This window comes from Nyctereutes procyonoides, unplaced genomic scaffold (assembly GCF_905146905.1).
Source record: "Nyctereutes procyonoides isolate TBG_1078 unplaced genomic scaffold, NYPRO_anot_genome, whole genome shotgun sequence".
Taxonomy (NCBI): domain Eukaryota; kingdom Metazoa; phylum Chordata; class Mammalia; order Carnivora; family Canidae; genus Nyctereutes; species Nyctereutes procyonoides.
The window spans coordinates 597,540-702,658 of NW_026575128.1; the positions used below are offsets into that span (position 1 = coordinate 597,540).

General features: G+C 49.9%; 5 protein-coding genes across 8 annotated transcripts; 2 read left to right on the forward strand and 3 right to left on the reverse strand.

Annotated features, from left to right (window-relative positions):
* Nucleotides 1-1,479: 1,479 nt before the first annotated feature.
* Nucleotides 1,480-15,478, reverse strand: TMEM269 (transmembrane protein 269). The gene is made up of 5 exons (XM_055341461.1): nucleotides 15,438-15,478; nucleotides 9,092-9,189; nucleotides 8,268-8,411; nucleotides 7,490-7,690; nucleotides 1,480-1,616 (listed from the first exon to the last, which is right to left on the reverse strand). Exons 1-5 carry the CDS (start codon nucleotides 15,476-15,478, stop codon nucleotides 1,480-1,482), a joined length of 621 nt encoding a protein of 206 aa, XP_055197436.1.
* A 12,474-nt stretch (nucleotides 15,479-27,952) lies between these two features.
* CUNH1orf50 (chromosome unknown C1orf50 homolog) lies at nucleotides 27,953-37,940 on the reverse strand. The gene is made up of 5 exons (XM_055341727.1): nucleotides 37,829-37,940; nucleotides 37,595-37,719; nucleotides 30,851-30,937; nucleotides 29,999-30,130; nucleotides 27,953-29,651 (listed from the first exon to the last, which is right to left on the reverse strand). Exons 1-5 carry the CDS (start codon nucleotides 37,905-37,907, stop codon nucleotides 29,454-29,456), a joined length of 621 nt encoding a protein of 206 aa, XP_055197702.1. The 5' UTR covers nucleotides 37,908-37,940; the 3' UTR covers nucleotides 27,953-29,453.
* Nucleotides 37,941-38,195: 255 nt separating this feature from the next.
* P3H1 (prolyl 3-hydroxylase 1) lies at nucleotides 38,196-55,933 on the forward strand. 3 transcript variants are annotated; one of them, XR_008666633.1, is made up of 15 exons: nucleotides 38,196-38,726; nucleotides 41,245-41,397; nucleotides 43,339-43,528; nucleotides 43,930-44,061; nucleotides 44,903-45,042; nucleotides 49,418-49,507; nucleotides 49,839-49,891; nucleotides 50,049-50,170; nucleotides 51,724-51,851; nucleotides 51,996-52,091; nucleotides 52,452-52,602; nucleotides 54,197-54,314; nucleotides 54,650-54,725; nucleotides 54,853-55,055; nucleotides 55,458-55,596. XR_008666633.1 is itself a non-coding variant. In XM_055341728.1 (15 exons), the coding sequence occupies exons 1-15, from the start codon at nucleotides 38,241-38,243 to the stop codon at nucleotides 55,611-55,613; spliced, it is 2,232 nt and encodes a 743-aa protein (XP_055197703.1). In that variant the 5' UTR covers nucleotides 38,196-38,240; the 3' UTR covers nucleotides 55,614-55,933. The 3 variants fall into 3 exon arrangements, 2 of the variants coding, with proteins under 2 accessions (XP_055197703.1, XP_055197704.1); XM_055341728.1 differs by having other exon boundaries at nucleotides 54,915-55,055; nucleotides 55,458-55,933; XM_055341729.1 differs by lacking the exon at nucleotides 38,196-38,726 and adding an exon at nucleotides 38,768-39,067 and having other exon boundaries at nucleotides 54,915-55,055; nucleotides 55,458-55,933.
* A 4,949-nt stretch (nucleotides 55,934-60,882) lies between these two features.
* Nucleotides 60,883-66,620, forward strand: CLDN19 (claudin 19). Its single transcript, XM_055341929.1, has 5 exons — nucleotides 60,883-61,278; nucleotides 62,431-62,595; nucleotides 62,709-62,793; nucleotides 64,436-64,588; nucleotides 65,311-66,620. Exons 1-5 carry the CDS (start codon nucleotides 61,056-61,058, stop codon nucleotides 65,357-65,359), a joined length of 675 nt encoding a protein of 224 aa, XP_055197904.1. The 5' UTR covers nucleotides 60,883-61,055; the 3' UTR covers nucleotides 65,360-66,620.
* Nucleotides 66,621-84,723: 18,103 nt separating this feature from the next.
* YBX1 (Y-box binding protein 1) lies at nucleotides 84,724-104,835 on the reverse strand. Of its 2 annotated transcripts, XM_055341748.1 has the most exons (8): nucleotides 104,524-104,835; nucleotides 103,748-103,811; nucleotides 92,891-92,924; nucleotides 90,046-90,135; nucleotides 89,443-89,745; nucleotides 89,152-89,234; nucleotides 85,914-86,179; nucleotides 84,724-85,119 (listed from the first exon to the last, which is right to left on the reverse strand). In XM_055341748.1, the coding sequence occupies exons 1-7, from the start codon at nucleotides 104,687-104,689 to the stop codon at nucleotides 85,945-85,947; spliced, it is 975 nt and encodes a 324-aa protein (XP_055197723.1). In that variant the 5' UTR covers nucleotides 104,690-104,835; the 3' UTR covers nucleotides 84,724-85,119; nucleotides 85,914-85,944. The 2 variants fall into 2 exon arrangements, with proteins under 2 accessions (XP_055197723.1, XP_055197724.1); XM_055341749.1 differs by lacking the exon at nucleotides 90,046-90,135.
* Between the last annotated feature and the right edge of the window lie 284 nt (nucleotides 104,836-105,119).

The window sequence follows — 105,119 nt, forward strand, 5'->3', positions numbered from 1 at the left end:
TTTTGAGGCCAAATCTGATAGCTATGTGGCTCCAGAAGAGGACAACATCAGCTAATCTTCAGTAGTGGGTTTCTGGGCGATGTCTGGTTGATTCAGAACACAGTAAGTATTTTTTGAGCATCTACTATATCTAAGCACTGCTGGGTGCTGGCTTCTAAGAGCTTATGTGAACACAGTTCTGGAGCCGCACTTCCTAAATATTTTGATGTCACATTCTGAAATAAGGGTACAGTACCAAAGGACATCACATATCTGTATGTGTATATAGGTGCGTATATGTAAGATTTTTGCTACGTCATAGTAATCTTGTACATAACCCACAAGAATGTACAAGGAAGTCAATTCATCTACATTTTTGAGTACCAGGTACTATGGTAAGCAGTAGAAACTTTAAAAATGTCAATTGAAGGAGCCTAAACTCTGGTGGGACACAGACATATTCATTCAGCCATGAAAAAAATATAAATGACATAACAGAGATATGGATAGAGAGCAGGGGGGAGCAGGAGGGTGCTATCTGTTCCTTTAAAGCCAGATTGTAGCCATGTGATTCACTGGATTGTTATTTTTAAAAATCTAACTTTAGGCTTAATGTATATCTACCAAATATATTGTTCTGCAAACTTCAAGAAATTAGATAAAAAGTTCTCTGGCTCCGTAGTTGAGGAAGCGGCCAGACTAGCCAACAATCTTTTGGTATACCGTCTGGAGGTGCAAGGTCCAGAGGCAGTGCTGGGGGGTCACTGCCTTCAGCAGGCCTAAATTCCTTGTGCGGGGCAACTTTGAGGCTCCATGCAATACTCCTTATTTGTATTAAATCTGGATTTTAGAATACGAAGTGGCATTTGAATGTCTAGCACGTAGTAGTTTATAGTTTAGGAAAAAACCAAATGGAAGCCAGGTGGTGCCCTCAAGCTGCCAGTGCGTCTAATCTTCTAACGGAAGGAAAAGGCAGATGCTTTGACTGTTAAAATATGGAACTTTAAATTATGAAATTCTATGCACATTTACAGGGCACAACGTGATTGTCCTGTGGGTAGCTCTGCTCCACAGAGCCAGTCTGCAAGCTTAAGAAACACTTCAGTCAGCCCCACCCTCCGCTGGACTGATAGCAACCAGACAGGCCAAGGTGGAGACAGGCCCATTCTAAAGGTTTCCCTCCTTTTTTCCAAGGGACTGACCTTAACACACAAGGGCACCCAGGGCTGGAATTCAAACTTGGTCCAACTTCAACTTGGGAAAAAAATTCCTGTTCTATATGATATAAACGACTATTGTCCCCAGGGGCCTCTGAACCCCGAGTAAAGAGGAGGAAGTGAAGGCTGATGACCCTGTTGTGGGTTGCTCTGGCTCAAGGTAGCACGTATGTAGCACACAGGTGACACAGGGACAAGGAAAGATTTAGTGAGGATGAAGCCCAGCATGGCCCGCAGTGCTGACACAGACCCCGCAGAGGCCCATGGCAGCAGGCAAAGCTGCTTAGCTTCTTGGGCACTGTAGCCTGAGACATGCTGCTTTCCCCCACAGAGCATCTGGAAAGAAGATGTAGGACAGTGACCACAGCAAGCAGTAAAAAGCAGTTAGGGAGAACGGGGACAAAAGCAGCATGAAGATACCTAGAAGAAGAGAAAAGGTAAACACTTCATTTTTACGAAGCCCTCTTTTGAGTATTTTCCATCCTCTTCTCCCCCATCCCCGTCCCCCCATCCTTCCGTTTGTACTCGCAGTGCCTGAGTACAGAGCCAAGGAGACGGGAGCCCTACGCGTAAGAGGTAGCGTCTGTCTGTAACTAGACAATTGCAGTCTAATGCAAGCCCAGGTTCCGTTTTGTCAAATTCAGATCAGAAATCAGTCCTAGCTGAGAATAAAATTGAGTTGCCCAGACCCCTTGTTAGAAATACATATATTGTTACTGTGTGATAAGTGAGCTGGAATGGAGGGCAGTGTGACTGTTGTCCTGGACAGTCCCAAGGGCTACTCAGATGGACTCCTTTGGCACACTGGGAGGGTCAAAATGGTTCTGCTGGGTCCCTGCTATTGTTATTCCTCCCAATTGTAGAGATTTGTTTGTCGTAGTATTTCTTGATACTGTCAAAAAATTATCTGAAAATGGTTTTATTTTGTGAAGTGAATAATACTTTGTAATTTATGATAGTGTAAATGGAAGGAAAAGCATTAAATGTATTAAATTCTTCTATCAAATATATATATCAAATATATATATATGTATATTCCTAATTGTGTCAGTTTAACATGTGACAATGGTCAATACAATGTTACATGTATGCAGAAGAGCACAGCAGTCCTGAGACAGCTCTCCTTTGAGAGCCCTGCTTCTGCTTACCAGCTTGGCCCTTGGTTGGAGTCCTGGGACACAGCTAGTGAACAGTTCCTTTTTTTTTTTTTTAAAAAGTTTTTTTTTTAATTTTTATTTATTTATGATAGTCACAGAGAGAGAGAGAGAGGCAGAGACACAGGCAGAGGGAGAAGCAGGCTCCATGCACCGGGAGCCCGACGTGGGATTCGATCCTGGGTTTCCAGGATCGCGCCCCGGGCCAAAGGCAGGGGCTAAACCACTGCGCCACCCAGGGACCCTAGTGAACAGTTCCTTATGCCAATACAGAACTTTCCCTCACGGGCAAGAGTGGCTCCCTGTGCTTAGACTGTGCTGAGACTGATTCCCTCCTGTGCAAATCTAGAATTTTGGTACCGCTAGGCTGGAGGGGCTGATGTGGCCAGCCCCCTATAAAAACCTTGGGCACCGAGGATCTACAGAGCTTCCAGGTAGACAAGACTTCATGAGTATTGTCACAGTTTTGTGCTGGGTGGCCCCACAGGGAGGACAGTTTGTTTGTTTGTTTGTTTTCAGATAAATTGTGAAATTTATTTATATTTCACCCTTTAAAAGTCAGAACATAACAAATTTCACTTTCTGGAAATACATGAAATGCACTTAATACAAGAAAATAGGTTTCTTGGTACCACCAGAGAAATGGACACACACTCATCCGTTCCCTCAAATGAAGGCTTTGTCAAATTTCCCTCCAAACTTAGACCTCTTGATTCAGGAAAGACTGAGTTAACTTCTTCCAGAAATTACAGTGAAGACGTAGAATCAGGTGCCTGCACCTGATTCCCTCCAGATTTTGCTTTGCTGTTTTGTGTCCTCTTGTTATAATAAGTCTTAGCCATGAGTATGACTACATGTATCACAAGTTTTCCCCTAGAGAATCACTGAGCTGGGGGTGGTGGTCTTGTGGGACCCCCAACACATCTGAATCTCAGATTCACCACTCAAAGGCCAAGGGGCACCAGTACTTGTGAGATTAACTTCTTTGCACTGGACATCCAGCTGGTATGTCACAAAGATTGTTCTGTTAACACTTCACGATGATCCCGCGATTCAGAATCAAGTCTTTTTCAGATGAGGAGACAGAGGGGATGTAACCTGCACAAGGTCTTGATTCAAACCCATGTCTCCCTGACCTGTAGAAAGCAGATACTTAGCCTCAGGGAGCTCAAAAGAGGGTGGGAGAGTACAGAGCAAGGGCATTTCCATGGGGATAACCACCAGGCATTCCTAAGAGCAACCAGAACACTTGATCTAGCAGAAGACGACTTCTAAGGGTAAGAAGCAGTTACAGAGGGCAGTCTGGGTGGCCCAGTGGTTTAGCACCACCTTCAGCCCGGGGCCTGATCTTGGAGACCGGGGATCGAGTCCCACATCAGGCTCCCTGCATGGAGCCTGCTTCTCCCTCTGCCTGTGTCTCTGCCTCTCTCTCTCTCTCTCTCTCTCTCTGTGTGTGTGTGTGTCTCATGAATAAATAAATAAAATCTTAAAAAAAAGGGAAGCAGTTACAGAGATGGATCAGAGTTTTAGAATACTTAATATTTAAGAACGGTCATTGATCTGTGGAGGCAGCAAGACAATATTTTAAATCAGAGTTGTCCTTGAAAATCTGTGACATAAGGTCTCACAGGCCAGCTTCTCAGAAGCTCTGTGGGGGAGATGGGACCTCAGTCTAAAAAGGTGATTGGTGGGGCATCTGGCGGGCTCAGTCGGTGGAGCATGAGACTCTTGACCTCAGGATCGTGAGTTTGAGCCTCATGTTGAGTGTAGAGATTACTTAAAAATAAAATCTTAGAAAAATAAAATGAAATAGGAGCACCTGGCTGGGTGGCTCAGTCGGTTAAGCAGCTGACTCTTGATTTTGTCACAGGTCATGATCTCAGATCAAGCCCGGCACTGGGCTCCATGCTGGGGGTGGAGTCTGCTTAAGATTCTCTCCCTCTCTCTTGGTCCCTCTGCCATTCTCTCCCTCCAAATAAATAAATAAATTAGTTAATTAATTAAAAAGATGATTGGCTGCACTCCAGGTAAGAGGAATATTAACAGTGGCCATTTTGAAACCTATCCAGTAGGGCTCTGGTATTAAATGGTGTCAAAATCTGTGAGGTGCACTTCCCCCCCTTTACCCACCCAGCCAAGACAATCTGAGGAAGGTTGAGGCCAAGTGTATGGTTTCTTTTGAGAAGGAGGGATCAGTGGTACCTACAGGAGCCAAAAACACTGTGGAACACAGTGCTGCTCTGAGATAGGAGGGCAGGTGGAGGGAGGAAAGGGGCTAAAAATATCCATTTACAGGGCACATCTGTGCCAGAGGGTTGATATACATTACCTCATTTAATCTCAAGAATCCTGAGGTAGGGATTATTGGCTTCATTTTATAGATGGAGAAAACTGAGCTCAAGACAATGGTAATTAGCTCACGTTCATGGAATTAATATGCGCTGGCATTAGAATTTGAACTCAGCTCTGTGTAGCTGCAAACCCAGACGCTTCTTTTTTGTTTTGTTTTTTAAAGATTCATTTTCTTTTTTAAGACTTTATTTATTTGAGAGAGAGAGAGAGAACAGGAGCAGGGGGAGAGGGAGAAGCAGGTTCCCTGCTGAGCCAAGACCTCCCCTCAACGTGGGGCTTGAGCCCAGGACCCTGGGATCATTACTGAGCCAAGGCGGACGCTTAACCGAGGAGCCACCAGTGCCACCACCCAGACGCTCCTCAACATGGCTCTGCCTCTGTTGCTGAGCCCGGGGTGATGTCAGGGTGTAGAATTTAGGTGGGGGTGTCCCTACTGATGCCATAGAGCAAGGGTGTGAACCTCAAGGGGAAGCTCAGGATGGAACCAAGGGCCCTGTGAGCCAGACTGGACCCACAGGGAGTAAGGGAAGAAGCTGAGTGTCCCCTAGATGTTTGTCTTGTCCCCATGAGCACATCTCAAAAGAAGAAATCCTGGGACACCTGGGTGGCTCAGCGGTTGGGCATCTGCCTTCAGCCGTCGTGATCCCAGGTCCTGGGATCGAGTCCCACATTGGGCTCCCCTCAGGGAGCCTGCTTCTCCCTCTGCCTGTGTCTCTGCTTGTCTCTCTGTGTCTGTCATGAATAAATAAATAAAATCTAGGGATCCCTGGGTGGCGCAGCGGTTTAGCGCCTGCCTTTGGCCCAGGGCGCGATCCTGGAGACCCGGGATCGAATCCCACATCGGGCTCCCGGTGCATGGAGCCTGCTTCTCCCTCTGCCTATGTCTCTGCCTCTCTTTCTCTGTGACTATCATAAATAAATAAATAAATAAATAAATAAATAAATAAATAAATAAATAAATAAAATCTGAAGAAAGAAGAAGAAATAATAATAATAATAATAATAATAATAATAATAATAATAATCCTGGCATTCCTTTAAGGAACCCTAAATCAGGGAGAATGTTCCAGAGGCATCTTCCAGCGCCCCCATGTGGCCGGGACTTCAGGGCTCCCTTAGTACTGGTTCTGCTCCCAATGTGTATCTGAAATCCGGTCATCTGCTCGGTGGCCGCCACCTCCGAATCCACAGCAGGTGGGCTTTCCTCCCCCCCCCCCGCCACCCCCCCATTCTGCCTCCCGCCACCTAACCTCTATGTTAGGGTCAAAGCGCCGCCTCAAGCTGCCCTCAGACACCCTTCCCACTCCGTCAGGGTCAGTCCCCAGACCTGCCGCCTCAGGCCTCGGCTTCTATCCCTGGCACCTCTCAGCTAGTTCCTGCCATGCGGCTGCACCGAGGCATCCAGCACCTTCCAGCCCAGGGCCTTCACAAAATAGCATTTTCTTTTCGGAACCACCTAGCCAGCCATCTCACAGCCGCCTTCTTCTTCTTCTTTTTTATTTTCCTTTTCCCAGCTCTGCTGAGCTATCAGGGCCATATAACCCTGTATTAGTCCAAGGTGCAGCGCGTAAGGATGGGGTGTTTGTGCAGACTGTGACATGATCGGTCCGGGAGGTCTGGTTAGCCTCTGCCACCACACAGTCACACGTCACACGTTTTCTGAGTGAAGGACAGGCAGGGCCAGGTAGGGAGAGGCAGGTAGGGGGCTACGTGATCAGACTCCCAGAACTCCCAGAAATGCTGAGGAACAACCCGGACCACCCCGCCCCGGGCATCAGAGGTGGGGTCTCCCTAGGGCAGTCACTTGTGGCCAACCAAGCATAACCAGACTCTAGAAGCAGGAGAAAGCCACTACAGATGCTGTCGGCAGCCCTTATTCAAACCAAGTCATTGGGAGAATGAAAAGACCACAGCTTCCCGGTCGGTGGGACTGTCCGTGGAGAGAGGCCCATTGGCGGCCTGTCGGGACCCTGTCACCCCCAAGAGCTTCCTTTCCATGGCCTTGCTCAGTAAAACCCTTCCTCTTTACCCGCTCTCCTTTGCCAGATCCATCCTTCAACTCCTGAGACAAGAACCTCGCTGTCCTGCTTCATGTTCTTGTGGTGAGAACTTTTAAGCTCTCCTCTCCCAGCTACTTGCACATACATGCCCCAGTGTGGTAATAACTGTGCTCACCATGCTGGCCCTTCTGTCCCCAGAACTTACTTCTACCTGGAACTTTGTACCTTTTGACCCCCTTCGCCCAGGTTCCATGCAAACGTCACCTTCTGACGCATACTTTCCACCCTTCAGGCCATTTCTGTCTAACTAGGTCCCCTCCGACACCGTCTCAGAGCACCCCGTGCTTCCACAACACGTCAGGACTGCTCATTTCTAGTTATTTCCACCATTATCTGGTTGGCAGCCATCCCCCCCCCCCAGGACCGTAAATCCCAGGGTGGGATGTGTTGTCCAGTCTACCGAGTGGGTTCCCAGCCCCGCAGTATGGTAGGTGTCCCCAACTGAAATCGGTAACACCCCACCAATACTTACTGAGCATCTACTATGTGCTCGGCCAATCCTGGGTCTGGGGATCCAGGCATGAATAAAAGGGAGCTCTCTCTGGGGGCAGGTTTCATGTGTATGGACAAGACACACGTAAAGAGAGGCCAGATGATGACGACAGACCCCGGGAGGTACTCAGGGCAGGGGAAGGCCACTCGGGATCTCTGGGGCGAGCCTTAGGCAATGAGCAGCAGCAATAATAGGCGACCACTGGTGACATCTGGCAGCAGCATTGTCACTCACCTCCCAGATAAACCAATTTTTTCCAGTTCTCAGACTCCAGGATTTCATCATGCGGGTAGTAGCTCTGGTCCATCATGAAGAGAATCATAAGGGAGGCCATGCAAGAGAGAATGAACGTGTTGCCTTTGGTCAGAAGGGAGGTGGAGGCCAGGAGACAGGAAGCATAGCGGCAGGGGAGGCCCTTATAGGTGAGCTGAGCACCTGCCAGGGAGAGAAGAGGTGGGGGTTAGCAGCTCCCCCAGTGAGCCCTTCTGTCATGATGTCTTCCCTGCCCCACGTTCCACGTGTCCCCCCTTGCGGGGCCGTGGCAGGCTATGAAGCATTTAGCGATTCATGGAGGTGCTGTGTGGGTTCTGCGCTTGCCCCCTGCGGTAAGGAGGCTGCCGGGACCGGGCATGGGTGCTGGCCCCAAGGACTGCTCCTTAGTGGGGTCCCAGGAGGCCAGCTGGCCTGCACCTACCCTTGCATGCATCTGACCTTGGGCCCGACCTTGCCAGAGCTCCGTTTCTCCCCCTGTTGTGGGACGCTAGAGGGTGACCTCTAGTTCTAGGCTCTGGGAGTCTATGGGCAACACCTGAAGGTCACACAGTGGGAGAAAGGCACGGCCAGTCGGAGAGCCTCGGGGCCCTGGCCACCCCCTACCTGGGCCCTGCCAATGCGGCCTGCGGTGGGCCTGGGGCACCAGGGAAGGAAAGAGGAGGCACCCCCAAAGGAGCAGAGTTGTTCACGGCCCCCCTGCCTGGCTCCCGACCCTCAGCTAGAGTTGGGGTTCACTCACCAGTTGAGTAAAAGCACAGGCGGAAAGTAGCAGCTAACACATAGATGATGGCCAGGAACCCGTTCAGGGGCCCGTCCACACCCAGGAGCAGGGCTGAGGCCAGGCCGAAGGTGGTGAAGACAGCGAAGTCATTCAGCTCGACTCCTGCTCAAGGAGGCCAAGGTTAGAACTTAGCCCATCTGCCTCGTACCTTAGTCCCCTCTGGTGGGGGCGCTGCAGTGGAGCCCAGCGAGCTGAGGTCCCAGAGAGCAGCAGCTGCTCCCCCCCACCCCTGGGGGGGTCAAGGACAGGGGCTCCTCCTCGCTCACACTGACCCAGCAGCCTCAGACAAGTTCTCCCTCCTCCCGGGTCTTAGGTTCCCATCCTTGAACATCCAGGATTGGACCACAACTGGATGCAAACCGACAAGCTGTGGAACCCTTTCCTCAAGCAAAATCTTACATGGAAATATTTTCTTATATTTTAAACCAGCTGCTCTGCTGGGGGGATTTTTCATTTCCCCACTGCTCACCACCACCACCACCATCACCCTACCATCACCACCACTCCCAATCCCCAGATCGGCCCTGACAGGGAGGCAGGGCAGATGAGGAAACTGCAGGCCAGGGCAAGGATGGCTCAAGGTAGCAAGTGAGCCAGCAGATGGAGGAGCTAGCCCTAGGCCATGAGGCTCCCAAAGTGCTCCTGGGCTGCTGCTGCTGTCCTCAGCGGGATGTGAACAGAAGCCGTGACTGATGAAGGCCTGCTGGTATTAGAGGGTGGAGGCGTGACCTGAGATGAGGGCTCCTGGGGTCAGAGATTAGAAGTCTGAGGCCTGGACTCACCTGACTTGCAGCAGAGGCTGAGGTGTCTGGTTATCGCCCCAACGGCCGTGTCTAACAGGAAGCTGATCAGAAGCATCCAGGAGGCACAGTGGCATCTCCTAGAGTGTAGGGCAGCAGGCCCAAGCAGGACAGCTCCTTCATGGGCTCCAGCAGACAACTACTCCACGTACCCCCAGTACACCAACACACTTCCTGTACCTCCACCCTGCATGTTCCTCACACTCCTGTTCTTTCTGGAACACGCTGCTTTATACAACACACACACCCGCACACACTCCTGCCATACTCTCAATCCACAGTCTTAACGGGGTGCCTGAGGCCTCTAGATAATCAGTAAGGTCCCCTCCAACTCTAAGTCCCAGGCATATTTGAGGGCACGGGGTCCTATGTTCTAGGCCAGCCTCTGCAACCATCTCACTGTGAATTCTTAGATAAGTCACTCCCCACATCTCTAGGCCTCTCTTCCTCCATCTGTAAAATGAGGGGTTTGTGCCAAATGATTTAATAGATATAGACCTGTTTAGATTATCTATTTCTCCTAGCATAAGTTTTGGTAACTTATGACTTTTAGGGAACTGGTCCATTTCATTTCAGTTATCTTATAGAGTTGTTCGTAATATTACTTTGTGATACTTTTAATGTCCGTGGGATCAGTAGTGATGGCTCCTCTTTCATTTCTGATATTGGTACTCTGTGTCTTCTCTGCTTTTCTTTATTTTTCTTGGTTAGCCTGCCTAGAGGCTTATCAATTTTATTGATATTTCCAAAGAATCAGCTTTTGGGGAGCGCCTGGGTGGCTCAGTCAGTTAAGCATCTGTCTTTGGCTCAGGTCATGATCCCGGGGTCCTTGGATCGAGTCCTGCATTGGGGTCCCTGCTCAGCGGGGAGTCTGCTTCTCCCTCTCTCCCTGGTCATTCCCTGCCCCCCACCACTCCCATGCAAATAAATAAATAAAATCTTTGAAAAAGAAGAATCAGCTTTTGGTTTCATTGATCTTCTCTACTGATTTTTTATTTTCAATTTTATTGATGGCTGCTCTCATTTTTACCATTTCTTCTCTTCTGCTCACTTTGGATTTAATTTCTTATTTTTCCTCCTAGTTTACTAAGGTGGAAGCCTTACTTATCGATTTTATATCCCCCTTCTTTTCAGTTCTTCTAAGACTTCATTTTTTTTGTTTTTGGAGAAGTTTTAGGTTTACAACAAAATTGAGAGGAAGCTACAGAAATTTCCCATATTCCCCCTGCCCCACATATACATAGCCTCCCACATTAGCAATATCACTCACCAGAACAGTACATTCAGGTTCTTGGTAGGTACTAAGAATGAACCTGCACTGACACATCATAGTTACCCAAAGTCCATAGATTACCTCGGGGTTCACTCTTGATGTTGTACATTCTGTGGTTTTGGACCTATGTGTGATGACATGTATCCATCATTATGGTACCTGCAGAGCATTTCCACTGTCCTAAAAATCCTCTATACCTATTCATTTCCCCCTACCTGACCCTGGCAACCGCTGATCTTTTTATAATCCTCATAGCTCTGCTTTTCCAGAACATGATATTATTGTAATCATATACTATGGAGCATTTTCAGATTGGCTTCTTTCATTTGGTGATATGAGCTAATAAATTCTCACATTACTCATGGTCTTTTCATGGCCCAATAGCTCATTTCTTTTTAGCACTGAGTAACACACCATTGTTAGGAAATACCACAGTTTATTCATCTGTTTATTTACTAGAAGATGTCTTGGTTGCCTGCAGGTTTTGGTAATTGTAAACAAAACATCATAAACATCCAACTGCAGGTTTTTGTGTGGACATAGCTTTTAATTAATTTGGATAGATACCAAACAATGTGATTGCTGGATGATATAGTAAGAGTATGTGTAGTTTTGTAATAAACTGTCAGACTGTCTTCCAAAGTGGCTGAATCATGGTGCACTCCCACCAGCAAGGATGAGGCCTGTTGCTCCACAAACTTGCCAGCATTTGGTGTTATCAGTGTTCTGGACAACTGGTTTGGCTGATGGGTGTGTAGTGGTATCTCACTGTTATTTTTTTTTCTCACTGTTATTTTAATTTGCATCTCCCTGATAGCATGTGATGTGGAGCATCTTTTCACATGCTTATTTGCCATTTGTAGATCTCCGTTAGTTGGTGAGGTGTCTGTTAAGGTCCTTGGCCCATTTTCTAATTGAGTTGTTTGTTTTCTTGTGGATGAGTTTTAAGCTTTGTCTATTTTATTTTAGTTTAGTTTAGTTTTTAGATTTTATTTATTTATTCATGAGAGACACGGAGAGAGAGAGGCAGAGACACAGGCAGAGGGAGAAGCAGGCTCCACACAGGGAGCCCGATGTGGGACTCGATCCCTGGACTCCAGGATCATGCCCTGGGCCGAAGGCAGGCGCTAACCCGCTGAGCCACCCAGGGGTCCCTACCTTTGTCTATTTTAGATTTTAGCCCTTTTTCAGATGTGCTTTTTGCAAATACTTTCTCCCAGCTTGCCGCTTATCTTCTAATTCTCCTGAGCTTGTCTTTCACAGAGTAGATTTCTCTTCCAATATATGCATTCAATGCTATATTATTCCCCCTCTAACTACTGTTTCACTGCATCTCAGAAATTTTATTTTATTTTATTTTTAATAAATTAATTTTTATTGGTGTTCAATTTACCAACATACAGAATAACACCCAGTGCTCATCCCGTCAAGTGCCCCCCCTCAGTGCCCGTCACCCATTCACCCCCACCCCCCGCCCTCCTCCCCCTCCACCACCCCTAGTTCATTTCCCAGAGTTAGAAGTCTTTATGTTCTGTCTCCCTTTCTGATATTTCCCACACATTTCTTCTCCCTTCCCTTATATTCCCTTTCACTATTATTCATATTCCCCAAATGAATGAGAACATACACTGTTTGTCTTTCTCCGATTGACTTACTTCACTCAGCATAATACCCTCCAGTTCCATCCACGTTGAAGCAAATGGTGGGTATTTGTCGTTTCTAATGGTCCATCTCAGAAATTTTAATGTTATACTTTCATTTTCTTTTAGTTCAAGACACTTTTCTTCTTTTTTAGAAAAATTATTTATTTATTCATGAGAGACACACAGAGAGAGGCAGAGACACAGGCAGAGGGAGGAGCAGGCTCCCTGTGGGGAGCCCGATGCAGGACTCTATCCGAGGACCCCGAGATCACAACCTGAGCCAAAGGCAGATGCTCAACCACTGAGCCACCCAGGTGCCCCTACGTTTTCTTCTTTAATCCATGTATTATTTAAAATTGTGTTGTTTCAAAGATAAACTCAAAATGGATGAAAGATCTAAATGTGAGACAAGATTCCATCAAAATCCTAGAGGAGAACACAGGCAACACCCTTTTTGAACTTGGCCACAGTAACTTCTTGCAAGATACATCCACGAAGGCAAAAGAAACAAAAGCAAAAATGAACTATTGGGACTTCATCAAGATAAGAAGCTTTTGCACAGCAAAGGATACAGTCAACAAAACTAAAAGACAACCTACAGAATGGGAGAAGAGATTTGCAAATAACATATCAGATAAAGGGCTAGTTTCCAAAATCTATAAAGAACTTATTAAACTCAACAGCAAAGAAACAAACAATCCAATCATGAAATGGGCAAAAGACATGAAGAGAAATCTCACAGAGGAAGACATAGACATGGCCAACATGCACATGAGAAAATGCTCTGCATCACTTGCCATCAGGGAAATACAAATCCAAACCACCATGAGATACCACCTCCCACCAGTGAGAATGGGGAAAATTAACAAGGCAGGAAACAACAAATGTTGGAGAGGATGCGGAGAAAAGGGAACCCTCTTACACTGTTGGTGGGAATGTGAACTGGTGCAGCCACTCTGGAAACTGTGTGGAGGTTCTTCAAAGAATTAAAAATAGACCTGCCCTACGACCCAGCAATTGCACTGTTGGGGATTTACCCCAAAGATTCAGATGCAATGAAACGCCGGGACACCTGCACCCCGATGTTTCTAGCAGCCATGTCCACAGTAGCCAAACTGTGGAAGGAGCCTCGGTGTCCATCGAAAGATGAATGGATAAAGAAGATGTGGTTTATGTATACAATGGAATATTCCTCAGGCATTAGAAACGACAAATACCCACCATTTGCTTCAACGTGGATGGAACTGGAGGGTATTATGCTGAGTGAAATAAGTCAATCGGAGAAGGACAAACAGTGTATGTTCTCATTCATTTGGGGAATATGAATAATAGTGAAAGGGAATATAAGGGAAGGGAGAAGAAATGTGTGAAATATCAGAAAGGGAGACAGAACATAAAGACTCCTAACTCTGGGAAATGAACTAGGGGTGGTGGAGGGGGAGGAGGGCGGGGGGTGGGGGTGAATGGGTGACGGGCACTGAGGGGGGCACTTGACAGGATGAGCACTGGGTGTTATTCTGTATGTTGGTAAATTGAACACCAATAAAAATTAATTTATTAAAAAAAAGACACATTGGCAATCAGCATGAGAGGGACTTTGGAGGTAGTGGACATTTTCTTAGTTTGAGAGCTGATGAAGCAGGCATATTCAGCTTGTGAAAATTCATCAAAGTGGGCACTATGTGTACTTTTCTTACTATATGTATTTCAATAAAAATTGATAAGAAAAAAAATAAAATTGTGTTGTTTAACCTCCACATATTTGGGGATTTTCTAGTTATCTTTCTGTTATTGATTTTTACTTTAATTTCATGTGGTCCAAGGGCATACTTCATATGATTTCTATTCTTTTAAATTGGTTAGGGTAGGTCTTATAGACTGGATGTGTGAAGAGAAGAAAGTGTATTCTGCTGTTCCTGGATAAAATATTCTATAAACATCTGTTAGATCCAGTTGATTGATGGTGCTATTTGGATTGACTATCTCCTCACTGATTTTCTGCCAGCTGGATCTGCCAATTTCTGATAGAGGGGTGATGAAATATCCAACTGTGATAGTGGACTTGTCAAGTTCTCCTTGTGGTTCTATCCATTTTCATCTTACATATTTTGACGCTCTAACTGACGTCCAACAGCACTTTCAGACCCTACATTTGAGGAGTCCACCTCAAATGCACCTGCTGCAGTCCAGCACATGCTCCTGGACCCCCCTGAAAGCAGCCCCTGCAGTCTCAGGCCTAGGCTGCCATTTCTAAGTCTACATCCCGATCGCAGTGCTTGGATGGCCAAGCAGAAGCAGAGAGCCTGACCCCAGACTTCAGGTGTCACCAAACAGCCTCAGCAGTACTTCCTTTAGATCCATACCTATGTGTCTAATAGGAACCAGGCCCACCATTGTGGCCATAAAAACTACACTCGTGGAAGATTAGACTCAACTGAGAAGATAGAGATTTTCTTCTGCAGGTATGCTCTACTTTATAAGACCCCACAAATCCAGATGTAGAGAATCATAAACTTTTCAAACTGGAAGGAAACTCAAAACACCAGCAGGTAAAATCATCTTATTTTTATGGGTAAGAAACGGATCCAGAGATATCACGGACTGATGGTCATAGAGAATCAAACTGTTAGGATATCTGCATTATAAAGGATTTCTCTTTAAAGAACTGATTTGCCAAGGCCTTGAAACATGATTCACTTTATAGAAATATAATTTACTTACAAAATATAATTTGCTTTGCTTTTTAGGGGCCCATATACATGTCTCAGATTTTCCACAAGACTGCTAATTGTAAATATTCCCCAGCTCACATGTTCTCATTGAAGAATCAAAAATTTGGAATGAAAAAAAATTGTAATGGTAGGGCACGCCTGGGTGGCTCAGTCTTTGGCTCAGGTCACAATCCCGGGGTCCTGGGATCAAGCCCCACATCAGGCTCCCTGCTCAGCAGGGAATCTGCCTCTCCCTCTCCATTTGCCCCTCCTCCTGCTTGTGTTCTCTTGCTGTCTCTCTTTCTCTTTTAAAAAAATAAACCTTTTAAAAAAATTTTGGAGTGGGTAGCCTGCCTATCTGAGGATGATGTAAGGGCCACCAGAACAGAATCTCTTGATTTCTCTCACAAAGACCATTCTAGACCTCCATAGCTAGAAGGAACTAGAGAGATCACAGTGCAAACTCCTTGTTTTAGAGATGGAGAAAGCAAGGCTCAGGGATGTGACCTGCCAAAGTCACACATCAGGTTGGTGGTAGGACCGAGGCTAGGATCTTGGCCCCTTGACTCCCAACCTGCGACACTTCCTCCTGCTCCTGGCTGATCCTGTGCCTCAGTGCCTGGCTCTCTAGGCTCCCCACTCCTGCTGCCAGGCTGTTGGCTCCAGCTCTTGGCGAGGAGCTGGCTGGGCCCCAGACCTACTTGCAGAAGCTGCAGAAGATGGAGAAGAGCCCCAGGACCATGTTGGACAGGGCCAAGGCATTGGTAACATCCTTCCAGGAGAATTCGTTCATCTGGGGATGGCTCTGGTTGTTGGTCAGGAAGGAACTGGTGCACAGATCTGGGGCTCAGGGGAGAGGAGGAAGGGGTTCCCAAGGTCAAAGAGTCCCAGAAGAGGCTCCCAGGGACCAGGCAGTTCCCGCTCGCTGGACCTCATCCCAGAACCACAGCCTCCCAACACTGTTTCACAGACTGGGGTGAGACCAGGAGGCCAAGACAAAGGTGCTGAGGATGCATGTCTTAGGAAGCGCAACAGCAAAGCAAGTGAGCCTGCACAACCAGTTTCCACTGCCTCTGACCGTACCCCTCGTACCCTCCGCTGATCGCACAGATCTCCCTCCCGCCCAGGTGGTGACTCTCCCGGTACCCCCGTGGCCCAGGGGCAAGACGTATGGGCCCTTACTCCCATCTGAGAGGTGAGCCTTTTGTCATAGGTGAGCCCCTTACAAAAAAATTATAAAGCTATTTTTAATACTTTATAATTTATCCCTATGGGGTGAACCCCAGAGGAATAAGAAAGAACCCTGGGAAGGGGTAACCCCCTCACTCCCAGGAGTGGCCCAGGGGGTGAGAGGCTCCCTGAGAGGTAGAAAGCACAAAGAGACCAGCTGTGGAGTCAGGCTCCTTTGTCCAGCCCTCAGGACAGGGCTGCCGCCGAGGTGCCCAAGGCCCTGGTGCTGACAGGCCCCGACCTGAACAGCAGGCCCAGCTCCAACAGGGGAAGAGGGGAGAAACAAGACAGGAGCATGGACGGCACAGAAAGTTCACATGGTGCTTTCCACGATGTTCTCTCTCCTGATCCTGACGCCCTCAGGAGCTGGTGTTATCGTTATTTTACGAATGAAAAAACAGGTTCAGGGAAATGAGGTATCGGCTTAAAGTCACGCGTTAGGTGAGTAGAAGGCGATCCTGCCTGCCAGATTCTGATTCTGGTGCTTCCTCTGCCAGGGGCACAGCTCTGGGCAGGGGGAGGTTTGTGGGGTAGGAGGCCAAGGAGGAGCTCAGTGGGCCAGGCCCGTGGGGCAGCTACAGCCTCCCTGGGGGAGCAGCCCAGCCCATTCTCACAGCCCCCCTGGCTCTGTGTGTCCTCTAAGACCCAACACACCCTCCCTACAAATAAACTGCTTGTGGCATGAAGCCTCTTTTGGAGAAAGAGCCCCAGCACCTTCTGGAACAGGGAAGCCCCCTGGTTGCTGTAAGCACGCTGCCCGCGAACAGTAATCCTGCCCCTGAGTAAGATACACATGGTCCAAGGTGTTTCCACAGCCTCCTCCTCATTTCATCCTCACTCATTTTAAAGGGGGGTAAACTGAGCCTCTGCCTCGGCTCAGCCCCTGCGTCTAGCCCCAGGCCCCTCTGGTCTGGGCAAGAGTTAAGACAGTTTAGGGTCCTTTCCCATAAACCCTGCCACCAAGCTGTCAGAGGCTGGAAGGCCCTGAGCTTGGAGATTGGAACTGGGGCTTTATGAGAGGCCAGTGTCATTCACCAAGGCCATCCAGCCTCCTGAGACATCTCACATCAGGGCCCCTCTAAACATCAGACAGGAAGAGTCCTGGCTGAGCGATCTGGGAGGGGAGGGGAGCCAAGGGCTGGCTGCGTACCCCCTCCGCAGGAGCCCCCCGTCCCAGGCCCTCATGGGCCTCAGGGCTGACTTCAGCAAGACCTAACACCTCCGTGTCCAGCCCAGCCCACCCCTGCCTGGAGAGCAGCAGGTCAGCATCTCTACCCCTGGGTGGGGGGGGTGTCAGCAGGTGCCTGGGGCATTTCATTCTGCACTACTTCAGTTTTCTTTTTTTTAAATTAACGATCAGTTATCTATTCTATTATCCCTGTCATTCAGGAAGCACTTTCACATCCATGGTTTGCACTGGCCCCGTGAGGCCAGCCAGGTGAGGGTTACTGTCCCTACTCGCAGGGTGAGGCAACGAAGACTCCAAGAGGGGAAGAACCTTGCTCGAGGTCACACTTCTACTCTGCACTCTGGGGTCTACCACCCAGCAGGACGGAGCACTGTATTGCCCGTAGGCCCAGACTGAGCTAGGCGCTGGGGAAAACCTTCATGGAATGTCCAGTCTCCCCAGGAAAATGAGACTCATGCACCCATGTGGGGACTCCCAGACTCTGTTCATCTTACAGATGAGGAAACTGAGTTTTCAAGACAGTCAAGTTACTTGTCCCAGTGAATGATGGAGCCAGGCTGTGACTCGGGCCTCCTCTTTCCCAGTTAAATGCCATTTTCAACATATTGCACAGGTCCCTGGTGTAAAAGGATGTGGACCTAAGAATAAGGGCTCTAGAAACCCAGAGGAGAAAGGAGCAGCCCATTCATTCAGCAAACTTTGGTCATGCGTGGAAGAGAAGATCAAGACCTGGAGTCCTGTCTCAAGGAGGTCAGTAGAGCAGAGGAATTCAAGCCTGCACTGAAATGCGGAGGTGGCCAGGCCGCCAGGGGAGCACAGAGGAAGGGTCGAGCCTGCCAGGGGGCATAGAGGTTTCTCGGATGAGGGGGGCAGAGCTGAGGTTTTGCATGGCAGTGGCCTGTGGGGCTAAATCACTCCACTCCCACACTTTGTGCCCCCGTCGGGGCTGCCCGTGGACCCAGCATGGAGTCCATCTCCTTCCTTTGGTGTCCAAGCCCTTACGATGAGGCTGGCTCAGCTCTCAGCCTCCTCTCTCGTGGGCGCCTTGCTCTGCTCTCCCTCTGCTCTCGGGTTGGTTGGTGGTCCTCCTTGGGAAGCCAGCCCCCCCCACCCCTCCAGGTGAGGGGCGCCTCCTCCGCGCAGCCACATGGCCATGTGCTCACCACGTGACACTTGGCACTCTGCACTGGCACTGCCCATCTTGTCTTCCTCCTCCTCCAGGGAAGCAACTTGAGTGCAGGCTGAGGTCCCCGGTGCCCAGCATGAGGCCTGACAAGAGAAGTTGTTCAGTGATGGTTGAATTAGCCAAGTAGGTCAGTCTGGTGCTTCCCTGAGATCCTCTCGCTGCTCCAAATCACACCTCTGCCAATCACACCTGCCAAAGCCTATTCAGTCTGTCCCCCGCAAAGCCTTCTCGAATGAACCCTCAACAATCCACACCCTCAGCACACCCAGCATCTACCTAACGCATGCGATTTTCCATTTACCCATTTTATTTGTTTATTCATGAGACACAGAGAGAGGCAGAGACACAGGCAGAGGGAGAAGCAGGCTCCATGCAGGGAGCCCGAGGTGGGACTCGATCCTGGGAATCCAGGATCACGCTCTGGGCTGAAGGTGGGTGTTCAACCCCTGAACGTTTCTTGTTTGTTTATTTGTTTGTTTTTCATTTACTCGTTTTAAAATACACCTGTCAATGCCTACGGGGGCCGTTGTGGGGTGGAGAGAACAAGAGCGAGGCTGCATCCTCAAGAAGCAAGGGGTCTGGTAGGAGAGACAGGCCCGAGTAGGGACAATGAAGGCAGTGTGGCCAGTGTCACGCCAGACGAGGGGATGCCCGGTTGCTGTGGGTGCTCCGGGGACACCGGACTAAGTCTGCTGAGGCAGCAGGGGGAAGGTTTCACTGATGCGGTGACATTCAGGGAGGGTCCCCAAGGATGAGGGTCGGCCAAGCTGAGGAAGGTGCTGGAGGCTGGATCCCAGGGAGAAGGGGGGGCGGTCACTGGAGGTGCCCTGGGCAGGGAGGCCACAGTTGGGGATGTGTGGTGATCCCGGTAATGTTTGGCAAGGAGGCGTCCGGGTCGGATCCGGTTGGGAGTGGAGGGGAGAAAGTGGAGAAGACGAAGCCAGCGAGCGGGGATGGCAGGAGAGGGCCCGGCGACCCCGGGTGCGCGAGCTCTGGGCAGGGCGCTGCGGCCACCGGCTGAGAGGTGCCCCCACCCGGGCCCTGCGGCCCCCTCCCGCGGCACACGGCCACGCCCCCCCCCACCCGCCCGCCCGTCCAGGCCCTGCAGGCCCCACCGGCTACACCACCACCCCGGACGCCCCCCCCCCCCCCGACCCCGAGAGAAGATGGAAGAGATGGAGCCAGCCGGGCTCCAGGACGGCTCCACCCCCCACTCCCACCCCGGGGCAGAAAGCGGACAGCACTCCGGGGGGGCGAGGCACGTGCGCTCTGCCCCGCATGCTCACCTGGGGACCAGGCATTCCCGGGTGGCGAGGGCCGCACTCCGTCCCCGCTCCCGGTGCGGTGGAGGCCAGCCCAGGGCCTGGGGGAGCCGCACAGGTCCCAGGCCTCTTACTCCTGGCTCTTAGCTCACAATCCCCGAGAGGCAGGGGAGGGGCAGGGGGCTCTAGTTGGCAGGAAGAGGGGCTTCAATCGCCGAGGAGCCCTAGGCCACCCTGCGGGAGCCTTGGGGAATGGAGAGATCTGGGAGGAGGCCACTGGCCTCTCCATTGTGGCCAGCAAGGGAAGGCTTGGGAGGTGAAGAGGCCGGAGTGCAGACGTGTGGGAGGTGGGCTGGAAGGGCTTTGGGGAGGATAAGGCTGCAAAGGGTTACCGGCCCAGGCTGTCAAGGGCCCCTAGGGCAGGGCTTTTGCTGTTTGGTTCACTGCTGTGTCTTTGCACCTATAAGAACTGCTTAGGCATATGGTAAGTCCCCCCATCCACCCTAGTATTTGTCGGATGAATGACCAGCCGAGTAATTTACACTCAGTCCTGAGCATAGTGGGGAAGTGACATGGTCAGGTTGGTTTGAACCTGGAATGAAAGATCATTCTGGCAGCTGGTGTAGAAGAGGTCTCTGTAATACTGCAGGAGATGAGGCAGGCTGGAGTGAGGACGTATTGCTAGACGGCAACAGAAGGGAATGGAAGGAAGTAGCCAGACTAGGAGCCATTGTGAAAGGTATCCCAGGGGTGCGGGAGAGGAAGGAGCGGGAGGAGTCTCTGAGGTGTCTAAATTTGGCAACTGGATGAATAGTGTGCTACAGAAAGGAGCTTGTTAATATTGGGCAGGTTCCCCAGACAAGTCCTGACACCTGCCCCACATCCTCCCTCCTGCCCTAATGCTGAGCTACTGTAGCAGTGGCTTCCAGGACCCCACAGGAGATTATGCAAGAGAAGGGGTGGACTTGGGTAGTCAAGTGACACTTTGCCTCTCCAAACAACCTAGAGGGGAAAGAGGAGCGTGTCCTGAGTGGTGACCAGGCACCTGCACCGTGCTCAGTGCTTTACAGACATTATCATCATCTTACTGGACTTTCTCACATGTTCTCAACGTGAATATTAGCATTCCTTTTCTCCCAAAGAGGAAATTTTAACATTTGATGGAGCTGAGACCCAAACACAGTCTAACACTAAAGTCAGAGCTAAGGTGACTGAGAAGCTGAAAGAGAAAACCAGGGCGGAGGCAACAAGTCCAAGCCCAAGAGTCAGGTCAGCTTCCTTCTTATCCTTTGTATTTCCCTTAATTTGTCCGTACCCCATGGACCCTTGGTGGCAAATTAAAAACCACAGCGTACTGATTACAGTGCTGGCTAAATGCTTAACCTAGTTTACGTTGGTGGTACCTCCCAGGACCAGATGTGTAAATCTGCACAGGTTACTTTGCTTTCCCGAACCTATTTCCCAACCTGTAAAATGGGATTACTGTGTGAATTAAATGAGGTGGTCAGCAAGGAGTAGAAACTCCATCATTATCATCGCCATTATTATTCTAAGGACACAATCATGCGTCTGTTAGCCTGCCTTCTGAAGAGGCAGAGGAACGAGGGGCAGCCACAAAAGACACTTGTCCCCAGCTGTCAGAAGTTTCTAGCTTCCTTCTGTCCTGGATCTCACAAGGAAGTAGCTAGAGAGCAAGAAGAGTAAAGTTAGTCTGTCTACACTTGTTCTAATGTGGGAGCCACTAGCCACGTACGGCTCTTAAGCACCTGAAATGTGGCTAGTCTGAATCGAGATGTACTATAGGTGTAAAATACACACCAGAGGGCGCCTGGGTAGCCCAGTCGGTGAGCATCTGACTCTTGGTTTTGGCTCAGGCGGTGATCTTGGGGTCCTGAGATCAAGCCCTATGTTGGGCTCCCTGCTTAACACAGAATCTGCTTGTGCCTCTCCTTCTGCTTCCCTCCCTCCCTGCTGTCTTTCTCTCTCTCTGGAATGGATAAATAAAATCTTTTTAAAAATACAATAAAGAAATAAAAAGAGAAAAAATACAATAAAGAAAATACACACCAGAGTTTTATATATATGTATATATAAAATATAGATGCATATATGTGTGTATATATGTGTATATATATACATATATAAAATAACACACTAATAATTTTTTAGTATTATTTGTTGAAATTTTAACATTTAGGATATACTGGGGGAGATCAAATATATTTTTAAGTTCACGTGTTTCCATTTTTTTGTTGTTTTTTTGTGGTTTTTATTGGTTTTTTGTTTTTTTTTGTTTTTTTGCTTTTTGTTTGTTTTTGTTGGGTTTTTTGTTTTCTTTATGTTTTTGTTTGTTTCCATTTTTTAATGCAGCTACTAAAAATTTACAATCGTACATGTGGCTCACATAATATTTCTATTAGCGACACCGACTTAGATCCTTTACAGGCTCTAAGTTCATAGATACAGATGCCCATCCGTCCTCATCATTCCAGTATTTACTATGCGGGAGGCACTATTTCAGGCGCTAGGGATAGACTGTGAACAAGACAGACACGGCTCTGTCCTCGCCCAGCGCACACTCACATGGGGGGAAGGCAACACATGTCTGCTCAGGGAAACGTGCGATGGAAAACGAAGCAGGGCCGCAGTTGCTTTGCTGGGAGGCGAGCTGGTATCTCTGCCAGGGAAGCCAGGGAAGTGATACTCGAGCGGGGACCTAAGTGATGAGACACCGCACACCACGCCGAGATTTTGGGGGAAACGTTCTGGGCACGTGGACTGCAAATGTAAAGCCACCGAAGGAGAGATGACCTTGGTTTGTTTTAAGGACAAGGCAAGCGGGAAGGTGGCGAGTGCCGAGAACGGGACATCACATGCAACCTTGGCAAGACGCCCGCGTTCTCTTCTAAGTGCAGTGAGGAATTCTTGGGTCCTGTTTAGAGAGCAGAGTTAGGACCCAAAGTCTGTGTTTTTTTATTTATTTATTTTTAATTTTATTTATTCATGAGAGACACACACACAGAGAGGCAGAGACACAGGCAGAGGGAGAAACAGGCCCCATGCAGGGAGCCCAACGTGGGACTCGATCCTGGGTCTCCAGGATCAGGCCCTGGGTCGATGGCAGATGCTCAACCACTGGGCCACGCAGGTGTCCCCCCAATCCTATGTCTAAAGGACAATGCTACTGGTCTCTGGGGTCTGACGGCCACAGGGTGAGAATGGGGGCAGGGAGGTGAGCGGGGCCTGCCGCCCGGAGCCCAGGCCAGAGACACGGGTGGTCTGGCCTGGGGGGTCGGGGCGTGGGGGGCGAGCAGCTGGCAGATCCGGGGTGTATTCTGAGGACAGCAGGGAAGACGTGCTGACGGCTGTGGAAAGAACAAGCAGAATGGAGGATGACTTCGACTTCTGGCCTCCAAAGCGGACGGGGCGGGTGAGGTGTTGACGGCGGCAAGGCCTGGTGATGAAACGCGTCTGGGGCAGAACTCAGGACCTTGGGTTTGGACACGTTAGGGTGGTGATGACGTGGAGGAGGCCGCCGGGTAAACCAGCCTGCCTGAAGCTGGGGCGCGATTGGGGCTGGAGGCAGGCAGGGGAGCCAGCAGCAGAGGGGTGGGATGTGGGCCGTGGGACACAGTAGAGCACCCAGTGCAAAGAAAAGAGGGCGAGGGCCTGGGCCCCAGGGCAGTCCAAGAGCTGGGTGTCGGGGGCAGAAGTGTAGTCTGCAGAGTAGGGGAAAAAGCAGGAGAAGCTAATATCCCAAATCGAAATGAAGAGAAAAGGTTTCCAGTAGAGGGTGGTCTACGGAATCAAAAGCTTCTTTAGAAATAATTACTCAGGTGCTTAGTGGCTCCTTCCTCCCAAGCTCCAGCTCCTTAAGGGATGAACCCTATCATGCACGTGGGGTTTTGCACAGGCTTCAGTGCCAGAAACATGGGCCCGTGGCTATTAGGGCCACTCATGAGTTGTATGACCTTAGGTACGTTACCTCGCTTCTCTGGGCCTTGATAGACATCCCCTCCCTGCTCTGCACCCATGAACTACTCCTCCAGGAGCACCTCTTACTCTGTCACTTTTGTGTTTTGACTTCCTTACACCTCTATGTTGGGACCCTCTGGGGCTCATTAACAGGACTGTTTGAGTCTGACCTGCACCATGTTCGATCTAAATAACCAGAGGCTTGTCGCTTCATCTTTGGGCAGACATCTCTGCTTTCCAGAACAGGGACACTATGTGCCTCATAGATGGTTGGTTATGTGAGAATTAAATCAGATAATGGATATGCTTGGTAGAAGGAAAGCTCACGAAGCAGTATTTATCATCTTTGTTTCTACAACACCAATACTCTTGATGCCTATGGACAGACAGATAACTCGAGACGGTCAGGACACAGCAAACCCTCCTTCCATTCAGCTAGGATGGAGAAAGAGCGGGATCATCAGCTGCTACTCACACCCAGGGAACCTGGACATGGCTCATTATTCTGGGAAATATCAGGGATGCTTTCCCCTTCCATATTTCGTTGGGTAGGTCCCCACCATCACCATCCACATCAGCACTCCAGCCAGAAATTCAAGCATTATCTGAGAGTCTTTCTTCTCACTCATCCCCCACCATCTTATTAGTTACCAAGATGTAACGTACTGTAGCTTCAGAATGCCGTTCTTCATCAAATCCAAGATGCCAGCCATTGTAAGACACGCCATCATGTTATGTTGTTCTAAGAAAGAAGAAAATGCTGCCACTTAAACTATGGCATGCCATTGATTTTTAGAAGCACCCAAGTTTCACAGATAGTAAAATGTGGGGGAAGAAGAGTCCATCCTACAATTGATGAAGTTGTACCCCTCATTCCATCACTGCCTAGATCAGAGCACTTGCCTAGACTAGGGATGCAAGCTCCTAATGCTCTTCCCTCCACTCATCCTCTAACACCCAAAGAGGTTTATAAAAGGCGAGTATTACCAACCCCCTACCCCCAAATCTTTCCATTAGCCCTTCTCCCATAGCCCCTGGCCCGCATCCTTCACTTTAAATTGGCTGCAATTCCCCAGATGTCATATTGTATCTAGTCTGGAATTCCTTTCCCCTCATTCTTCACCTACTTACCTCCTAGCTATTAGAAGTAAGAGTTTTCCAGCCAGGACATACCTCACTCCAGCCCTCCTGCCTGCCAGGACTAGTTTGATTAATATGGCTTGTTAAAAGGATATCCCTTTCTTCACTCACAAATTAACTTCAACCAAAAATGAACCCTACTCCAAACTCCAAAGACAATCCTCCTATAGAGGACAGTTGGAGTCTCCAAACAAGCCCTAACTCTTGTCTGTTTGGCAACACCTAGGTAGTTGTCTGCTCTTCCAAGAAGTCTTCCCAAATTCTCCAAGCTGAGTTACGCACCCTTCCATGGTACCTAACTTAGTATCTATCCCATGCCTACGACTCTTATAGCCTTTTTTATGCCACAGTGTAATTGTCGACTTGGTTTCTCCCCCACTAGACTGTGAGCTCTTTGGACACAGGTGCCTGTTTTGCTCAGCTGTGTGTTTCTCCAGAACCTGGAACCTAGAAGGCACTTACTGCTTATCCATTGGTTGAGTAAGTGGATGGGTGAATGGCAAATGGTGACTGTAGAGAACCAGTGGGTGCTAGTTCCCTACCCTGAGATGCTACCTCCAAAATCACTTCGCATTGCCACCGACTCTCCCTAAGCTTGGTACCGGGCTGACGCAGCAAAGAGCAATGGCACCGCCTGGTGGTCGGTGCGGGAAGCACACCTTATTGCGCAGAAGGAATTTTTTTTTGAATCACTGGTTTTTGTTGTTATTGGGTTGTTTTTTGCTGTTGTTGTTTTGGGTTTTTTTGTTTTTTGGGTTTTTTTTGTTTTTTGTTTTTTTTGCTCCGGTAGTTAGGAAATGTCAAGAGTGAGGGGGATTTGTATTTTTAAAAGATCAAGCTGATGGTTGTATGCAGAATGGATTGGAGAGGGGACCCAGGAGAAGTGGGGATGCCAGCTGGGGAGGTTATTTTGTCAGGGCTGAGAGCTGAGTCCAGATGTGTGACTTTAACCCCACCATGCAAAACCACTTCATAATATTGCCTCCTTCACCTGAGGCCGTCTTTTCTCCCTCTCAGCAGAGCGCTGTGGCAGTGATTCCAAGATCTGCTCAATGACTTCTGCCTTCTGGTATCCACGCCCTTGTGTAATTCCCTCCTGAGTGTGGGCTTGCCTATGACTTGCTCCTAAATGACAGGATACAGCCAAAGGAGAGGTCACTCCTGTGATTCAGGCTACACAAGACTGGGGTGCCTGGGTGGCTCAGTCGATTGGGTGTCTGCCTTCAGCTCAGGTCATGGTCCCAGGGTCCTGGGATCGAGCCCCCCATCAGGCCAAGCAGGGAGCCCGCTTCTCTCTCTCTCTCTCTCTCTAATAAATAAATGAAATCTTAAAAAAAAAAAAAAAAGATTAGCTAAGACTGTAACTTCCTTCCTGCTGGCAGACTTGCCCGTGTGGGCTTTCATAAAGTTGCCGTGTTGAGGAGACCCATGTGGCAAGGAACTCAAGTCAGTGTTTGATTACTAGCCTGTGGGTAAACAGAGTCAGCCTCCTCAATCCAACACCCTTGAGGAACTGAAATTCTGCAGACAACTTATGTCAGCTTGGACATAGGTCCTCCTCCAGCCTTCAGATGAGAACCCAGACCTGACCAATAATCGGACCGTGGCCCATGAAGCCGAGGGCCCGGGCAGGTGTGCCTCAGCTCCTGACCCAGAGAAACCATGAAATCATAAATGTGTGTTCATTTAAAACACCATGTTTCTGTCTTAAAAAAAAAAAAAAAAGGGCAGCCCCCGGTTGGCGCAGTGGTTTAGCGCTGCCTGCAGCCCCAGGCATGATTCTGGAGAACCTGGATCGAGTCCCACGTCGGGCTCCCTGCACGGAGCCTGCTTCTCCCTCTCCCTGTCTCTCTGTCTCTATGAATAAATAAATAAATAAAGATGTGGGGACTGCATCCACACTGACAGGAGTCTCCGGCCTCCTCAGCACCCACTGTGAAGGTTTGGGAAGATTTGGGGCCGCGTCCATGCTGACAGGAGCCCCCAGCCTCCTCAGGTCTTATGGTGAGGCTTGAGGAAAATGTGGGGCCACATCAACACTGACAGGACCCCCGTCCTCCTCAGGACCTGCACTTTGGCTTTGGGACATTTGGGGCTGCGTCTATGTCTCCACATCTGGAGAGATGTGGCTCTGAGAAAAGGTGCACTAAGAAACATTGTCACAGCTTCAGTATTCCCTCCCCACGATTCGTGAGACCCAATTACTTGCAAACTCCTTTTTCCTCCTTTTTGTTTTGGATGGCAATGCTGCTCTGTGACTGACCTACACAATCAATGACTCAGTAAGTATCACAACAGTTCAACTCTGTGGAGAGAACCCAAGGGTCTGCTGGGGAGTATGAAGGAGAACTGTGGACTTGCTTGTTTTGCTTTCAGAAATCAGCATTAAGGCTCCTGATAGGAAGTTCAAAAGACTGCAGGTAGTACTCTGCGGACATAGAGCGAAACCCCGTGGGGATGGAGCCTGTCTCTGTGCCTGCCATATAGAAGGCCGAATAGACGTCTTTTTGGAATGAATGGGTGTTGAATAAATAGGAGAATCTGTGTATGCTAAAAAAATTAAAAATAAATAAATAAATAAATAAATAAATAAATAAATAAATAAATAAATAAAATCTTTAAAAAAAAAAAACAAGCCATGTTTCTGGTCACGTGTGCAGCAACCGATGACTAATAAGCACTTGCTCACAATATGTCATTACCATGCAGGTCAGAAACTTGGGAAAACCTTGGAAACTTTCTGGGATCAGAATCAACTACTATACCACTCACTAGTGGGAGTGTGTGTGTGTCTGTGTGTGTGTGTGTCCCCTATGCCATCCCCACCAGAGGCTTTTGCAGCTGACTCCACAGAGCCTCCCCCTGTGACCTGAGTGACCAAGTATCACCTGGGCGATCCTGTCAGGTGCTAGCCCTGTCCTGTGCGAGGTCCTCTTGGACCATTTACAGCACCCAGTGAGGAAAGGCCGTGAAACCCGGGATGGGGTTGGGTGTTACCAAGCCGATGAGCACAAGAGACATCCACACCCAGGCGGGAACTTGGGCAACTGCCGTTTCCAGTACACCTCTCTCCTCTTCCGGCTTATCATGATACATTACACGGCCTGGAGGAAGTTCAGCCACACTGGATATGCTGTAAATTTAGGTAATTCCACCAAACAAACAAAGTGAGGTAGAGTCCCACAAGAGTCCAGTCTAGAACGAGAGTAACTCAGCTGCTAAATTCTGGAATAATTCAGGTCAAAGAGTTTTAATCTGAGTTAACTGAGTCAACAGGTTGACTGTTGTTCTTGTTTCTCACCCACTATTCTCTCTCCCACGAGATTTTAAAGCTGCGGTTTAGATGGATTTGGCCTGCTGCAGATGGCCAACCTGTGGCTCTCGTCCTCGGTGCAGCGAGAGTAGACTCAGGCGGTGGGCAGTGGCAGCCTCTCACAGCTCTTCCAAGTCTAGAATCCTCTAAGTTCATAGGTCGACCTTCCCCAAACCTGCCTACTGCTGCTGCCTCAGATTCTCCAGTCACTCAAGCGAGGGAGAAGGAGCAAGAGGCAGGCCAAACCTCACCCAAAGTGCAAAATACCCTAATTGCACAATCCTGGTCTAGCCAAACCAAGTGGTTCGTCATCCTCCATTACCCAACATTCCTATTCCCAGATGCCTCTGAAGCTGGAACTACACTAGCCTCAACCCAATCTTTTTTTTTTTTCTTTTTTTTTATGTTTTAGTTTAAATCCTACTTAGTTAAAATATAATGCAATACTGGTTTCAAAAGTAGAATTTAGGGCAGCCCGGGTGGCTCAGCGGTTCAGCGTCTGCCTTTGGCCCAGGGTGTGATCCCGGAGTCCCGGGATCGAGTCCCACGTCGATCCTTGCGGAGCCTGCTTCTCCCTCTGTGTCTCTGCTTCTCTCTCTCTGCGTTTCTCAGGAGTAAATAAATAAAAATCTTTTTTTAAAAAATATGTTTAAAAAAAAAAGTAGAATTTAGTGATTTATCACTTACGTACAACACCCAGTGCTCATCGCAACAAGTGTGGTCCTTAATCCCCGCCACCCATCTGGCCCATCTCCTACCCACCTCTCCTCCAGCGACCCTCAGCTTGTTCTCTACAGTTAAGGGCCCCTCTCACGGTTTGCCTCTTTTTAACCCACTATGTTCAACCTCAACCCAATCTCAAACATTGCCGGGTACAGTAAGATGAAAAACAGTCCTCTCTGGAAAATGCCTCATCAACCTTTACATGGGAAGAAACTCTTCTTTCCCTAATGCTCTGACTTGTGGGAGAACAGATGGATATAAAGGAAAAGGAAAGCGGCCAATACTCTGAAAGTGACTGACTGGGTACCTGTGACCCAGAGAGGATCCCGAGACTGATATGATTCACTACCATCCTAACTAAAAGTAAGAACAGCAGCATTTATATTCACACAACATCTCTTTTCTTTGTTTTTAAGACTTTGAGAGAGAAAGATAGAGAGAGAGAGGAGAGAGGGGGAGGGATGGAGGGAGAGAGAGAGGAAGGGAGAGGGGCAGGGAGAGAGAGAGAGAGACAGAGAGAGAGAGTACGCACCAAAGGCAGACGCTTAACCCACTAAGCCACCCAGGCACCCCACACAAGGTCTCTTTTCAAGAAGTTCATGATTCACCCACAACACCTCAATTCTCAGGCCACCTCCCATCAAGGCAGAGAAAGAGGCCAACAAAGAGGTGACAGGTCCTTGTCATGGGAGCTGTTTATCAGAGCCCACTCTCCTGAGTCAGTCCCTGGAAAGTGGGTTCAGTGCTTGGAGGCAGGGCCGCTGGCTGGCTTAGCAACTTGTCCACTATGTTGATTTTAGCATCATGCTTCTCAATGTCCTCATATGGAGTCCAAGACAAGTCATGTTGTAGCTTGTAGGCACCAAGGAAGTCATGTGGACAACTTGTACCCCATTCCTGGAGAAGGCAAAGGAGACAGTTCTCATCGGAGGAGAAGGTAAAGAAATTGGGCTTATTTCCTCACTTTACGCTACAAATTTCTTTTTTGGTTTTCCACTTCAGACCAGTCAGAATCATCTTCATTGCCTCACACATCAGACACCTCCCTTAACAGAGATAATGACTGTGAAATAATTTACGTGTATTTTTCATGTATATTTTTTAAGAATCATGCCTGGGCTCACAACACCTCCAATTTTCTAGAGAACATTTACTAAACCCTTAGGCCTACATTTTCACACACATACGGCCAAGAATTTCTCAAAGGCTAGAGTAGATTTTTGCGCAAAAATAAATGTTCTTACCTTTGGAGAAATAATAGAAAAATACTGTTGACCACTCTCCCGTTTATAAAGGTAGTAAATGTTGCCAGGTTTTTTTACTATATTACAAGCTACATGGTGCAAGTCAGCATCCCTGTGAGCATCTTCCAATACCTAAGAACCAGGGAGATGTGAAAAATTAAGTATCGGATGTAACAGGCACTCACATCCTGTGATTATCCCTCACTGTAAACTACTTAAAGCTTAGGAACTGCTTTCCCAGGATGCCTGGGTGGCTCTGCGATTGAGCAGGTCGTGATCCCGGGATCCGGGATCGAGTCCCACATTGGGCTCCCTAAAGGGAGCCTGCTTCTCCCTCTGCCTGTGTCTCTGCCTCTCTCTGTGCCTCTCATGAATAAATAAATAAAATCTTAAAAAAAAAAAAAAAAAGAACTGCTCTCCCATAGACTTAGAAGTAGGTTCCAGATGATTCTGAAGAGACCAAAGTTGGACTATGCTACTAAGCCGTACAAATGCCTTTCAAAGAATTATATTTCAAAATGTTGAACATCACTAGCTTTGAATGGCTTTTAAATTTATTTCCTATTTTTCTGTACTAAGTATATTTCTTTCATAACTGAGAACCTATTTTCCCCTCAAAATGCCTTACTTCACACACACACACAAAAAAATGCCTTACTTCACTGAAATGGTCTCCCAGTGAAAAAGCTGATTTTACTCCTAACCTCCTGGGCCTCTTCTATTTCACTCAACACTTCTATATTTCTAGGAGGTTCTGCTGAAGACAGGTAAGTTAAACGACGAGAAGCAAGATCAGTCAATCCTGTGAATAAAATCAAGAAAACGAATGCCTGCCTAAAAGCTGTTACTTACCTTCCTAGCTTGTTCTTGTAAATGTTGGATTTGCTCAGCTATGACCATCAGTTTGTTGGTCGCATTCGCTCGGATGAATTCGTCAGCCTAAAGGAGACAAAACCAAAGGGTGGGTGGAAAAAGGACAGACTTCTACGATGTTCTTCTCAGATCCCAGCATGAGGAGTTATCTCAACCTCTTTGCTGATGCCTAAAGAATATTCTTGTCCTCACCATTCCCCCATGAGCTCCCACCCATCTCCCTCATTCCCCACCCAGCCCAAATAGCACTGCTTATGAGAAGCCTGACATGCCCCACACCACGGAGCTAAGTCCTCCTTCTTTCCTACGTCCCAAGCTTTCTATCCTTTTCACTCTATATTCTAGTCACGCTGAACCTCTGCAGTCCCCAACATGCCCTGCTCTCACAGGCTACCAAATACACTGAATATGTCCTCTCCTTGATATGATGTGTTCTCCCCCTTACTCTTTGCCTGAGTAAACCCACCCATTCCTCTGGTCTCCATTTGTTTTCTGTTTAAATATTTCTGAAATCAGGGACGCGTGGGTGGCTCAGTGGTTGAGCGTCCGCCTTCGGCTCAGGGCATGATCCCGGGATCCGGGATGGAGTCCCACATTGGGCTCCCTGCAGGAAACCTGCTTCTCCCTCTGCCTACGTCTCTGCCTGTCTCTGTGTATCTCTCATGAATAAATAAATAAATCTTTTAAGATAAATAAATAAATATTTTCTGAAATCGGGGAAGGGTCTTACAATAAAAATCCAAAGACATTTGTGATTTGGCTTTTATCACCTGTTATGCAGGAATCTAGCTATACACAGAAACTACCTATTAATCTGACCATTACTTTGTCTGAATTATTAACATCAAACCTAGTTACATTTTAACTTATACTTGCATTCCTAATTGTTACCTTCAAATGTATTTTTAAAGACTAGGATGTAGACCTGAAACAAAGTTGTAATGTACAAACAAGACTGCTTCTCATGCCCTAAGAAATGCAACTGAAGGCAATGGAAATTGCTTAATAAAATAAATCGAATAATTTTCAAAGCCAGAGACTGGTGTGACCAATATCATGTACTGGGAAGGATTATCACTCAGGCATCAGAAATCTGTCAAAGACTACTTGTTTACTTTCAGGAAAAGCCAATTAATGCCCAGTGATATACAACTAAGGAGAAGAAATGAGGATGTTAAATTTGAACTAAGAAATATTAAGAGAGGGGGATCCCTGGGTGGCTCAGCAGTTTAGCGCCTGCCTTTGGCCCAGGGTGTGGTCCTGGAGTCCCGGGATCAAGTCCCGCATCGGGCTCCCTGCATGGAGCCTGCTTCTCCCTCTGCCTGTGTTTCTGCCTCTGTGTATCTCATGAATAAATAAAATCTTAAAAAAAAATATTAAGAGAGTTTTCTGGTTAGTTAAGGAAGCGCAAGGTATAAGGCAGCATCACACAAGAACATCAACAACTGAGTAGACGGGGTCAAGGATTTATCTGTTCCACAAACAGAGATTGAACAACCAGGGTGTGTCAGACACCATGCCAGACCCTGGATGCACTGGCAAATATGAGAAAGAGGTCCCTAACTCTGCAAGATTACAGCTTAATACACATGCCTTTAGAATATGAATCAAGTCAGATGCAATGAAACGCCGGGACACCTGCACCCCGATGTTTCTAGCAGCCATGTCCACAATAGCCAAACTGTGGATATCAGAAAGGGACACAGAACATAAAGACTCCTAACTCTGGGAAATGAACTAGGGGTGGTGGAAGGGGAGGAGGGCGGGGGGTGGGGGTGAATGGGTGACGGGCACGGAGGGGGACACTTGACGGGATGAGCACTGGGTGTTATTCTGTATGTTGGTAAATTGAACACCAATAAAAATTAATTTATAAAAAAAAAAAAATAGCCAAACTGTGGAAGGAGCCTCGGTGTCCATCGAAAGATGAATGGATAAAGAAGATGTGGTTTATGTATACAATGGAATATTCCTCAGCCATTAGAAACAACAAATACCCACCATTTGCTTCAACGTGGATGGAACTGGAAGGTATTATGCTGAGTGAAATAAGTCAATTGGAAAAGGACAAACAGGGCAGCCCCGGTGGCACAGCGGTTTAGCACCGCCTGCAGCCCAGGGCGTGATCCTAGAGATCCGGGATCGAGTCCCGCATCGGGCTCCCTGCATGGAGCCTGCTTCTCCCTCTGCCTGTGTCTCTGCCTCTCTCTCTCCTGCTCTGTATCTCTCATGATTAAATAAAATAAAATCTTTAAAAAAAAAAAAGGAGAAGGACAAACACTGTATGTTCTCATTCATTTGGGGAATATAAATAATAGTGAAAGGGAATATAAGGGAAGGGAGAAGAAATGTGTGGGAAATATCAGAAAGGGAGACAGAACATAAAGACTCCTAACTCTGGGAAATGAACTAGGGGTGGTGGAAGGGGAAGGAGGGCGGGACGTGGGGGTGAGTGGGTGACGGGCACTGAGGGGGGCACTTGACGGGATGAGCACTGGGTGTTATTCTGTATGTTGGCAAATTGAACACCAATAAAAAATAAATTTATTATTAAAAAAAAAGACTTCTTGAGGTTTAGAGATGCCTGAGTGACTCAGTGGTTGAGTGTCTGCCTTTGGCTCAGGTCTTGATCCTGGGTTCCTGGGATCAGGTTCTACACAAGGCTCCCCACGGGGAGCCTGCTTCTCCTTCTATGTCTCTGCCTCTCTCTGTCTTTCATGAATAAATAAAATCTTAAAAAATATATAAATAAAAATAAAATGTTGGGCTTCCTTGGGAAAAAAGAGTATGAATCAAGTAACATATGTAATTCTTAATTTTCTAGCAGTTGAGTGAAAAGTAGAAATAAGTAAAGTTAATTCTAATGATATATTTAACCCAGTATGTCAAAAAAACACCATCATTCCAACATATAATCACTATAAAACAAATTTTAATGAGATATTTTACATTTCATATTAAGTATAATTTTTATACTTACATACTATCAATTGGGATGCCAAATTTTGATTGGAAATACTCAATCTCTATTTGGACTTCATAAATTTACAGTTGAAAGAGCTGTACTTTGCTTGTTCCAAGTATACTTAAAACTGTTCAATGATTCAATCGATTAGCAATGTAAATTAGTTAAAATTAAATAAAATGTAAAATTCAGTTTCTCAGCTGCACTAACCATACATACATTCCAGGTGCTCAAGAACCATATGTGGCTAGAGGCTACTGTAATGTACAGCATAGCTCTGGTGAGTAATACAGACACCAACCAGAAAGACAATTAGAGCCAGTATTATACGGACTCAGAATAATGATGTGCTACCATGAAACAAACAACCATAATTAATGAGGTACAAGCAGATCAAAGGTAAGAAGTGAGTGAAGTAACTGGTTTAATAACAGGGAGTGATGAGGACTGCAGGGATTGGAACACATATGTAGCCTAGAGGCAAATTCAATGTAATAGTACGTCATTTGGATGGGGTGGGGTATGGCCTTCCACAGGCAAGGCCTTACAGAGGATGACAATTGACTTGGGTCTGAAAAAGGAAAGGGCCAGGGACCAGGTCATGCAAGGCCTTATGGCCCATAGTGAAAGTACTGCACTTTGTTCCAAAGACAATGAGGGACCTTGTGGCCAAGGAGTGAGTCGGTGGTTTCTAGAGCTAAGGCAGTTCTAGGTTAGAAAGTGGCCTCATTGTTAGTCTTTTTCTTAAGTTGGTAGCAGCAAATCTCTTCCTTGTAAACAGAAGAGACTAATTCAAACAGAAATGAGAAGAGGATTTATAATGACTAAACACAAGCTCCAGCCCCAATCACGCTGAGGCCCTTCACATATATGATCTCATTTGGTTTTTATTACACCTCATGTAGTTGGAGATGGTAACTTAGGAATTATACTCGGAGAGGTGAAGCCAACCTCTCCAAGGGTTCACAGCTAATAAACGGCAGTTGAAGATCTGAACATAGATCAGTCTGATTCCAAATTTCATGCCTTAATACCAGACCTCTTGAGCTTTCTGTACACACATTAACACGGAAATGGCCGATAGGCATGCTGATAAGCAGTCGGTCCTGCTAGAAAATATATGTCAGGACACAGACGGTAAATACGCTTGATTCGATCTGTTTGACTCTAGTGTTTTATGGCAGCTGCTCAATAGTGACAGACAATATTGGAGAAAAGGAGGGAGCACAATGATGCACCCTCTATATTTCACTAGATTATACAATGAAGGGCAAAAACGGTGTTCCATCTTTCTTTGTTTCAGGCTACCGTAATAAAGATGACGGACACTCAGTAACCCGTGAGAATGTTTGCCTAAGCTTTGGACCTGGTTGCCTCCCTCCCAATAAGTGATCCAATTAAAGAGACATGATAGTCTCCTAATCCGTGAAAGTTATACTTTGCTCCCCACCTCTCTAGAAAAGAGAAGTCACAAAGTTTGAATCAAAGGCAACTTCCTAGGCATTCGAATACTTCTTAATTAAAAAAAAAAAAAATTCCCAGCCAGGGAATGCCTGGCTGGCAGTCAGTTAAGCACCCAACTCTTGGTTTCAGCTCATGTTGTGATCTCAGGGTCATGAGGCTGAGACCTGCATCAGGCTCCATGCTCAGTGTGGAGTCTGAGATTCTCTGTCTCCTTCTCCCTCTGGCCCTCCCACTTGTGCATGCTCACTCTTTCTCTAAAATAAATCTTAAGAAACAAAAAATCCTGAAATACGGAGATGTATGTGTGAGGGAATTTGAACACATTAATTATAAAATAATTTTGAGCAAAATACAGACCTTTGAATTTAGGCAAGGCCAAATGTGATAGTGCATACAGGGTGAAGGGATACTGGAAGCATTAAAGCAGTAGGGTCCTACAGCTACACAGTGAAGAGGGTTCTACAACTGGAAGTCTTGATAAATATAGATGGAATTCGGTTTTCATAGCTTTAGATCTACGAGCTTTCCTAGTTGAAACTCTGCATTTTACAGATAAAGAAGCTGAAGTCCAGGGGTGCCTGGGTGGCTCAACTAAGCCTGAGACTCTTAGATTTTGGCTCAGGTCATGACCTTGGGGTCCTGAGACTGAGCCCCAAAACAGCTTATCGCTCAGCAGAGTCTGCCTGAAGATTCTCTCCCTCTCCCCTTCCGCCCACTCAAATACATAAATCTTTAAAAAGGAGTTGAAGTCCAAAGAAAAATAATTTGCTTCAAGTTAAATGTAAGTTAGTATGGAGAGTGGGTGAGGGTGGGAGGACTGGGTTGCTCAGTTGATTAAGTCAAAGATTCTTGATCTCAGTTCAAGTCTTGATCTCACGGTGGGGAGTTCAAGCTCCGCCGGGCACCACAGTGGGTGTGGAGCCTACTTAAAAAAAAAAAAAAAAAGTCAGCCCGGGTGGCTCAGTGGTTTAGCGTGGCCTTCGGCCTGGGGCATGATGCTGGAGACCCGGGATCGAGTCCCACATCAGGCTCCCTGCATGGAGCCTGCTTCTCCCTCTGCCTGTGTCTCTGCCTCTCTCTCTCTCTCTCTGTGTCTCTCATGAATAAATAAATAAAATCTTAAAAAAAAGAAGTTAAAAGTGGGATTAACATGCATGTATCCAAACTTCTAGTGTTTTTTCTGTTATTTCATATCTCCTTTTTTTACTTTTAGCAATGAATATCTAAGCACTGGCTTTGGGAATGTTGTGTCCAGTGAATAACACAGAACAAAATTTAAGAGCCCTTGTCCTTCTAGATGTTTAGTTCTCAAAGTGTTCAGGTCACAGACAAAGATCTCAGAGGAAGCAGTTTAAAGTAAGTGGACTATGCATTCCTGCAAAACCTGCAGCGATAGCGCGATCCACAGAACTTCCATAGGAACTTCTCTTCATGCCTCAAATGGGAAGAGTAACTTCTGTCCTGCCTACCTTGTGGGGCTGTCCTGGGACCCAAATGAAATACTGAATATCCAAAGTGCTGTGCAGAACTTTCCACCAGATTATAGGCATTCATGCTGCAGCTGAAGGAGCCTTTGGTCTCAGAAGATCAGAGTTGGGGTCAGGCCACCAACTCCAAACGACAACCAGCTTCCCCGTGTTGTAAAATAGAGACGGGTGGCTCGGGTCATGATCCCCGGGTCCGGGGGGGGGGGGGGGGTCGGGTCTCCTTGTCCCTCTGCCTCTGCCCCTCCTTCTGCTTGTGCGCGCTCTCTCTCTCTCTCTCTGTGTCACATAAGGAAATAAAATCTCTTTTTAAAAAATGGAGACAGGGGATCCCTGTGTGGCGCAGCGGTTTGGCGCCTGCCTTTGGCCCAGGGCGCGATCCTGGAGACCCGGGATCGAATCCCACATCGGGCTCCCGGTGCATGGAGCCTGCTTCTCCCTCTGCCTGTGTCTCTGCGCCTCTCTCTCTCTCTGTGACTATCATAAAATAAATAAAAATTTAAAAAAAAATTTAAAAAAAAAAATGGAGACAGGGGCAGCCCGGGTGGCTCAGCGGTTTAGTGTCTGCCTTCGGCCCAGGCCGTGACCCCGGGGTCCCCGGATCGAGTCCCACGTGGGGCTCCCTGCATGGAGCCTGCTTCTCCTCTGCTGTGCCTCTGCCTCTCTCTGTGTCTCATGAATAAATAAATAAAATCTTTTAAGAATAAATAAATAAATTAATTAATTAATTAATGCGACCCCAGGCTGTGAGGTCCCCGTCGTAGGACGCAGGCCAAAGGCGGCCGAGCCGGCTGCGCGGCCGCACCTCACCTTCTGCACCTGCTGTGCGAGCGCCACGAGGTCTAGGGGGTCCCCCGCCCGGTGGGTGTGGTAGGGGCTCAGCAGGGCCAGGCCGCCGGGGCTCGAGCTGCGCTCCACCAGGGCCGCCGCCGCACCTGCGCAGGAACACAGCCCGTGAGCACCCGCCCTCGGCGTCCCGCGCAGCCCCGGGGACGAGCGGCTCCGCGAGGGCTTCTCTCCCCGCCTGACTCCCGCCCTGCCTACCTCCCCGACCCGTGGCCGGCCGGACCACTCCGTTGGCCGGGACCTCATCAGCCGGGCCCAGCTGGGCAGCGCTCGCCATCACTCCTGAGACCGCCCCGCGCCCTCGCGCCGCCCGGCGGAAGAGCATGCGCACAAAGGCCCGTGGGCGGGGCTTCCGCCTTCCGCAGCCATTGGACAACACCGCGGGAAGCCCCGCCCAGAGGCGGGGCCACGGCGGGGCCACGGCGGTCCAGCCCTGCGGGTAGTCAGAAAGGCGGTGCAAGCTCCCTGGGCATGCGCGGCCGGGCTTGGGGGCGGGGCTTCGGCCGGGGGCGGGCCCGGGGGCGGGCCCGGGGGCGGGGCTCCCGGGGTGGGACTGCGGCCTCGGGGGCTGGGGCTGCAGGCTGGCGGTCCCGTTAGGTCGCGGGAGGCGATGGCTGCGCGCGCTTCCAGGCTGCTGATCGCGCTGCTGGCCGCCGCCGCCGCCGCCGCCGCCGCCGCCGCCGCCGCCTCCCGGGCCGAGGTGGAATCCGAGGCGGGATGGGACGTGGCGCCGCCCGATCTGCTCTTCGCGGAGGGGACCGCGGCCTACGCGCGCGGGGACTGGGCGGGGGTGGTGCTGAGCATGGAGCGCGCGCTGCGCTCGCGGGCCGCCCTGCGCGCCCTCCGCCTGCGCTGCCGCACCCGCTGTGCCGCCGAGCTGCCCTGGGAGCCGGACCCCGCCCCGCCCCCCAGCCCGTCGCCGGCCTCGGGCGCCGCCGCCCTGCGCGACCTGCGCTTCTTCGGGGGCCTGCTGCACCGCGCCGCCTGCCTGCGCCGCTGCCTGGGGCCGCCGGCCGCCCACGCGCTCAGCGAGGAGCTGGAGCTCGAGTTCCGCAAGCGGAGCCCCTACAACTACCTGCAGGTCGCCTACTTCAAGGTGCAGCCCTGCCCGGGCCCCGGCGGGGCGGGGGGGCCCTCCGGGCGTGGTTGCAGATGACCCCGGCGAACTTGGCGGGGGAGGGGGGGGTGGCGCCCTGGGAAGTGTCCTCCGGGAGCGAGGGGAGCCTGCAGGCCGGGGAGCCCCCTCGGACCCCCAGGGAGAACAGGGACCCCGCCGGCAGACCTGCCGCGCCGGGTTCGCGGAGGCCGATCGATGGCAACCCCAGAGGCCCGGCCTGGGGTGGAGGCGCCGAGAAGCAAAACTTGGCTTCGTGTTCCCCGGGAGGCCTCCTGGAGACCAGTAAAAGCGGTAGCTGTGTCTCTCGTCCGGATTTCATTGTAAGTGTCCGAGTGAAAAGCTAGAACCTTTCTACATACAAGACCTGCCTTCCGGTTCGTTGTGCAGTGATGCTTTTCCCGCTGCTCTCTCAGGACGTGAGGTTGCCACGTCGCCAGTAGGGTTGTCTCGCCCCTCCCTGCAGCGGGACCCTCTGGCTGTTGTCAGGTTCTCAAAGAAAATGAGTGTTTTTAGGGATTCCAGAGTGGCTTAAGTCCAAGTAGATACATGGATTGGGAGCGCCCCTGGCTTGCGTGATGGTGGTGGTGGAGGTGGTGGTGCTGGTGCTGGTGGTGCTGGTGGTGCTGGTGCTGGTGGTGCTGGTGCTGGTGCTGGTGCTGGTGGTGCTGGTGGTGCTGGTGCTGGTGCTGGTGCTGCGCAGCATATACTTCCAGGCACTATTCTAGGTACTTTGTCTTTATTGATTTATTTCCCCAGATCCTGTCACTGTCTTGGCAGGTAAGTGCTACTATTAGCTCCATTTTATTAGAGGAAAAGGAAGAAGCAGGGGGAGCTGTGTTGCAAATCTGTTACGTCCTTGGTTTAACAGACGGCCATTTCCACCTAAAGAGAGACTTAGAGGCCGTGGGGGCCGTGGACTCCCACCTCTCCACAAGCACTTTGCTTACACAGTTCTGTGCCAGGCCTCCTGGTTACTCAGAAAAGTCCTGTACTTGAAACAAAATAAGTGGGTCATGTCTTTGGTCATGTCACTTGACAGCACGTTCTCAAATTCTTTGACGTTTCCTGAATACCTGGAATACATTGCAGTTCTTATATGGGTCATTAAAATACTTGACTTTGTGTTGTTTTGTTCTGTATCGCTTCCCTATAGAAAGAGCTGTTAAAAGAGTGTGTACATAGGGCTATGAGAGCACCAAGGAGGGAGAACGTAGCTTTGTCTCAGAGAGACCAGGGAGTCTGAAAGAAGAGGTGACAATTGAAGGTGGTCCTAAATATCACTCTAGGAGAGGAAGGATGGCCATTCCAGGTAGAGTGAGGGCAGGCTGGAGGGAGAGCTCTGCAGGCTTCCAGAGCCAGGGTCAGAATCGGGTTTTAGTATGCTAATTATGGAATGTGGAATAAGCCTTGGGAGGAGAAAGTGGTGGTGGAGCTAGCCACTGCGGGAGGAGTTGGCTGTCCACGTGAGAAAAGGAAGTTAGGCGCCTGGGTGCTTGGGGAGTAAAGAGGGACTGGGGGCAGAGAGAGAAGACGAGAGAATAGGGAAATGCAGGAGCAATGCAGAAAGATACAGGCGAGAGAATAAATCCATAGAAAGGGACAGACTTGTGAGAATTTCTAATTGTACAGCTTACAAAACAGCTACAGAGATGGGGATTATGGACTTTGGGTCACCTAGCTATTTGAGGGTCAGAGCCAGGGCTGACTCCTCGTTTAGCATGCATTTACTAGTACTGATGAAAAAAGGAAAAACATTAGATCATCAGTGATTTATTTTGGCTTCTACATAAGAACCTGTGTAGCGCCGATATCCCAGAGTCCTCTGCTATGGGCTTTCTTGCGGCCTGTGGCACATTTTTTTCTCCTCAGATTTCAGCATAACCACTTGTTTTAACCTCATGAGCCCTGGGCTTTGGGTCAGAAGATGCCATAACCAGATTTTGTAAAAGACCTTAGGATTTTTTCCATCACCCATCTTTTCGCTGAATGTGTCGAAAACCCTAGATTACACTTTATGCAAGAAACAAGTATCTTCTAGGGAAATCCTCAGGCACAGTGTAATCATTAACTGCTCTTTCTCCCGTACTACTAAATTCTTGAAGCCTTAGAGTTTTTTTCAGCTCAGTTGCTGCTTCTGAATCTTGAGAATATATTATCTGAGCAGTCATTCTTCCATAGCAGTCCTCCTATAGTATGGCCTTTGTTTAAAAATAGAATGTTTACACTGTCGAAGGCTTGTCTCCTAGGATTTGGGGACCGGCTCAGCCTGATTTGGGAAATGGCTGACATTCTGCCCAAAGTGCCATGTGCCTCTAAGTTTTGGTATGTAATTAATTCCTGCAATGGATGTGTTTTCTGGGGCTGGCAAGGTCTGGAGCATACTGTTGAGTGGAAGGCTCAGGAAGGCTGGGATTTCCTGTTTACTGTGGACTGAGCATTTGGACACAAACCTTCAGGGTTTGGAGATGAGGATTATGTCTTTGTACCTTATTCTTAGATCAACAAGTTGGAGAAAGCTGTAGCAGCAGCGCACACCTTCTTCGTGGGCAATCCTGAACACATGGAGATGCGGCAAAACCTAGACTATTACCAAACCATGTCTGGAGTGAAGGAGGCTGACTTCAAGGATCTGGAGGCCAAGCCTCATATGGTGAAAAAAACTTTGTCGCCCCCCCCCAACTCTCTCTTTTTATTAAAGTGGTATTTACTAGGCTTGTTTTCTGATTACAGAATTAGTAGATGTTCATTGTAAAACACTATAGAAAAATGAAGAGAAGTATAAAGGAGAAAATAATCATCTATAATACTATCATGTTAAGAAAACTGTTAAGTTTGTATTTTGGCCTTTTTTTTAATATATATTTTTAAAATTTATTTGTTAATGAGAGACCCAGAGAGAGGCAGAGACATAGGCAGAGAGAGAAGCAGGCTCCATGCAGGGAGCCCGACGTGGGACTCGATCCCAGAACCGCAGGATCATGCTCTGGGCTAAAGGCAGACACTCAACCGCTGAGCCACCCATGCGTCCTTATTTTGGCCTGTTTTTAAAAGTCTTCTGTATCTTAATTTCCCACCCCTAATTTGGTGTCGTATATGTACTTTTCATCATCCTTTTTGAACTAACACCATATCACGAGCCTTCTCTCATGGCTTCAGATTTTCTTCAAAAATACCATGTTTAATGGCTGTGTGATAGTCCATTTTATGCATAATTGTATTGATTTACTGTGTAGGTTTTTGCCCTCACTACAGTAAGTGGTACAGTGTGTTCCTCGATGTTTTTATTCTGTTCGTTTATTTTATTATTTTTTAAGATTTTATTTATTTGTTCATGATAGACACAGAGAGAGAGGCAGAGACACAGGCAGGGGGAGAAGCAGGTTCCTCGCAGGGAGCCTGATACGGGATTCGATGCCCAGACCCTGGGATCACACCCTGGGCCGAAGGCAGACGCTCAACTGCTGAGCCACCCAGGCAGGCCACTTAATTCTGTTCATTTAGCAGAAGTCAGTGTTCCATGAGAGATACTATCTGTGATACAGCATTTTATAAAGAGCTTATATTCTCTTAAGTTTTAATAGTTTAGAAATAGAAATATTAGAAACAATATCAGAATTACTTTATTTTTTTTTAAGATTTTGTTTATTTTTTTTTTGACAGAGAGAGAGTGAAGACAGCACAAGCAGGGGGAGAAGCAGAGGCAGGCTCCCCACCGAGCAGGAAACCAAATCCCAGGACCCTGGGATCATGACCTGAGCCGAAGGCAGATGCTTAACTGACCGAGCCACCCAGACACCCCTGAAAATGACTCCCTTAAAAGTAAATTGTGGGGGCGCCTGGGTGGCTTAGTCTGATAAGCATCTGCCTTCATCTGAGGTCGTGATCCTGGGGTCCTGGGATCCAGCTGGTATCCAGCTCCCTGCTCAGCAGAGAACCTGCTTCTCCCTTTCACTCTGCCTGCTGCTCCCACTCCCCCTGCTGGTGCTCGTTCTCTTCGTGTCAAATAAATAAATAAAATATTTTTAAAATAAAAAAATAAAAGCGAATTGTATGAGGGCACCTGGATGGCTCAGTTGGTTAAGTGCCAGACTCCTGATCTCAGCTCTTGATCTCAGGTCTTGATCTCAGGGTTGTGAGTTCAGGCTGCTTTGGGGCTGCATGCTGGGTGTGGAGTCTAGGTTAAAAAAAAAAAAGTAGATTGTGTATGTCTAGTACATCATACAATCGCACAGTTTCTTTTAGTGATTCTGTGACAAACCGAAGTGGTTACCATTCCTGAGAATGGAGGCTGTGTCCCACAGAGAGCAAAACCCATTCTTTAATTTCGAGCACTACCATCCCTATAGAAAGTGCGAGAGAATTGGGATGAACTACCGTGTATCTTTTATCTAGACTGAGCTAAATGCTTTTGAGTTTCCAGAGAAAACTGTGAAGACCGTTTGCAGAAGGCCTTCACTAGGTAGCAGCCACACTTTTCCATCGCTGACCTGAAGCAGGCCGTGAGGGTGCAGGTGCACGTGGCAGGGGTGCCCCCGCCCCAGGGCCCAGGGCTGTGTTCGGCCCCCAGCTGAGTCCCCCTTCCTCCCAGTAGCACGAGTTCCGGCTGGGAGTGCGGTTCTACTCGGAGGAGCAGCCGCACGAAGCGGTGGCCCACCTGGAGGCGGCGCTGCGAGAGTACCTGGTGGCCGACGCGGAGTGCCGTGCCCTGTGCGAAGGGCCCTACGACTATGACGGCTACAACTACCTGGAGTACAACGCCGACCTCTTCCAGGCCATCGCAGGTTTGAGGCCCGGCCCTGCCCTGCCTGCCATCCCCTGCCCTCCCCTCCCCTGCCCTGCTCTGTCCTGCCCTCCCCTGCCCTCCCTTCCCCTTCCCTCCCCTGTGCTGCCCCCCCCCCCCGCCCTCTCCTGCCCTCCCCTGCCCTCCCTTCCCCTTCCCTCCCCTGCCTCCCCTCCCCTGCCTCCCCTCCCCTGCCTCCCCTGCCCTCCCCTACCAGCGTGGTCTCCCAGGACCCTGTGCAGACAAGACCCGCTGGGTGTCTTCAGCCTCAAACCGAAATTTGATTTTGTAGATCTGGGAATCGGACTGAGAATTCCTTCCACTTGAATTTCCTCCTCTTCACCAGAATTCAAATCCTGAAGCTCCACCTGATGGTCATTCCCCGTCTTTGGTTCCTTTCAGATCATTACATCCAGGTCCTCAGCTGTAAGCAGAACTGCGTCACGGAGCTTGCGTCCCACCCAAGTCGAGAGAAGCCCTTTGAAGACTTCCTCCCATCACATTATAACTACCTGCAGTTTGCCTACTATAACAGTAAGGCCGCCTTTCTTCCTTCTCTGCTGCTTTCCAGGAGGAAGCCATGAGCAGGATAGGCAGGGATGACAGCCACTGAGCACGTCAACATATGTGGCTTCTCACTGTGACTTGTGACCCTAGTGACAGCCACTGGCCCCAGAAGGCGATGCCAGCAGCCCAAAAAGCTGGTGGGGGGAGACCTAGGATCTCTCATCCCTTCTGTAACATTTATGATCTGATTCTGCATCAGAGTTCAGTCAGAGCAAAGGCAAGGGTGTGCTACCGTTGAAACCAGTTCCCGGGACCCTTTCTGGCCCTTCTCCCCAGGTTAGCACTGGTGCTCTGGGCAGGGGGCTGCCCGTATCCAAGAACCAGGAGTCAGCAGGTCCCCACTGAGTTCCTGCAGTGTGCTAAGCATCGCCGCATAGTCAGGAGTGTGGGGTGTTTATCGTTGAGTTGAGGAGACCACACGTGTGAGCAAAGAGGCCATCTGCTATTGTACCGTCTCCACCTTCTGAAAATCAGTAGGAAGAAGGAGGTAGGAGGATGGGGCTGTCCTGGAACCGGTCTCATAGGAGGCCAGCGTTTCACTGACCGGTGAAATTGTAAAGATGTGGGAGTTCAGTAGCAGGCAGGCCTGCGGACGCTGAGCCCCTTACCAGTTCTGCACTCTGTGTTTGTGTGACCTCTGCTCTTCTCATCCTTCGAGAACTTGTCACTCAGATCGAGCAGCTGTGGTAGGTAGCAGGGCCACCTTGTGCCATCACTGCCTGGGGCTGTGCTGAGACACCTGACCGGGGGTTCCTGGGGCCCAGGGTTGGACCCTTGCTTCTCAGCCATTGCTTTTTCTGCTTTGCAGTTGGGAATTACACACAGGCTATCGAATGTGCCAAGACCTATCTCCTCTTCTTCCCCAACGATGAGGTGATGAACCAGAATCTGGCCTACTATACGGCCATGGTTGGAGAAGAACCAGCCAGATCCATCGGCCCCCGTGAGGTGAGAGACTTGCATTCATTCGGGCAGCTGCCAGCAGAGCCCAGATCGGAGGGCGGAAGAGCAGGGGGCGGGGGGCAGTCTGGCACTGCTTGGGCCGGGGCAGGGGGCCCTGGGCTGGGTGCAAGTGCACCGATGCACCTGTCACTCAAGAACCAGGGAGCAGGGACGCCTGGGTGGCTCACTGGTTAAGCATCTGCCTTTCAGCTTCCTGGGATCGAGTCCCCCATCAGGCTCCCTGTGGGGATCCTGCTTCTCCCTCTGCCTGTGTCTCTGCCTCTCTCTGTGTCTCTCATGGATAAATAAATAAAATCTTGGGGAAAAGATTAGAGAAAAGCAGAACTGCAATGCAGGCACCCCTTTCCCCTTTCTTGGCACTTCTGCTTTGAGATTTGATATCATTTGGCCAAGATCTATCACTTTTAACTTCGCAAAATTCTTTTTTTCACTCTCCTGTGTTCTGGCCTCCGTTTCCTCCTTGTCCCTTCTTCTTGCCGCTGTCCCCGCTCTTCCTCCCTCGGCATCGTTCCCAGCTCACTCCCCCGGAGACCCAATGGCCAGACGCACTGGCATGTTAACACTGGTGATTTCTGGGTAGTGGGATATGGGTGGTTTTTCTTATCTTGCCTACTTATATTTTCTGAATTCCCTTCAGTGGAATCACAGATTATTTTTTGTAATTAAAAAACATGTAAAGTTCTCTGTATTTAACTTAGTGAAATGTGATACTACCTGAACCTCGATCTTTGTACGTACGCCTTGCACAGACCCTGGACCCTCTCCTTCTTGAGCCCAGAACGGTGAGTCAGATTTGGAGTCACTGGTCTGGGCTCAAGCCCTGGCTCCTGTGTGATCTTGTGCGTGTCGCGTGGGATCTCGGGCACACCACCCTGCCTCTCTGAGTCTCGGCTTCTCCCTCTGTGGAGTGGGATTATGGTTCTGACTCTTTAACACAAGATGAGCATGAGGGGCAAATGGCCTAACGAGGAGAAGTGTACTTTGTATACTAACAGGTGTGGCACAAGTGTGTCCTATGAGTTGTGTGGATAGGCAGCATCGGGGGGGCCTTGCCGATGGCACACAAGTACCAGGGGCTGGTTTCCTCACTTCTAACCTCAGCCACCTCCTGAAACGGGGTGGCCGGTCACTGCAGCAGTGATCCTTGATTTCAGAGCAGTGAGAGGAAGGCGAGCCTCAGTCACCCATGCCCTGGCTGCTCTCAAACCCCACCTACCTTCTATGTAAGAATTCAACTTTGAACTCGTTTTTCGTTTTGTCGGAGGAAAAAAATAGTGAATAGTTATGATTACACTAAAGGCAACTCATTTGTTTATGCAACAAATATATGAGACAAATGTAGGGGTGCAAAAGCAGCCTACACCCACGCTGCTGATGGGACCGTAAACTGGACCGATCATTTAACCAGCAATTGTGCCATTGGAGATTTGCCGCACGGCAGTGTTGCACAAGCATGCAAAGGTAAGCATGCACGGGTACGCATCGGAACATTGCTGCTAAAAGCAACCAACCAAACCAAGCTAAATGCCATCCGCTTGGGAACTGGCTGAGTGATTGGCAGTACATCCATTCAGCTGTGTATGAGACAACTGTTCTATTGCCTGAGTAGGTTACTCTGCACCACTGTGAAGCTGTCTCCATGATACTGTTTTAGGTGAAGAAAAAACACCTAGAACTAGAATTAAATTCTATCCTATTTATGGGTTTTTTTTTTAAGATTTTTTTTTTATTTGAGAGAGAGAAAGCATGAGCGGGAGGGAGGGGCAGGTTCCCCGCTGAGCAGGGAACCCGATGCAAGGCTCGATCCCAGGACCCTGGGATCATGACCTGAACTGAAGGCAGATGCTTAACTGACTGAGCCACCCAAGCACCCCTATGTTTTTTAAAATACATATATATATTTTTAAGTTGTAAACTTTTTGGACAGATTGGTAAGAAACTGCTCCTCAGCTTACCCCTGAGGCGTGGGCCTACAGGCCAGGGGTAGGGAGGGAGACCTGTTTCTCTTTGTGTCTGTCAGTACTCTGGACCTCTTTTAGACATACACGTATTACCTTCGTGTCTTTTGGAATGCCGTCTAAAGCACACCTTAGGGCACTGACGACACAGAAAGGTATATAATCTAAAACTTATAGAATACTGTAGTACATCTAAGAGTGGACAGGTGTGCAAGCTGTAGAAGTAAGCGACTGCCTGGCAAGTTGTGGAACGCTTTGCAAGAGGAAGTGCTGTTGGCATTTGGCTTTAAAAGCCTTTGGTAGGTGAATGAGGCAAGGTAGGGCCTTTCAGATGGAGGACAGCATGTGCAAACAATCTGGACAGTTGTCCCATGTACACGGAAGATGACACAGGTGATGAGGCCTGGGAGGGTCAGGTTTTGAAGAGTCCTGAGCGCCCTGCGAGCACCTTGGCCTCTGTCCCAAAAGGCAGACAGAGGGCGGCGCTTGAAGGGTTTTAAGCAGTAAGTAGCCCGACCAGGTGTAATGGTGCAAGGCTCAGAATGGGAAGGAGCTCGAAGCGGGAGACCAGTGCAGAGGGGAGCTGCTGGGTGGAGGAGAACTGGCTGGTGGAGTGGGCGGGGGGGGGGGGATCACGCCTCCCTCTGTGTTTAATTAGACACAAGTCTCCAGCTGGGGAGACGCGAGCCTGGTGCTGCCCACCTAGCTCGGGAGCACACAGGTGGAGCAGGGTGCTTTCCTCACAGGTCACCCTGCCTGTGCTCCAGGCCCAGGTGGCTATGTCCCCTGGGAGAGGGAAGTGGAGGATGAGTCAGTAGCCGACTTCCCCTTGTGGTTGTTGGGGGCTTACCGCTGAGCACAGCGAGCGACCCTTCAACTGTGTGGGGTCTGCAGAGTCTTCCCATAGCTTTTATTTCATTCGATTCTCCTAACACCCTGCTGAGGTGGGGCTGCAACCTGCCCTGACGGAGAAAACCCAGGTTCTTCTTCCCAGCCCTGGAACCCTGCGTCTCTAGTAGAAACAATCCTGTGTAGACCAGTCACCTTGTAGTTGCCTCGTTGCCCTCTTTGGCCACTAGATGGTGACAGTCTGCATCTGAGCTGGTACTTCCTCATGTCTCTTTGTCTCCATGAGTTTAGACACACACACACACCCCCGCTGCCCCCTTTATGATCCTATTAGTGAGTGTGGGGCGGAGAGGGAAAATAAACCACCAGAACTCTCCTTCGGGGAAGAAAGCAGCTGGCACCTGTTGAGCCCTGACCCAGGCCACCAGCCGCGCTATGCGGTTCACCCCCTCACCTCTCTTGATCCCCACGGCGGCCGTGGCAGGGGGCCCTGTTCTCCCACTTGAGAGAAGAGAACCTTGGGGCTCCTGGAGGCGAGGCGGGCGGGCTTGCGCAGCGGCCTGTGGCTCACAGGGGCCACCGCCCGGTGCTGGCACAGTCCCCAGCCCGAGCTCATCCTCCAGGAATCAGTGCGGCCGTAGGCGTTTATTCCTCTCAGCCCCAGGGCTGCGGGAGGGGCTTTAACGAGAAAAGGCGCCTAGCGTGGTGTCTGGCACTTGGTGAGTCACTTAAACACCTCAGGAGGAAATCTCCTTCTCCCTGTTGGGTAAATATGCCAGGTGGTGTAGGACTCACTTTCCTTACTGCTTTCACCCTTTATTTCAACTGACGATGTCTTCTTTTTCTTTTCTCTCCTCCTCCTGCTGCTTGGAGACTAGCAGGGCACCTAGGGAGAGATGTGACCCCAGCAGGTACTTAGTGTCCCGGCCCTGGGGACCGGGGGAAGGGCCAGACGGCCCGCCCCAGCTCCCCAGGAGGGACCCATCCAGGCTCTTTGGGGTCTCAGGGGAGGTGGGGTGCGGGGGGCCTAACAAGAAAGCACATGGGCTTTGGGATTGGGAAGACCTGGGGTAGAGTGTCGGTCCCTGCTCCCTTTCTGATAGTGTCACCTTAAACACGTCACATATCCCCTCTGCACCTCGGTGTCCTCATCTGTACAACGAGGAGCACAGTGTCAACTTCAGCGGTGGTTGGAAACACCTGGGTCACCCAACACCTGGGTCTCCTGCCTTCCCGTTGAACGCCTGCGGAAGTCAGGAGGGAACTCTCCTCTTTTGAGGAATATTTCCACATCTCCTGAGAACCATCAGCTTTCCTGTCTTGGAGATTAATGGGGGAGGCGTGGGGCGTGGGGGTGTGGTACCACCCTCCGGGGTATTGTGTTGGTGTCAGGCCAGAGCCACCCTTGGGCACAGGGGTGAGCCTTCTGTCCCAGACTGGACAGCAGATGCAGTAGTGGCGGGGACAACAGTGTAGAGCATGGGGTTGTGGTCCCCCCACCCCCCGAGTTCACAGGGCTGGATTCCAGGGCATTCCTTGCGCTGTTTCCCCAGAGCGCCCAGGAGTACCGACAGCGCAGCCTGCTGGAGAAAGAGCTGCTCTTCTTTGCCTACGATGTTTTCGGAATTCCCTTCGTGGATCCGGTGAGCCTGGGTGCAGGAGGGGGGTTCTGGGGTGCAGGAGAGGGGGCCAGTTAGCTGCATGACTCTGGAGGAGAAAAGTTGTTAGGGGTTGAGCCAGACATGGGATCTGTGAAACCCGCAGATGAGAGACAGAGGAAGACAAAGGGGGATTCTGGGCAGCCGGAGGTGACTCCGGGGTTCTGAGCTCTGTCTTTACCTCCTGCAAAGAGGCAGCTGATAAGACAGTTAAAGAATCCCTCTAGCTGCTCCCCAGGCCCTAGTCTATGCGGGAGACCCGGAAGATGAAGGGGGGCATCCTGCAGCATTCAGTGTTCTCCCCATCTGCTTTTAGGATTCATGGACTCCAGAAGAGGTGATTCCCAAAAGATTGCAAGAGAAACAAAAGTGAGGACCCTGAAGAAACTGCATGGCTGGAGCGGCCTGATGATGCACTTGAGGCTTCCTGAGCCCAGGCAGATGTTCACTCCGGGAAGGGCTGGGAAGCTGGGGTGGGAGCCAGGGTGGCCCCGGAATACAGGCCTCAGAGCGGCTGTGCTCACAGGTCCGAACGGGAAACAGCCGTCCGCATCTCCCAGGAGATCGGAAACCTTATGAAGGAGATTGAGACGCTGGTGGAGGAGAAGACCAAGGAGTCGCTGGATGTGAGCCGGCTGACACGGGAAGGTGAGGGGCCAGAGCCCCGGCATGCGCGGCTGTCGTGGAGGCAGCGAGGCTGGCACGCTGCACCCTGGCTGGCCCGTCCCCAGCCCCAGGGCCAGGCTTAGCCTCGCCCGGCGCCCTTCCTCACTCACCAGGACGTGCGCACCCAGAGGAGGCACAGGCTTGGCCTTTGCTTAAGAAGTAGGACTCCGGTGCCACAGCAGCACTACTTGAGCCCAGTACAGTCAGCGTGGCTTGCACAAAACTCATCCTGACTCCGCTCGCAGCATGCATCCTGCTGCCGAACCTCCGGATCTGAGGTCTCTTCCCCTTGCCCACCTCCTCCAAGCTGCTCTGAGACTGCTTTTCCTCGCCTCTCTCCCCAAGCCTCTCCTCTCCCCTGTGGCCCCGTGCCCCGCCTCTGCCCCTGCTGCACCTGCTGTCTACACTCCTGTCCATCCTTGATCTGGGCTTCCTGACCCCTGTGGTGGCTAGACCGGCCTTCCAAACACTGAGACTGAGACCCTGCCCCTTTAACCACGGGGTGTGCTCTTCCCCTGCTTATACCTTCTGTTCACCTGCTCCAGGCTGCTCCTGTTCTTCGGGCCTGTCTGCACTCATGCCTGTCCTGTCCCTCCTCCCGATACCCGCCCATCATCATCTCCCAGTCCCCTCCCTCTTTCCTTTGAATTTCCACGGCACCAGCTGTCTTGGTGCTTGCACAATGTCTGCCCGTTTGCATCGTTGTTGGGAGAGCAGGTGTGAAACCCTCGCCTCTCTAGCGAGCAGCCTGGCACCACTGCGGCCTCTGCCAATAGCTGGCGTTGACCTGAGTCTCCAATAGGTCCCTAGCAGCAGGGGACATGGCGAGAGATAGAAGACAAGGCCGGCCTGGGCTCTGCTGTTGCTTAAGTGAACAGTGGCTAATTTCACAAGATTAGGAGACGAAAAGAATTTGTCCTGCATTCCTTGGTTTTCAGGCAGCTTTCACTCTGTTGTTTCTCTTGGTCCTTCTGCCTGGGAGGTGGGTGCACAGACTGAGGTCCTCGTTTTAAATAAATGCTGCCGGTGGCTGGTGCAATGGCAGCTGAGACTCTGAGCCTTTTCTCTGTGCCAGGCATCGTGCTAAGCTTTTAACTCGCCTTCCTGTTCTTCACATCAAACAAGCACCAATCTCAGGACGTAGATGCTGTTTTACAGACCAGGAAATGAAAGCTCAGGGAGGTTAAGGAACTTGCTGAGGTCCCACAGCTAATATGTGGAGGATTCAGGAGTCAAACCCACCTCTTGGCGGTTCTGGAGCTCATGGCTTAACAGTGTGTTAGTGGTATTTCCTCCAACAATTGGCGGAGGCCCAAGAGCCAACAACTGTTGGGGAGGGGGCGAGGACAAGGGCTTGGATCTCCTGTCTTGTCAGCCCCACATGCTCTCCTCTGGGCCCTGCCACCTTTGGAAGTGACTAAATAGGAGGCTTCTCTGGGGACCCGGAAACAACTGGAATTTCCATTCCCATCCAACGGAGAGGGTCTGGACAGAAGTGCCACCGGCTTCAGCCCAGTCTTGTCATTGCTTTGCAGGTGGCCCCCTGCTCTACGAAGGCATCAACCTCACCATGAACTCCAGAGTGCTGAACGGTTCCCAGAGGGTGGTGATGGACGGCGTGATCTCCCCCGAGGAGTGCCGAGAGCTGCAGAGACTGACCAACGTAAGGGAAAGCCGGGCCGGCACCTGCTCACCCAGGGCACCTGCTCCCCAGGGCACCTGCTCCCCAGGGCACCTGCTCGCCCAGGGCCTCCCTGCGGACCCTCCGCTGCCCTGGCTGAGCCCGCCTGTGTTCTGGGCCTTGCAGGCAGCAGCGACCTCGGGGGACGGCTACCGGGGGCAGACCTCCCCACACACCCCCAGTGAGAAGTTCTACGGTGTCACGGTCTTCAAAGCCCTCAAGGTAGAGTCTGGACTCAGCGTCCTCGGGCGTGGGGAACGGGGGAAGCTCAGGCCTGGGGGACGTGAGGACACCTGCCTGTCATGTCCAACTGCCACAGAGGGCGGTGTGTAGAGGGAGTGGATTTGGGAGGCCTGGCTAGTGACCCAGGTGTGACCCAGGCGTGACCCGCAAGACGGGACCAGTGCGCCGCGTGGGGAGGGCGCTTCCTGAAGCGGGGGCTGCGGCACCGTTCGCAGGGACGGGGGGACGGCAGGCTGGGGGTGACTGGGCGGCCGGGGAGCCGACGGCGGCCCGGCGCCTCAGTGGGTCCTTGGGCGCACAGCTGGGCGTTCAGGGCCGCTGACTGTGGTCTCGCGGCAGCTGGGACAGGAAGGCAGGGTTCCGCTGCAGAGCGCGCACCTGTACTACAACGTCACCGAGAAGGTGCGGCGCGTCATGGAGTCCTACTTCCGCCTGGACACACCCCTCTACTTCTCCTACTCCCACCTGGTGTGCCGCACCGCCATCGAAGGTGGGCCTCCTGCACCCCTGCCACGGCTGCTGGGCACACGCGGTGTCCGGGGGCGCTGGTGCCAACCGCCCGGAAGGGGATGGGGCAGGCCCTTTGTGTCGAAACCAGCACAATAGGTGGTGACCCCATGTGATCAGTGCAGCCGAAGAAGGTGTCGCCGGTCTACCAGGGAGTCCGGGGGACTTCCCGGAGGAGGTGATGGCGGTTGTGCAGGATGAGCAGGACGGGTGGTGAGACAGTGTCAGGCCTGAGAGAACAGCCCTTGCAAAAAAGTGCAGGCATTGGGCAGCCTGGTCATGGAGACTGAGAAAGTGGCCATTTCCGGGGGGTGCGGTTGGCGTGGCGGCCGTGGGACTAGGCTCAGGAAGGCTTCTAGAAGCCCGATTGTGGAGAGCCGCCTTCAGGAGTCTGTTGTCATCCTGCAGGCCGTGGGTCCTCAGTGATGCTCTGGGGCATACAGGCCTGTAGGTCAGTTAGGAGCTACGTTGCAAGTTCTCTGTCATTAAACACCAAATCCGTGGGAGATCAAGTTCTACAAGCCAGAGCAGATTCCAGGTCGTTCCTCGTCCACTTTCTTTCTCTTGCATTCCCGTTTGCGGTCCTGAGGAACACTGAGGTATGGCCAGTGCCCCAAGGTCATGCATGGCCCAAGCCAGATGTGTCATGCCACGCCTGCAGAGGCCCCTGGCACTCCTGTGCCACTGGGTGGTAGGGAGTAGAGGCTTTTCCTCTCCCCCAGGTTTGCAGTCCTATCAGATCTGGGCACACCCACAGGAGGTGTCAGATACACAACCGTATGCGTCACGGCATCTCAAAGCAGAGGACAGGCAGCGGGGAGCCAGGAAGGGTCATCAGACACAAGGGACTTGGTGAGACCTTTGTGTTTTACAAGGCTCATTTTGCTGCTTTGTGGTGAGAGATTTGGAGAGCACGGGTCAGAGCAGAGGGCGGGAGGCTGGTCAGCAGGGACCCGAGTGGGCAAGGACGAGGCCCAGACCTGGCCAGTGGCGGTGGAAGCAGAGAGGAGAGAGCCTGTAGGGAGGTATAGGAGGTGGAGGGATGGGGCCTGGCGACTGGGCAGCCGGGGACCTGACGGAGGCACCAGCCTGCTCAGGGGGTGCCTGGGGTTTGCTCTGGGGGCCGTGGTTCCTCTTGTGAATGTGTTTGCCTGGCACTTGCAGTTCGCACTGTCTGTCCCCTCCCATGGCCTTCCTCCTGCGTGGCTTCTCCCCCGCGGGGCCCTGCTGAAGCCAGCTGCTTACCTTTGCTCCTGTCTGCTCCCCTCCGTGCCATCCTCACCTGGTCTCACTGTACCCCACATCCTGCCACCTCCCGACTCCTCGCTTTCACCTCCCTGGGGATCCCTGTTCTGGAAATTCTAGCCGGAAAACTGGGGTCACGCCGCTCAGCCCAGAACCTGCCCTTGCTTAGAGCCTCACAGCCCTGCTCGCTGCACCCGCTTGCCAGAGACCCCCTAGTTCACTGGCCATCCCCATAGACCCAGACGCATTTTAGGAGGCCCCCCCGTGCCAATAGGGCAGCTGCAGGGTTTCCTGGGGTGCCCCCACACTAACGTGCGTTACCTCGGCCCCAGAGGCACAGGCTGAGAGGAAGGACAGTAGCCACCCAGTCCACGTGGACAACTGCATCCTGAATGCCGAGGCCCTGGTGTGCATCAAGGAGCCCCCCGCCTACACCTTCCGGGACTACAGGTGCCAGCTGGCCCTCTGAGGCGCCCGGGACCCTGCGCCTTGCCCCGTCCCCTATACACACGCACACAGGCGTGGGACCAGCTGTCCCCAGAATCCAGTCCCTTATCCCCACACCCTCTGGCCTCACAGTCGGGCAGAAAGGGAGTTGTTGCCATGTGGTGTGATGCGGAGGAGGACGTGGCCCCTCTGGAGGGAGGGTGAACAGGTGGGAGGCCCCCCCCCCCCGCAGCTGCTGGCTGAGAGCACCTGGAGGTGCAAGCACGGAGCTGTGGGCTGGCGGGAGCGCGGGACGACGAGGAGGAGGCCCACGGTGAGACGCTGTCTGTTGTTCCCAGTGCCATTCTCTATCTAAACGGGGACTTCGATGGAGGAACGTTCTATTTCACTGAACTAGATGCCAAGACCGTGACGGTGAGTGTGCCCTCGTGCCTGTCCCTGGGAGACGGGAACCCTCACAGCGCCGTGGCCCCCCTCCTCGAACCCGGGGGGCTTTGAGACGTGTCGCTCACGCCTCTGACTGGCCACCTTTTCTCCCCAGACCCTAATGACCCCGTGTGATGGTCTGTTTGCTGTGTACCCCCCACGTTGTGTCTCCTCCAGGCAGAAGTGCAGCCCCAGTGTGGCAGGGCCGTGGGGTTCTCTTCAGGCACTGAAAACCCACACGGAGTGAAGGCTGTCACCAGAGGGCAGCGCTGTGCCATCGCCCTGTGGTTCACTTTGGACGCGCGGCACAGTGAGCGGGTGAGAGCCCTTGGTGGCGCTGTGACCTGCTCCGGGAGGGGCCCCCCTCCGCTGCTACCTTCCCCAGTCTCATTGCCCGGTAGTGGCCTGGACGTAAAGGAACACCAGGCCCGGATCCACAGGGACTCCTCCCCCAGCATGCTGTCCCCGTGGTCACATGGCCTTGTCCGCCCTGGCCCTTCCTCGTTACTTGTAAACGGGGCTCCAGGCTGGGGTGCCAAGACGAGGAACGGTCCTGGTGCTCGGTTGCCTGGTTGGGCAGCACGTCAGCTGTCTGCCCAGAGATAAGACCTGCCGGGGAGCAGATGAGCGTGGGGGCCGTGGGGGAAGAACCTCTCGTTCTCCAGGAGGTGGCACCTGGTCCAGAGGCTTCTCTGAATAGGCAGGGGTGTGTCCTTGCAGGACCGGGTGCAGGCCGATGACCTGGTGAGGATGCTCTTCAGCCCCGAAGAGGTGGACCTCTCCCAGGAGCAGCCCCAGGACACCCAGGAGGGCCCCCCCCAGCCTGTTGAGGAGTCGCTCTCTGGCAGTGAGATGGGGCGCAAGGATGAGCTCTGACAGTGCCCAGCTCAGGATGGGTGAGCAGACCCACCTCGGGAACTGTGTCCCACCCTGGCCAGCCCCCGCGGGGCTGTGGAGCAGGGAAACCGATGTCTGCCGCCCAACCGACGGGAGGGACCCTGGTGGCAGCCGTCCGCACGGTGCTGCTGCTCTCGGAGTGGACATGGCAGGACGGCCCTCCTTCCCCGGCCTGGCTGAGGGCTTGGCACGCAGGCCCAGAGACACTGTGGGGGGCTGCGCAGGCAGCCGTGCCACAGCAACACGGTATTTAAGTGTCGGTGTAGACAACCAAAGAATAAATGATTTGTTGTTTTTTACTTGGGAGTTGGTTCAGAGGGTAGAAATCAGCCCCCTGCTGCCCCCCTCAGCTGGAAGAGGGTGCTCTGGGCAAGAGGCCTGGCGAGGTCGCAGGCTCAGCCGCTGCCCCTGCAGCCTCAGGCCCGACCCTGAACCCCGGGGACCTCAGACTTGTCATCTGTAGAATGGGGATCCCAGATCCTCACCCTGCCCACCTCCTGGGCGGTCGTGTGGCCCGGACTCAGCATCGGATGTGACAGCACTTTGTAAAGGGGATTACGGGATTACGATGAATCCCTCTCTGGCAGCCCCCGGCCGGTCAGCAGTGCGCTGGCATGTTGGCCCGTGTCAGCCACACACGTCCTGCTCTGCTGCCTGGCCTCAGAGCCCCTGGTCCCCAGGGTAACGCACACCCCTCGGACACAGAAGGAGCACAAGTGAGGACCCTGCCCCTCGGGCCACAGCGCGTCTCCCCTCCTGCCTGCTGGGCTTGAGGTGCTGTGGGTGCTGAGTTTGGGAACCTGCACTCTGAGTCCCCCTTCACTCAGTCAACCCGCAGTTGCTCAGCGCCTGGTGCTGGGAATAACATGCTTGCAAACAAAACAAGTCCCTGCCGCCCCAGAGCTGCTGTGTTAGTAGGAGAGGCAGGTAACAAACGCATGCGTGTGTGTGCCTGTGCTCACGCGTGTGTGTGACCCTGCGAGGTCGACAAGGAAGCAAGTCGGGCCCTGGGGAGGTGGGAGCGGCGAGGAGGCTGGCTCAGGGTGGGCGGAGGAGGACAGCCAGTGTGCTCGGGGCCCGGTGGCCTCGTCGGTCGCTGTGGGCACGGGGGCTGTGCCTCAGTGGGGCAAGTGCGGAGCCGTGACCGCCTCGGTGAAGGGTGTGTGTGGGGAAGGGGCTTTGGGGCAAGATGAGGTGAGGAGAGCCGAGAGTCCCAGGAGCCTGAGAGGCTTCCAGGCAGAAGTGTCAACCAGACCCTTGGGGGTATGGATCGGGGTGTGGATATGGGGTGTGGATATGGATCTCGGGAGTTCAGGGAGGGGAGGAGGCGGAGCCATCACTTTGGGAGTTGTCGCCGGCCCCTGGATGGTGTTTGAAGCCTGGAGACTGGGGTCAGCGTGAACAGGAAGAGGCGGAAGACTGAGCCTGCTGGGGGCTGGGGGCCCAACAGAGGATGGGGGGGCAGCTGCGAGCAGGGGCCCTAGAGGACGGCGTCCCAGAGGCCTATGGCGGCAGCTCACGGAGAAGGGGTGCAGGGTGTCAGCGCTGCTGGGCTGAGCAGAGGGCAGCGGAGGAGCCGCTTGGGACCCGGTGGCACGGAGATCCGTGAGAGCGTCGGCAAGAGATGCTCTGGAGAGGTGGTGTGGACGACAGGTGGGCTGGAGGGCCTCACGCGAGAAGGGGCTGGCGGGTGTAGACAGCTGCCCCAGGAGCTCAGCCCTCCGTATGGGCAGAAGGGTGAGCTGGAGGGAGACCCGAAGGGTGGGAGGCCTTCTGAGGCTGGGAGACGGCAGCTGTGGGTGCACTCAAGGGCAGGACCCCATGGGACAGTCCCTCCTCTGTTAGGCACTGGCGATCGTGTCCTGTTGGCGACCCACTCGCCATAGGGAGAGGGGACACATCGATGGGAAGAGCATGAGCTTCGCCCCCAGGCTGAGCTGGGTGACGCTCACGTCTGCCCTTGGGGAGGGTGAGGCTGCAGTGCGTGTCCTCCCCAGTGACACGAGATTATGGCCCTCGCCACCCAGGATGGCCGACAGCGCTAACGAGGGGATGCTCCCAGGGCACCTGGCACAATGCTTAGCATGTAGCAGACACTCCGCAGACAGGAAACTACATCAGCCTGGTTCTGGTCCTCCAGAAGCTTCCACATCAAGGCAGACAACCTTCACGGGTTCAATGTATGCAAACCACACAGTGTCCCCGGGACTGGGATAAGTGCACGTACTTAGGGCCCCAGAAGTAGGGAGCAAAGGCAGGTCTGCGCTGAGATGCAGCCGTGATTGCTCGGCCCGGGCTCGGGTGCAGGGGCAGGACAGGCCAGCCATGGGGAGTCCCCTGGAGATGAAGGGAGAGCATCCGTGGGAGCCTCCGCAGGGATGGGAGACCTGGAAGAGGTTGGTCTCTGTCGCCCCTGGCAGCTGGCAGGGCTCACAGCAGGGGTGCAGAGACAGCCTGTGCTCAGGGGTGTTTGGGGAGCAGGGGGTACCACCATCAGCCACACATGGTGCAGAGACCCCACCCCCCCACCCCTGGTGAGCCCAGAAATGAGGCTGGTAGTAGGGCCTTGGAGGTGCTTGCAGTCCCCGGGAAGGACAACGCACCAAGTGCTATGAGTGGAAGCAGGCACAGAGCGTTGCGGGATGGCGGATCGGGGCGCCTGGCCCTGCGGGGACACTCCATCCTCTCCATCCCCAGCCTCCAGTTCCGAGGGGGAGTCAGAGTCTGAGTTCAGGGTGAGACCAGCACGACTGCCCCCTAAGAGAGCCCCCTAAGAGGCCGTGGGAAGGGGCCGGGAAACGGCTCCGGGATCTCGCTGGGAGGGAGGCACAAGCACCGATCGGCTCCCCGGCTCCCCACCAGTCCGTCCTTGGGGCACGCCCGTGGGGCACGCGTAGCTGCTAAGCCTGGCTCTGTGCCAGGCACTGCTGGGCAGGAGGGGCCCGTGGGTGTCCAGCCGGGGGAAGGCGCCCACAGCCGGGAGGAGAGGGCCAGGACGGTGGGCCCGGGAGGGAGTCTTTGGGAAGAGCTCTCATTAGGCAGCCCCGTTTCTTCAAGCATAGGATATTTCCCAAAAGCAGCTCCACCCATTATCTGATCCCCGTAACCTCCTCCTGAACCGGACAGGGCCAGTGCCGTTATCCCTGTTTTAGCTCAGAGGGGCGAAGGGACCTGCCTGGTGTCACACAGCTTTTCGGTGGCACAGGTAAGGCTTCAGAACCCAAAGCTTCCTGTACCCACACGTGAAAGCACTGGGGGGAGGTGGCAGGCACCCCATGGCGGTTTCCAGCCAGCTCCTGATGGGGCGGGGTTGGGACCCTGAGCGGTTCTGCTTTCCCTGCATGCCTGGGAGTCACTGGACTGCAGGGGACCCGCAGGGGGTGTAAGGCACCCCCCCCCCCACCCAGGAGCATGATCTGAATTCCAAAAGGCTTTGTTTGGAACCTGGGCGAGGGAAGGCCCTCAGGGTAGGAGAGGATATTCTTACAGAACCGACTGGAAACCTCAAATTGAAAAGAGGGTTACCCAGAAGGGCTTCAGAGGGGACAGGAGCCTCATTCCCACCACGAAGTGGCCCTGGGGCCCCAGCGGGAGGGAGGGATGCCCTGGACGGAGGGGCGCGCAGGCATCCCGGCGTCTCTAAGGCCTCAGCACCCCAGACTTCGCCCCCCAGGGCAGCAGTGTGACCTTACGTGGCTCCTTCCCCCCACTTTGGCTGTCAGCCCCCTCCTTCATCACAGTCCTCCCCAGAAAGGAGGCTGTGGGATGGACGTGGCGCTGGCACAGATCTGCGTCCTCGGCCGGGGTGGGTCTCCTCGCGGCCTGGCTCCTGATGGGTGAGGGGCCCGCCCAGCGCCAAGGGGACCCTTGAGGACCCAGAGAGGGTGCTCACTGCGTCCCCAGGAGTCTGGCTCGCTCTGGGCTCCGGCATGGTCCCCTGCTCCCCTGATCTTGGGGCCTCGGAACTGGGTGAAAGCCGGATCCCAACTCAGGGCTGGCCTGTCTACAACTGTCCTAGGCCCCCTTTGAGTTCAGGGACCCCCGGGGCTGCCCCAGGAGGCAGGTGTACGCAGACCCACGTGCCTCTGGCCTTCCTGCAAGCCAGCAGCGCCCACCCCGCCCCCAGCGGCTGGAGCTGCAGGCCATACCAGGGGCCCACGCCCTGGGCGGGTGCACAGGGTGGCCATTGTCCGCGCAGTGCCTGGCACCCTCTCGTTTGCATAGCCACGTGAAGAATGCCAGGGAGCAGGCTGGGGACGAGTAGGGGGGCCGGGGGGCCGGGCTGGGGGGAGGATGCCGACGGGGGCGGGAGGGTCGGCAGCAGACCCTGCTTTCCCCCAGTGCGGTCCAGGGAAGGCAGGTGGGCGCTGGGCATGGGAGCGGGGTTGTGACATTCCCCCTGCACCCACAGCGAGGGGAGCCCACGGGGCGCACTGAGCGTGAGGGGATTGCTAATGAGCTGGAGGAGAGTTAAATATTCCCCTGCTCCAGAGGGCGAGCTGGGGGGCGGGGGGAGGCAGGGCAGGAGGAGGGGCAGCCTGAACCCTAGGAATGTGCAGAGGCTGCTCAGGCTCCTCCTCAGGCTGCTCCGGAGCCAGGAGGGGGGGGGGAGTGTGCAGCAAGGGGATTAAGGGGCTGAGCAGTCTGCCTTCCTTCAGGCTGATGCCAGAGGGTCAGTGCAATCTCTCACCTCCCCGGCCAAGCCCCAGGTCTCTCTCCTGCCCCTCTCAGATCTCAGAGACCCCACAGTGCATATTCCCTGGCCGGGCCTCCCCTGCTTTTGATACATATGGCCCCCCAGAACCCGGAACTCCCTCTCCCCAACACCCAGCCCAGTCTCTCCACATCTGGCCTCAGAGCCCTCTCCAAAAAGTTCTCCCTGATGTCTAACTCTAGTCTTACCTGCTGCAAAGGAGAATTCCACTTTAGTGTCCTACAGTCAGAGGACAGGAAACCCCAAGGGTCAGGTCAGCCATGCAGTAGCAAAGTCCATCATCTCAGGGCGGGCGCTCGGGCAGGAATGAGAACCATGCACCCGCAAGGTTCCTAAAGGGGGTTCCCCTGGCAGGAAGGCCCTGAGGGCAAGCAGGGTCACTCCTCCCAGGCCCTCCCCTCTCTATCCCCGGGAGGCGGGGCAAGGGCACCAACCTGGGCCACGGCCCCGCCCCCCGCCCCCAGGGGGCTGGCAGGAGCTTTGCTGGGGACCCTGCCCCGGCTTAGGCGGCTGCTGTGGGCGGCCCCTGGCCTTTCCAGCCCCTGGCCTCCCCCTGCATTCTAGCGCCCAGAGCCGCCGCCGCTGAGCTGCTCCTTCTCAGCCTCCAGCCCACCCAGCAGCTCCCCTCACCTGGCCATGACCCCAGCGCCCCCAGGGACCCTGGCCCAGCCCTGAGCCCTGGGACCTCCAGCCCCCTCCTCTGGGCCATGGCCAACTCGGGCCTCCAGCTCCTGGGCTACTTCCTGGCCCTGGGCGGCTGGGTGGGCATCATCGCCAGCACAGCCCTCCCGCAGTGGAAGCAGTCCTCCTACGCAGGCGATGCCATCATCACGGCCGTGGGGCTCTACGAGGGGCTCTGGATGTCCTGCGCCTCCCAGAGCACCGGGCAGGTGCAGTGCAAGCTCTATGACTCCCTGCTCGCCCTGGAAGGTAGGCCTCCCTCGGGCTGTGCTGGGAGGGGGGGCTGGGAGGGGGGCAGGCCAGCTTGCCCGCAGCCTGCCACCTGCGCTGGGCTCCACCCTCCAGCCCCCCCCACCTCATGCATTTTGAACATCCAAGGCCAGACGGGTGGTCCCACCCGTGGAGGGGGCGCTTGGGGTTCTGGCAGCCACGGGTCCAGATCCCAGCTCTGCCACGAGAACCTTAAAGGAGTCCAACCCTCTCCGGTTCTAACGTCCCCGGCCCCCAGCCATAGGGGGGAGCACTAGGGCTTCACAGGGCTGTGGCAGGGTTAGACCGGGTCGAGGGGTGCCTGGCGCTCAGGAGGCTCTCCTCGCTCCTCCCGAAGCGCCGCGTGCAGACACGCCGTGCACACACACCTCCGGGCCTGCCACCTAGGCAAGCGGGCCTCCGTTTGGGTGCACACACACTCGTGCCTGTGCACACAGGTGCTTGGGCATGTAGGTCCCTCTCCTTCCCCCGGGGTGTGGACTTGAACGTGACAAGTTGGCTTGTAAGCCGGCACCATGCAGCTGTGTCCCTGCCCAGGGCCGCGCAGGCCTGAGCCCAGCAGCTATCACACCAGCCTCCCCTACGACGCCCATGCAGGCGGGTCGTCTGGGTCTCCTGCAGGCACCCAGATCCCCTGAGCTGCCCGCGGCCCAGGACTGACCTGAGCACAGGTGTACGGCTGCCATGGGTGACTCAGAGGGCAGAGGGGAAGGTGACCAGGAGCCAGAATGGCTGATGAACGTGTCCCTGCCCGAGAGCCCCCTTGGGCTGAGCTGGGCCACGGGCACCCTCTCTCCCTCCTGCTGAATCTGAAAGGCCCCGGGAGGAACTGACCCCGCTGCTTGGGAGGGGTGGGCGAGGGGTGGGCCGGCCCCAAAAGAGAGTCCCACCGACAGACAGCACTGACCAGAGAGGTCACTACCCCGCACCGTCACACCGCATCCGGAGGAAGCTGCAGGGAGAGTGAAGGGCGGGGTTAGAGGCCAAGCGCAGCCCCCCACCCTGTCCTCACTGTCCCCTCACACCTGCTGCAGGTGGCTGCCCAGGGGGAGCTGCTGGCTCCTGCCCCCCAGCCCCTTCATCCTGGGCTCCTATGCGCTCCGCCCGCTCAGTCCCTCCCGCCCTGCCCAGGTCACATCCAGTCAGCGCGAGCCCTGATGGTGGTGGCTGTGCTCCTGGGCTTTGTGGCCATGGTCCTCAGTGTGGTCGGCATGAAGTGCACTCGGGTTGGAGACAGCAACCCCACCGCCAAGGGCCGCATCGCCATCTCTGGGGGTGTCCTCTTCCTGCTGGCAGGTGAGTGTCCCCGGCTCCCTCTCCACCGTCTTGGCCACAGCAGGTGGCAGGTAGCCAAACCCACGGGGCGGCCAGCTGGGGGCCGGAGCAGACTCGCCCTCCTTTGTCCTTAGGGCTCTGCACTCTGACAGCCGTCTCGTGGTATGCCACCCTGGTGACGCAGGAGTTCTTCAACCCCAGCACGCCTGTCAACGCAAGGTGAGTGCCGGCGCCCGGCTTGGACCAGGGAGCACGCTGGGCCTCCCGCTCCCCTGCCTTTGCCCAGCTTGGAGGGTGGAACAGGGGGTGAGCTGCAGGTGCCGTCACTGAGAAGCTCCTGGGAGTGGGGGGCCAGGCGGGGTGTGGCTGGGCCCTCCGAAGGGGCGAGAGTCCCGTGGAGGACACCGCAACCTGGATCTGGGTTTGATCCCAGCTCTGTGTGTGCTGTGTGAGAGGCACGTTCCTGTCAAACGGAGGTGGGACCCCAGGACCCAGGTTGTGAGGGCTCAGGGAGATGTTGCAAGGAGGACTCGGTACGATGCCAGGGCCCCGGGGGAGCTCAGTAAACCCCTCCCTGGGCCTCCTGCCCAAGGCAGCAGGTACTTTGGGCTGGAGATGGAGACCAATGGTAAGGGCAGGTGTGGGGGCCTTACAGCATAGGAAGACTTGGTGCCCCATTCTGGGGCGGAAGGCAGCCAGCGGTCCTGGCCATGGTGTGCAGCACGGTGGGGAGGGGACGAGGCAGTGGGGTGCAAAGGTCTGGAACCAGAGGCCGGCAGTGCAGAGCAGGGTCAGAGATATTTAGCTGCTGGAACGGCCAGGACTAGTAAGGCCGAGGGTGTGAGGGCCCACTAGGGGCTTGGTGAAGAGCCTGGGCCCACCTGGCTGCCCTCCTCCTTTCAGCTGTGCCAGAGCAGACAAGGGGACAGTCTCAGCCCCAGCCATCCCAGCTGACCTTGGGCCCTGGGGTGGAGCGACAGTGAGGAAAGACCAAGACCACAGGGCCATCGCAGTCAGGAGGGCTTCCTGGAGAAGGTGGAGGTGTGGCGAGGGAAGAGACAGGCCTCAGGCCTCAGGCCTGGCGCTCATTCCCGGGGGCGGCAGCTGTAGAAGAAGATCTCCAAGCAGGAGGCGGCTCAGCTCAGGGACAGGCGCCTGGTCCCTTGGACACTCCCGGAGGCACCTGGTGTGCAGGCCCCGTGCTGGGCCCCCCAGGGACAGGGACCAGTCGGGTGCTCGCCGCGTTCCAGGCGCTCCCTAGGGAGCCAGGCAAGCAGGGAGCTGAGCGGCCACCCAGGAAGAGTCCGCAGAAGGCACGGGCTGGGGGTGGGGTGCTCAGGGACAGGCCCTGGGAGCTGGTGGGCCCTGAAGGCCAAGGAGTAGGCGGTGCAGAAGGGGGGACGCCCAGCAAAGGCTGGGAGATGGGGAGCCCCAGGGGTGCTGCAGAGGCGGGGCAGGGAGGGGTGCAGGCTGGCGGTGGCCAGTGGGGTGGCCGAGGTGGGGAGTCGGGAGCGCCAGGGCGACAGAGAAAGCTGGCAGGGATCGCAGTCCCCACCCCTCCCCCGTGGGACCTGGCCCCTCCTCTGGCCGGATGAGGAAGGGCCCCCCCACCCCGCATCTGCGCTGGGCGGGCCCACCCTGGGCCTGGGTCCCCCTGGTGGCCAGATGCTGGGTGGAAGCCAGAGGGGACTTCCCGGGAGGCCCCCGTCACCCAACCCGAGGGGGGGGCGCCCAGGGGGAGGGCAGGCCTGCGGGGGGGGGTGGGGGGTGCACTCAGGCGGAGGGCAGGCCTGCAGGGGGAAGGGGGGGCAGGGGAGGGCAGGCCTGCAGCCACCCCTGACGGCGACCTCCCTACCCGCAGGTACGAGTTTGGCTCGGCCCTGTTCGTGGGCTGGGCGTCGGCCGGCCTGGCCATGCTGGGGGGCTCCTTCCTCTGCTGCACGTGCCCCGAGCCTGAGCGCGCCGCCAGCAGCCCGCAGCCTTACCGGCCGGGCCCATCGGCCGCTGCCCGAGAGTACGTCTGAGCCCCCGCCGCGGCCCCGTGGCACCCCGGGCAGGGCCGGGAGGGCACGGCCAGGAGGGCACGGCGGCCCCGCGAGCTCCGTTAGGGCCCCGAGCGGCTTGTCCCCACGTGGGCACCCACCTGCGCCCGGAGCCTCGCACCCAGACGCTCCGAGGGAGGCCGGAGGCGGGCCCCGGCCCGTGGTGCACACGCGTGTCCGGCCCGGGCACGTTTCCTGTCCAGGCACCGGCGCGTCCACGAGGCTGCTTAGTCACCCACTGCTGGGCTGCACGAGTGGCTACTGTGCGTGGGGCCCTGGGGACACAGCCACGAAGACGGACCCTGGTGCCCCACGCCCCGGGTGGCCAGAGCCGTTGCCCTCCCCAGGCCGGCAGGCTCCTCGCGGCAACCCCACGAGGGGGGCAGTGCCAGGGTGGTGAATGTCCCCACTTACGCATGAGCAAACAGGTGCAGGGAGACCAGGAGCTTGGCCCCACTGGTCCCGAATCCAGGCCTCAGGCCTGCCCCCGCGCCCCGCACCACCTGGACGCCCACGCCCACGGCTGTGCCAGAACGTGTCCCGCCCGCCCCCAGGAATGGGCCCCGGTAGGGCTGCTGCGAGGGCCCGGGTCTGACGGCTCTGGCCAGGCCCTGCACCTGGGCCTGCCCCCCACAGCCCCCGCCCCACGGGCTGCTCACCCCACTAACCAGCTCTCCTCTCTTTTGACTTTCAGACCAGTTGTTAAATTGTCCGCCTCCGCCAAGGGCCCCCTGGGTGTGTAATGTCCAGGCCCCCACCCTGACTCTGTCCCCGCCACACCTAGCCTGCGTGTTTGGTATTTTTTGGAAAGAGAAGCGAACATCCAGCCCCAAGTGTGGTGTCACTTGATCTGTCCCTGGCATGGCTACAGTGGGTCCTGGCTCGGGGAGGTCGGAGCTGATCCCTGGGCTCTTTGGGGGTAAAGGTGGGGAGACAGGCCTCCGGGGTGACTTACTTACCCGGCACAGGCAGGGGCCAGGAGCGTCCCTAGCCTGGCTCTTACCCCAGAGCTGGGGCGCAGGGACGCTGGGAGCTCACTGCGTGAGAAGGGACCAGGAGAGGGCCCGAGGGCCTTCTGTCCCCAGCAAGGCTGCAAGCCCCCTGGTGCTCCCCTTCTTCCCCTTCCTGCTCTCCAGCTGCCGAGGTCCCATGACATCCCTGTCCTGGATCCAGAGTAGGGGGGTGGCCTCAGGGCCCTGTCCACATGCCAAAGTGTGCGGTCCGAGCTGGAGGGGCTTTTGGTCTTGGAGTTCAGGTAGCACCTTAGAGAAGGGGGAGACGTCCTCAGAGAGACGACGGTCAGCTCCGCCCCTCGCCTCCGGCCTCGCCCTCCCAAGCATCCTCCCAGGCCCCTGAGTACCCTCTGGTCTCCCATCCGACTGTCACCTGGCTGCCTCCAACACCTGCCTCTCACCAAGTCACTGGACCCCGAGGAGGCAGCCCGGCCTCCCACCCCCCCCGCCCCAAGGGAGGTGAAGTCAGAGGAGATGACACACAGACTCCCTCGGGGGCCCGGGGTTGGGAGGGGCAGCCGTGGGACTGTGGGCGCAGGGCCCCGGCCTGGCAGCTGGGGCGCCTCGGGGGTGGCTGTTCCCCGCGGCCTGGCCAGCCTCTGGCCACAAGGGTGGGCACCGACCCCCACGGGTCCCCCAGGCCCGCCCGTCGAGTCCCGAGTGTGAGAGCCGCAGGAGGCTGTCCCCGGGGCCGGAGCCGGGGCGCAGCGGGCCTCGCCGCTGGACGAGCTCTCGAGTCACCCGGAGCCGGTGGCCAGGAGCTGCCCCGGACATCCCGACGGAAGCGGCCGCGGGGGCCCGGCATCGAGGGGGGCACCCCGGAGGCCTGCAGCTCAGGGCTGTGCGGCCACAGTTCTTGCCCCCCTGGGGGTCGCGGAGGGACAGGGGCAGCTCCGGGGAAGGGCGAGCCGGGGAAAGATGAGGGCAAGGTCTGTCTCCCTGAGACCAGGCTTCCCTGTAAGAGCCCCCCCCATTATCCACCTTTTTGCTGAAACGATTTTTTTTAAAAGATGTTATTTATTTATTCATGAGAGACACACAGAGAGAGAGAGAGAGAGAGAGGTAGAGACACAGGCAGAGGGAAAAGCAGGCCCCATGCAGGGAGCCCGACGTGGGACTCGATCCCAGGACCCCAGGATCACACCCTGGGCTGAAGGCAGGTGCTATACCGCTGAGCCACCCAGGCTATCCAGCTGAAAGGATCTCGAGCGTGACTTGTGTCACCTAGAGCCAAAAGAGCCCCGACCGACACGGCCACATTGGGAGCCTGAAAGGGAGGGTGTCAGGAGGCTCCTGTGGGGACCCCACTGAGCCGGGTGGGATGTGGGGCCCAGAGGCTTGACGTCTGCTTGTGCTCCGGGATGCCTTCCTGACCCAGGTGGGGGGCTGGGCAGCCCTGGCCGTCGGGGCACGAAGCGGTTGGCCCCGTGTGCATTGTCTCGAGGTGCCGGGTCCACCGGAGGCTTGGGCCTGGGTAGGAAAACGCGGGGGGAGATCGCGCTGGGTGCTCCCGAGCCTGGGGGGAGGCTGCAGGAGAGGGGCCCCCGCGCCAGACGGGGCGGGGCTGACAGCTGCAGGGACCAGCTTGGGCCTGCCACACCGACGCCCCCTCCACCTAAACCAGGGACGGGAGAGGCTCCGCTCGCTGCCCGTAGCCCGGCACGCTCACGCCCCGCAGAGCGGGGTCCTGGCCACGGGAACGTGTCCTGGGAAAGTTAGAGGAGTTTAAGGTCGGGAGAGTTGGGATCCTTGGGGGGCCCAGGGGTTTAGCGCCGCCTTCAGCCCAGGGTGTGATCCTGGGGTCCCGGGATCGAGTCCCACGTCGGGCTCCCTGCATGGAGCCTGCTTCTCCCTCTGCTTGGTCTCTGCCTCTTTCTGTGTTTCTCATGAATAAATAAATAAAATCATTAAAAAAAAAAAAAAGGCCGGGAGAGTTTGGGAAGCCTGCTCTTGAAGTCACCGGTTCCACTTGTCTACATCAAGGTCACCTGCGCGGCCGGCGGCAGGGCCAACTTTCCAGGCCTCCTGCCCGAGCTGTTTACCGTCCCAGCCTCGGGGCCAGAGGACTGGGCAGGGACCCAGGAAGGGGGTCAAAGGGCACGATCCTAAAGCTTTGGCTGATGTTTATTAACAGAGCTCTCCGGAGAATGAAACTGGCGGGCCGTAAAATATAGTTTGGGGAGGAAAATGCCTGTGTTCTCAGCCAGTGATGAAAGCCCGAGTAGAATGACCACGGAAGGTGCTGGGCATAGCGAGGGAGCCTCGGGGCGCTCGGGGGACCCGTCCAGTGCCTGCGCCCGAGAACATCGATAAGGACGGAGGATTGGATGGTGTCCAGGAATTAGGTTTTTGTGTTGCATGTATTGTGAATTTTGGGCGATAATGACACTGTGGTTTGTTTGGGGCTTTTGAAATCCTTATCTGTTAGACATGCACGCTGAAATGGGAGAATAGCTGGATTTGCTTTAAAATACCGTAAGAGCAGGGCAGCCCCGGTGGCTCAGCGGTTTAGCGCCGCCTGCAGCCCAGGGCATGACCCTGGAGACCCGGGATCGAGTCCCACGTCGGGCTCCCTGCATGGAGCCTGCTTCTCCCTCTGCCTGTGTCTCTGCCTCTCTCTCTCTCTGTGTGTGTGTCTCATGAATAAATAAATAAAATCTTTAAAAATAAATAAATAAAATAAAATACCCTAAGAACAAACAGGACAGGGACAGGGGAAGTTTGGCAGGTGCCAGGGATACTTAAGGAGTCACTCCATTCTCTCTGTGTGTAGGTTTGCAAATGAAAAAAATAAAAAGTTAAAAGTGCTTGTAAGTTTTGCTGGTCGTGCAATTTAACCACCCCACTGACCACGGGGTCCCGGGTGATGAGCATTCTAGAGTCTCCTGCCACCTGGAAACTTGGTGGAAACCCAGACTCTCAGGCTCCACCCCACACCAGGTGACACGGGCTCGGCATTTTAAGGAGATCTCTGGGTGATTTGTGCACACGCCAGGGTCTGGGAAACGCTGATCTAGGCTCGTGAGGGAAGAGCTGTGTGGTGCCTTGTCCTCCTCCGGCATTTGAATTCCAGATACAGGGATCCCTGGGTGGCGCAGCGGTTTAGCGCCGCCTTCAGCCCAGGGTGTGATCCTGGAGACTCGGGATCGAGTCCCACGTCGGGCTCCCGGTGCATGGAGCCTGCTTCTCCCTCTGCCTGTGTCTCTGCCTCTCTCTCTCTCTCTCTCTCTCTCTCTCTCTGACTATCATAAAAAAAAAAAAGATTGAATTTCAGATACAAAGAAAGCGGTTCAGTATGTAACTTCGTCTAGAGTTGGCAAGATTATAGGAAGCCACAGCTAAACCTGATCCAGACAAAACTGTAAAAGAACGGACAACACCCAGAGTCACGCTTCCCGACCTTTTCTCCTCATTGAGAGGATAAAAATAATATTTGGCTCAATTTATGAGCACGTTACAAGGCAATTTTATTCTTGACAATGCTCCTGTTCAAAACAACTATAAGTACTGGGGAAAGGGTAGAGAATTCGTCGAGGGGCATCAAAGGAAAGGGCTGGTATGATGCTGTCGAACCACCAGGTCAACACTCGAGAAGCACTCCCTTTCGTCCACATGGAGGCCCACGTGGTGATCACGAGACTGAGTCCTCCCTGGCCGCCAGGGTGGAAGATGAGTTACATATGGGGGATTGAACAAATAAGTAAAATACTGAAGATAATGGGAGCCAGGCTTCCCATCACCAGAGGGAAGATTCACAAAGATGCAACAGGAAGACTCCAATAAATCCTGTGGTGTTGGTTTGGAGTTGGAGCTATCTGCATGGACACCTGGCCTGTAATATATTTAGATGAATGTTGAAATAGCTATAGTTGTGTACAGGTACGTACATGTGTGTGATACACATACGTACATATATCTATGAGCCCTACCCCCTAGAAAAGCCTAGAAGCAATGACAACCCAGGAATGAGAGGGCACCTTGATTTCTGATTACCATTCTCCATGAATAGGTATCAGGGCTCCATGGAGAAATGGCTGATCTGAGGGCTGGGGTAAGGAAATAATAAGCCTGGAGCATCTCAGTGTTCTAGAAAGTAAGAAAGGGCTCAAGGAATAACAGAGACGTGTTCCCAAGGATGTAGAAACCAGATTAAAGAGACTCCCACATGCTTTATCTGGGACAATTTATCAAAATAAGTAAGGATAGGAATGGATTTTAACTCAGCAACTAAAAATAAGAATCTGTTAGTCCAGATTGAAACAATTTTTTTTTACCAGTTCTTTGGGTTGTTCTTTTTTAAGATTTTATTTATTGATTCATGATAGACAGAGAGAGAGAGAGGCAGAGATATAAAAGAGGGAGAAGCAGGCTCCATGCAGGGAGCCTGATGCAGGACTTGATCCTGGGACCCTGGGATCACACCCTGAGCCAAAGGCAGAGGCTCAACCACTGAGCCACCCAGGCGTCCCTGAAACAAATAATTTTAAATAGATGGGAGCAGGAAAAAAGCTCTACAGTAAAATGGCCACTAATATAATTTATTAACTAGTAAGTATAAAATATTTAACTTGACGGTGGTGAAACACGGCAGACATGTCTTCAAGTGACAAGTGTTTAACACCACCAGCAACAGGACAGTCAAGATTGTGTGGGATCCCTGGGTAGCTCAGTGGTTTGATGCCTGCCTTTGGCTCAGGGCGCGATCCTGGAGTGGAGTCCCAGGATCCAGTCCCACATCGGGCTCCCTGCATGCAGCCTGTTTCTCCCTCTGCCTGTGTCTCTGTCTCTCTCTCTCTCTCACTCTGTGTCTCTCATGAATAAATAAATAAAAATATTTTTAAAAAAAGATTGTGTGCCCCCAGATATAATGCACTGGTGGAATACGGCATCACTTCTGTGATATTCCTGCTAAAAGTGTACGCATAAACTGAACCTACTTAGGACATGGCAATCCAAATGGACGTTATTCTAAAAAATAACCAGCAGCACTCTTCAAAACCGTCCGTGTTACGAAAGACAAGAAAAGACAGACAAGATGGAAGAGATATTACAAGTAAATGTGGTGAGTGATCCTGGACCGACAGAAGACCTACTTGGGACAACCGGTGACATTTGAATGGTGACTGTGGTCTAGATGGGTAGTACCATTTCAAAGTGAATTTCCTGAATTTGATAGTTTCCTCTAGTCATGTAAGACAGCGTTCTTGTATTTTAGGAAATACATACTGAAGTTCTAAGAGGGTAGTGAGGTATCAGAAAAAAATATACATGGATACACACATGAAGAGTTACAAGGCCAATACCTGCGGTACAATAGCAATTGGACAACCTAAGCGAAGGGCATACTGGAGGTGAGCCCTTCTTGCAACCTTTCTCTGAAGTTTGGGATTATTTCAAGATAGAGTTTTGTTTTGTTTTGTTTTGTTTTTTAAGTCTAAGTGAAAGCTGGAATACTGAGGTGCTGATTTTCTCAGAAGGCACTTGAAACCCTGGGCAAATGTAGATGCCTCCCAAGACAGCAGCGGAGAGGAAAGCTTCAGACTCCTCTTTATTGCACCATCGTGTTTTTTTGTTGTTGTTGTTGTTGTTTTTGTTTTTTAAGATTTTGTTCATGAGACACACACAGAGAGAGAGATTGAGAGAGAGAGAGAGAGAGAGAAGCAGGCTCCTCAAGGGGAGTGTGATGTGAGATTCGATCCCAGGATCCTGGGATCACAACCCGAGCTGAAGGCAGACACTCAACCACTTAGCCCCCCAGGCGTCCCTTCATCATTTTTTTTTCCCTTTATCATTTTGAAAAGATGTTTTCACTGGGTATAGAATTCTGTGTTGACTCTCCTCCTTTCGGTACTTTATAGATGTCATCCTAGTGTCTTCTAGCTTACATAATTTTTATTTTATTTTTTTATTTTTATTTATTTATTTTTTTTGCTTTTAAAGCTTACATAATTTTTAAATGAAAAGCCTGCGTAACTCATTTTGTTGTTGCTCTCTCAGCTGTTTCCCAGATTTTCTCCATCTTGGTTTTCAGAAGTTTGACTATGAAGTGCCTGGGTATATTTTTGGTTTTTGTTTTTCCTTTCTTTGTGTTTATTCTCCTTGGGGGTGTTCTGAGCTTCCTGGATCTGTGGTTTGTTATCTTATATTGATTTTGGGAGAATTTCAGCTGTTATTTTTTCAAATGCTTCTTCTGTCATATTTTTATCATCTTCATCTGCCACTTGCGTTACATGCCTGATATCGTGGTACAGCTTAAATATTCTGCTCTGTTTTATTGTTTCCATGTTTATTGTTTCAGTTGGGTTAATTTCTACTGACCTGTCAGCAAGCTCATGAATCCTTTCCTCTGCTGTGTCATTTTTTTAAAAAAAATGTTTGTTTATTCATGAGAGACACAAAGAGAGAGGCAGAGACACAGGCAGAGGGAGAAGCAGGCTCCATTCAAGGAGTCCGAGGAGGGACTCGATCCCGGGATCCCACGCCCTGGGCCAAAGGCAGATGCTCAACCGCGAGCCCCCCAGGATCCTGGCTGTGTCATTTGTTAAGTACATCGAAGCATCTCATTTCTGATGGTTGGGGGGTTGTTACCTTGTGCTCAGCCTGAGACCTGGAATTCGGGGGGTTTGCATGTACCTCAACATTCAACGCTCCATGGAAGCCTGCACCACAGAGGGAATCCCTCTCCAAACACTTGCCCCTTCCCCAGCAGCAGCTTGCCATTATTTATGATGCGAGACTTGTGTTGGTGGCAGGAGAGTTTTCTCCTCTGTCCTCCTCCAGCCTTAGTTGCAGACGGGCCCTGTGCACCTGAGCCTCAGGGGCGGGCTCTGTCCTCCCCACATAGCATCTGACCTTTGCATGTCCTGGTAGTGGGTCTTGGGTGGCAGGGAGTTTCCTGCCCTTTCACCAGGCAGCAAACTTCTGTTTTATGACAGTGTAAGATCCTGGTCCTGAAAGGGTTTCCTACTTCTCACTAGTGACAGGCAGCACCTGCTTCTACTCACCTCAGCAGTTGCAGCCTTTATGTGGGGCTTATTTCTTGCCTTTCCATTGCTTTTGTGTCTCCTAATATTCCAATAGGATCATTTTCTTTTGCTCATTATTGCAAAGGCAGATGCTCAACCGCAGTGCTTGCTTGTCAGTGCTCTCCATTTTTGTCTCAATCTGTCTTTTTTTCACCTTTGTATCCTACTGTGTGGAGGAGTCCTACGTTGGCAATTATTTTCTTTGAGATCACTGAAGGTATCATTCCACTGTGTTTTTTTTAAGATTTTATTTATTTATTCATGAGACACAGAGGGAGGCAGAGACACAGGCAGAGGGAGAAGCAGGCTCCATGCAGGGAGTCCAAGGAGGGACTCGATCCCAGGACCCTGGGATCACACCCTGGGCCGAAGGCAGGTGCTCAACCCCTGAGCCACCCCGGTGTGCATCATTCCACTGTTTATATGGCGACCATTCTTTCTGTTCCAAAATCAAATGTCAGCTTTAGTGTCATTTCTTTCAAAGTCATCATTCCCCTCCCAATTCCTCTTTTGCCTCTCAAAAATTGTGGTAACATTATTGATGTAGTTTTTTTTTTATGTAAGTTTGTGGGCTTCTTGACTCTTTTAGTGTCTCCTCACTAATCAGTTCTGGGTAAGCCTGAGCCATTCTCTCTTCAATCCGCTTTCCTTTCTTCTGTGGCTCCAGTTATAGCCTGTTTGATTTTACTATATTCTCTCTTAGCTTTTCTTCTGTTTTCCATTTTTTAAATTATCTGTACTTCATTATAAGTGGTTTCCTTCAACTGTCTCCCAGTTAACTAATTTGATCTTGTTATATTTAATCAGCTTCCAAATATTACCCCTTGATTTCTTTGAGGCATTATATTTTTCTCTTCTCAGATTCCCACCTGGTCAATTAAAAAAAATCTGCTGTGTCAAATACAGTTTCTGGTTCCCCTCTTTATGAGCTTGCTAGGGCTGCCATAACAAAGTACCACATACTGGGTGGCTTGGACAACAGAAATGTACTTCCTCACTTCCCTAAAGGGTGCAAGTCCAAGATCTAAGTGTCAGCAGAGTCAGTTTCATTTTGAGGCTTCTCTCCTGGGTTTGTAGACAGCTGTCTTCTTCTGGTGTCCTCAATGGTCCTTCAGCTGTGTGGATGTCCGTGTCCTAATTTCCTCCTCTAAATTCATAAGGATACCAGTCATATTGGATTAAGGCCTACCTCAATGACTTTATGTAACCTTTATTACCTCTTTAAATACCTGAGATACACAAATAGTCACGTTCTGAGATATTGGAGGTTAGGACTTCAATATATGAATGTGAGTGGGAGACCGGCACAATTCAGTTCATAACACCTAAAAATTTTCAAGTTTCTCCTTTATTTTTTATTTATTTATTTTTTTCATAGAGATGCAGAGAGAGAGAGAGAGAGAGAGAGAGAGAGAGGCAGAGACACAGGCAGAGGGAGAAGCAGGCTCCATGCAGAGCCTGACGTGGGACTCGATCCAGGGCTGCAGGTGGCGCTAAACCGCTGCGCCACCGGGGCTGCCCAAGTTTCTCCTTTAATCTCCATAAACAGCAAATATAATTGCTTCGCAGTCTGTGTCTGTCATCTTTGGCATCTGGGGTTCCTGTGGGTCCTTTTATTATTGTCTGTTTCAATGTCGTCTGTCATGGTAACTCGTCTCCTTGTAAACCTACTTATCTTTGACTATGTGCATGATGTGGCATCTGCAAAATAGTGTAGAAATAATTTAAGGAAGGCCTAGGGTTATTTGCTTTAGCTCATGCGTGGGGGCACTAGCTGTTCTGGGTCACCTTTATCCAAGTTCAGGACTTGAGATTTCTGGGCCCCCATGTACCCCAAAACAGGTTGCAATCCGTGTGAGGGTTGGTTTAGTTAGCTACTGTGGTACAACCGTTCAAGATCCCCAACTTCAAGCATAAGGTAGTTTACAAAGGTCCCCACAGTTGGTGGGGTTGGACTTTATAAGTTCTTCCCTCCAGCACTGTATAGCTGCCTCTTTCAGATCAGCAAACACACTTTCAGATCAGTGCTCAGCCTCTTAGTTGCCTCTTCCAGATTTGCAAGTATATCCAGGGAAAAGGTAGTTCACTTTTCTACATTACCATCCTTCGCCTGGACCCAGCCTGGGAACCCCAGGTGTTTTGTTGCTTTTAGAAAGATTTTAGAAAATATCTAATATTCCTAGCTGTCATCAGCAGAAGAGTTGGACCAACATTACCACAAATGGACGCCAAGAGTCATCTTTTCAAAAGCTATCATATTAATTTTAGAGTACATTTAAACTTCATGACTAATAGTAGAACACCTTTATTTCTTCTTCTGTGAAAGTGATTATTCGTGACCAATGCAAATTAACAAGACTTATTAGATGTTAAAATATTAACCAGAGTTGGTGTAAAATTCTATCACCTCCTTTTTTAAACTTTTTATTTATTTTTAGAAATCGCTACACCCAATATGGGGCTCAAACTCATGACCCCAAGATCAAGAGTCACATGCTCCACCGACTAAGCCATGAAGGAGTCCCTAAAGTTTTAAATTTAAATATGCATTCCAAAAATTATCCAATGAGCACATGAACATTGTTATATGACATTTTTATAGAAATGGAAAAGATGATATACAAATGACAAAGTCTCACAAAATGGCCTTTTTTTTTTTTTTTAGGATTTATTTATTCACGAGACAGAGAGAGAGAGAGAGAGAGGCAGAGACACGGGCAGAGGGAGAAGCAGGCTCCTCGCAGGGAGCCAGTGAGGGACTGGATCCCGGATCCCGGGATCACGCCCTGAGCTGGAGGCAGATGCTCAACTACTGAGCCACCCAGGTGTTCCCAAAATGGCCTTTAGTATCAGTTGTTTCCTTGGACAGGCCATCTCACATCTCTTGCTATAAAACTGACAATCAGGGACACCTGATTCCCCTTGGGGATGTGATTGCTGCTTTCTTGCAGACCTCAAGATTCTCTGTTGTGACTTTCAACAGTTTGAATTATACTGCGTCTTGGTGTGGGTTTAATTCATCCTACTTGGGAGTTTACTGAGCTTCTTGTGTGGTTCTAGTCCTTTCATAAAACTCACATAATTTTCAGCCATTATTTAAATAGTCTCTGCCCCTTTTCACTCTCCTTCTGGGACTCCCACGCTGCATGTTATCCCCCAGGCCCCTTAGACTTTGTTCACCTTCCTTCAATCTTTGTTTCTTTCTGTTCCTCAGATTCAATAACTTCAATCACTCTATCTTCTAGTTCAGATTCTTTCTTCCGTCTGCCCAAATCTGCCTTTGCATTCCTCTAGTGAGTTTTACATTGCAGGTATTGTTCTTCTCAGCTGTAGAATTTATTTCTAGGTTTCTCTCTCTGTTAATATTTCCATTTTGTGCATACATCATTTTCTTGACTTTCTCTGCATCTTCCTTCTGTTCTGGGAACATCTGTTGAGTATTTTATTTTTTTAAACTTTACTTATTTATGAGAGACACAGAGAGAGAAGGCAGAGACACAGAGAGGCAGAGGGAGAAGCAGGCTCCATGCAGGGAGCCCAACGTGGGACTCGATCCCGGGTCTCCAGGATCATGCCCTGGGCTGAAGGCGGCGCTAAACTGCTGAGCCACCCAGGCTGCCCTCTATTGAGTATTTTAAATCTTTGTCTAGTAGATCAGCCATCAGGTCTTTCTCAGGAATAGTTTCTATTGGTTTATTTTTTTTCCCCTTAGAATGGGCCATATTTCCCATTTCCTTTATATGCCTTAGAATTTTTGTTGTTAAGGGATCCCTGGGTGGCTCAGCGGTTTGGCGCCTGCATTTGGCCCAGGGCGCGATCCTGGAGACCCGGGATCGAATCCCACATCGGGCTCCCGGTGTATGGAGCTGCTTCTCCCTCTGCCTATGTCTCTGCCTCTCTCTCTCTTTCTCTCTCTGTGACTATCATAAATAAATAAAAATTAAAAAAAAATTTTTAAAAAGAATTTTTGTTGTTAAAAACAGGATATTTTGGGGATTCCCGGGTGGCTCAGTGGTTTAGCGCCTGCCTTTGGCCCAGGGCGCGATCCTGGAGACCCGGGATTGAGTCCCACGTCGGGCTCCCGGTGCATGGAGCCTGCTTCTCCCTCTGCCTGTGTCTCTGCCTCTCTCTCTCTCTCTCTCTCTGTGACTATCATAAATAAAAAAATAAATAAATAAACAGGATATTTGGGGATGCCTGGGTGGCTCAGTGGTTGAGCATCTGCCTTTGGCTTAGATCGTGATCCCGGGGTCCTGGGATCGCGTCCTACATCGGGCTCTCTGCATGGAGCCTGCTTCTCCCTCTGTCTATGTCTCTGCTTCTCTGTGTTTCTCATGAATAAAATCTTAAAAAACAAAGAACAAAAAACAAAAAAAAAAACGGGATATTTGAATCTAATAGTGTGTTAACTTTGTAAGTCAGAGTGCTTCTCTTCCCCAGGGTTTGCTGTACTCAATTGTTCTAGCCTGTCTATATGTCAAGGATCAGCCGTAGGTTTAAATTTCAGGTCTTTCTAGATCTTACCTGAGCCTGTGCCGTTTCCCGGGCATATGCAGTGACTTTCTAATTTTCCCCAATACTTGTTGCTTTTGATCATCCTTAATGTCTGCCTCCCAAAAGGGGAAAAGACTAAAATGAGCAAGTGGGGAAGGAATGGCCCTTTATATTCCCTAAAAATCACATCAGTCAGGAGCACCTGGGTGGCTCAGTAGGTTAAGCATCTGCCTTCAGATGAGGTCATGGATCCTGGGGTCCTGGGGTTGAGCCTGTGTCAGGCTCCCTGCTCAGTGGGCAGTTTGCTTTTCCCTCTCCCTCTGCCCATCCCTCCTACTCATGTGCACCCACACTCTCTCTTTCTCCCCCAAATAAGTAAAATCTTAAAAACAAAACACATCTGCTGGAGGGGACGGGCTTGTAATAATGAGGGTAGAAGCAGCAGTAATGGCTGCGGCCTGTATCTCCTTGGCCAGAGGAGCAATGAACGAGCAGAATGTAGGTCCCCGATATTTGGACAGGGTCCTTATTGCTCTCTTGGGCTCCTTCAAGCTACTCCAGGAACAGGTGCACCACTGCCTGCCCTGGGGTGGGTCTGGGTGGCTGCTGCTTAGGTAAGGGCGAACATTCCCCTAACTAACCTCACTTTTACCATCTAAACCTTCCTTGGATGTTTGGAGCCTTCAAGAATCTAGAGCTCCAAAATAATTTTACCAAACTGGCTCTGCCAGTGTACTTGTTGTCTGGACCGGGGGACAGGTGCCTGGCACTTCATACTGTCATCTTCCCAGAATCGTCCTTGCCTCTCTCCTCCTTCCTTTTTTATGGTGCTTATGTTAGTCTGGATCCTCCAGGCAATAGGCCCCCAAAGAGAATTAGACATGCAAGGGTTTGAGAAACATCTGTGAGAGAAAATGGGGAGGGAGCCGAGAGAGCCATGAGACAGGACCTGAGTGAAGGACTACTGGGTAGCAGAGTCCTAGACCGTCATGCAGCATAAGGAAGATTCAGCAAGGCCAACCAGGAAGTTCTTGAGCCCAAGTCAGTCGTCAGAGGAGCCCTATCTCCCCCGAACAGGGCTGCTTTAGAATCTCTGCCAGGTTCACTCACAGGCTTGGGGGCCCTGGGGAATTATGGGTTCAGGGCAAACACGGAAGACTTCAGAGCAAAGTTCGACTGGTCTGTTAGGTTCCTTGTGGCATGTTCTCGTGGCCATCACTCCAGATTAGTGTTCACAACTATTATCTCAGCTGATCCTTACAGTATTCCTGTGCTAGTAAGAGCCAACATTTACTGAGCACTAAACAAATGTCAGGTCTCACCGATTCCTCACAAGAACTAATTTTTGTTATCTCGAGATACAAAAATGCTCCTTCTGAGGCTCTTCCCATGCATTTGGACTAGGCAGTGGGAGGTGAGATCCAGGAAAATCCATTCATTTTCTTGTAGGCTCTGGAAGGTTTAATTTCATTGACAGAACTGGAACTCGGGTAGCTCTGACTCCAAACCACTTTCCTTGCAGGTGTCTCAAATGATTTATGAAAATTACATTTTATGCACAGAAGATAAAATGAGGCCTTTTGTTGTACATGAGGCTTTATGATCCTGAAGATGTCTTCTCAGTTGGCTCTTCTTTCCCTCATCAACATCTCTCACCCTGAAAACTCTTCCCTAATTTATCCTCAGAGTGACCAGAACTTCCATGTTGCCCAGGGGAGTCCTTTCAGCCCAGCATAACTGATCACCACACTCCTCCGCTCTCTAGAACATCCAATTTGGCTAATACGTCACACTAACAAACCTGCCCTTCCAAAGGCAGCCTTCGCTTTGCTCATCCCATTTCAACATAGTTTTTGAGCTCTTATTCTAGTCTTTTAGGAGGTGCCGGGATACAGCAGCAGCGAACAAAACAAAAATCTCCAACACAAAGAATAAGGAAATACAGAATTAGCAGATGAGCACACACCCTGGGGAACAACTAAGCAGGGTGAGGTAAGGAGGTTGGGAGATGTGGCCATGGCAAGGGCCGCTGTTTTAACAATGGCCAGCGAAGGCCCTCCTAGTAACAGACCTCAAAGAACGGAGGAAAAGTCCATTTAGCTAACTGGGAAACTGTCTTCCTCTCGAGACAGAAAAGCCTTGAGCTGGGAGTGTTGTCTGGAAAAGGCAGCTTTTGAGTTGGCAGTGAATCAGGGGCAGGGCAGAGAAAAATAGGAGACAGGCGAGGGTACGTCGTGAAGCTTTCCTGGAGGAAGCTAGTTTCTGCTCCAGGGAGACTGGAGGCCTCCAGAGGCTTCTGCTCAAGTGACCATGGCTGTTATGCTGACTACAGCAGAGAGGTGGAGGGTGGAAAAGAACGTAGCGGGGGTTCGTCTAGGACACTGACAACCCAGGTGAGACGTAGAGGCCCAGACCCACGTTGAAGGAGGCGGCAAGAAGTGGTCAGATTCTGGATGTTTCAAAGGCAGAATCAACAGGATTTGCAGACTCACTGGATCGAGTGTGAGAAAGACGAAGTCAGGCTTGACTGAGGCTTCGGGGAGGCTGTGGGAGGACAGCCTTCAGCCTGCTGCTGCTGAGGCCTGGGGCCCACGCCTTCACTTCCACTGCTGCTCTCACAAGTGGTCTCCTTGTTGTTGAGCCCAACCGACACTTTCCCACCTTCACCTTCTTGGACCTCTTGGTTCTGATGCCAAAGGAGCCATTTCCTAGGACTCTAGGATTCCGTGATGTGCTCCCTTTCTGACTTTTTACAGCTCTTTCTGGTCATCACTTTTACATCCTTGATCTTGTTCCAAGTTTGGGGCTTCACCCTGTCCACAGATGCTCCTTGAGTGATGGGGTTTCGTCCATGACCGCAGCTTTCGGTAGCCACTTGAGTGTCAAGCATTCACCTCGGCCCACACCTCACTCCTTAGCTCCAGTCTGCTTCCCAAATACAACTGCACATGTGCACCTCACACACCGTATATTTAAAGCTGAGGACTCCTCCCATTTGGGCATCCAGCAAATGGCGCCATCTGCATCCGCGTTCTGCAACTGTGCTGGATTTTCTCTTCAGCTAGTCACCTACATCTGTCAACTCCATTTCTCAACATCTCAAATTTGACCTTCTTGCCACCAGAGGATACAGGCCTCATTGTTTATCTGGACTTCTGCAACAATGTCTACACTGACCACTTTTTTTTTTTTTTAAAGATTTATTTATTAGAGAGAGAGGCAGAGACACAGGCAGGAGAAGGAGAAGCAGGCTCCATGCAGGGAGCCCGATGTGGGACTTGATCCCAGGACTCCAGGATCACACCCTGGACTGCAGGCGGCGCTAAACCGCTGTGCTACCGGGGCTGCCCTGACCACTTCTTTTCTGATCAAACTTTTTTCTTGGGCCCAAAGTATTATTTTGAAAATGAGAAACCATTCTACTTAAAGACAACCTGGGTTCCCTATCACCAGCTCCTCAGCCCAGACAGAAAGCGCAAGAGGGTGGTAGAGATAGTTGCCGGAGCCTAGGAGAGATGCTGAATCATCACTCAAGGTGTGAATATGGTGCAAGCTAACAATCTACTTACTTTTATTATTTGTAGCCTTTATGTAGGCCCTCCTCTACCTGTAGCACCAGAGGGAGAGGCAGCTCCTACTCACTTTCCCCAGCCACAGGTCAGCCTCACCACAGTAGTGTCAGAGACTAAGCCTTCCCCACTAGCAGAACCTCGGCACTAAGCCTGTCCCGGCACTAAGCCTGTGCACTAAGCCTGTCCCGTGTGACCCTTCCTGGTTTACTTTCTCCTCCCCTAGTTGGCAGTTGTAGCTCTCCAACCTCCAACTCTGACCCACGTTTGCTCCCTCCCCAGCCTCTTCTCAGAACTTCTACATTCACTTTCTTACTCGGCCTCTAAGACTGGCTTCCCTGGGGGTCCTTTCAGTGGCTTCTTTCCTTCCCCCTAAACCTGAAGCAGTATGGCTCCTGGTGGTGGGCTGTTTCCTCTAGCTCACACCACTGCCAACTTCTAAACCACTTTCATCCTTTGGAAGAAGCCCTCAAAATCTCAACCTTTGAAGCCTATGCTTCCAGACTAAAGCCATTATCTAGGAATATTTCTTGAAGATTTTTAACTCCAGAATCCCGAGCACCATCTTCTCATGCACATTACATCTACTACCACTTGCAGCAGCTTCAACACCTAGATATCCTTTGAGCAGCATGGTCTTTTTGACATTTTCACTTCCAGTAATGTTCACTTCTTACTCCTCCTCTTGCTCACAGGTCTATCACCTAGAAACTGTCATTACCAGTAACTGTGCCCTCCATAAGCACACCAGTGTAGGTACACCACACTTCACCTTCTAGCTCCCTTAAATACTTTTACTCCAAGTCTACGTGTAACTCACCAACTCTACTCAGCTAATTTTTTAAGATTTTATTTATTCGTTAGAGACAGAGAGAGAGAAAGAGAGACAGACACAGGCAGGTGGAGAAGCAGGCTCCATGCAGGGAGCCCGACGTGGGACTGGATCACAAGTCTCCAGGGTCATGCCCTGGGCTGAAGGCGGCGCTAAACCGCTGAGCCATCCAGGGTGCCTCCTTTTTTTCTTAGAATGTTCTGCTCTTACTGGCTTTAGCTAATCAGAATCCATTCCTGGGGGGTCTGGGGATGGGGCGGGGGGAGAGGATGCTGGGAACACTGTTAATTGTAACCTTGCACCTACTGTTAATACCTTGGCACTTCTGTTGAATTCAGTTGGCAAAGTTCTGGTTAAATTCACTGCTCTACCTTCTCTAGCAATTCTATTTCCCTGGTGCATTTGTTTTCCCATTCTCCAAGACAACTATTTTACATTTTCTTTTCTAAGTCTTTAAGTAATTTCTTCACCCAAAGTGGGGCTCAAGCTCACAATTGATCAAAGAGTTGCAGATTCCACCGGCTAAGGCAGCCAGGCGCCCCAACGCTTCTTTCATCAAACCTCTAACATCTCTTTTCCCTTTTCTAAGATCCATCAAAGTAAGATTTTTTCAATCTTTTTTATTGAACTTAATTTGAATAGATGAATTGACAAGCCTCTATAGCCATTAACATGAAAACCTCCCCAAGAGCTGATTAAGCCACATGTTGGGCTCTGCACTCAGTGGGCAGTTGGCTTGTCCCTTTCCCTCCCTGCCTGCCCATGCTCTCAAATATAAAACAGCAAGTTTAAAAAAAAACCCTTTATTACATAATCTCTACACCTAACCTGGGGCTTGAACTCACAACCCCAAGATCAAGAGGTACATGTTCTACCAACTGATCCAACCAAGCACCCTCAAAACAGTATAGTTCTAAATACACTTCCTTGATGCTACCATGAAGTAAAAAAGGTTTTACTAGCTATTATACACAAATGGGTGTTAGTCATTTACTAACACATTTTCCATCCGTAAGTTGACTGCAGACTTTTGGTTGCCAGTATCATCTAAGACATACGTCATGGTTTCCTTTCCATTCTTTACATATTTTTATCTCTACACACTACCTAGGGACTTCAATGCAATGTTTTTAACATAAACCATGACAGCAAGCACCCTCAACCTTGTTTCTCATTTTGAATAGAACAGAATATACCACATGCCAGGTATAGAATACCTAATTCCTTACCACTCTCCTGTGCTTATTACTCTGCTTCAGCCACATATTCTTATAAAGTCACACTAACATTTCAAGTCTCCCCTGCTATCTGAATGCAGTGCATTCCTATGGAACCCTCTGTAAGCTGAGTAAAGTGAAGAAGCAATTACCATTAATTTATATAAAAATATAGAAAATATTAGCATGGCCCCCGCACAAGGAAGACATGTGATTTTGTGGAACACTTTATCCAAAGGATAAAAGAGTGTTGGGGTGGCACATGCCCCTTTGAATCAGCATTTATACCAGCACGATCAGTAGCTAAATTATGCAAAGAGCCCAACGTCCATCAATGGATGGATGAAAATGTGGTGCATACACACAATGGAGTTATTACTTGGCCATCAAAAAGAATTGATTATCTTGCCATTTGTAAGGTGGATGAAACTAGCGTATCATGCTATGAAAAGCCAGAGAAAGACAAATCTAGGATTTCTTATGTGTAACTCAACAAAATAGATGAACACGGGGAAAGACAGTAAAAATAAAAACAGGGAGGCAAACCATCGTTAGAGATTCTTAGAGAATTGCTGGGGCAGGCGCAGGGACGGGCCAGGAGATTGGCTAAAAGGGCGATGGGCATTAATGAAGCACCATGTGATGAATCACTAAATTCTCTACCTGAAACCAATACTATACTATATGTTAAATTTCAATTTTAAAAGAGCATAGATGGGATCCCTGGGTGGCACAGTGGTTTGGCACCTGCCTTTGGCCTGGGGCGCGATCCTGGAGACCTGGGATCGAATCCCACGTCAGGCTCCCTGCATGGAGCCTGCTTCTCCCTCTGCCTGTGTCTCTGCCTCTCTCTGTGTGACTATCATGAATAAATAAAATCTTAAAAAAAAAAAAAAAGAGCATAGATGCTTACAGTTCCAAACTATGGTGACTTGACTGTTCTTAGGGAAGGAGCCTGGTGGACCCACTCTTGCTGCTCAGTGTGCACTGTCCTCTGCAAACAGCTCACTGCCGCAAAACAAGTACCAAATGCTATTTTCATAAAAGCAGTTCTCTTGTTTTCTTGGTGGGAAAAAAAAAAAAACAACAACACAGTAACACAGGTCTTTATTATAAGGTACCAGTGCAATGCAATCTTGTGAATTCTGAGCACACTCTGGAAAGGAGCACCACACCACCTGGCCTTACACAGAACTGCCAAGACTCCTGGAAGTGCTACTCTAAACCCCTGGCATCTTTTCCCTGAGAGCTGTCCAGGATGATCCCAAATGAACATGTAGCAAGATACCATAAAATAACCAAAACAGGCTTAGGTTAGAAGGGGGTTGAGGGATCCCTGGGTGGCGCAGTGGTTTAGCGCCTGCCTTTGGCCCAGGGTGCGATCCTGGAGACCCGGGATCAAATCCCACGTCGGGCTCCCGGTGCATGGAGCCTGCTTCTCCCTCTCCCTGTGTCTCTGCTTCTCTCTCTCTCTCTCTCTCTGTGACTATCATAAATAAATAAAAATCTTTAAAAAAGAAGGGGGTGGAGACCACATTTTTCAACGACCTCCAAGTTCTTTATCAAGTCTTCCTTTGGGTAATTTGTTGTTACCATCTTGGATCAATCACACTCAGGAACTGAGCCTGTTTACTGACCACACTAGGCCGTGTGGCAGGCTGAAATAATTCTTCCACAAGCACAGAAATAAGTGGCTTGCAGGGAACAGAATTAGTTGATGCTAGAGCCATGTCTTCTCCCCTTTACCACTGCCAGCAAAAAGAATTTAGAAAGAGAAAAATGGCCAAATTATCATAGTAAATATTTTCTCTTGTTCAGAAGTTCATGTCACTTAATTACACGTTTTAAGGAAATTTCCCTGTGTAATCCAGTGAGTGCCATCTATTTGCAACTAGATTTAAGTTAAGTGCCCTATGGCCAAGGCTAAGGACACACAAAACAAGACAAGACAAAAATATACACAAAAACAATTATTTAAGACCTTTATTAACGGGTGCTTGCCGTTTGTTGACTTTTTTTGAAAAAATCAAGTTGTAAACTTTTATTACAAATTAAAAATGAGGTTCTTAAAAATCTCAACTTGACCAGATATGAAACAATTTAAAAACCTTTAAAGGTGTATTGAGAAAAACCAGGCTTTTTTTTTTTTTTTTAAAAAACACGTTTATCATTACCAAAAAGAGACGTCTTTAGGTAAAAATAATAAAAACCCCATGCTGCATAGATAATGCAGATAGTTCTATTTATCTGGTCAATGGGCAAAAAGCAAGCACTTAAGGTCTTCAGCTCCAATCTTTTGTTCATTTCTTATTGCTGGAATTTCATCTTCATTTCTTCATGTTGGATGACTAAACTGTAAAAAAAATAAAAATAAATTAAGTTTATCTTGCACAATGGACTACAATGTTCTTTTAGTATAACCCCAAATTGCTCCAGATCACATCAGCTAAGTAGGGAAGGCATTAACAAACCTATATGTTTATCCCAAGACATGGATTACGAACAGGGGCAGACACAATGCTCTGCAACAAGAATGGCTATTTACAGGTTCTGGATGACCTTCTGTCACCCAGAAAATAGGAGGAAATAAACCAAAAGTATCACTGGCTGGAAATGACAATTTCTGAGCCAAAGACAAAATTATATGCTTCTCGGTATCAGGTAAAAAGCTGGAATTCCTTAACTGTACAACTGATATAATATCAAAGCTGCCCCTTTCCCCAAAGAGATTATAGGGCTCATCACCATGCAGGTTATTAATTCTAGTAAACTATCCCACCTTTGTTTGAAAATAAATACAATGTAATCATCACACTTCTTAGGATGAAGTTATAGTGAGACTCTCAGCCTACTGGTGAAATCACAGAATTCATTCAGAACAGTTAAACAAAAGGCCCTAATATTCAAGAAGTATTTAGATAAGCCTTCAGCTGTCACAACTGAGGTGTCTGAGAGGCCAAGTATGCCCTGATAATTGCCATTACCCAAACAGGATATTCAAGTAACCTGAAGAGGACTGTGGGTAAAAAACATCCTTAAGTTTATAATGGCTCATCTTACCTGATGACCTGGGATTTTCTCTTACATGAATGGCCACCATTCTGAGCAGAGTGCTCAGAAGGCAGAAGGCCACCTAAGCCTACTTACCCGGATGATGGTAGAGATGGTAAGCCGGCATTTACTCAGCCCCGCCCTGCTCAGCCTCGGGAGCGGACGAATTCTCAGCTGGTGGATCGGCTGCTTTTGTCTCTTTGCCATCTTGTGGTTTAGGGTTTTCTGGGCGTCTGCGTCGGTAATTGAAGTTGCGGCGGTACCGACGTTGAGGTGGCTGCTGACCTTGGGTCTCATCTCCTTGATTTTCCTTATCTTCCTCATTTCCATCCTCTCTAGGCTGTCTTTGACGAGGAGGACCCCTGGAATGAACATTGTGCAAAAACTTTTAATGAAAAACCTTCATTCTTTAACCAACCCACCAGTGTTATCACTTGGGTCAGTCAACTAACTAAACTCTGTATCTAGCCTGCTTATCAAAAACAAATGCAAACTTTGTTCCTATTTCACAAACTGAACATTAGTGTGCAAGGATTTGTAGGTGTCAATTGGGAGATGTGCATTTAAAATTAGTTTTAATGGACTAACTTAACCTATTACAAAGTTAATCATGAAACCACTAGCAGTGGCATAACCGGGGTTGGAAAGAAGCGCTACTGATCCTTCATGGATAGAGAAGCACATGCTGAAAAGGCAGGGCACCAAAAACAAAAGAGGCGCTCTCTGCACATAATCAAAATACACAGCAATCATTAGTCATTAATGACATGCAAATCCAAACGAGTCTGCCTCATACCCACCAGGATGGCCATAATCAAAAGATCAGAAAACCACCAGTGTTGGTGAGGATATGGAGAACAAACTAGAATCCTCACACACTGCTGGTGTAAATGTAACAGTGCAGGAGCTTTAGAAAACACCCCAGCAATTCCTCAAAATGTTAAAGAGTACTATGTGACCCAGCAATTCCACTCAAGAGTTCTGTACCTGAGAAAATATCCATTTTATGATAACCAGTAACAAAAATGTGGCAACAATCCAAGTGCCTATCGGCTGACTAATGAAACAAAATAAGACATCCGTGCAGTGGACCCAGATTTACCCATGAAAAGGTAGAATGGTGGTAGCCAGGGGGTGGGGTAGAGGGAAATGAGGGACTATTAATTAATGGACACAAGAGCCTTTTTTTTGGCTGAGGGTGGAAGGAAGTAGTGAAAAAGTCTGGAATTAGATAGTGGTCATTACCATTGGCTTCTAAGTCAATTTTCCCCTTTTCTTTCTAAAACTCTGAGCTTTCCAAACCTTATGTTAGGCTAGGTTTCATACACTATCCTTTGCCTGTTGTAGTTATCCTGACAGACTCAAATAACTTGAGCATTTTAAGTTCTTTACCTCCTATCCAGTTCTTGTTTATTCTGAGTTCTCCCAGTTTTAAGCATTCTACTCTCCAAACACTCCTTTTCCTATTCTTGTAGTTTAATTCATCCTTGTTTTCCCATTCTTCTATTTCCACTGGGACTTATAATCCAGTGATTTTTATCACTTACTCTAGCTCCCATTCTTTAATATTTTTCTCCCTTCTTACCCAAGAATATAAAGCCCACCATTAAATTATGACCAATCCCAATCCCAGAATCTTCATCAGAATTGACAAATGCTAGACAAATTCAACTCTGCTCAATCTAAGCCTGCTGCTCAAAAATGGCTGGGAAAGACCATCACATTGGGTGGACCCAACTTTAAATTTGTGATCATTTTTCTATCCTTTGATTTCTAGAGCTCATTCCACATCTTTGTCCCAAATTCCCCCCACCTCTTACCTCTCCCTCTCCTTTTGACTTGACTAGCAGCACACCAGTGCCCACACACTCGGGCTTCTTACACACAAAAGAGCCCAACCCTCACTTTTGCACAAAATCCTATCCTATCTGGAGATAATTCTAACAGTCGCCTTCTGCCAACTGTCTTCTACTGCCATTTTTCAGCCTACAAATACACCCTCTATTTCTTAACACCACTCCTCCTCTCATCGCCACTCATTGGTCTCCTTTTCAGTGAAACTGCTACACTCAGTGACAGATCTTTCAATATGCTCTGGAACCTAATTAGGATTTTACCCCATTCTTTATATCTAGCACTGTCAACTTGTCTATCTATACAAATGAGACTCCTACATCTAACTTAAAAGGCAAACAGCAAAACTGAAGCACTCATCAACAAAAACTCACATGTAATTTTTAAAAGACAATAATGAAGCAAGGCAAAAAATTTAAGCATCTTTATAGGATAACAAAAAAGTAAACCAAGTTTTCTGCCATTGGTACCCATGGATGTAACGAACAGACTGCCATGAGAGCCTATTTTAGCTCAATTTTAAATGCACTGGTCACTGTAAAAAATGATACTATGGTATTATATGCAGTATTTCAACAAGGTAATCTAGGTCTAGATTTAAAGCTAGTTTAAACGATAGTTCAGCTCACGATCAACAAAGTTCATCTGTCAGCATCAATAATCTTCCCCACTCAACAGGGAAAACCCCATTGATCCCCAACATCCAGCAATGGGTGGAGATTTTAATCAATCAGCTAGAACTGCAGGCCGTTTTCATGAAATAGAAACTCAGAGGACACAACACACAACTATGGAAACAAGAATTACAGACATTGGCTATTGCAAAACCCTCAACGCATATATACTGATGTAGATAATGCAATCTCCACTGAGTTCCAAATTCCTAAAACTTCAGTGCTGTGCTTTCCTTGAAGTATATTAACAAAAATGGGTGTATGGGTATCCAGAAACCTCTCTTAGAGTCACAGTGTATTTTGAACACTTCTGTATTGTATTTTGGATACTTTTACAGTAAAGAATGGGTTTCTTAAAACTTAAATGGAAAATTAGGCCTTCTCGGGGGTGACACCATAGATTCTTCATTTATGGTAAGGTGCAGTTTTCATACTCCCTTAATGCTTTAAAGGCAATGCTTATCTTTACCTTTCTCCCTCCCAATGAAGCAGGTCTTAAACATGTAACACAGGTTGAACTATTCTCTCACCTGTTCAAGGACAGAAAAAACAAATTCCATACCCTCATTTGGGGGAGGGAGAGAACCCACAACCATATAAAGTAGACCTCATTTACACAAGCTGTTTTTAACCAGTGCCAGCAAAGAACACATTCTCAAAGATAACTGACTTCAGGTTCACTTCTTAGGCATCTGATGAAAGAAAACGTTAAGCGTTAACAAATAAAATGACTCAAAAAGGCTGCAGGAGAAGCAGGTTGCTGCTGAGTCCTAACATATGCTTGAGAAATTTAATACAAACCATACCTACGGAATCGTGGTCTATAACCTCGATACATATTCTGTCTCACTGGTCTACCTTGTTCTCCTGCACCCTGGTTGTCAGCACCCTGAAAAGACAATCAAGTTGACTCAATCAGTAATAGAGTGAAAAACACAAACAAATCCAAAGTTTGCATACAGGAGTTAAAAAAAAAAATGCTCCTCATGAGACTAATCACTCCAATATAGGAGAAGACATCCATAAAATGCTTAAAATGCAGTTCTATTTAAAGTTATTGCATGCTGTTGATGCTTTTCTTTTTGGTGAAAACTTACTTCCATCACTTCTCCCTGCACAGGAGGGTTGGAATATTGTGGTCGACGCCCGTAGGGTCTCCGCATGTAGTAAGGTGGGAACCGTCGCCTGCGGTAGGGCCGGCGCTGTTGGGCCTGGCCTTCGGGAGCACTTTCCGATCCCTCGTTCTTTTCCCCACTCTCACTATTCTGGTAATTCTGCTGGTAATTGCGTGGAGGACCCCTGCGACGTGGATAGCGTCTATAATGGTTACGGTCTGCTGCATATTTACTGCCTTGCACTGGAACTCCACCAGGGCCTGTAACATTTGCTGCCTCCGCACCCTACAAAAGCCATCATATATTGACAGTGACAACAGAATTAAGTACACTTTACAAAATTTACACAAAGCAAATAACAAAGGGTCTATGTGGCCAGGGGTGCATAGAAATGATTAAATATCAGTTCCTCACTGTTCCGAAGAGATTGCCCTCTAACTGCAGCCAGCACATTAGGCTTGATGCACCTGTGTTCATGTGATCACCTGACCCATCCATCCACATTAGAGCCACCATCCTAACGGATAGAGATCTCCAAAACATTTCGATACTGAAGTCAAACCTTTACACAAAAAGCATCCTCACCTTTTCTCCTTCAACAACATCAAACTCCACAGTCTCTCCATCTCCTACACTGCGAAGGTACTTCCTGGGGTTATTCTTCTTTATGGCAGTCTAGTAATATCACATTCCAAAAATAGATTAACAGGGGAGAATAATGTGCTTTTTCATTCAAAATGTACCAGAGTCAATATTATTTTAGCTTGGATATACACTTAAAATTAACTTTATGTAAGACCAAACCGTCAATAAATTTAGGAAAACAGGGACCAATGCTACCCCCAACCTCAACCAAAATACTCTAATCTTACAAGGCCCCAACATTTTACCACTATTTTCCAAACTAAAGTATTTAACACTCGACACAACAATTATTTTTTTTTAAATGCCTTTTGCAAAAGCATCATGTGTAGCTTTAAACAAAATGAGGATATCCATCTATCCCCAAAGACTGCACTTAATAGTAGAAGCTAGCCCCACACAGGGCCAGTTTAGATGACAGGCGAGTTTAGTTTTGCATGCTTTAAAGTTGACAAAACCAACTTTGTCCCTGTGTTAACCATATCAAACTCAATCACAAATGTCAACCAAAATCCCTTCCACCTGGTCTGTGATAGTACTTCAATGGAAATGCAAATGCAATTCACATGTATTGACTATGCGCCACTCTTTATCTGACCACATGGGATAATAGGTTATTACCACCTCCAAATACAATAAATCTCACATTGTTACTTGTTCTCTAGATTGCTACAACAAAGTAAAAGGGGAAGAATAACACCTCACTTTTGAGTTGAGTAGAATACAATAAAGTTCTTTCATGTGTTAGTCAACCTCATGACATGAGGTGAGGTATTATTACTCCTTTTTTACAAATAAACAGGCTTTTAAAAGTTAGGTGACTTGCCCAAGGTCACACAGCTAAGTGGCACAGTATGGACTTTTCTAAATCCAGATCTTGGGACTCCAAATCCCATGTTCTAATACATCACAGCGGTATCCATTACAGGGTCACTCATGCATTTCCATTCCATAGGAGGCAGGACAATCAACAAAGCTGAAGCCAATTAAGCTAAGTTGCCCAGAACTGCAATATCCTTGATACACTAAGACCTGAGCATCCAAAGTCCCAAGAAACCACTAAATGTTGAACCACTTCCAAAATAAAGAGGAAAGCATATTGGTGACACCTGTGGGTCAGTACCATGTGGGTGACATGCATTCAGCCAAATAATTGATCTCATCTGTCATCTAAACTGTCACAGCTTTCATACCTTCCATATATAGCCAACTCTCAATTAGCTGCAGTCATAGGGGATAGCAGAAGTATAGATAATTTTAATCTCAAAACTTCTTTCAGTCAGCATCTTCAAAACACCCTATGTACCCCAACCATTTAGTGTTGCTGACAAGTAAGACCGACCAGCCTTGCGGTCTCTTGTTCTTCAATGTGCATATTCCTTGAACATGCCAAAAAGTAAGGAACACAAAGGAGTTGGCATTCCATTTTATAAAACATTTGTTTTAAAAGTAACACTGAGCAGCCCTATACTTATGTTTAAGATTTAATTTTAAAGGTTCACTTTTTTTTTTTTAAAGCAATCTATACACCTGACGTGGGGCTCAAACCCATGACTCTGAGATCAAAAGTCTCATGCTTTTTTGACTGAGCCAGCCAGGTGTCCTTATGTTTAGAATTCTAATGTTGCCATACTTTATATATATATATATTTGACCCTATGATTATCTGATAAGGTTCTGGACATTACTAGAGATTGATCTGGCTCCCTTGATTGCTGCTGACACCTCAGGGACAAAAGCACCAACCTCATATAGCCCTTCCTAAGAGAAGTATGCTGCCAGCAAGTTCACACCTGCCTGAGTAACAGTGCGAGTGTGAAACCTGTCTTGTTGTCTAGATAAAAAGTACAAAAAAGTGGTTAAAAAGTTCTTAGGGTGATTTTCAATGCAAGATAATATTTCAACAGTCTTGGTAAAAAAAAAAATGCAGTGCACACTACTACACATACACAACTGTGTACTTCCTACCCACTGCAAACCTGTTGAGGATCATGAAATCCAATAGAGCCCATGTGATACCTAAGCTTGAGATATTAGTGTTTACTGCAGTAAATGTACTTTAATAAAATTAAGCATTGCTTAATGCTCATTTTTCAAAGTATTTTTCTTGAATGTACTTGTGAAAGCTAAACAAATGGCACCTGATCATCCCACGTTAGTTTTTCCCTCTCTAAACACTGAAGCCAATCCGAAAATTATTTAATGAGTGATTGTCAACTTTGTCACACTGCCTTTTCACTTAAACACAAACTAGTGAGAATTTATAAAATTTCCAAGTCAACCGAAATTCTCAAAGTACTTTAAACAGAAGGACCCAAGCTAACTTTGGTGGTATTCTAGAGTCCACTTCAAATTTATGTTTTTTTGTGGCTTAGTTCTATTTCCCCAGGATTATTATGATTTTTTCCTTACCATAGAGGTGAAATCTGACAGTGTTTGAAAAAAACCTCAAAGTTTGTGTATTTACTGCAATACTAGTCAATGGAGATTTTTTCTTCCTCTGAAATTGGGTTTCAAAATTTAGTGAGCTGAGCACATTTCCTCATTTAAAAAAGCTACAGCTATTAACAAAATACCCATTTGAAACACCTATTTTAATTAAGCAAACCACCAATATAATGTTTCAATGTATACATTTAAGCAGACTCCCACTCTTAGAGTAGGCACTGGAGCTAAACTGGTGTTTGGATAGAATAACCTTTTTGCAGGGAACAGTTGAGAAAACACCCATCCCTTTCTGGTCACAACCCTTAAAACTAGGACTGTAAACATTCACACAAGCACTCACCTGGTGTACAAATACATCTTCCTTGGTGTCATTCCTGCAAGACAGAACCAAGTTGAAAAAGTCAGAAAATAGAATACATTTCATGTTGCCAAAGGTTAAGAATAAGCTTGGTTCTTGGTGCACTTCCCCCTATTTTTCCTATTGTTAGAGACTTTCTGGCTGCCAACCAGCCACCAGGAAACTTAAAGCAGAAACATAGTTTGTGATTTTTTTTTTTAAGACTAAGCACTTGCGGGATCCCTGGGTGGCGCAGCGGTTTGGCGCCTGCCTTTGGCCCAGGGCGCGATCCTGGAGACCCGGGATCGAATCCCACATCGGGCTCCCGGTGCATGGAGCCTGCTTGTCCCTCTGCCTGTGTCTCTGCCTCTCTCTCCCTCTGCCTGTGTCTCTGCCCCTCTCTCTCTCTGTGTGACTATCATAAATTAAAAAAAAAAAAAAAAAGACTAAGCACTTGCCAACAGCTGTAATCTCACTAACTACAGAAACATTAAAAAGAAAAAAAAATGTCTTAAGTGTGACAAGCCAAAGGCTATTAAGAGGGTTTAAATGACTAGCAACTATCCTCCTTATCCTACCAAATGTTAACAAAACTTTCTAGCATATACCACTTACTCCTAGAGCCTCGTTACACTAATTTCTGATAATATATCTCCTTCCATTTTTCTTATTTCTTCCTCACCATTCCCAATTCCCAACTCTCCTTGATTTCATAAAAACCTCTAAAAAAAAAAAACCCCTCAAAATGTACGATACCAGGTGATAGTCCCAATGTTAACTATAGGCTTTGGGCGATGTGGTAAGGATAAAATGTCACTCTGGTGCTGACTGGGGCGGGGGTGTTGCATGTATGGGCATGGGGTATATGGAAACACTTTCTGCTCAATTTTTTTTGTTAGGAACGTAAAACCGCTCCTTAAATGGACATGTCAATACCCACATCATTAATGTGGTGACAAGCATTGTACTGGAGAGCTAAGGAGGCAAAGATGAATGAGGCAGTTTCCTATTAGTGCACACACCCCTACATTCAGTATCAGACACTATTTTATAGCACATTTGGCTTAAACCTTAAAGAAGTTCACTGGAAAATGAGAACATGTTCCAGAAGTAGACAGAAAGGAAGTTATCGACAGAGGTAAAGCAAATAGCAAATTGAACACAAACAGGGCTCAAACAGACCAGAGCATGAGGCATATGGCAGCAGAGGAGGGTAAAATGAATAGGGGGTAAATGATTATGTAGGTAGAAGAGACACCAAAGCCTTCTGAGTAGACAAGTATGGCATGATAACATCATCGAATGTTAAAAATTTTGTGGATATTAGGGAAATTTCAAATACAAGAGGAGCCTAGTTAGTTCTAAAAACTACTCTAGAAACCCAGACCAGGACTGATGGAAGCCTAGGCTAGGGGGCATTTGTGAGGGAATATTTGAGGATCTCTTTTTTGAGGTAAAAATGGGGAAAACTTTATGGGAACATGGATTTTGGAAGTGAGGGGAAAAATATGATGAGCTTATTTTAGCTAGGACAGTGGGGTTAAGATGATACTATAAGCAAAAACTTACAGGAGGAGAAACATTTCCAGACCTTTAATGACCTCCCCCACCTTCTTCATTTTGTCCAGTAGTCAGAGAATGGGCTCAATAACTAGTATTTAATGACAAAAGGACCAAAGTTGCAAAGAACTAGACTGGCTTACTGACTGTTGGCTCCTTATTGAACTATGCATCAAAGAATCCATACAGCTTGGATTATTGTAAAATGAGGACATATATGGTAACAGAACTTTAAAATCTTTAAAAGAAAAATCTACACACACCCAGAATACTGCAAAAGCTATTCAAAACAAGTGATTAAAAACGGACCTTTACAAGCTAGTTAAGTACTGGAAAACTTGGGGAACCCTGGGTGGTGCAGCAGTTTGGCACCTGCCTTTGGCTCAGGGCACGATCCCGGAGACCCTGGATCGAGTCCCACATCGGGCTCCCGGTGCATGGAGCCTGCTTCTCCCTCTGCCCATGTCTCTGCCTCTCTCTCTCTCTCTGTGACTATCATAAATTAAAAAAAAAAAAAAAAAAAAAGTACTGGAAAACTTAAGGAATTAATGGTTGCCATAAGGCCCATCTATCAAGTCCACAGACTTCCCACAAAGTTCCATAGCCATCAATCTTAAGTTCTCACTTCTAACAGTGGGATAGAATTTCAAACCCTTAAGGATCCAAGGAGAAATGCAACAAAAATCTGGTAAATAGAGAAGGAAAGCTGGGCAAAGTCTAGAACAGGAAGTCTCAACAGAGGCAGTGCTGATCACAATAGGCCATTTAAAACTGTCCCAAAGATGGGCACTATTTGCCATTATCGGGGTGAGAAGGAGGTCAGGCTTACTGGAGGACTAGGTAAAGAATTAGAAGTACATTTATTATAACTTGAGTTTTGAATCTGGTATTTTAGTTTTAATATCCATTAAATTTACTAAAAATGGGACTTCCATAGAGAGAAAAGTTCATTTACTGATAATGCCACTTGTTTATCTAGGTAGCCAATACATCATTTTCTTTTATCAGTTGGTATCTGTGATGCCACTGACTACTCAACATGTCTTCTGATATAGTTGCAGGTAGCTACTGTACATACAATACACTACACACTACACTAAAAAGAAATACAAGTAGCTATCTACCAAAATTTTTACTTCAAGATCAGGGCAGCCCTGGTGGCTCAGCAGTTTAACACCGCCTTCAGCCCAGGGCGTGATCCTGGAGACCTGGGATCGAGTCTCACGTCTGGCTCCCTGTGTGGAGCCCACTTCTCCTTCTGCCTGTGTCTCTGCCTCTCTCTCTCCTGTGTTTCTCATAAAGAAAAAAAACAAACAGCCAAAAAAAATTTTTTTAATCTTCAAGATCATAAAAGGAATTAGAATATTTAGCAACCACTTATCTAGTAGTTAGAACTATCTTCTTAAAAGTCCAAGGTAGGAATACACCTAAACATCCCATGAAAGACAGCTTAAGGAGAGGTTTTGTGGGTACAAAGGTATGTGGGAACCAATACAGGCTCATTAATGATGTGCCAGACAACAGCACTCATGTACTTGGTGAACAAACCAGCCTACAAGGGAATTACCATAGCCAAAGTGTACCTGGAATTTAGGAAATGTGACAGCTCAAAAAAACGCAGTTTTAACCAAAATAGAACACTACAGTTTAGATGCATTAAATCGATCTAATAGTTACAACTTAAGTGACTATGCAGATATTCAAGGTACTGCTAAAAGAAAACCCAATTTTTAGTCCTCATCCCACTATTAACAGCTGTGCAACCTTGGAAAGCAGTCTCCTCCTCACTGGATCTCCTCCTTCATCTGCAAAATGGGAAAAATTAGATAGGACAGACAGCTTACCTTACTGAGGATTTCAGTTCCAGATATTGTTCCAATGCTTTAACTATACGTGCCATTCAATCCTCAATCCTGAGGTAGACACTATCATTAATCCCTCATTCTACAAATCAGGAAATGGAAGTATGGGTTCATCTGCTCAGTGGTAGAATTGGACTCCATAGGCCCTGATCTTAAGCATGTTGACGAATTTGGAAATCATTACATTTTTAGCTCTAGAAGCAGCCTACAGTAATATGGTCTCTCCATTTTCTGGGAGGACAACAAATAAGTATCCCTACACCCTCACCTGCATTACACAGCTATTCCAAGTAATTAGATCAAAGTTCTCCTAGGTATCTCCTCCCCCCTTGTAAAAACTATTTTGGGCTCACAAGCCATACAAAAAACAGCCGTTGAGTGGTAGTTTGTTGACCCATTATTATTATTAATGCAGTAAGAAGAACAGAGACATCCCTAGTACTGAACCATACCTTTTGTGGTATAAGCTGAGAACCAAGAGGCATACTTCTAACTTTACCATACTTGACTGAGGGTAGAAAATTATGGACTGGGCAGACCAATATACTCATAAGCTAGCTAGCTAAGGGTGTCTGGGTGACAGTTATGTGTCCAACTCTTCGATTCAGCTCAGGTTGTAATCTCAGGGTTGTGAGACACAGTCCTGCATTGGACTCTGCTCAGCAGGGAGTCTACTTAGGACTCTCCTCACTCCCTGTGTCCCTCCCCCAACCCATAAAATAAATCTTAAAAAAAAGCAGCAAGCTAGCTAGGCGCTGTGCTAATAATAAGCACCAGTAATAAAAAGAAATGGTCTATCCTCAAGGATTTTTATTACAGTATGTTTTCCACATATTACGAGTCCTACCAATCAGAGAGGAGGAAGAGGAAAAGAGCCTGCAAGTATACATACAGCAGTGGTTTAGCGCTCCTTAGGAGAACCACTGGAGCCAAGGTAAAAATTCTGGCTGCTATCCCCATTACTAACTATATGATCTGAGGCAAGTTGCCTTATTTGGACAGTGGGGATGAAACAACACTTACCTGAAGACCACACTATCATCAAACCAAAGCCCATCTATACATACTGCTGCCAGAGACATTTTACTGGCAGCTCACTGCCTAGTACTGTGGTCCAAAAGAAATAAAATGCAAGCCTGATACATGTTTGTCCAACTAAGTTCACTTTACATCATTTCACTTTCTTGAAAGGTTTCATGGGAATGCGCTACTTTTGGATCGCAAGGGGAAATCTGTATCTACATTTATTTTTTAGTAGCCACAATAAAAAAAGTAAAAGCAGGTTAAATCAGTTTCACCACTTAAACATGTACAATCAGTATAAAACACTGAAGTATTTTACATTTCTTTTTTCATACTAAGCCTTCATAATCTGCTCTATTTTTTACACTTCTGAAAAGTAGGTTCACAAACGCAAGCTGTTCATAAGAAAGTGGTTCAAAACAAACACTAAATTGGGTATCAGTCTTAAAATTCAAATTAAAAATTCCATTTCTCAGATGCAATAACCACAAGTCTAATGACAGCACAGGCCCACAATATTCCAACCGTATCACTCCATACAGCACAGTCTTCCTGCTCTGAACTGAACGCAAGTGTACGCTTTCTGCTGTATTCTTCTACTCCACTTCTGGCTGGATAAGGGCCTTATTTACACTGAAAAGTTTTCATAAAAATTCCACCTCTCAGGTTCTCACCTAACCAGTAGTACTGTCCTTATTCTCCAAATAAGTATGGATTTCAAGGAAAAAAGAATCAGCAAGAGGCTCAAGGAAAAAAGGGGTTACCGTTTTTAAGTTTGGAAAATGCTAAAGAAAAAAAAGAAATCCCGCTGGGATTTAAAAAGTCTCTTAAAAGTTCCTAATGTAGCACAATTGAAGGTAAAAAACATGTAGCCAGCACTAAACTTACTCCTACACTACTAAATTCATCCAGAAATTGTCTTAAGATTTTAGTGTCCTGGGGACGCTTGGGTGGCTCAGCAGTTGAGCAACTGCCTTTGACTCAGGGCACGATCCCGGGGTCGGGGATCGAGTCCCACATCGGGCTCCTGCAGAGAGCCTGCTTCTTCCTCTACCTGTGTGTGTCTCTGCCTCTCTCTCCATCTCATGAATAAATAAATATAATCCTAAAAAAAAAAAAAAAAAGATTTTAGCGTCCTAAAGTTTTAGGAAACTTTTTTTTGCCAAATCATAGTTGCCTTAAATGAAACCTCACATAAAAACTCATATATCCATAACTAAATGCTCTTATCCTATTATCTTGTTGCAAATTACCATACCACGCTCTTAACAGCTTAAATTGCCCAAACACAAATTATTAATCCTACAATCAAAAAAAAAAACCCTCTAGGATTTAACATCTATATATGCTCCATAACCCAAAGCATCCAAGACACCAATTTCCAAGTTCTGTAGATGGTTATAAGATCATAAACCCTAATTATCTTTTTACTTGTTTTCTATTACACCCAACAGGCACATTATTTTCCATCATTCTGCCTCAAGTGAGCTGGATTGTAGAGGTTTCCAAGGGCTTAGACTGAAGGGTGGAAAACTCAGCAAAAACAGCCCCAATACTTGAAAAACAGAAGGTAAATAGCTAGTTCTGTATTCCAGAATATTTTAAGATGAAAAGGTGTTACCTATCAATGAGTTGGTGAACTAGGATGACTCTGGCCAACTTAAGATCCATAGCTAACACAATCAGAATGTAAATTAATCCTAAAGTGCCTTGTACAGAAGTCTGTACCAAACTAAAGAGCTTCAGTTCTGAAATCCAAACAAAAACACTCTCTACACAAACCTACAACTAGTAACAGGGCTCTTTCAAGACTGCCAAGGATTCTGCATGCCTTGGGGACTATTTAGACATCATTTTTTATGCCTCCACCCACCCACCACCCACCCACCCTTCCTTAATAGCACATCACCAAGTCAGTGCCACAGTATTTAGTCAATCATGGTATAGATTATCCATCCAAACCTTCTATATTTAGAGAGAGATCTTACCGTTTGTGATCAAGTTCAGTCTGATTTTAATAGCCCAAGAGACCTGGCGACAATCATTCTCTCACAGGTCTACAAATTTTTAAAACTAAGAACCAGGTAGTTAATATTTTAGGCTGTATCTGTCACATATTATTCAAATAACCCTTAAAAAAAAAGAAAAGAAAACCCATTCTTAGCTTGCAAGTCCTATAAAGACAGAAAAGATTCAGAAGTGAGCTGTCAAAGGTTCTCTCCTCTAATTCCTCAACTGCATCCCAGCATTAGCTATATTAAGCCAGTTTTTTTAATTTGGAAAAGCCAACCTGCAAACTGGACTGTGGCTGTTACAGTGCTACTGAACCATACAAAAGAGGCAGTGCAAAAAGAAAGATTTTCAAGTCTGGGGAACTAATAAATCAGAACCCAGGAGTTCCAGCGACTGCTAGGTATCACTTAGGAAAAGTCTTTTGATGGCCAAGAATAGCCACCCTAAGATATTACCTCTAACTGTGGATACCAACCAAATTGAAGGGGACTAGGGCCTATTTTCAGGGACAGCGTAATAGCAGCTAGTTCAAACCGTAGCTTTGCCACTTACTATGCTTCCTAGGGCAAGTTACTCAACTTCTCTGTCTCAGAATAATATTGACATCTTTTGAAGCTTGTTTCCACCACTTCCAACGATTTTGAGGGTTAAATGGCTTAAGAGTTCAGGTAAAGCACTTACAATAATGCCTGGTTTAAGTGCCTGAGAAAAACATTAGCTACTTTTTAATGTCACCACTGTGTGAAGGGAGTCACTCACATCAGTTATATAATATATATACACAGGGAATCCCCAAAACAGAAGACTAAACCTGACAGCTACTACTAAGTATTTTTCCTAAAGAAAAGATAGCTAAACCCTTTCTTGCCTTAGTTTATCTCTTCCTAGACCATGGGTAATAAACTCAAATGCATATGCAGACACCAGGCAGGGAAGGGAAGTCAACCCGAGAAACTTAAGCCTGACCTATTATGGTAAATAAGGAGAATGTATGCCCCAGTTAAAGGTGGTAATAATACGCATACCCAGCTGATCTATTTACATGGGATTTCTGACCCCAAAGCCAAAATTTAGTTTGTAAAATATATATATATTTTTTATTAATGAGACACACAGGCAGAGACATAGGCAGAGGGAGAAGCAGGCTCCCCTTATGGGGAGCCCTATGTGGGACCTGATCCTGGGATCCTGCCCTGAACCAAAGGCAGATGCTCTATTGCTGAGCCACCCACGTGTCCCTAAAACTCAGATCTTAAAAAAAAAAGTTGGTAACCTGAGTATTTTTGGAGATTATGTCCCCAATTTTAAGTATCATTAATTAATCCCAATTCTTTTTAAGACACCGTGTAGTCCAAACAAAACATATGGGGGTAGATTCAGCTAATAGGTCACCAGTTTATGTCCTCTGCCTTACTGGATTCTCTGTGCTCCAAGTTCTTTGCCTACCCCAAAACCCTAGAATGATTGATCAAGCATTTTTAAGTACTATGGAGAACACACAAGTACTCCTATTGTGGTCACTATGAAAGACACATGTCCCAATAAAAAAATTGCTACTGATTCACGCCTTTTCATGGATTTGATGAACATGGATTAATCCTCAACAGCTGGAAGCAAAAGACAAAATTAGGTTTCCAGATTTAAAAAGCAGAGAATTAAAAACCCTCAAACCACCAACCCCTGTGGCATCCTTCTAATGACATCTTCAATAATTTTTGAATGAAGCTTTTCATAACAAAATGAAAAGAAATGGGAGGAGGTATTAAATAAACCCCTCCCATCACGTAATCCAATTACTGTTTAAGACACAGCGCATGAAGGACTAACCATGAATTTCTCAGGATTCCTAGATTCTGTAGCCTAACAAAAAGCAGCAAAAATGCTTGCCGTGTTAAAGCTCTATGCTCTTATTCAGCACCTTTAATACTAGAAAACCATCTGAAGAAAACACTTCAAAAAATAATTGAGGGATCCCTGGGTGGCGCAGCGGTTTAGCGCCCGCCTTTGGCCCAGGGCGAGATCCTGGAGACCTGGGATGGAGTCCCACGTTGGGCTCCCGGTGCATGGAGCCTGCTTCTCCCTGTGCCTGTGTCTCTGCCTCTCTCTCTCTCTCTGTGTGACTATCATAAATTTAAAAAAAAAATTGATAAGGCTGTTACATATTGTTAATTTAAATCAAAAAGTTTACATAGAAATTATCTTTTAATTAAAAAAAAAATCTTAAGAACCAGTATGTAATTCACAGAATGCCACGGTTAAAATTATAGCCACAGCAATCATCTCAAACACTATTCTCTCCTTTATACAGAAGCAGCACAGTGTCTGCCTCTCCCCAACTCCCCACCGAAAGCCCTGTGTCTTACATACCCAACCAACTTGCAAACTACCATACTAAGTTTAAGACCTACATTTTTCCTTAATCAAGGCAAACATCTCCTGGACTTAAATGCAGTCAACATTTTTAGTGACTTGAAAGTCTTCGAATCAGTGAAATAACTGGTTTGGAAACACAAAGCATTTAAATCAGTTAACTTGACAAAATAGTTGAAGTTAGGACAGTCCAAACAAAGGATCATCGAAAGTCAATTTACATTTAACTTGCCCTGGAGAACTACCAATTGGGTTGACTCCAAGTTAGAAAACAGATATTCAAGGAATGGCAGCTCATAAAAAAACCTGAGTATGCAAATAAAGTACTCTTTTATCTTGGATCATCAATTGTTCACTTCAAAAATCATAACCTATGTCCAATTAACAAGATACAGCAAAACATAAAGAACGTGGTAAAATTTCTAAAGCGCAAACTACAATCTAACCACAGAAAAGGCTGCAAATATACAGTCCCATTCTAATGTGTACACCAGCATCACACTGGGTAGAGGGTTAAGGGCAGTGTTTTCAAGGTATGGCCCACAAGACATAATCGCCTGGAATTTTTGTTAAAAATGTACACTAGACCCAATGAATCCAGGCTAGGAAGGAACTCAGGAATCTGCATTTTTAAACAACCTCCCAAGACAAGCCTACGTTAATTTAAAAACTCTTGGTTTAGGGGTTAGGCCAGTAAGGAGAATCAGACAATTAAGAAGGAAATGCTAAATATTCAGAGACCAACTAAGAAGGGGCCAAATACAAGCGCCCAAGCACCCCCTCCCTTCCTTCATTGCTAGTAACCTATTGTCAAAAAACTGACTTAAAAAATGTAGCCTTGGCCTGTCACAAAAGCAGTGTATGAACAGATGGAAAACTCCTAAAGATTCTGGAAGAAACAAAATGTTTCTCCACACTACAAACGTGGAAAACAGACCATCAAGTAAATGCTTACGATCTATTTTGTCTTGAACACTTCCACAGTACTTTACGGTTGAGGAACCAAAGGTTTTTCATCGGCCAATTAGGTCTTGAAGCTTGCTCTTGCCCACTTGGTTTCTAGCAGTAGTGCCCATTTCACAAGCATTCAGCATTATTTCTCACTCGCAGGTGTTCTCTCCAACACCTGGCCGCTTAGTGCCTCCTGGAGTAGGAAGGTAAGAGACGGCTGCGCTGACAGGCGCCTACCTGGGGGGCCAACGAGCTAGGAGCACACGGTGCTCTGGCCCATCTGCAGCCGCACCAGTAGCCCGGCTTGGCAGCCATCTTGAAAATGATGCCCGGCTCACAAGGGAGACCGCGGGGAGTGCAGCGCGTATCCGCACGTTAGCAGCACGTTAGCAGCACGGCTGCTACCACCATTCTAGGCTCGTCCTGAGCACGGGGCTAAAGAGTAGGGGAGGTAACAACTGAGAACGGGAGAAGGGCGATTTCTTCCAGATGCGACTGCAGGAACAAATAAAAACTGTTGCAGTCCTCGCGTGAAACAGATCCGAAGCCTTCACAACAGCACAGATTGAAACGTTAAACAAAGGCGACATGACCTTAACAGTCCAGATGACAGCACCTCACCTCCTCGCACTGTCAGTCTCGTTACCTCCAAAGGCTAACGCGTCACAAATAGCCCCTACGCACTAATGGGGGGGGGGGGTCACAGCACGTTTCCCACCACCAATTTCAATGCCGCATACGAGGGTGGAGGGTGGCCAGGGTGAGAAACGCGCCCGCGAGGAGGAGACTAAATCTCCGGTTGCTGTTTGCCCCGTTAGGAGTTGCCTCCCTCACTGCGCTTGCCCTTTAAGTGGCTCTGCACCTAACAAGCCTCGCAAACGGACTTCCGAGGAGTATTCAGCTGCAAAACAAAGAGCGTGTCCAGATCCCTAACCCCGCAGCCTTCAAGGAAAAACCACCTCGCGGCCACCGCAGGAGCAAGCAGGCTGCACACGCTTCCACCCTTCCGAGTCCGCAGCGCCTACCCACCGAGCAGAGCATGCAAGAGGCAGGACGGAGGCTACGGCGGCGGTCATCTCACCTGTTGATGAAACCATATCCGTTTCTTACATTGAACCATTTTACTGTTCCCAAAACCTTCGTTGCTGGAGGGGGGGGAAAAAACACAGAAACACAAAAAACCCACGATTACCAGACGTCCTTTCTTTAAAGCCGCCACGCTCGGGCGCCCCGGCCCCGCACGCGCTGCGCCGCGGCCCGAGGCCACCTGACAGCCTTTCTCCTCCGAGGCCGCGCGCGGGCCCCGCGCACACGTGGGTGGGCGGGCGGGCGGGCGGGCCCGGGGCGGCGGGGGCCCGGGCCGGGGCGGGCGGGCGCGGCTGCAGGGCGGGGAGCACGTGAGGGAAGGGGAAGCGCCCGGCCCACTCGGGCCTGCGTAGGCGGCGCGCCGCGCCCTCCGGGCACACGCGGAAGGGAGCAGGGGGGGGGGGAGGGGGGGCGGAACAACGGCGTGCGGGCCCGAGCGCACGCGGCCGCCGGGGAGGGGAGGGACCCCGCCGCACACGCGGTCGGCGGCGCGCGGCCGCCCGGGGGGAGGGGCGCGCGGCCGCGCGGGGTCCGCAGGGGGCGCGGGAGGCGGCGGGCGCGCGCGCAGGCCGGGCACGCGGACCGGGGCGGGCCGGCGTCCGCGAGGGCGCGAGTGGCGGCGGCGGCGGCGGCGTGGGGGAGGGGCGGCCGCGCGCCGCCGAGTGGGTCCCCTACGGCCGCGCGCGCCCCCGCCGGCTCGCCCCGCTCCGGGTAACGGTCCCGCCGCCGGGCTTCCCTCCGGCCCCACCCCCGGCCCCGTCCGGCCCTCACCGATGACCTTCTTGTCCCCGCCGGCAGGCGCCGCCGATGTGAGGCCGCCCGGGCCGCCGCTCCCTGCGCCGCTGCCCGTGGTGCCGGGCTTGGTGTCGGCGGCGCTGAGGGCGGGGGCGGCGGGGGGGGCGGCGGGCGGCTGCTGGGTCTCGGCCTCGCTGCTCATGGTTGCGGTGATGGTGACTGGGGCCGGCTGCGGCAGCTGCGGCTCCTCCCGGGGTGTGATGGTAACTAGGCCGGCGGCGGCGGTGGGGCTGCTCAGGGCTCTCTGGGGTCCGCTCTCCGCTCCCGCTACCGATCGAACTAGCGAGAATGGCGGGACGGGCGGGATAAGCCCTGCGCTCGGCCCGCCCCGGGCGCCGCTGAGTGGCCGGCCGCGCCGTCAATCTCACCACCTGACCCCAGCCCCTGGCCCCTATTGGCCGGCACTTTATCACTCCTCCGCTCTCATTGGCTCCCAGGCGGCTAATTCGGCCGACCTACAACCGTTCCTGCCTCCGCCGCCGCCATAGAGACCGGAACTAGAATTAGAGTAGAGTCACCACGAGAACCATAGAGTACCCGAGAGGACGGGCAGAGTGAACGTGACTTTCACG

Excerpts from the sequence above, each read along its gene's own strand:
- TMEM269 (XM_055341461.1), bottom strand. The coding sequence starts at position 15,478 with ATGGTCCTGGGGCTCTTCTCCATCTTCTGCAGCTTCTGCAA. Across the intron at positions 8,412-9,091 it reads CAGCCTCTGCTGCAAGTCAG|GAGTCGAGCTGAATGACTTC; the intron begins GTGAGTCCAGGC and ends CTCCTTGAGCAG. Across the intron at positions 1,617-7,489 it reads AAAATTGGTTTATCTGGGAG|GTATCTTCATGCTGCTTTTG; the intron begins GTGAGTGACAAT and ends CTCTTCTTCTAG.
- CLDN19 (XM_055341929.1), top strand. The coding sequence starts at position 61,056 with ATGGCCAACTCGGGCCTCCAGCTCCTGGGCTACTTCCTGGCCCTGGGC. Across the intron at positions 62,794-64,435 it reads AGCACGCCTGTCAACGCAAG|GTACGAGTTTGGCTCGGCCC; the intron begins GTGAGTGCCGGC and ends CCCTACCCGCAG. Across the intron at positions 64,589-65,310 it reads CCATCGGCCGCTGCCCGAGA|ACCAGTTGTTAAATTGTCCG; the intron begins GTACGTCTGAGC and ends TTTGACTTTCAG.
- YBX1 (XM_055341748.1), bottom strand. The coding sequence starts at position 104,689 with ATGAGCAGCGAGGCCGAGACCCAGCAGCCGCCCGCCGCCCCCCCCGCC. Across the intron at positions 92,925-103,747 it reads GGATATGGTTTCATCAACAG|GAATGACACCAAGGAAGATG; the intron begins GTGAGATGACCG and ends TCTGTCTTGCAG. Across the intron at positions 89,235-89,442 it reads TGCAGGGAGAAGTGATGGAA|GGTGCTGACAACCAGGGTGC; the intron begins GTAAGTTTTCAC and ends TTGTCTTTTCAG.
- CUNH1orf50 (XM_055341727.1), bottom strand. The coding sequence starts at position 37,907 with ATGGCGAGCGCTGCCCAGCTGGGCCCGGCTGATGAGGTCCCGGCCAAC. Across the intron at positions 37,720-37,828 it reads GCCGGCCACGGGTCGGGGAG|GTGCGGCGGCGGCCCTGGTG; the intron begins GTAGGCAGGGCG and ends GTTCCTGCGCAG. Across the intron at positions 30,131-30,850 it reads TACAAGAACAAGCTAGGAAG|GTATTGGAAGATGCTCACAG; the intron begins GTAAGTAACAGC and ends CCTGGTTCTTAG.
- P3H1 (XM_055341728.1), top strand. The coding sequence starts at position 38,241 with ATGGCTGCGCGCGCTTCCAGGCTGCTGATCGCGCTGCTGGCCGCCGCC. Across the intron at positions 44,062-44,902 it reads GCAGTTTGCCTACTATAACA|TTGGGAATTACACACAGGCT; the intron begins GTAAGGCCGCCT and ends TCTGCTTTGCAG. Across the intron at positions 45,043-49,417 it reads GATCCATCGGCCCCCGTGAG|AGCGCCCAGGAGTACCGACA; the intron begins GTGAGAGACTTG and ends CTGTTTCCCCAG.